Genomic DNA, 144,179 nt, shown 5'->3' with positions numbered 1-144,179 from the left:
GCTTCAGGCATGAAGAGAAAAGAGAATGACATACATTGACTTTATGGTCTGTTTCATAGAACCACTTACGAAATAAAGTGTTACGTCTCTTAAGTTATCTCTGGAAGATTTTTTAAGTTTGGAAATGCCCCTAGTTTTGTTTTCGGTTTTGTTCCAGCTTTATTGAAATGTAATGGGACATATAACGTGTAAGTTTAAGGTATACAACTTGATGACTGGATATACACATATACTGTAAAATAATTACCACAATGTTAAGGCTACTTAACACTTCTATCAACTCACATAATTACTGTGTATGTGTGTGTGTTGAGAATATTTAGGATCTCTAAGATTCTCTAAGATTCTAAGATACTCTTTAGGATTCTCTTAGCAATTTTCAAATATATAATATACTATTGTTAACTACAGTCAGCATGCTATACATACATACGTCTCATACATACGTATTCATCTTATAACTGGACATTTGTACCCTTTGACTAATAGCTCCCCATTTCCCTTGCCCCACGGCTCTGGCAACCAGCATTCTAGCCTCTGTTTATATGAGTTCAGCTTTTTCAGATTCCACATCTAGGTGAAATCAAACAGTATTTGCCTTTCTCTGCCTGACGTATTTCATTCGGCATAATGCCCCCAAGTTTCAACCGTGTTGTCACCAATGACAGGACCTCCTTTTTCATGTCTGAATAACATTCAATCACATGTATATATACACCACATTATATATATGTACATACATACACACACATACACATACATACACACACACACACACACACACACACACACACACATCTACTGTATCCATTCATCCACCAGTGCATGTTCAGTTTGCTTCCACGTCTTGACTACTGTGAACAATGCTGCAATGACTGCAATGACGTCCCAGAACTTTGGATAAAACCCAATGCAGAGGAGAAGTGGCACTGAGTATCCTGACATTCTAAGTCCAACAGTGGGAGCCAGCTACCTCCCTGCAGGGCTTATGGAAAGGCCACAATCTACCCTCCATCCCCTGAATCAATATAAAACAAGGAGTAAGAGGGAGGAGTTCAGGCAGGAAGGGAGGACTGTTCATGGAAAGAGCCTGTCTCCTCCTGGGAGTCACAGCAGGGACTCTAAGAGAATCACTCATAAAGCCCAGGAGTTCCAGCCATGTGGAATACTGGCATTTCATTCCCTATGGATGGCTGCTTGGGCAACAGGCTTGCAAATGTTGCCTGGGGCTAAGGAAAGGGGCCCAGGAGAGGACACTGGTCGGTGAGACAGAGGGGCATCAAGGCAGCTTGCACTATGCCCAGGGGCATGCCAGGGTGTGCAAGTTTTCCTTGGGTGGACTGGACACGAAGAAGGTAACTAGGCTCGAGCCACTTTTCCTGCATCTCATTAAGAGCGTGCCCCTCAGGTAAGTGGCCCCAGCAGCCACCGAAGGGGGTGAGGACCAAAGCAAAGTCGGGGGAAGAGGTTCTGCTGCAGCCAGGTCTCCACGCAGGGAAGTGTGTGGGGAGAGTCTCCAAGGGGGCCTTGGAAAGACTTGCTCCCACAGCCCACAGGAGAGCTGGCTTGAGAACCTGTCCCCGAGGGAACTGACCACAAACTGGTTAGCTGGAAAAGCAGCAACCCATGGGGAGAGGGTGGATACCTCTTCTAGGACTCTGTAAGCAAGAGCCTCTGCCCCCTCCCCATTCCCACTCTCCCACGCCCACCTCCCCCCCACCACACACACCTAAGCTCCAGGAAGAGGGACAGCCACGAGGAAACCAGCGGCCACGGCAGCCACCACCTCCTTCTGCCCTAGCAGGGCAGACAAGAGAACTCACATCTGGGAGAGACACTATCCAGTTAACCAGACTGAGGCTCACACACTGGCATGAGACTGCTAATAACCAGCAGGAGCTGGAAAGCTGCAGGACTTGGCTTGAAGGTCACCAAGGGAGACATTTCCACGAAGCCTCAGGAAGAGGTTGGGAGCCAATATTGAAAATAAAAAATCTTTTCATGGTGATACCCTCAAATGAGACCTCCGTGAGGCCAGTTCCAATTTACTCAATATTATTTACCTACTGTGTGCCTGGTCCTAGGTCTATCGAGTCAGAAAAGACAGCTGGAGTCATCCTGTTTCAGGAGCCCACATGTTTATGGGGGAGACTGAGATGTATGAACCAATAATTTTAGTATTCTACGATCAGGTATACATGGGGTTCAGCAGACACACAATAATACTTATATCAAATAGACTTTTCTATGTCTCAATGTCCTCATCCATAAAATGGGAATAACAATAGCAGCTACCTCAAAGGATGGTTGGTTGGATTGTGGATTAAATGAGCTATTGTAGGTAGAACAGCAGCTGGCACAGTAAACCGAACACATGTTAGTGTCCAATGTCGTAGTTATTACTGTTATTTTATGTTGAAAGGCGAGGCACGGTTCCAAGCCCCCTAAAGGCTTAATCCCAACAATTCTTATGAACTAGGTACTATTTATTATTCCCATTTTACAGAAGACAGAACTGAGGTACAGGAAGGATAAGCAGGTTGCCCGCAGACACACAGTAGAGCTGGGATTCAAACTTAGGCTGTCCACATCCAGGGCCCGCGCTCACCATGTAGCTCAGGGGTTTAGGGTGGCCAGTTTTGTTGGGTACTTCCGGGAACAGAAAGGCTAAAGTAGTTTTTCCAAAACAGTGACCGATAAAACACAGTCCTAAAATAACTTGCAACAAAGAAGTCTGTGGCTCTGCCTGAACTTAAAAAAAAAAAACAAAACAAAACACCATTTGCATGGATTCTTCAATCCTGTTTCAAGTTACAAAAGGCAATAATTCATTCTGGGGTCCCGGGCATGCAGGTACAAGCTCCCCAGCCAGTATGACTGGGCCCACCCTGGCATGTTGATCCTTCAACCCTGCAGAAAGCTACATCCTGCCCCTCTGCCGGGTGCCCTGATTGATGTGGATGCCAGGCCCTCCAAAGGGGAATTTCAGGCCCTCGAAGTATAGCCTGGGCAAGCAATGCCTGCTCTTTGTGTTTATCTAACCATCCCAGCTCCAAAACAAGGGATGCTGATACTCTATAATTACAGGCGGGTAGCCTGTCGCTGGGGAGAGAAAAACAGGGATAATAGCTCCATCTGCCTGTGGAATCTAAATTCTCTCTAGAAGCCCAAGAAAGCTCCTGGAAAGGACACAGGAGGCCAGATCCCCTAGCACCGCCGTTCAAAACATCCATTTTTATTAAATAAACAGAATCTGGCTGCTTCTAAACTGAGCGTGACTGTGGCCTTGCAAATGACATCATCACACCTGGGTAGTATTTTGTTAAATTGAAAGCTCCTTTAAGCTCCCAATCCCATAAATTCCCCCTAAACATGCTCCTTAATCGAGAACAGCAAGAGTTCAACTTGAGAAGCATAAGACATGCTCATTAATCCATACCATGTATCAAGATTCCAGATATCAAAATCTTGCTTCTCTTTTACACACTAATAAATTGTGAGCTGGTGTTCGGTGTTCCCGTGCGGAGTTGGTGGTCTCAGCTTTTAATTCTACGGCATTTCATCAAGTCTAAGATGAACGCCCTTTTCATTCTTAGTATCTTTGAATTCAAGCTACATCATATAACCCATGGCATCTTAGAGTCAATGAAGCACAGACTCATGATTGGACCTCAACGTACCCCATCAATTCTACTCTTCAATCTCTCCCTGATGGCCCCCCTCCTTCTCCACTGCCTCCCCTAACTAGAGCTGTCAGCATCGCTTGCCTGGAAGTCTGCAAGAGGTACTTAACCTGTCTCCCCATCTCCAGCCTGAACCCCTTCAACACATTTATCTTGCTGCTTCTAGAACGCATATCTAATCCTACTTAATTGTTGGATCTGGGTGATAGATAAATGAAGACCCTTTTCACTATTTCTTCTATTTTGGGCAGGTGTCTTAGTCTCAGGCTGCCATAACACGATACCCTAGACTGAGACCTTAAACAATAGAAATTCGTTTTTCCACAGGTCTGGCGGCTGGAAAGTCCAAGATCAAGGTCTGGCAGTGTCTGGTTTCTGGTGAGAGCTCTCTTCCGGACTTGCAGACAGCGGTCTTCTCACCACGGCCTCACGTGGCAGACACCTGACCTCATTTAATCTGAATTTCCTCCTGTCTCCAAATACGGTTGCACTGGAGGGGTTAAGGCTTCGACATACGAACTGCAGGGGGACACAATTCAGTCCACAGCAGTAGGTTTGAAAATATACATAATAAAACTTGTAACAGGACAGTGAGGATGCCCCAAGCTATTAACAAAAGCAAACTCTGTGTTGGGGGCATGGGGAGGCTGATTTGGATGGACATAGAAGAGAGCCATGAAAGGGGACTTTCATCCATTTTGTTTGTCTGGTTTTGGTTTCTTTCATTCATTAGTTAAAATTTTATTTTTGAAAATAAATTCTATTTTTTATTTTTATTTATTTATTTTTTTATTTTTATTTAAATCCAAATCAGTTAACATATAGTGTAATAATGGTTTCAGGACTAGAATTTAGTGATTCATCCCTTACATGTAACACCCAGTGCTCATCCCAACAAGTGCCCTCCTTAATGCCCATCCCCCATTTAGCCCATCCCCCCCCACCTCCCCTCCAGCAACCCTCAGTTTGTTCTCTGTATTTAAGAGTCTCTTATGGTTTGCCTCTCTCTCTGCTTTGATCTTATCTTTCTTTCCCTTCCCTTATGCTCATCTGTTTTGTTTCTTAAATTCCACATATGAGTAAAATCATAGGATAGTTGTCTTTCTCTGGGGACTTTCACCCTTCAACTGTAAAATAATCTGGGTTGTTTGTAAGTTTGGCAAGAGTTACTTTTGTCATTTTTATAACAATTTTTCAAATCACTTCAAGGCATCTCTTTTTTTTTAAGTTTATTTATTTTGAGAGAGAGAGAGAGAGAGAGAGAGAGAAAGAGAGAGAGAGAGAGAGAATGAGCAGGGAAGGGGCAGAGACAGACGGAGATAAAGAGAATCCCAAGGAGGCTCCACGCTGTCAGTGCAGAGCCTGATGAAGGGCTCAAACTCATGAATTGTGAGATCATGACGTGAGCCAAAACGAAGAGTCGGATGCTTAACTGATGGAGCCACGCAGGTGCCCCAAGGCATCTCTTTAATACTGGCCTAACACTCAAGCTCACTGTCATGGCCAGCACAAAGCCTCCCCAAAGCCTCATCAAAAGCCTTAGGCAAACATCCTTTGCTCCAGTTCCTCCAAACCCCATGCGGTTCCTGGAACTAGCCACCAGCCTCATGCCTCTGTTGCATGCACTGTTCCTGCTCTCTAGAATGCCATTCCCTGCCTTGTAAACTCCTACTCTCCCTACAAAGCCCAGCTCAAATGCTACCTCTTCTGTAAAGATTTCTTTGAGCATCACCACCCCCCCCATACACACAATTCCTGAGACACTATGCTTATGATTCCATCATAACACTGATCTTGCTGTATTATAATTATTTGTCCGCAGAGCTATCCCTCCAAACAGATTAAAGCCTTGAAAATCCATATTATAATTCATTTGTTTTTGTATCCATAGTGTCTAATTCAGTGGCTGCCACATCTTGGTGCTTCATTTTATATACATACAGTGTGACTAATATTAATGAAACAGACTTCCTGTTCACAAAACTGCTTGGTGAATTTAATTCCAGTCACATTCCAGATGACTGGAAGTAGAACTGAGGAAGCTTTGAAGAAGGTAATTTGAAACTAAAAAAAGTTTAGAAGAGACTCATAAATATGGAGAACAAACTGAGGGTCACGGGAAGGATCGTGGGAGGGGGGATGGGCTAAATGGGTAAGGGGCACTAAGGAATCTACTCCTGAATTCATTGTTGCACTATATGCTAACTAATTTGGATGTAAATTTTTAAAATTAAAAATGAAACAAGTTAAACTAAAAAAGTTTGCTTTTACACAATTTATAACTAAGTCTGTAGTCTTCTTGCCCTAAAAAATAATCTAACTCGAAGGTACTTTGTGCTCCTGATAATCTCTGGGAGCACATTTTAAAAAGAAAACAGATGGGGCACCTGGGTGGCTCAGCTAGTTAAGCGGCCAACTTCGGATCAGGTCATGATCTTGTGGTTTGTGAGTTCCACCCCACGTCAGGCTCTGTGCTGACAGCTCAGAGCCTGGAGTCTGCTTCAGATTCTGTGTCTCCCCCTCTCTCTGTCACTCCCATGCTCATGCTCTGTCTCTGTCTCTCAATAATAGATAAACGTTAAAAAAATTTTTCTAAAGAAAACAGATCAGTGTTCTCACCCAGGCATACTAAATGAGAATTTCCAAGGATAGAATCCCCAAATCCGTAAAATCTTAAAACATCCCTGGGAATGCTGATGTAATCAGTCCCAGGAGAGAAGTTGGGGACCTCTATTTTAGGGAAAAATACAAAAAAAGCTTAGGTCAATTCATTCATGATACTGTGATATCAGTACTGTGTTTTGGTCTTGTATTTACAGTAAATGATGGACTAACTTTAATGTATAATTTACTTTGAGAACTTGCTGCATCACACTGAGGGGTGAATTAGATTATTAGAAACAGGTGCACTGGCATCATTTATCTGCACTATAAATATATGAGGAAAACCCATAGAAGTTAGAAGGCTCTGTTAGAGAGAACTCGTGAAAGCGGAGGCCCAGGTAAGCGAGGGAACCACTCCAAACTTCCCACTTTGTTATAAGCTCCAGATAAGGGGCAAACCACTCAAACCACACCAGTCTGGGTATTTTCCATTTGCTGCTCCAGATCTACCCTTCTCCATCCTCTTTGTCACCTGAGAGGCTGACCCATGTGAACTGCATCTGTGGGTCCCCTGCCTGCAGCTCTGGTTAGATAAGCCCAGTGAAAGAAAGACAGAAAGATCTGGGGGGTGGGGCAGGGTGAAAGCAGAGTACTTATTCTCTCTGGCCCCTCCCCGCCAGGCCATGGGCTAGCTGCCTACCCCTCCTGAAGGCCACAGGGCTGTCAGGTGACCCTCTCCAGTAGCTTTCTCCCTGCATCTGGTCATGCCTCCCCCCCCCCCCCCTCCTTATTCCTTTAGGCTTAGGAATAAAGTTTTCCTATTGCTGCTTTAACTAACTACCACCAACCTAGTGGCTTAAAGCAACAAATTTATTACAGTATAGTTTTGCAGGTCAGGAGTTAAAAATGGGTTGGCAGGGGTACATTCCTTCTGGAGGCCTTAGGTGGGAATCCATTTCTTTGCCTTTTCCAGTGTCTAGAGGTTGCCTGTGTTCCTTGGCTCTTGACCCCACACTGCTCTGACTTCTGCTTCCATCACCCTATCTCCTTTTCTGTCTCTGACCATCCGCCCTCCCTCTTAATAGGGCTGCTTGGTCTCAGCCGCCACGGCCTTTGGTCCAGCCCACCCCAGCAGAATTTTGATCCTGTCTAGTCCACAGCAGCAAATCCGATCACGTCACTCATCTATTTAGGACCTGTTGGTGGGTTTCCATTATACTTCAAATAAAACCCAATTTCTTACTGAGAATGGATGAGGCCATCAGAGTCTGCTCCTGCCCATCCTTCTGGTCCCATCTCACCCCACTATACCCCATCCTCTTTGAGCCCCTTTACCTTTTCAAGCTCTTTCCTACCTCAAAGCCTTTGTCTGGATTGTTCCCCCTTCCTAGGCTCTTCGTATCATTGGGTCTTAAATGCCACCCACTCAAGGAAGCCTTTCTTTCCTACCCCATGCAAAGTCAGATCTGACCTCCCCTACCTTGCCCCAATTCCATTCTCCTCTGTCTCAATCCTTTGATTATTTTCTTGGTGGCACTTATTATTACAATTTGTAATGATTTCATTTGTTTCTTTGGGTTTTAATATATTCCCTACTAGATTACAAATTCCCTGAGCACAAGGATTATGTCTTGTCAAATATCGTATCCCTAGAGCTGTTGAGTCTCACAAAGCAGGCTCTTAATACCATATCTGTTGTATGTGGTACACGGTCATTTTTTAGACTCTCTAAGAGGCAATGGCTAATCAGGCCAAGATTGCAGACTTTGCTGCAGAGTTCCCTTTACTTGATTACAAACCCTCTCACTACAACACCACTCGCATTATATACATTGAGTAGAAATCCTTGCCACCACTATTCATTTCAATTCAATAGCTACCTACAACACTAGGCATGGTGGGTCTTACATAGCAGAGATAAGTATATCACCTGCCTAATACAGCATCATGTTACTTATACATGTAAATACTATCAGGAATTCATTATGATGCTTATTTGGGGCCAGGAATTGTGATAAGTCTGTTACACACATCATCTCATTAATCCTCACAACAGCCCCACAATGGTATAGCATACCAACAAAGAACATAGGTTCTAGAATCACATTGATGTGGGTTCAAATGACAGTTCTGCTACCTTGCAAATTTCCTTAACATCTCTGCTTCCATTTCTTCATGGGTGAAATGGGGATAATAGCAGTCACCACATCTTAGGGTTGTTGAGAGGATTAAATGAGATACAGTGTGTGTGATGTGCTTAGCTCAGTGCCTGGCACATTGAAAGCGTTCCATAAATGCCAGATGCTTCTTCTTAACTTGCTCTTCTGCAGGACATGTTATGGCTGGCAGCATCTAACTATGCAGCATGCACAGTGGGAGAATGAGTGATCCAGGCTGAGCTCCTGCCCTTCGGGAGCACACAGTCGGGGACAGCTGTGAGCACATACTTAGAATTCAAAAGCAGACAGTAAGCGTGTTCCTCTAAATGGCTGTATTCGTTTTACGGTGTGAGCACAGTAAACCCATGTTCTCATTTCCTTTTCCACCAAAATAGCTACCTCTGCTCCCTGAAGAGGCCCTGGATGATTACAGTCTCTTGAATGGCCTGAAATTCTCAGGAGAGAAGGAATGTTTTTTTAAAGCAGGGACAGCTTGGAGCTAGAAGACAAAAGGTTAAATTCTCTTAAGCTACGACAATGTAACTCATTTCCTGTTTTTCTCAACTGTCTAGACACAGATCGCATAAGCATTAGCCATGAATCCCACCATCATGTTAAAAATAGAAGGTTTAAATATGAAATCCTGTGGTGGAGGAAAGATTGTAGGTTTTACCTTCATCCACAAAATGACTACTTTGGAACAGGACTCTGTCTTTGTTGTTAGCTTTTCCCTAAATTCTGTAAAGCTGCATTTCAATGGCAGGAGTAGAGAACACCTTTTTTTCCCTAAAGAATATACTTGCCCCTCAGTAAAGTGAATGCAATTTTTCCCTGTAGGTTTTAAAAGCCATTTGAAGGCTAACTTATGGCAGTTTCTCTTAATGAGGAATGTGGTCACACTTACTTAAAAGTTTTCAGGTTAGGGGCGCTGGGTGGCTCAGTTAAGTATCTGACTTCAGCTCAGGTCAAGATTTCACAGTTTGTGAGTTTGAGCCTCACATCGGGCTCTATGCTGACAGCTCGGAGCCTGGAGCCTGCTTCAGATTCTGTGTCTCCCTCTCTCTCTGACCCTCCCCCGTTCGTGATCTGTCTCTCTCTGTCTCAAAAATAAATAAACATTAAAAAAATTTTTTTAATAAAAAATAATAAATAAACATTAAAGAAAAAAAATGTTTTAAAAACCAATACTCTGATAAAAGTAACATACTTTTTGGAAAAAGTTTGATACCAGGGTTGGGACAAGGAAAATACAAGGTGAGCCTATAAAGAACAAAAAGGAAGTGCCAAAAAGTAATAAGGTACTAACAAATGATGGAGCATGTTGAAAGGATACAGGCCCAAACTAATTAAGCTCCTAATGGCAAAGCTGGGACAACTTGAGCAACAAAATAAATAATAATAATATGAGACTGTAACCTATAAAATAAAATAAATATGCATAAGCCTATCCTAATATAAAATATAAATGAGTGAGGAGGAACAACTCTTCCTTACAGAGAAATTATAATAAATGCAGAAGGCATTATGGATAGAGAAAATCCCCAATAAGCAAACCTCACAGTAATGTCTTCCCATCCCCCACGCCCAGCAGCTAACAATCCCAATCATTTTTTCCACTAAAATACCAGGGGTGCCTGGGTGGCTCAGTCAGTTGAGCATCCGACTCTTGATTTCGGGTCAGGTCACGATCTCACAGTTTGTGAGATCGAGCCCCACATCAGGCTCTGCGCTGAGTGTGGAGCCTGCTTAAGATTCTCTCTCTCCCTCTCTCCCCCTCTCTCTCTGCCCCTCCCCAGCCACTTGCACACGAGTTGCACTCTCTCTCTCTCTCAAAAATAAAGAAATAAACTTAAAAAAAAAAAGATAAACCAATATCCAAAGTATCCCTGAATGAGCAAATAAGTAATGAAAACACAAATAAGTAATGAAAGTAACGGTGACAGGAAGGGGGCAGGCAGATGGGAAGGAAGACATTTGGCTAATTAATAATTAAGAATATGCACGTACCCTCAGCTCTGCACATTTCTAACTCAGCTGGGCGGCTTATTTTCTCTGACTTGTTCTCCTCAACTGAAAAAAATGAGTTTAAATAAGTGTAGTGGAAATGAATAGTGTACCCCCAAAGTCATGTCCACCCACAACTTCAGAATGTAACCTTTTTTGGAAATAGGGTTTTTGCAGATGTAAATAAATTATGATAAGGTCAGACTGGATTATACTGGGCCCTAACTCCTATGACTGGTGTCCTTATAAGAAGAGAGGACAGGGGCGCCTGGGTGACACGGTCGGTTAAGGCTCCAATTCTTCATCTCAGGTCATGATCTCACAGTTGCTGAGTTCAAGCCCCACATTGGGCTCTCTGCTGATGGTGCAGATCCTGCTTGGGATTCTGTCTCTCCTTTTCTCTGACCCTCTCTGAGCTTGTGCTCCCTCTCTCAAAATAAATAAATAAACTTAAAATAAGAAAAAGGAGGAGGAGGAGGAGGAGAGGGGGAGGAGAGGACAGACAGACAGACAGCACCACCAGAAGTCACCAAAAGCTAGGAAGAGGCAAAGAAGGATTTTTCCCTAGAGGCTTCAGAGGAAGTATGGCCTTGCTGACACCTTGATTTCAGACTTGTAGCTTCCCGAACTGTGAGAGAATAACTTTCTGTTGTTTTAAGCCACCGAGTTTGTGATCATTTATTTTGGCAGCTCTAGGAAACTCACAGAGTAAACAATACAGGAGACAATGTATGTAAAGGGACTAGCAGAGGCCAATTAATCATCTTTCAGCCACATCATGGCTCTGCTTTAGTCAGAGGAAGGAGAAGGAAGGTCAGGCTTGATTACACTGTTTCTTAGCTTTGGATATTTTAGCCCTAGTTGGCACACTCCCTGCCTTGTCCCTACCCACAAGTGCTCTGAGTCACTGCCCAACTACCAGGAACTCTAAAATTCTGGAAAACAGCCTCTGTTATCCATTTCAGGAGTGAGAGTGGGAAAAGACCCCTATCAAATAATAACACTACTGAGTAGTAAATACAGATTTGAATTGATCCTTCTATCATCAGCTAAAAAATGTTCTCTGGGCATGAGTCCCTTAAAGATAGGCTGAAGCCCTAATAGGTTGAAGGTACTTCAGAATGTGACCTTATTTGGAAATAGGGTCACTGCAGATATGGTTAATTTAAGACGGGATCATGCTGGAGTAGGGTGGGCCCTTAACCCAATGGCAGGTGTCCTTATACGAAGAAGAGGCAGAACACAAGGCGACGACAATGACATGACCGTGGAGACAGAGACTGGAGTGATATATCTAGAAGCCAAGGAATGTAACCACCAGAAGCTAGAAAAGACAGGAAAAGATTCTCTCCCACCAGTACCAGAGGGAGCATGGCCCTGATGAGACCTTGATTTCAGACTTACAGCTTCCATAACCATGAGAATACATTTTGTTGTTTTGACCCAGTTTGTGGTACTTTGTTGTGCAGCCCAAGGAAATATATATAATTGCTTTAGTAAGGCTAAGTTTTAAGAGGTGGTGTCCCTGTCATCCAAAAGTTTGCATTACGATATAAGTGGATACAGTCAGCGTAAGTAGACCTGTAAGTGTCCCCCACGGCTATTCTCTATTTACACATACCCTCCTCCATTTTCTACCTTCTCTGTGGCCTGCAGGGCTGATTCCCAAGGACTGCAGTATCCAGGCTCCCTTGTCCTTAGCTTCTGGTTGGGTTTGGCCAGTGAGAGACAACAACTGGGAATTTGAGTATAGAAGGCATAAAGTTGGAGATTTCTTGCTCTCTCCCTGTCTCGATGTTCTGGCAATGTCTCCATCTCTCTACGACTACAGCTCCCATTGGACACCCCTGCCCACCGTCACCTCATATCTTTAGCTCTCTCTGAGCTCCATGACACAACTTCTTCCCCTTGTTCCTTCATTCCTTGGAGTAAAAGAATTTCCCTCTGCTGCCAGTCCCTGAGAGCCTCAACATCCCTTTTGGTTCCCTCTATCCCTGCGTACTATGGAATACATGTTTTTATCACCCCAAAATTCATATTTTGAAGCTCTAACTCACAATGTGACGGTATTTGGAGGTGGAGCACTTGGGAGGTAAACAGGTGTAGATAAGGTCATGAGGGTGAGGTCCTCATGATGGAATGAGTGCCCATTTAAGAAAAAGAGAGACTAGGAGCACCTGGGTGACTCAGTCGTTTGCTCATCCAACTTCAACTCACATCATGATCTCGTGGTCCATGAGTTCAAGCCCCGCATCGGGCTATGCTGACAGCTTGGAGCCTAGAGCCTGCTTCTGATTCTGTGTCTCCCCTCTCTCTTTGTTCCTCTCCCACTTGTGCTCGCTCTCTCTCTCTCTCTCTCTCTCTCTCTCAAAAATAAATAAACATTTTTTTTAATCGTTAAAAAAAGAAGAAGAGAGACTAGAGTTATCTCTCTCCATTTGAGGACAAAGAGAGAAGACAGCCATCTACAAGCCAGGAAGAAAGCCCTCATCAAGAACCAGTTGGCCAACACCTTGATCTTGGACTTACCAGCCTCCAGAACTGTGAGAAATAAATGTCTATTGTTTACACCACTGAATCTGTGGTATTTTTTCATTTAAAAAAATTTTTTTAATCTTTAAGTTTATTTATTTTGAGAAAGAGAGAGAGCACAAGCAGGGGAGGAACAGAGAGGGGGGGGGAAGAGAAAGAGAGAGAGAGAGAGAGAATGAGCAAGCAGGCTCCATACTGTCAGCACAGAGCTCAATGCAGGGCTCGAACCCACAACCCTGGGATCATGATCTGAGCTGAAATCAAGGGTCGGCCGCTTAACCAACTGAGCCACCCAGACCACCATCTGTGGTATTTTTTTAGAGTAGCTCAATCTAAAACACTGTCCCACCTGGATATATAGGCCCTTCATTAAAATCCTCTTCAGGGGCACCTAGTTAATGGTAATGTACCAATGTTGGTTTCTTGGTTTTGACAAAAGTCCTGTGATGATATACGATGTTAACGGCAAGGGAAATTGAAAGTGGGTAAGAGATATATGGGAACTCTACAACTATTCTGCAAATCCAAAATATCACAAAAGGAAAAAGTGTATTTTAAAAAATGATTAGACCTACATCACGAAGTGAGAACTATAGGCAGGTCAAGGAACAGTTGAGTAAGCATAAATAATTTGTTTACAACAATAAATATTACAAGCTGGGATTCTTATATAAATTCGATAAGCCTCGCCAATGATAATTAAAAAGCCTTCAAACAGAGCTGGGAAAGTACTGAGAGAACAGTCAATGCAAAAGATACTCCAGTCACATATGTGTGCCCACTCCATCAGGCAGAAGCAAAACACCCAGGCAAGTCATAGCAAAACAAAGCATTACCTGCACTCCTACACAACTGCCATTGTTCAGCCCAAATGAAGGTGCTATTGAATATCTCAGTGGCTTGCAAAAACAGTATCTCTTTATACCCTATTTTCTGTGCTTCTTGAATGGAGCACTCAGGTTACTGAAAGGACAAAACCTTTGGTTTCAACCAAAGTGGAATGCCCTTGGGGAGGCACTGAGGGACAGTCCTACAGAGAGCAGCTTCAGAGGGAACACTGACTCCTTCAGGCACCAGACATAACCCTCAGTCTTTAAGGCCTCATCCCTTTCATTCTCTAAGCTATGAAGTGTCCATCTCATCAGGTATTAGCCCTTAGCAAAGAACAGAGAACACAAAGGGTCTCTGGGGCCATGGTAAGAAATAGCACACATGGGTCCTTGAGGACATGGAAAGCGTCTCACAGTCCCTTATGCCTCTCCAAACTCCTAGCAGAGGAAGGGCAGAAATACATATTTTTGTTGATGCTGCTAACAGAAAATAGGATTCTACACAGAAACACACATAGCAGGAACCTGTCTCTGTCTTTTTTTTTTAAGTTTACTTATTTATGTTGAGAGAGACAGAGACAGCATGACTGGGGGAGGGGCAGAAAGAGAGGGAGAGAGAATCCCAATCAAGCTCTGTGCTGTCAGTGCAGGGCCTGATGCGGGGCTTGAATCCATGATGCCATGAGATCATGACCTGAGCCGAAACCAAGAGTTGGATGCTCAACCGACTGAGTCACCCAAGTACCCCAGTCAGGACTTGTCTCTTATACACACCTGTATTCTTTTGGCCTGGTTAGTGCCTCTACAGTAGACACTTAATAATCACTTATGTGGTGAACTAATTAGTCAATCAACGCCTACCCCTTGGCATTGATGACATCTTAAGAAAAAGTGTTACTAAGTCCCCATCCAATAGTTTCATGGTTTTATTCACATTTTTGTATTTTTATTTTGGCCTTTCTACCTCACTCAAAAACTCATTATATATCCCCAAATCTGCCTTACAAAGAATAAGTCTGTGACTTTATCATGTTTCCATCAATAAAAAATTATATTTGATGATCTTTGACAAGGTTGTCAATACCACTTAATGGGAAAAGAACCATCTCTTTAAAAATGGTGTTAGTTTGGGGCGCCTGGGTAGCTCAGTCGGTTGAGCGCCCGACTTAGGCTCGGGTCATGATCTCGTGGTTCGTGAGTTCAAGCCCCACGTCGGGCACTGTGCTGACAGCTCAGAGCCTGCAGCCTGCTTCGGATTCTGTGTCTCCCTCACTCTACCCCTCCCTCACTCACACTTTGTCTGTCTGTCTCTCTCTCTCTCAAAAATAAATAAACATTAAAATTTTTTTTAAAAAAATGGTGTTATTTTGGGGCGCCTGGGTGGCTCAGTCGGTTGAGTGTCTTAGGCTCGGGTCATGATCTCGTGGTTCGTGAGTTCGAGCCCCGTGTTGGGCTCTGTGCTGGCAGCTTGGAGCCTGGAGCCTGCTTCAGATTCTGTGGCCCCCTCTCTCTCTGCCCTACCCCTGCTTGTGCTCTGTCTCTGTCTTTCAAAAATGAATAAACATTAAAAAAATTTTTTTTAAATGGTGTTAGTGTTGATGCCAGATATCTATAAGGAAAAGAATGAAATTGGGCCCTTATCCTACACCATGTACAAAAAATAACTTGAAGTAGAATAAAGACCTAAACATAAGACCTAATACTGTAAAACTCCTAGAAGAAAACACAGGAGAAAAACTTTATGGCATTGGACTTAGCAATGATTTCTTAGATACAAGAATAAAAGCACAGGCCACAAAAGCAAAAACAGACAAATGGGACTACATCAAACTTAAAAATTCGTGTGCATCAAAAGACACAATCGACAGAGTAAAATTCAACCTGTGGAACAGAAGAAAATATATATCTGATAAGGAGTTAATATCCAGAATATATAAAGAACTCTAACAACTCAACAACAAAAAAAATCAAATAAACTGATTTTAAAATGGACAAGGACTTAAATAGATATTTCTTCAAAGGTGATATACAAATAGCAATGAGCATATGAAAAGGTGCTCAGCATCATGAATCATCAGGGAAATGCAAGTGAAAACCACAATTAGATATCACCTCACATCCATTAGGATGGCTAATATTCAAAAACAAAACAAAAAAACAGAAAATAACAATAAAAATTAGAGCTCTTGTGCACTGTTGGTGGGACTGTAAAATGGCTTAACCACTGTGAAAAACGGTATGAAGTTTCCTGAAAAATTTAAAATAGAAATACCTTGTAACCAGAAATCCCACTTCTGGATATATACACAAAAGAATTAAAATTAGGGTCTCAAAGAGTTATTTGCACACCCATATTCATAGCAGCACTATTCACAATAGCCAAGAAATGGAAGCAACCCAAATATCCATCAATAGATGAATGGATAATCAAAATGTGGTATATACACAATGGAATGTTATTCGGCCTTAAAAACAGAAAGAAATTATGGCAAGTGCTACACCACCTGGATGAACTCAAAGACATTATGCGACATGAAATAAACCAGTTACCAAAAGACAAACACTACACACTTCCACTTATATCAGGTTATCTAAAGTAGTTCAGACTCAGAAACAATTAGTAAAATGGTGTCCACGAGAGCCCAGGGGAGGGAGGTAAATGGTATTGTTCTTCAACAGGTAAAGAATTTCCCATGGCAAGATAAAATGGTTCTGCATATCTGTTTCAAATCAATGTGAATATACTTAACACCATGGAACTGCACACGTAAAACTCGTTAAGATAATAAATTTTGTGATATATAAAACACACGCATACATGAATTTTTAATCCATTGATACTTGGCGGGGGAAAGGCATATTCCCTACCCTACTACCTTACTTGGAGGCTATTCCACAATCTTTGTCTCCCAAGCTCCTTTCTCAACTCATTTCCTGACCTCATGGCCACCTCCTTGGTTCTTGGTTCCTTGATTTCATTTATAACCTCTCGCTTACAGCTCTTAAACCTGTCTCTTGTTTTCATTCACTGATCCTCTGGCCTTCACCTCTCCCTTTCTTCCTTGCTCACAAATCCTACAGAATTTGCTGGTTTTCTTTTTTTTTTAATTTTTTTTTTCAACGTTTATTTATTTTTGGGACAGAGACAGACAGAGCATGAACAGGGAAGGGGCAGAGAGAGAGGGAGACACAGAATCAGAAACAGGCTCCAGGCTCTGAGCCATCAGCCCAGAGCCTGACGCGGGGCTCGAACTCACGGACCGCGAGATCGTGACCTGAGCTGAAGTCGGACGCTTAACCGACTGCGCCACCCAGGCGCCCCAAGAATTTGCTGTTTTTCTAAGTGCTCCAGGAAAGCCCCTCGACAAAGCTGCATATGAATATCCAGTGATTAATTTATAAAATCAGACCTTTAGCAATATTCTATACTCAAGATATTAATGCCAAGTTTAAAGAGATTGATAAAACATCTAATGCAAAAAAATTTCATATTACAAAAAGCATTTTAAAAATTATTCCAAACATCAAATAGCATTTAAAAAAATTTTAATATTTATTGATGAGAGAGAGAGCTCACACAAGGAGGGGAGGGGCAGAGAGAGAGGGGAAGACACAGAATCTGAAGCAGGCTCCAGGCTCTGAGCTGTCAGCACAGAGCCCAATGCGGGGCTTGAACTCATGAACTGCGAGATCATGATCTGAGCCAAAGTCAGACCGAGGTGCCCTCGGATAGCATTTTTATTTAAGTTTACTTACTTTGAGAGAGCAAATGTGCAGGGGAGGGGCAGAGAGAGGGAGAGAGAGAACCCCAAGCAGGCTCCACCTAATGGAGCCTGACAGCCCCAGTGTGGGGCTCAATCCCACCAGCTGTGAGATCATGACCTGAGCCAAAATCAAGAGTCTGATGCTTAACCGACTGAGCCACCCAGGTGCCCCAAACATCAAATAGTGTTTAGAACTCATTACATTAACAAACAATCTTATGATACTATCCTATACCACTGAATATGTGATGAAACTTTCATACAGTATCTGGTGGGAATATAAATTGGTAGAAATCTTTAGAAAAGCAATTTAGCAATTTGTTTTGAAAACCATAAAAATATCCATGCCCTTGGACCTATTAACCCCATTCCCAGGAATTTGCTCTAAGGAAATTACAATATGAAAGAAAAAAAAAGGCTTATGTATAGACATTTATTTCCAAGTTATTTCTGTACTGCTGCGTGGACATTCTCAAAGCACACTTTGTCATTTTTCTCCCACCATCCCATTAAAATGTATTCAGTTTTGGGGGGACACTAGGAAGAAGAAAGGAGGTTGTCCTTGATTCTAGATGCCAACTGTCACAGGACCCTGCCTGCTCTGGTCACTTTCAAGTAATGACAGTCTGATGGTCACATCAAGTCACAGACTTGGTCTTAATAGAGTAGTAATTCAATGCATTGTGACATTCATTATATTAGCCAACAATTCAGGTTTCATTCCAAAGATTTCTCCCACTTCTGAGCTACAGCCAGCAGTTCAGCGAGAGCCACAGGGGAAAGGGGCGGGGACTCATATGCAGTCAACTTCTCTCTCTCACCCCCCTTCACATTCCCTCTGTCACTCACTGGCTGCTGTCTTGAAGACCACGCCAAAATGGATGGAAGGCAAAGAGGTAAGTGGTTACGTCCGGAAATACTCTCACTGGCTTGTGATGGGTAGTGTTGCAAGCTGACTTCATGCTCACTGGGCTTTCCAACTCTAGAACATTACCTCTCGTTTGGGGCATTCCACATGGGATCTTGGGAGATCACCATCTCTGGGGACCTCTCTAGTTTGAGTTCTCAGGATAAGTGAGAAGCAGTCTATCCCAGCTGCCACTGCTCCTGTGCCCTGGTCCCTAGTACTCCTCTCCACTCAGACTTCATCCCTGATCCGACTTCATCCCTGACGTTCCTCTCACCTTCCCAGAGGGTCCTCTTGGCCCTCTTGGGAATGGATAAACAGTGTGTGGGTATACAATTGCATGCTACTAAGTTATACAACTTGATACATGCAACAACATGGATGGAACTCAAGGATGTCATGCCAAGTGGAAAAAGCCCATCTCAAAAAGTTACATATTGCTTGATGTCATTACATAGCACTCTTGAGATGATAAGATTACAGTGATGGAGAACAATAGACCACTAGGTTATATTGACCACTAGGTTAACAGATACTAAGTTACAGGGGTTGCAGGGGTAGGTGTAGTATTCAGGAGTTTCTTCATAGTAACGGAGCAATTACATACCCTGATTGTGGTGATGACTACATATATCCACAAATCTGTACATGTGATAAAATTGCATAGTAACACACACACAAGTACACGTAAACACTGATGAAACCCAAGTAAAGTCTATAACTTAGTTCATAGTATGATGCCAATGTCAATGTCAATTCCCTAGTTTAGAAAATGTACTATGGTTAAATAAGATGCTATCACTGGAGAAAGCTATCACTGGCAAAGGGCACACGGGAACTCCCTATTTTTGCAACTTGTTTTGAGTCTTAGACAATTTTTTTAAGTTTTTTAAAATGGCTCTGGCGCAGGGGGCCCACCTTTGAGCCCCAGGAAACATTCTCTCATCCTTTGCCCCAACAGAGCCTGGGAGGGCAGGACCAAACCCCACCCTGCTGCCACAGGCCACTTCAGCCAGTTCTCTTTGCCCCCAACTGTAGAAAATATATTTCAAATGCATATGTGGCTCTAAGGAAACCCCCATCATACACTTTCCAAGAAGGCCTTTCCCCTGGGCGGGGGAAAGGGAAGAGTCACAGCATGCGATGCACTGACTGCTTGTGTATTCAGTCTGGCTGCAGAGGTCAAGGACTTAGCCAACAGGCCCGTGAGCATTCCCCTGGTGTAGTGGATGCTCTGGTGTCTGGTCAGACCTCCCCTCAGGACTACAGCCTTCACTCCCACTCACATCTCTCTGAAAACTGCTCTCAGTTGAAGAAAGTTCCAAGGACACATCCCCTTCCCAGGGGCAATCTGCACCCAATGACTGGTCCACATAGAGGCATAAAGACCTGGCCTCCTTGCCTCAATAGGGGACCCTCTGCAAGACCATCTCAGCTTCAGAGCTGGTGGAGGGGCTGAGACGTTTGCAGTGACTGCATCAAAGTGTGACTATTCCCTCTGACCAGCCTCTTCCTTTATTCCCCCACAGGTGTTGATCCTCGAGCACTTCCCAGTGAACCCGTACACAGATCTCCATCACAGAGCCTCCTGGGGAACCTGACCTTTGACTCTCGGTGAAATCCTACTTTGTCCACTTACTAGCTGTGTGACCTCTTTGAGCATCAGCTTCAGAAGAAGGGATGACCACAGCACTTATTATCAAAGGGTAACTTGGTGAATTCAGCCTCACCCTCACTTTGGAATCTGATATCTATTGAATTGGTGCCTGAGTCAAACGTGAAGGAGGAAAAGCCCCACTTAACATCATGTTACACTTGTAATAGGAATAGCCAAAGAGAAATTTATTAATAAATCATGGCAAATCCACTCCATGGAATATTAAATAGCCAGTAAAAGTTATAAACATTTTGCAGCAAAATATCTTGGGAAAATGACCATGATATGATGAGAATAAATGTTGATTCTGGACTGGGGGGTGGGGGGAAAGCACTAAAGGGCATCTTGGGAATATTTGGAGAAATTTGAACATTGAATGTGTATTAAATAATATCACTGCATCAATGTTAAATTTCCTGCACATGAAAATAATATCTTTATTATGTAGCAAAGTGACTTTGTTCTTAGGAAATCCTGCTGTAGTATTTATAGCTGAAGTCTCCTGATGTCTACAACTTGCTTTCAAGTGGTTCATCAAACAATTGTGATCAACAGAGAGGGAGAACTCTTTTCCTGCAAAGAGCAAGAATACTCACTTCCTGCAGTGATCTTATTCCCATTTCTGTGCTAAATGCTCCCCCTTGTGTACAACAAGAGAGCAGAAGGCATTCATCAAAATGCACTTAAACCTCCTCTGCCCAGTGGGAAAGCAAGACTCCAAGACTTTTACAGAAGGCAATCAAAGGGTGGCACATTTTGATGTGCTTTCTCCCAATATGCAACCAATAGTGTAGTTCCCGTCCCCCAGTTCGCTCTCCATGGTGTCAAAATCGGACTTTCAGGTCTGGTGGTGGGAAGGCATTGTCTGGACATAGGTGGGGAGGAGGGTAACTGTAGTCTTGCCTGTGTAGGGCATGGGCTCTAGAGTCAAATAGCCCTGAGAATGAATCCCACTTTGTCCACTTACTAGCTGTGTGACCTCTTTGAGCATCAGCTTCAGAAGAAGGGATAATAACAGCACTTATTATCAAAGAGTAACTGGGAGAATTAAATGAGATAATGCAGAGCAAGAATAGCCTGGGGCATGGCCCACCCCTTAAGAATGAGAGTCCAGTAAGTATTAATCAATTACTATGACCTATTAACCTCTTCTTGAGGAGGCTTCTAAGAGAGAGTTTCTTGGAAGTCCTACTGCCTTGTAGAGCATAGTTTGAAAAATACTGCCCTGACCTGTAGACTTTAATCTTTGGTAAGAAACCATCTGACGTTTTTCTTACAAAACTATGCTTACTAACTGGAAAGTTGAAAGCAAAAAATAAATAAGAAAAAAAAACTCCTTGGCACAAAAACAGACACTCAGGTCAATGGAACAGAATACAGAACCCAGAAAGGGGCCCACAAACATATGGCCAACTAATCGTTGACAAAGCAGGAAAGAATATCCAGTGAAATAAAGACAGTCTCTTCAGCAAATGGTGCTGAGAAAACTGGACAGCAACACGCAGAAAAATGAACCTGGACCACTTCTTACACCATACTCAAAAATACACTCAAAATGGATGAAAGACCTAAATGTACAGGAAGCCATCAAAATCCTAGAGAAGAGAGCAGGCAAAAACCTCTTTGACCTCGGCCACAGCAACTTCGTACTTAACACATCTCTGGAGGCAAGGGAAACAAAAGCAAAAATGAACTATTGGGACCTCATCAAAATAAAAAGCTCTGCACAGCAAAGGAAACAATTAGCAAAACTAAAAAGCAACTGACGGAATGGGAGAAGGTATTTGCAACGACATATCAGATAAAGGGTTAGTATCCAAAATCTATAGAGAACTTCTCAAACTCAACACCCAAAAAACAAAGATTCCAGTGAAGAAATGGGCAAAAGACATGAATAGACACTTCTCCAAAGAAGACATCCAGATGACCAACCAACACATGGAAAACATGCTCAACATCTCTCATCATCAGGGAAATACAAATCAAAACCACAATGAGATACCACCTCACACCTGTCAGAATGGCTAACGTTAACAACTCAGGCAACAACAGATGTCGGCGAGGATGCGGAGAAAGAGGATCTCTTTTGCACTGCTGGTGGGAATGCAAACTGGTGCAGCCACTCTGGAAAACAGTATGGAGGTTCCTCAAAAATTAAAAATAGAACTGCCCTACGACCCAGCAATTGCACTAGTAGGTATTTATCCAAGGGATACAGGTATGCTGTTTCAAAGGGACACATGCACCCCAATGTTTTTATCAGCACTATCAACAATAGCCAAAGTATGGAAAGAGCCCAAACGGCCATCGATGGATGAATGGATAAAGAAGATGTGGTATAGATATATACAATGGAGTATTTCTTGGCAATCAAAAAGAATGAAATCTTGCCATTTGCAACTACATGGATGGAACTAGAGGGTGTTATGCTAAGTGAAATTAGTCAGTCAGAAAAAGACAAATATGACTTCACTCATATGAGGACTTTAAGATACAAAACAGATGAACATAAGAGAAGGGAAGCAAAAATAATATAAAAACAGGGAGGGGGACAAAACATAAGAGATTCTTAAATATGAAGAACAAACTGAGGGTTGCTGGAGGGGTTATGGGAGGAGGGGTGGGCAAAATGGATAAGGGGCTTCAGGAATCTACTCCCGAAATCATTGTTGCACCATGTGTTAACTAACTTGGATGTAAATTATGAAAAATAAAGTATTAGATTTTTAAAAATAATAAAAAAGTTCTAAAAACTTAAAAAACTCCTTTTCAGGGATACATGCACTGAAAAGAACTATTTCACCAGTTACATTTCCTCCTAAGTGATATTTAAGAAAACGGACATGTTGAGTTCTCCACGAATTTTTCTGCCCACCATTATGCCTCCTCTCCATCTTCTGCTTCTGACAATCCAATCAGGGTCTCCTCCAAGGTAAGATACTCTCATGTCCCATGTCAAGATGCCAGGAGAATCTCTTTTTTGTTCCCCAAGGCCATGCACTCAACTGCCTACTCTTCTTTCTTCTGCCCTCTACCTCTTGCTCTATCTCTTCAACAAATCCTCATGGAGCATCTAGTCTCTGAAAGACACAGTTCTGGCTGGTCTTGGGTACAAAATTACCAAGACCATAGCTCCTGCCTTTTATGAGTGTATACTAGAGTCTACTAGGCCAGACTCTAGTAGCAAAGCCAGCTATGTTAAAAACAGAACAAAGCAAAAACAGGAAGGCATTATAGCAAATACTAAACATGGTCTAGCAGACAATAAGATCAGGAACCCGCTGGGCTCAGGAGACCTGGATTAAAACCCTAGATTTGCTACAGATTTGATGTGTGAACTTGAACAAGTGAAATCACTTCTCTGGGCCTAGATAGTATCATCTTTAAACTGCCTTAGGTTGGGTTCCCCCAAAGTAGACCTTGAGACAGGGATTAGGGTGTAAGTGGTTTATCTGAGAGGGGATCCTGGGAAGCACCAGCAAGGAGTGGGGAGGTGGGTCAGGAGAGGCAAGGAAGCAGGTTTCTGAGCAGGTGCCAAGCAGGCATGCCATGTGGGCAGCTGGAGACCAACTCTGCTCGGGACCCCAGGAGACCGCAGCACCTCACGCAAGAATGGTAGCCTCTGAGGAACGAGAAAGTCGAAGCATTCCTCCACCAACTCCCGCACATCAGCTGCTACAGCCTACTCTGGGGCATATTAACTCTTCCACACTTCCGGCCAAGCCTGTTAGCACCAGGGAAAGCCTCTTGTGGAGGCTTACGTGCCTCCCTTAGCAAAGAAGACTAAGGGGGAGCTGGGTACTATAGGCAAGGTGGGGATTGGCAACATCTGCTGTGCCTTCCAGAAGAACTGTTCAGGCAGACAAGTGATAGACCACGAAAGCCCTGAGCAGAGTTCCTGGCAGAAGCATCGAATGAACCAGAATGTAAAAATAGGGATAAAGGACCTCCTCGATGACCCATCCCTGCATGAGAACATGCTAACCGTGTTATTCTCTCCTTGCTTCCTTTTCAACCTTCCACTAGTACAAACCCTACCAAATCCTCAGAAAGAAACTGCCCACATCCATCTCCCACGTCCACAGCACCGTCCCTAGTCCTGACGCCATTAGTTTGTCTGCAGAAGTCTCTCCCCCCCGGGCTCCCCTCTCCCTCCTCTGCCAACCCCAACCTGCCAACTACAGTCAAAGGACACTTGCGCAAAATGCTGGTTTTCCCACAGCCTTTTCCTGCTCAAGAGCTTGCCACCACAGCCTCTTTTCTTCAACAGGATTAAACCCTAAAAGCTCATCTTGTGGTTCGAGGCTCTCTAGTAGTCAAGGCACCCCACGTGCCCAAGATAGGCCACCCCATTACTTCCTCAGGTTCTCAATTCTAGAATTCACCCCACTTCTCCAAGAACAGTGCCCTAATTTTGCCTTTGGGTTTCTTCTAATGTACCTGCATTCATTTTATGAGGTATAATTCTGGAGTCAGACCCTGAGTCCGATCACATTCCTCCACGTATTAACTGTGCTACTTTGGGCAGGTTTCCCATGTCTGTTGCCTCATCCGAAAAATGGGGATAATAACAATTCCTACTTCATAGGCATGTTGTAAAGATAATAACTTTATGCACTACAGGTAGCTTTGAGCAATGCCGGGTACAAAATGAGTGCCCAGTAAATGTTAGCTATCATTATGGCTTTCCTCTAGGTGTCAAGATTCTTAAAACGAGAAAACTACTGAGATTTTTTTCTCTTTGCGTGAGCTCATGGGCCTCCTGAGCCTTTCTGTACCCAAAGTGCAGCTCAAAGCCACATACGGCCCAGAAACACATGCCTTACCAGCATGCAAACGGCTCCTTAGCTGCTTAGCGGCCTCACCTGCACTTGAGGCGGCAAAATCAAAGGTTAGAGCTGTAGACCAGAAGGCTAAGAGCTGTATAACGGAAGAACACTCGGGGCTTGTTTCCTCATTCCTCAGGCTCTCCTCGTGCAAACACTACCTTCGAGCTCTGAAAGTATGCACCACACATCCTGATTTTTCCAGCTATTGGTTAAAGCAACTTTCACTACAGAGAGTACCTGAAGCTGCTACCTGTTAAAAGTTATGTTTGTTCAACAAGACAAAACAAAAGTTACATGGGTAAACGTGTGAGGGGAAAGTTGTGTGGGATTTTTAATGTTTATTTATTTTTGAGAGACAGAGAGAAACAGAGCATGAGCGGGAGGAGGGGCAGAGAGAGAGGGAGACACAGAATCAGAAGCAGGCTCCAGGCTCTGAGCTGTCAGCACAGAGCCCGACGCAGGGCTTGAACCCATAAACCACGAGATCATGACCAGAGCCAAAGTCGACGCTTAACCAACTGAGCCACCCAGGCACCACCTTTTTTTTTTTTTTTTAATTTTAAATCTATTTCTAACAAGCAATATATTCAGAGAGATAACAACTCTTAAAAACAGAAAAGGGTACACAATGAAGTTTCCCTCACTGCCTGACCCAGCCACCTGGTTGTCCTCTCCACAGGCAACCAATATTATCAGTTTCTTTTGGACACTGGATATTCTTGTAGATAATCTGTACAAATACTAGCAAATACATATGTATTTTTCTCTCTTAATACACATCGTTTCCTTTGCTTTTTAAACTTGACTTTACTAAATAAGTACTGCAAAGAATATAAGTTCATATAAAATAATATGGGGCACCCGAGTGGCTTAGTTGGTTGAGCGTGCAACTTCGGCACAGGGGCATGATCTCACAGTTCGTGGGTTCAAGCCCCATATCGGGCTATGCACTGACAGTGCAGAGCCTACCTGGGATTCTCGCTCTCTCCCTCTCTCTCTGTTCCTCCCCCACTTGTGCTCTCTCTCTCTCTCAAAATAAATAAACAAAAAATAAATAAATAAAAACATCACCACTCAGCTTAAAGAACAAGTTCCTCATTGATTCTCCCAGCTTCATAATATTTTCCTCTGCAGCGGCATTATAATTCATTCCATCAGTCCCCAGCAAATGAACAAGCCTACAGGTGGTTTCCAATCTTGCATTGTTATCCACATGCCACAATGAATAACTTTGTTTATCCGTCTCTTACATAAGTGCAGTATACCTGGAAGATAAATTCCCACCTGAGAATTTCCTAAGTCAAAGAGTATATTCATGAGTCATTTTTAAAGATAAATATCCGGGGGCACCTGGGTGGCTCAGTTGGTTGAGCATCCTGCACTTGATATCAGCTCAGGTCATGATCTCACATTTTGTGAGATCGAGTCCCGCATCAGGCTCTGCGCTGACAGTATGGAGCCTGCTTGGGATTCTCGGTCTCCCTCTCTCTGTGCCCCTCCCTCCCCCACACACTCTTTCTCTCTCAAACTAAATAAACATTAAAATATATATATATATCCAAAGATGGCAGAACAGCATGGAAGGTTTTTTTGCAACTCGCATCCATGAAATACAGCCAGATCAACACTAAACCACCCTGCACACCTAGAAAACTGATTTTAGGATTAACACAACAATCTGCACAACCTGAACCACAGAACTCAGCAGGTACTCAGCGCAGAGAGGTGAACTGGGGAGAGAGAAGCCGCGGAGGGCAGGGAGCTGTTTTTGCCTGCGGAGAGAGGATGAAGATGGCGGGGGGACCACCTCCCCCAAAAGCAGCTGGAGAGAAAGTGGAAAAGTGGAAACAACCACACGGACTGAACTAAAAAGGGAGAAAAGAGAAAGGAGAAAGGAGAGGGTGTAAATTCCATTAAGACTCTATAAACAGGGAGAAGGCAGAATTTGAAACTCTGCAGCTCGATACCTCGTGGTGGTCTGATGGGAAGGGTGAATCCCCAGGAGCAGAGTGGGGTCCAGGAGGTCCTTGGGCCACATGGGGACAAGCAGTTCCACTGCTGCAAAGACATTTAGTAGAGGCTGTGCAGCCACCCGGTACCAGCAGACCCGAGAACCACATTCGCTGGTGCTGGAACAAAGTCATTAAGGGTGAAGCCCGGCGCCGGATGCGTGTTGTGATTTTCCATAATCCCTGAAATGCTGCCGCTACACGATCACGGGAACTTTTTCTGGGGCGGGCTGGCACCCGGCCGCAGTCTCTGGGCATCGGCAGCGGCACAGTCCCGCGAACATTCCTGGCTGTGGCCGGCATCCGGCCAGTGCTGGTGAGACCCTCCCCCAGAGGATCTGAGCGGGTCAAAGCCGCGGTCCCTCAGAAGTGAGGGGTCGGGAAACACAGCCGCGTCTGACATAAAACTCAGGAGGGAGGTGCTGCCTGGCAACCTGACGGCTTGGTCACAGACGGTGTAAAAGCGGGGAATGATGGATGGAAGCCAGAGAAGAAGGATGGGTGTGCGATTGCTGGTCAGGGAGAGTTCCAATACTAGAGACTGTCGCCATTTTCACTCCTCCCACGCATGTGCATACACACCTACAAGCGCCAGAACAATCTACCCCAGTAAGCTAAGCAGAGCCATCTAGTGGAGAACAGAGCCGTTACGCTAAGCCCTGCCCAACTGGGCCAATCTCGCTTTTCAGGAACACCACAAATCTCCCCTGGTTAGTTTATGGACTATAACGCGCTTCATAGACTTCCAGGGGAAAATGATGTAATTTCTATCATATTTCAGTCTGTTTGCCATCTATTCAATATTCCTTCATTTTTCCTTTTTCATTTCTTTTTCTTGAATACAGAAATAGAAAAAATTTATTTTTATTTTCAATTTTTATTAAAAATATTTTTATTTTTTTCTACTATATTTTTAATTTTTTTGTAAATTTTTCAAAATTTATTTCACTTCCATCATTTCATTCTATTTCATTGTATTAATTTTCAATGTATTCATTCAAATTTTCAAAGGTTTTCCTTTTTTTTCTTTTTCTAGTTTTTCTTTATTTTTCCTCCCCCCCGCCTTTTTTCTTTCATCTATAAAGCTCCTTTCAATAACGAGACCAAAACACACATAGGATCTAGGATCGTGTAACTGATTTCTGTGTGTGTGTGTTGTTTTTAATTTTCAAATTTTAATTTTTTTATCTGTATTTTTATCTTATTAATTCCTTTTCTTCCTTCTAATTGATGAAATGAAGGAATTCACCCCAAAAGAAAGAGCAGGAAGAAACAACAGCAAGGGACTTAATCAACACAGATACAAGCAAGGTGTCTGAACTAGAATTTAGAACCACGATAATAAGAACACTAGCTTGGGTCAAAAATAGATTAGAATCCTTTATGTGGAGATAAAAGAAGTAAAACCTAGTGGGGATGAAATAAAAAATGCTATAACTGAGCTGCAATCTTGAATGGATGCCATGGTGGCAAGGATGGATAAGGCAGAACAGTAAATCAGCAATATAGAGGAGAAATTTAAGGAGACTAATGAAGCACAAAAAAATGAGGGAGACTAAGGCAAAAGAGCACAATTTAAGAATTAGAGAAATGAGTGACTCGTTAAAAAGGAACATCAGAATCATTGCGGTCCTAGAAGATGAAGAGAGAGAAAAAGGGGTAGAAGGGTTATAAGAGCAAATCATAGCTGAAAACTTTCCTAACCTGGGGAAAGACACAGATATCAAAATCCAGGAAGCACAGAGGACTCCAATAAGATTCAACAAGAACCAACCATCAACAAGGCATTATCATAGTCAAATTCACAAAATACTCAAGCAAGGAAAGAATCATGAAAGCAGCAAGGGAAAAAAAGTCCTTAACCTACAAGGGAAGACAGATCAGGTTTGCAGCAGACCTATCCCCAGACACTTGGCAAGCCAGAAAGGAGTGGCAGGATATATTCAATGTGCCGAATGAGAAAAATATGCAGCCAAGAATTCTTTATCCAGCAAGGTTATCATTCAAAATAGAAGGAGAGATCAAAAGTTTCCCAGACAAACAAATTAAAGGAGTTCGTGACCACAAAACCAGCCCTGCAAGAAATTTTAAGGGGGACTCTCTGATGAGAGAAAAGACAAAAAAACAAACAAACAAACAAAAACCCAAAAGCAACAAAGACTAGAAAGGACCAGAGAACACCACCAGAAACTCCAACTCTACAAGAAACATAATGGCAATAAACTCATATCTTTCAGTACTCATGCTACACGTCAATGGACTAAATGCTCCAATCAAAAGACATAGGGTAACAGAATGGATTAAAAAAAACAAGATCCATCAGAGACCCGCTTTAGACCTAAAGACACCTTCAGATTGAAAGTAAGGGGATGGAGAACCATCTATCATGCTAATGGTCAACAAAGAAAGCCAGAGTAGCCATACTTATACCAGACAATCCAGACTTTAAAATAAAGACTGTAACAAGAGATGAAGAAGGGAATTATATCATAATTAAGGGGTCTATCCACCAAGACCTAACAATGGTAAACATTTATGCTCCAAATGTGTGAGCACCCAAATATATAAATCAATTAAGCACAAACATAAAGAAATTCATTAATAATAATACCATAATAGTAGGGGACTTCAACACCCCACTTACAACAATGGACAGATCATCGAAACAGAAAACCAACAAGGAAACAATGGCTTTGAATGACACACTGGACCAGGTGGACTTAACAGATATACACAGAACATTTCATCCTAAAGGAGCGGAATACACATTCTTCTCCAGTACACATGGAACATTCTCCAGAATAGACCACATACTGGGACACAAATCAGCCCTCAACAAGTACAAAAAGATTGAGATCATACCATTCATGTTTTCAGACCACAATGCTATGAAACTTGAAATCAACCACAAGAAAAAATTTGGAAAGATAACAAATACTTGGAGACTAAAGAACATCCTACTAAAGAATGAATGGGCCAACCAAGAAGTTAAAGAGGAAATTAAAAAGTACATGGAAGCCAATGAAAATGATAACAGCACAGCCCAAAACCTCTGGGACGCAGCAAAGGTGGTCATAAGAGGGAAGTATATAACAATCCAGGCCTTCCTAAAGAAGGAATAAAGGTCTCAGATACAAAACCTAACCTTACACCTTAAAAGGCTGGAAAAAGAACAACAAATAAAACCCAAAACCATCAGAAGACAGGAAATAATAAAGAATAGAGCAGAAATCAATGCTATCAAAACCAGAAAAACAAAAACAAAACCAAAAAACAATAGAGCAGATCAATAAAACCAGAATCTGGTTCTTTGAAAGAATTAACAAATTCATAAACCACTAGTCAGTTTGATCAAAAAGAAAAAGGAAAGGACCCAAATAAATAAAATCAAGAATGAAAGAGGAGAGATCACAACCAACAGAGCAGAAATAAAAACAATAATAGAATATTATGAGCAATTATACACCAATAAAATGGGCAATCTGGAAGAAATGAACAAATTCCTAGAAACATATAAACTACCAAAACTGAAACAGGAAGAAATAGAAAATTTGAACAGACCCATAACTGGTCAAGAAATCAAATTAGTAATCAAAAATCTCCCAAAACACAAGAGTCCAGGGACAGAATTCCAGGGGAATTCTACCAAACATTTAAGGAAGAGTTAATACGTATTCTCTTGAAGCTGTCCCAAAAATAGAAATGGAAGGAAAATTTCCAAACTCTTTCTATGAAGACAGCATTACCTTGATTCCAAAACCAGACAAAGACCCCACTAAAAAGGAGAACTATAGACCAATTTCCCTGATGAACATGGAGGCAAAAATCCTCAACAAAATATTAGCCAACCAGATCCAACAATATGTTAAAAAAAATTATTCACCACAACCAAGTGGGATTTATACCTGGGATGCAAGGCTGGTTCAATATCCACAAAATAATCATTCTGATACATCAAATCAGTAAAAGAAATGATAAGAACCACAAGATCTTCTCAATAGATGCAGAGAAAGCATTTGACAAAATACAGCATCCTTTCTTGATAAAAACCCTTAAGAAAGTAGGGATAGAAGGATCATACCTCAAGATCATAAAATCCCTATATGAAAGACCCAACGCTAATATCATCCTCAATGGGGAAAAACTCACAGCTTTCCTCCTAAGGTCAGGAACAAGACAGGGATGTCCACTCTCGCCACTGTTATTCAACACAGTATTGGAAGTCTTAGCCTCTGCACTCAGACAACACAGAGAAATAAAAGGCATCCAAATCGGGCAGGAGGAGGTCATACTTTCACTCTTCGCAGATGACATGATACTCTATGGAAAACCCAAAAGATTCCACAAAAAAACTGCTAGAATTGATTCATGAATTCAGCAAAGTTGCAGGATATAAAATCAATGCACAGAAATCGACTGCATTCCTATACACCAATAATGAAGCGACAGAAAGGGAAATCAAGGAATCGATCCCATTTACAATTGCACCAAAACCCATAAAATACCTAGAAATAAATCTAACCAAAGAGGTGAAAAATCTATACACTGAAAAATATAGAAAGCTTATGAAAGAAACTGAAGAAGACAAAAAAAAGGAAAAATATTCCATGCTCCTGGATAGGAAGAACAAATATCATTAAAATGTCCATACTACCCAAAACAATCCACATATTCAATGCAATCCCTATCAAAATAACACCAGCATTCTTCACAGAGCAGGAACAAACAATCCTAAAATTTGTATGGACTCAGAAAAGACCCTGAATAGCCAAAGCAATCTTGAAAACGAAAACCAAACAGAAGGCATCACAATCCCAGACTTCAAGCTGTATTACAAAGCTGTAATCATCAAGACAGTATGGTACTGGCACAAGAACAGACACTCAGATAAAAGGAACAAAACAGAGAACCCAGTAAGGGACCCACAAACATATGGACAACTAACCTTTAACAAAGCAGGAAAGAATATTCAATGGAATAAAGACAGTCTCTTCAGCAAGTGGTGCTGAGAAACTGGACAGCAACATGCAGAAAAATGAACCTGAACCATTTTCTTACACCATACACAAAAATACACTCAAAACAGATGAAAGACCTAAATGTACAGGAAGCCATCAAAATCCTAGAGGTGAAAGTAGGCAAAAACCTCTCTGACCTTGGCCACAGCAACTTCTTACTCAACACATCTCTGGAGGCAAGGGAAACAATAGCAAAAATGAACTATTGGGACCTCATCAAAATAAAAAGCTTCTGCACAGCAAAGGAAACAATCAGCAAAACTAAAAGGCAACCAACGGAATGGGAGAAGATATTTGCAACGACATATCAGATAAAGGGTTAGTATCCAAAATCTATAGAGAACTTCTCAAACTCAACACCCAAAAAACAAAGATTCCAGTGAAGAAATGGGCAAAAGACATGAATAGACACTTCTCCAAAGACATCCAGATGACCAACGGACACCTGAAAAAATTCTCAACATCTCTCATCATCAGGGAAATACAAATCAAAACCACAATGAGATACCACCTCACACCTGTCAGGATGGCCAAAATGAACAACTCGGGCAACAACAGATGTTGGAGAGGATGCACTTTTGCATGGCTGGTGGGTGTGCAAACGTGTGCAGCCACTCTGGGAAACAGTGTGGAGGTTCCTCAAAAAATTAAAAATAGTTGGGGCGCCTGGGTGGCGCAGTCAGTTAAGCGTCCGACTTCAGCCAGGTCACGATCTCGCGGTCCGTGAGTTCGAGCCCCGCGTCAGGCTCTGGGCTGATGGCTCAGAGCTGATGGCTCTGGGCTGATGGCTGATGGCTGTTTCCGATTCTGTGTCTCCCTCTCTCTCTGCCCCTCCCCCATTCATGCTCTGTCTCTCTCTGTCCCAAAAATAAATAAAAACGCTGAAAAAAAAATTAAAAAAAAAAAAAATTAAAAATAGAACTACCCTACGACCCAGCAATTGCACTACTAGGTATTTATCCAAGGGATAGAGGTGTGCTGTTTCGAAGGGACACATGCACCCCAATGTTTATAGCAGCACTATCAACAATAGCCAAAGTATGGAAAGAGCCCAAATGGCCATCGATGGATGAATGGATAAAGAAGATGTGGTATAGATATATACAATGGAGTATTACTTGGCAATCAAAAAGAATGAAATCTTGCCATTTGCAACTACATGGATGGAACTAGAGGTTATTATGCTAAGTGAAATTAGTCAATCAGAGAAAAGACAAATATCATATGACTTCACTCATATGAGGACTTTAAGATACAAAACAGATGAACATAAGGGAAGGGAAACAAACATAATATAAAAACAGGGAGGGGGACAAAACATGAGACTCTTAAATATGGAGAACAAACAGAGAGTTACTGGAGGGGTTGTGGGAGGGGGGATGGGCTAAATGGGGAAGGGGCATTAAAAAATCTACTCCTGAAATCATTGTTGCACTACATGTGAACTAACTTGGATGTAAATTTAAAAAATAAATTAAATAAATAAATATATATCCATCCAGATTACCCTCCATAGAGGTCGAACCAAATTGATTTAAGCTTCCATGACGCACAGAAGTCCAATAGATGGCAAAGTCATTTAAGTGACAGAGCTAAGAGAATGGGAAAGTAAAAGAATCACTTTAAAATGACATTAAGAAAAAATATGTACTGCACATACTAGCCATGCAACGTGTTAGTTAACAATTTAAAACACTATACCTTTCAGAGTATGAAAGATTCTTTGTATCTCTGTCTCTGTCACACACACACATAATCTCAGAAAGTAACCTTCTTTTTTTTTTTTTTTTTAATTTTTTTTTCAACGTTTTTATTTATTTTTGGGACAGAGAGAGACAGAGCGTGAACGGGGGAGGGGCAGAGAGAGAGGGAGACACAGAATCGGAAACAGGCTCCAGGCTCCGAGCCATCAGCCCAGAGCCTGATGTGGGGCTCGAACTCACGGACCACGAGATCGTGACCTGGCTGAAGCCGGATGCTTAACTGACTGCGCCACCCAGGTGCCCCGAAAGTAACCTTCTTAAGCGTAGCATCCAAGTCCCAGAGATGTTAAGTGGCTTCCCCAAGGTGACACAGCAAGTGAGGAACAAAAAGCACAGCTGTACTGGGGACTACGAACTGAAACCTGATTTTTCTTATACTCTGAGTGCAAGAACTACGCATCCTCTACACCTGGCCTTAAAGAGACCACACACAGCTGTGCACCCTGTGGGCCTTGAGTGGGAAGTGACTTCTCTATCGCCCATGGTTCAGAAACAGTGTGTGCCAGAACAGTGTGAGTGTACTAACATTTTGTCCCTCAATTTTTTTCCAATGTTCTTCCCAGAAATTGCTCTAAAACACCAGGTCCCCATGGAAACCTCAGGAAAGACTGCCTGTTGACTCTAAGTGAAATTCAGCTACAACTGCTCCCTTGATAACAAATGGATGTTATTAAAAGCCTGGCCCAAACAGACGCCTGCTATAGCTCACAGCCAAAGTCCCATTCTTCTTGGCTGAGAGGGTGAATGAGATGGTCCATTCTGGTGTCAGGCTGTGTGGTCAGCTCGGAAGAAAGGGGAACAACATCACCTGAACCCCACTGTCACGGTCAGACACAAGACAAGGTGTTTTCCACGTACATTTGTAATAGGAGGCTGGAGTGACAAGCCGACTGAGAATGTGGCTGACGCTAATAAATCACCTCACAACGGTCCTGGCCACCTGCAGAACTCATTGGTGATGCGCCGTCCAGACCAAGAAGTGAAAGAGGAAAGCCAGGGCTGAGAGTCTGGGAAAGAAAGCCACGTGGAAAAGGACAGCGTCATCTAAAAAGGGAACAGAACGTAGTCAGAGCGAGGAATCCAAACAGCCAGAATTTAGCAGCATTTTTCTGGCATTATCTAGAGACCCGGTGGTTGGGGGGCTTGACGTTCCTGACTCCATTGATAACAGGAATTGCTCCTTCTTGAAACAGTTGAAGAATACTTGCTGAGTACCTACAGGGTCAGACGTGGGAGCGTGAATAAGGCAGAACTAGAGCTCATAGTCTGGTGGAAGGAGATAGGAAACTGGCTTTTAAATAAATATATACACATGGTCATTTGCATTAGTGACAACTGCTATGAAGGAAAGAAGTAATGAAGCAACGTGACCTTGATGGGTCGAGCAACTTGAATTAGCAGACTTGGAGCTAGGACCTAGATGACAGGGAGCAGTCAGCCCAGAGAAGGTACTGGAAAGAAGGGGCAAGTCTGGGCAAACAGAACGTAAGGACCTTCTGGAAGGAATGAGCTCAGCACACTCTGCAACAGAAACCTCTTGGGGCAGCAGGATGGGGAATGGACCAGGGAGTCATGGAGCTGGAATCACAGAGGCAGCCACAGTCCAGACCACACACGGCCTTGAGGGCCTCAGAAAGGGCAGTGGAGTTTATCTTAAGTTCATGTTGAAGCCATTGGAGAGTAGTGGTGGTGGTTGCTTGTTGTTTTAAAGCCTGGGAATTGGGGCGCCTAGGTGGCGCAGTTGGTTAAGCATCTGACTTCAGCCAGGTCACGATCTCGAGGTCCGGGAGTTCGAGCCCCGCATCAGGCTCTGGGCTGATGGCTCAGAGCCTGGAGCCTGTTTCCGATTCTGTGTCTCCCTCTCTCTCTGCCCCTCCCCCATTCATGCTCTGTCTCTCTCTGTCCCAAAAAAATAAACATTGAAAAAAATATATATATAAAGCCTGGGAGTGAGATGCTGTGGTTTATATTCTTCTTCTTCTTTTTTTTTTTTTTTTTAATATTTATTTATTTCTTCAGAGACAGAGCGTGAGTCGAAGAGGGGCAGAGAGAAAGCGAGTCACAGATTCCAAAGCAGGTTCCAGGCCCAGAGCCCGATGTGGGACTTGAACGCACAAACTGTGAGATCATGACCTGAGCCAAAGTTGGATGCTTAACTGACTGAGCCACCCAGGCGCCCCCTCTGGTTTATATTCTTAAAACACCACTCTGGCTGCTTTGTGGAGGATGTATTACAAGGTGGGAGGGAGACAAGATAAAAAAGCAGGGGGTCTTATTAGGGCTAGTGCCCAAGTTTCTCCCTGGCCTGGATGAAATACCCCCACCGGCCCTCCAGCATTCTTTCCTCCATGCCAATGCTCAAGAAAGATTGTATGAGCCAAGGGACAGATCTAGTCAAAGGGAATAACCCCCAGATCGAAAGCTGAGTCGTGTTAGCCCTGCGGGAGAGGAAGCAGACCTGAAGCACAGGTCTCTGACGTCAGCAGAGCTCTCTTTGGAGGGGTAGAAATGTTTCCTCTGTTCATAAAAGAAGAATTGCACAAGGGCCAGGGACACAGCAGTCTCTCCCTTGACCCCCATCCCAGCTCAGCACTGCCCCATTTCTCTGCTCCCTTTCCCACAGCACTCTGCCTCCTTCCTCCTGTTCTCTCCTGATTCCATTCAATTCCTTCCAGCCCCATCATGCCACTGAAATTGCTCTGAAGACCTCCATGTTGCCAAAGTCAATGGTCCCCTCAGTCCTCAGCTTACTCGACTGATTGGTAACATCCAATGTCACTGATTCTTCTCTTCCTCTGGAATCACATCTCCTCTGGATTTTCCTTGCTTTCTCCTCCTCCCCCAACCCATCCTTTCTGTCCCCTTTCTGGTGCCTCCTTGTCTCCTGATGTCTAAATGTAAAAGCCCCCAGGGCTAAGTCCCCAGACCTCTTCCCCATCTATACTCAGTGACTCCATGATCTCATAGAGCCCTGTGCCTTTAAATGCCATCTGATGTCTCCCAATTGTATATTCTCAGCCTGAACCTCTCCCCTGAACCCCAGGCTCCTTTATCCAACTCCTATTTGACCTCTCCTTAGACATCCAACTGGCATCTCAAATTTAACATGTCCACAATGAAACCCCTGATCTCCCTCCCCCAAACTGCTCCCAAACTCAATAAATAGCATCCATCCTTCCACACATAGTATATGTTCTCTGTCTGTCTTTTCCACCAGAATGTCAGCTCTGTGAGCACAGGAGCTTTGTGTTCTTCACTGCTGAATCACAGGGGCAGGAACAGTGCCTGGCACAGAGTAGGAGCTATCTGTTGAACGGATGAAGCATTTCCTCCAGGAAGGCTCCTCACCCCCTTTTAACCGGCTATTTCTCCCATTATATGTCCACACGGAACTAATGCCTCTCCTTGACATCACGTTGCACGTTCTAACTGGTCATTTACATGATTCTTTGATTAACGTCAGTCTCCACCATCAGCCAGTAGCCTACAGGAAGGTAGGTGCTATTCTGGTTTTGGTTACCAGCATCTAACCTGGAGCCTGGCAGAGAGTGACCTCTCAGTAAGTAAAAATACTAATGAATATTTTTTTTTTTTAAATTTTTTTTCAACGTTTACTTATTTTTTGGGACAGAGAGAGACACAGCATGAACGGGGGAGGGGCAGAGAGAGAGGGAGACACAGAATCGGAAACAGGCTCCAGACTCTGAGCCATCAGCCCAGAGCCTGACGCGGGGCTCGAACTCACGGACCGCGAGATCATGACCTGACTGAAGTCGGACGCTTAACCGACTGCGCCACCCAGGCGCCCCACTAATGAATATTTTTAAATGAATAAATAGGCAATAGAAGCTATTGGTCCTCTCTCCAGAAAAATGTGTTCATATAACCACACACAACATGTACTGGGACTCCAGGTTAGGAATTATTGGTCTTAATCATTTCAGGCTTAATCGTTTCAGGAACAAAATACTAGACTGAGCAGCTTAAAAATAACAAGGACTTACTGCTCACAGTTCTAGATACTAGAAGTCCAATCAGGGTGCCTAGATGGCCAGGTAGAGGTTATAGGTTGCACACTTATCGTATCCTCATATGAGAAGGGGCCAGGGACACTTATGGGATCTCTTTCATAGAAGTGCTAATAACTGAGATCATGAGAGCTCCACCCTCATGAACTAATCATCTCCCAAAGGCCCCCACCTCCTAATACCATCACCTTTGTGGGTAAGGATTTTAACATATAGGCAGAAGACATGAACAGACACTTTTCCACAGAAGACATCCAGATGGCTAACAGACACATGAAAAGATACTCAATATCACTCACCATCAGTGGTGACCAAATCAAATCCACAATACAAATCAAATCAAAATCACAATGAGATACCACCTTTACACATGTCAGAATAGCTAAAATTAACAACTCAGGAAACAGCAGATGTTGGTGAGGATTCGGAGAAAGGAGAACCCTTTGCCCTGATGCTGGGAATCCAAAGTGGTGCAGCCAGTTTCAATACTCTGGAAAATAGTACGGAGGTTCCTCAAAAATTAAAAGTAGAACTACCCTAGGACCCAGCAATTGCACAAGTAGGTATTTACCAAATATATTTATATTTTTATATATATTTATATACACACACACACAATGGAGTATTGGAGAGCAAAAAGAATGAAATCTTGCCATTTGTAACAACATGGATGGAACTACAGTGTGTTATGCTAAGTGAAATAAGTCAGTCAGAGAAAGACAAATGTATGATTTCACTCCTATGTGGAATTTAAGAAACAAAACAGATGAACATAGGGGAATAGAAGGAAAAATAAAATGAAAACAGAGAGGGAGACAAACCATACAAGACCCTTAAATACAGAAAACTGAGGTGCAGGGGTGGGATGGGCTAAATGGACGATGGGCATTAAGGAGGACACTTGTTGGGATGAGCACTAGGTGTTACATGTTAAGTGATAAATCACTAAATTCTATTACTGAAGTAAAAAAATAAATAGAAATAAATAAAATTCATGAACATGGGGGGGGATATGGATTTGGGGGGAGGGAGAGGGACACAGACATTCAGACTACAGCACCCTTGCTATATTACAACAGGCTAAATTTACCCTGTGGTTTCAACCAGTATGAAATACAGGAATATCATCCCTTCTCTCTAAGTTCTTCGGCAGTGGCACACAGGGAAAGAGATCTCTTGACAGAATATTCTAATTAGTTGGGAATACTTCTGAATGCTCTCAGAAATGGCATAGACAATGTGTAAACAAGACTGGTGGGGGAGCACAGAGGGACAAAGGGCAAAAGAATACCCACGGAGCATTCTTGTCATTTTTTCATCAAGAGAAAATGACTCAGGTGATAAAGTTGTGTGTCCCACACCAAATTCAATCTAATCAACTGGCTACAATGTTTTGGGTACACAACTACATACCATTTCATTGACTTTATAATGAACACTGCTAACAGAAACACATGTAGAGAGCCTCAGAAACATTCATTTGTTCCTTCAGGAAATGTTTATTGAGCATCCACCACGTGCCTCACACGGCAAGAGAATTTCATACGGGGGACTACTTAGCCCGCCTTGTCCCCTGTGAGCATGGGACACTGGACTGTAATAGCTCTAGTACTCAACCAGGATACTCACTGCAGTTACAACTGGAGAGCTTCTTTATCTCAAGTGTTCTATGGTGACAGGACTTGCTTGCAAAGACCGTCGTTAACTTCCAGAATGAGTACTATATACTCAACACGTACACCTACATCCAACCACACGGAAGAAGCAGCAGGTGCTAATATGAGTCTTCAGCAAGTCCTCGCTAGAGAACTGACGATAACCCCTAACCAGGGGTTACTAAGTGAATAATTGTGGTCCAGGCTCAACGTTTCTTTCTGATCCTAGGGTCTTTATATATTTCCAAATTTTCTGGTTCTATATCATCTGTACTACAATAGACACTTCCTTCCTTAAGGCCCTTTTAAGTAATTACAGGACAGTTCTTCAGTTTGGCTTACATATTTGTTCAAGTGCAATCTTCTAAGTGCCAAGTCTTTACCAAAAGATTTCTGTGGAACAGGCTCCACAAAGGCTGGCTCTCCGCTTACTTGCTAATGAGAGGGGTGTGGCAGCCCTCTGTCCCTTAACATGAGCACTCTGCATCTGTCTTCTTTTAGACAGTTCTGTCTCGTTTGTCACGGCCCAAGTTTGCAAGTGGTAGGCATGCAATAGACCTGGAGTAAATGGACGGACAGATGGATGGAGGGAGGGAGGGAGGGAAGATGGAGAGAAGGAGGCAGGGACAGAGGAAGGGAAACTACCTCCTTGTAACTTCTAACTCTGTTCTCCAAAACTTATTGAAGGCAAATGAGTATGACTTCTTCCCTTAATGGGATATGTTGGTACGTCCCAGGCTTCCAACCACAAGTACAAACCCATTACATTTATAGTAATCCCAAACCTTGACGAATTAAACACATCTTCACTAAGTCCAGCTTTTTAGAAAACATTCTCCACTAGGAATTTCTGCGACCCATCAGGGGTGCTCACCATTACAAGTGGTGTGTACTCAAGCCCCCACTAGCTTGTGAGTCCCATGTAAGGTCATTTTCTACTTCAAAGTCATGGTGAAACAGGGGTTCAGAGAAGCAGAGCCACAGCCTCAGGCTACATCACGCTGCTGCTCCGATGCTCTGAGCCAACCATTCAACCACCAAAACTCCAACCTTTGTCAGACTGCTGATCTCCTTCTGCCCAAGGCCAGCTCCCTCCAAGGTTCCCATGGAGCCATGCTGGGCCCCGATGGACAGTTCCTTCCTTTCATTCCCAAAAGACAGGGCTTTCAAGAGGATGGCGGAGGGAGGGCCAGAGTGCACGGCGAAGGGGGAGCAATGGGGAGGCATGCCTCACATTTTCAACTGCCACCTGAGATCCCTCCAACCTCCAGTCCTCATCATCCAGTCGGAGCCACTTGGCCACGTCTCCCCCATTCAGGTGTTATTCTCAGGAACCTGTTTGTCTCTCATCTAGCAAGGATTGCTTTCAGAGCTCCTAGGCTATCAGACGGTCCCGAACATGTCTGAACCATATATGAGAACAGGGCTCATTTGGCTTCTTTCCCACAAGGCTCCGAACCACACGCAAAACAAGAGGTACTAATGGACATCTGTTTTCGGTGTTCCTGAACCTTCTATGAAGGGCAATAATTCCACACACATTGTAGGACACTTAGAGGGTGGCTTGCACAAGCACACAGAAGATCTGACTCCACACAGAATATCACAATTTCTGACCCAGTCAAAAAATACCCTGTCACAAATGCCTAAATGGGCACTGTATTATTTAGGGAGAGCTAAACTGCTAAGTCAAGACTCGCCAATAATTCTGTGACTTAAAGAAACACCCAAGTTTGTCTCTGTGGATCAGTTCCACAATATACTTTTCAAGTAGGCATGAGGCTCAGCTTCATAGGGCATTCAGGAATCCAGTCTGTTGGTGCTCTGCTATCCTCAATGGACAGCTTCTGAGATCATTCTAGTCCTCAACCATTCATCAGTAGGGGGGAAAGGTGTGACGGACTGGGTAGGCAGTGTTTCACAAGGCAGCCCCTTACGATCCAATGGTGAGAACCTGATCACGTGGCCACAGCCAGCTGCAAAGGAGACTGGGAACTGCAGTCCCTGGCAAAGCAGCCACACACCACCTACAACGCTTACTCTAGAACAAGGGACAGCAAATTATAGCCCAACGGTCAAATCCTTGAGTCCCCTGGCTTTATAAACAGAGTTTTACTGAAGCACAGCCAAACATATCCATTCATTTACATACTGTCTATGGCTGCTTTCCAGTTATAAAGGCAGAGTTGAGCAGTTATGGCAAAGACTTTATGGCATGCAAAATCTAAAGTATTTACTATTTGGCCCTTCATAGATAGTATTTACTATTCCCTTCTTTAGGAAAAAAAAAAAAGGAGCATGCATACTATGGGACAACTAGCAGTCTACACTTTCAAAATTTATCTCGACAACTGTTAGAAAGACACATAGACAAAAAAATATTCTGTCAAGCAGTTTTGTCATACCAAAAGACTAAAAACAACTTTAAAAGGACTGGGAAATTATGGGCCGTGCATACCACACAATACAATGCAACCTTTAAAAAGAATGAGGAAGTTCAACATGTACTGATTAGAAAATATCCAAGTGTATTAACTTTAAAAAGTAAAATGCAGAAAAATGTTTAGACTGGTGCCACTTGTGGGGAGGAAAAAAACCAGAACTTAATATATAATACCTACATGCATACATGGGCATAAAAATTCCTGAAAGAATACAAAAGAAACTGAAAATGAGCTGTTTCTGGATAGAGAAATCAGAAGATTGAAGCACAGAGGACTTTTTACTATGCACTTTTATATATTTTGAATTTGTACAATGTGCATGTACCACCTATTTTTTTAAATAAAAATTAAACTGAGAAAACCACATACACAAAACAGGTTTTTACTTCCATTGCAAACCAACCCCTCTTCTGAAAGATACAGTCTTGCTTAAAAGTCTATCTCCAATCAGACAGTCAGTTCTACTGACCTAGGAGCCATTTTCTATGGTGCTTCCCTGCTCCATCCCATGTCAGATTCTCAGAGATGCCTTATTTCTCTTATTTTCATAGTCAACTTACAAATTCTACAAATTCTTACAAATTCCCCTGTTCTTGAAAGTTCCTCTTTCCAAACAGACAGGATTTATCAGTATTTTATTTAGTTCTCTCTCACATGTTGAGTGTAAAGAAAAGCTAATCTGACCTCAGAGAACCATTAAGTATAGAAAGACAAAAATACAGTTCCTGACAGTTTTCAAGAAAAGTCTTGAAAGGGAACTCACCTTTCAGTTAAAACTAATGGCCATCCAACTCACACCAGCTGAAGAGAAAAAGGAATCCACTAGTTTATGTAACTGGGAAGTTCAAAAGTTGTGTCCGACTTGAAGCACAGAAAGATCCAGGCGCTCCAAAATGCCCTCAGGGCTCCTGCTCTGCCCTCAACTTTGCTGGGCTGCATTCTGCAGTTGGGCCCTTCGGAGGCAGTCAGGATGCCCTAAGCTCCCAGGCCCCTAGTTTACCACTCCTCAGGGAGAGATTTTTTTCTCTCTCTGGACATCAATACAGCAAATCCAGAGAACACTGTGACAGGTCATTAGACGTGTCCAGAGTGGGCTCCAAGCCTGGCCCAGCTTAAGCTATATACCTGCATTTATAGGCCACAAGGACATGAAATGTACAAAGATGAATTCCCCAAAGGGAGCTGTAGAAGTGAGGAGTGGTAAGTAGAAAAGACAACAAATGTTCTCTATTCCTTCTAACAACTCAAAATTATGACCACTGGACATTTTAACAGGCTTAAAACTGTAAGCCTTGCTCCCAACACTGGCTAGAAGGGGTTTTCAATTTCAAGACAAAGGTGGCTGGGAAGTTTAAACTTACACACACACATTGTCTGATTGGTCTGTACTAGACACAACTATGAATACCAGATTGGAAACCTGCTCATAAATTGGCAAACAAAACAAAACAAAACAAAACCCTCCAAAAATGCAATTTGTTAATCTGATTACAATCTTTGGTCCCTCTGAAATTCTCTGCTCAAGACAAAGTAGTTCCATCATTTTAGCCACATGCTTTTTAAGTGACCATCGAAAAGTCAAACAAAGATATGTAAGTGCGAGGTCTATAATTGGTTCTAAATTATAAAATAACTTAAGAGGTTGTGTTTGCATTCCTCTTACCAAAGGTTCATTCACTGTCTCCCAGAATCCTCCTGGTCAGCTGTACCAAATGGATACATGACATTTCCTCTGACTGATTCGTGACAACTGAGCTGTCCCTCCACAGCACAAGGCAGAAGATCTACATTAAATGAAAGTTTCTCAATAAGCAGCAAACTCGTCTAAGACCAAAAACCTAGACATCCTTGCTTTAAGAAATCACTCATTGTAGGGGCGCCTGGGTGGCGCAGTCGGTTGAGCGTCCGACTTCAGCCAGGTCACGATCTCGCGGTCTGTGAGTTCGAGCCCCGTGTCAGGCTCTGGGCTGATGGCTCAGAGCCTGGAGCCTGTTTCCGATTCTGTGTCTCCCTCTCTCTCTGCCCCTCCCCCATTCATGCTCTGTCTCTCTCTGTCCCAAAAATAAATAAACGTTGAAAAAAAAAATTTTTTTTAAATAAAAAAAAAAAAAAAAAAGAAATCGCTCATTGTTATAGTAGAATCATAAAGACACGGATGCAAGTTGGTGCTATATGCCATGCCAGTTTAATGCCAAACATCTTTTATGTGGAATTATACGATGAAAGCCAAATTTCCAAAACATCTTCAAGAAGGGAGATTGATGCATGTATTTTTTTTTTAATTTTTTTTTTCAACGTTTATTTATTTTTGGGACAGAGAGAGACAGAGCATGAACGGGGGAGGGGCAGAGAGAGAGGGAGACACAGAATTGGAAACAGGCTTCAGGCTCTGAGCCATCGGCCCAGAGCCTGACGCGGGGCTCGAACTCACGGACCGCGAGATCGTGACCTGGCTGAAGTCGGACGCTTAACCGACTGCGCCACCCAGGCGCCCCTGATGCATGTATTTTAAAGCAATGGTCCCCATCTACAAGTGAGACACTCTTGGTTATCTCAGATCATCAACACAAAATCTTCAAAACAAAATTACTTTTAAATCAATTTTATTTAAAAACATGTATAAATAGGCCAAGTAACACTCAAGCCTGAGAGGGCTGCAGTCTTTTCTGAAGAACATCATAGTCCAAAAAGACTAATACTTATTGCTGATTCAGCTCACAGTATCAGCCCTCTTCAAGCAGTAGCACAATCACCAGCAAACATTTTATGGGCACCTGCTAGGGGCATTAGAGGTTCATACAGCAATGAGCCACCGCCCTGCCCTCAAGGAGCTGACAGGGCAATGGGAGAGAAACGAAACATCCAAAACAGACACGAAATACACGCATCTATATCATAACAGAAGGAATGACTGGCATGAGTCGTCACATGTTTTAACAAATGAGCATTGGAATTTCTTAGCAAATAGACATTGCATCAAGTTTCAATCTGAAATATCAAAAAAATTATTATTTTTAAAAGTTTTTTTAATGTTTATTTATTTTTGAGAGAGAGAAAGAGAGAGAGAGAAAAAGCATGAGTGGGGAGGGGAGGCAGAGAGAGAGAGGGGGAGACACAGAATCCAAAGCAAGCTCCAGGGTCTGAGCTGTCAGCACAGAGCCCGATGCGGGGCTCAAACTCACGAACCATGAGATCACGACCTAAGCCAAAGTCGGAAGCTTAACCAACTGAGCCACCCAGGCGCCCCTCAAAAAAATTATTTTTATTAATTTTTTTGTTCATTCATGTTTCAACTCAACTGAATTAAAAGAAGAAAATATAATTCCAAGCCAAATGTACCATAGTGTTTGCTGTCCCAAATGAAGAGATGGACTGTTCATGTCCTAGAATTTCTCCATAGTTTACATCCAGATGTCCCTTTCAGTAGTTCTGACTGCCAAACCGATGTACAAATTCAGACAGGGAGTAGACAGCTCCCCATCCTACCTCAGGATCCATGCTGATAAAATCATTCAGGTTCATTTTGGAATCTAAAAAATACATGAAAGAAATGTTCACTGAAAACACAATTGGTTTATTGGCTTAACAGCAATACAACAACCCAGAAGACCAAAAGAAGGGAAAATTATCCAGATGGAGAAGGGTTCAACATCACTTCTGTCGTATTCTTGTCTCAAATGCATAACCTCAATCTAATTATGACAAAACATCACAGAAACCCAAAGTGAGGGACAGTCTACAAATAACTGACTCTTCAAAAGTGTAAAAGTTGTAAAAGGAAAGAAAACAAAACAAAACAAAACAAAGAAATTGCCAGGGATTGAAGGGGACTGAGGAGATGGGACAACTAAATGTAATATCCTGGGTTATGTTCAAAGGGCTGGAGAAAAACAGGAGCATAATGAAGAGAGAGAGAAATGAAAGGTATTAAATCGGTCCAAAATGGAATGTCTAGACATAAAAAAAATAAAATATGTAAAATGAGAAGAATGTGCTGGATGAAGTTTACAACAAAGTAGTTAATGCAGAAGATAAGAGCAGGATGCCTGGATGGCTCAGTCGGTTAAGCATCTGACTCTCGGTTTTGGCTTGGGTCACGATCTCATGGTTTCATGAGTTCAAGCCCTGTATCAGGCTCTGTGTTGATGGTGCGGAGCCTGTTTGGGATTCTCTCTCCCTCTCCCTCTCTCCCACCCATGCTGTCTCTCACTAAATAAACAAACTTAAAAATTTAAAAAAAAAAGAACAATGAATTTGCAACAAAATAAAAGAATTATTCCAAATGAAGCACATACATAAAATGTATGAAAAAAACAACCAGACCTACTGACCTCTGAGAATAATACCAAGCCATCTAACCAATGTGCAGCTGAAGGACACGAACTTAAAAGGGGGTCAGAAAAAATGTGAGGAAATAATGGCCAAATGTTCTCAAATTTGATGAAAACTATAAATCCATCAATTTAAAGATCTTAAAAAAAAAAAACAAAAAACTCAAGTGGAATAAGCCTAAAGGAGACTACACTAGTCCATCATAATCAAATTGCTAAAAACCAGTGATAAAGAGAAAAACCTTAAAAAATATTCAGAGAAAAAAAGACACACTACATTCAGAGTAATGAATAAGAGATCAGAGCCTGTGCATGCAGAAAACAAGAGAGACGTCTTAAAAGAACTGAAAGAAGAAAAACATGTAAATCTAGTATACGTTACCCAACACTGTATCTTTAAAAATGAAAGCAAGCACTTAGGATATAGAAAACTAGAAACAGATTCACTAACACCCTTATAATAAAAAAGCTAAATAAACAACTTTTGTTGAAGTCCTCAGACAGCTAGGAACGCAACTGGAAATAAAGGTAAGACAGGCATCTGTCAGGTGAGATGGGGCGGAAGTTCTTGCTGACCTGGGTAGGTGTCAAACTCCATTAGAGCCCAGTAAGTCTGCGAACTTTTTTAACAAACTACTTTTAAAAAAATCTGTATTTGTTTTCTAAGAGTTTTTCCCCTCCCTCCCTCTTTTTGTTTTGTTTTCTAAGACTTTTTAATGTCATCAGAGAAAAAATGACTACTATCTGCAACCATTCATTATGTACAAGATCAATGTATAAAAACAAAATAAAAAAAATTTTTTTTTAACTTTTTTAACGTTTATTTATTTTTGAGACAGAGAGAGACAAAGCATGAACGGGGGAGGGTCAGAGAGAGGGAGACACAGAATCTGAAACAGGCTCCAGGCTCTGAGCTGTCAGCCCAGAGCCTGATGCGGGGCTCAAACTCATAGACCTGAGCCAAAGTCGGCCGCTTAACCGACTGAGCCACCCAGGCGCCCCAAAAATAAAAATTTTTTAAAGATCAAGGCAAAACAAATAAACATCTGCCTCTAATCTCCCCACGAGGCACTACAACATTTCTGTTTGTTTACTTAACACCGGTCCTCCAGCTTGGCTCAAAGTAGCCAGTGTTACCATACATTTGGAAGCGGGAGGATGAGAAGTGTATGTGGACCAGAGGCAGGAAAGGACTTAGAAAGAGAGGAGGAAATTTGGTGTACTCTATAGTTCAGCCTAAGAAAATGTCTTTTAAAACTGAGACATCAGTGGCTAGTGCTGGAACTGACTCTTCAGGGCAAGGCTATATGACCGTGAATTTCAGTTTCCTTCTCATCAGAAAAAAAAAAAAAGAGATCTTTTCTTTAAAATACATTAAACGCGGAGTTGAAAATAGCAGTCTTGGGGTGTGTGGGTGGCTCAGTCAGTTAACCACTCAACTCTTGATTTCAGCTCAGGTCATCTCACAGTTCCTGGGTTCGAGCCCTCCACTCTGCACTGACAGTGCAAAGCCTACTTGGGATTTTCTCTCTCCTCCTTTCTCTGCCCCTCCCCCCATGTACTCTGTCTCAAAATAAATAAACTTAAAAAAACAAAAAAAGATGGGGCATCTGGTGGTTCAGTTGGTTAAGCATCCAACTTCAGCTCAGGTCATGATCCCATGGCTCGTGAGTTCGAGCCCCACATTGGGCTGGATTCTATGCTGACAGTTCAGAGCCTGGAGCCTGCTTTGGATTCTGTGTCTCCCTCTCTCTCTGCCCCCTCCCCTGCTCACGCTCTCTCTCTCTCTCTCTCTCAAAAATAAACAAACATTAAAAAAAATTTTTTTTAAAGAAAACAGCGATCTTGCAGACACATGGCCACCGAAATTATTAAACATATTATCCCAATATTCTACATATCAAATGTACTAAACTTTAAGTCATAAGAGTTAATTCCACAACTAAACTCAGGGTTCTGAGTGAAGCTGATATATATTAAAGTACCTAAAACATGCATTAAAACTTGGCACTTTCTTTAAAAAAAAATTTTTTTAACGTTAATTTTTTTCTGAGAGAGAGAGAGAGAGAGAGAGAGAGCGAGAGAGAGAGCACACATGAGAGAGGGAGACACAGAATCTGAAGTGGGCTCCAGGCTCCGAGCTGTCACCAGAGCCCAATGTGGGGCTCGAACCCACAAACCGAGAGATCATGACCTGAGCCGCAGTCAGATGCTTAACTGAGCCACATAAACACTCCAAAGTTGGATATTTTCTTGAAACATTTTTTATCCTGATTTTTTATAAAACACTACCAATTAGCTACACGTAAATCTCACTTATCCTAACTTCAAATACATTCCTTTGATAAACACAGGATTTGAAGTAATTAATTTACCACCTGACAGAACATCACGGTGTGGTTAAATTATGACATGAAGAACCCGTCAGTTTACCCCACACTTCAGAGCAGATTCTTTTGTTTCCACCCCAAGTTCAGGAGGTCCCTGATGAACTAACTACACACAAGGCAGAAAGAGACACCACCATCCCTCTCCTCATCCTCCCTAGCTGTGCATCGGAGGCAAAGGGCTCACTTAACCTTAATGCACTTAAACGCATGCATCTATCAAGTGAGGAAATTAAAGTTGGCCTGCGTTGTGGTAAAAACTAAGCTAATACGTAAAGCGGCCAGCACAAAATAGCATCTACTGGGCAGCAGTCATCGAAACCGAAAGGAATGACCGGAAGGGGCTCGGGCTGGCGGGCTGGTGTTTACTGAGTGCCTGCCATGGGCTGGCTCTGCATCGGTGCTCACGTCTAGAAGAGAAACGGGGGGTGGCTGAAGGCACACTGTCCCAGACCACAGCCTATATGACAGGCTGTCCGAGACTAGAAGGAAGACCTGTGATGCCCTCTCCCAACCCAGAAGCGATCCCATTTCTGACGCCCAGACTAGGAAGCAGGCTGGCGGACCGAAAAGCAGCTCTGAGATAAATTTTTAAAATCCTAACAGCCTTTCACAGAGGGCCTCAAACATCAGTCGAATCCTCTTTTGGTGTTCAGATACACCAACTATATTTACTTTCTTCCGTGCTGAGCTCCGAATGCTACTGCCCTATTTTTCTGGCACGCTGCACAGCTGACAGAGCATTTCACACAGAAGGCTCATCCACGGGATGGGATGGCCTCCGCAAGAAATGGCGCCAGTGCGAATTACTTACAATGTTTCAAGCTCGTGCCAACGCCAAACAACAGGAACAGGGTGAAGAACTCTTTATCTCCTTAAATCTCAGAAAATTATTAACTGGACTGATGCCTAAAAGCACATAAAGGAGATGAGTGGTACAAGAAAATCTGCTGGCTCTCCCTTCCTTCTACTGCAGGTCTTATCAGAGAGCCAGGGAAATGACATCTCACATACCGCAAGGATGCCCTAGGGGCTGCTGTCACCTTAACAGAAAACCCCACCAAGGCAAGGTGCTACTAGCTCCAGTGTTGAAGGACAAGCCCACAGACCTCCTGAAGCCCAGCGTCCTGGCAGCAGACCAACCAGCACCCTGGCGGTGTGCAAGTATCATGGTTCTGCTCTGCACACCTCCCCTCTGCCGTGAGGTCTTGTGCCTTCCAGTCCCGTTCTCTGGGCTTCGATTCCTGAATCTAACAGATACGCACATCTATGCTCCCTCTCATCTTCTTACGACTCAGGGAGTTTCATACAAATACCAACACACAATTTTTGTCCTTGGTTAAGGGGCGATGCTGATGTGCATGGTGACCGGAAACCTCTCTGAGGAGGCACCTTTGGCTCACCTCCAGTTTCGATGCAGGGATATGATGGAGGAGGTTCTCTCCAGTTCCCACTGGAATCTTTCATGTGAGATCGGTCAGAAGCAAAGTTCTTCAAATACGAATCTGCACGGATCACTCGAAATTTCCTGCAAATAAAGCAACATTCATTTACATTAGCAAGGTTTCCCAGTGAAATTCTAACTCAATTTTTTTGTATTTTTTTTTATTTTCAATGTTTATTTATTTTTGAGACAGAGTCAGAGCATGAACGGGGGAGGGGCAGAGAGAGAGGGAGACACAGAATTGGAAGCAGGCTCCAAGCTCTGAGCCATCAGCCGAGAGCCCAACGCGGGTCTCGAACTCACGGACCGCGAGATCGCGAGATCCCACGAGATCGCGAGATCGTGACCTGAGCTGAAGTCGGACGCTTAACTGGCTGAGCCACCCAGGCGCCCCTCTAACTCAATTTTTATACAGACTCATTTTCAATGACATACACGAAAATACCCAGGCATTTTTGTACTACCAGTAATACACAAATATAGATGCAGCTTTATAACCTGTTAAAGAAGCCACAAGAAAGGATCAGCTGAAATAAAAAAAACCACACAGGCACAGAAATACATCCAGTTGTCTTTATTTACTCGATTGTATGCCAGGGACAAAGGGCATAACCTTTAGGCACCACCATCACAGACCTCTCAATTGTGTCATCATTAAGGCCACACCCCACACACCCACACATACCCACAAACACACACACACGAGAGAAATCCCCAAACTGGCTTTCAGAAGACACCTGGGATCTCATCACACACATTTTCAAAAGATGTCAACCTTTATATGTTGGACAACCTTTAAAACTTCAAAACACTGAATCTTCTGAGTAGCACATCATTTTCAAGTATCAACTCAATAGTGATGCCAAAACAAGTGATCTTTGCAAAACAAATGCCAAAAAAAACCCCACAAAATCTCACACACACACTCCATACAACTGTCAAGGTTTAACTTCAGAAAGTAGGTAAATCCATCCTAAATCTCCTCACCTTCTAAACTGTGGATGGATGTCCTCATCAGACTTAAATGCATCTTCCACGTAAGTGTCAAAAGGACAGGGAAATGGCAGGACAGTGTCAAGATCATAAATGAAGCTCTGTCCACCACTTGAGACATGAAGCAGGACAACATGGTAATCCTAGAAATAAAAGTTGCTGAAGTTAACCAAGTTACTTCACCATCGTGAATACAGTGTTATAGGTTACAGTAATGATGGATTTTATGTTTTATATGTAATATATTTATATATATTTTATATGTACCATTTAATGGTTTCATATATATACATATATTTTTATATATATACATATATATAAAACCATTAAATGGTACATATAAAATATATATATAAGATATATACAAATATATATAAAACATAAAATGCATTTTATATATATGTATATATATATATATATATAACCATTAAAAATAAATACAAAACTAACACAGTTCTTCTTATAATAGCAAAATAAAGCAAATGCTACTCCCTAAAAAAAGACTAAACATCCGGTGATAGGCAACACTTAAAAAAGCACTGAAAATGTTCATATATATTAAATGTATACCCTTTGACCTAGCAAGTTTACCTCTAGGAATCCATCCAACAGATAAAATGGCCATATGCATGTAAAGGTATAATTGCAAAGAAAATCTCTGCAGCACTGTTTATAATAGCGAAAATTCAGAAACAGTCAAAAGTCCACTAGAGAGAAATAAACCACAACGCAGCTACTAAAAAGATTTAGGTAAATTTATGTAGAAAATGGAAAAAAAGTGGGGGCGCCTGGGTGGCTCAGTCAGTTGAGTGTCCGACTTCAGCTTGGGTCATGATCTCACAGTTTGTGACTTCAAGCCCCATGTCAGGCTCTGTGCTGACAGCTCAGAGCCTGAAGCCTGCTTTGGATTCTGTGTCTCCTTCTCTCTCTGCCCCTCCCCTACTCATGCTCTCTTGTCTCTCAAAAATAAAATAAAAATAATTTTGAAAAAGGTGGGGGGGGGGCGCCTGGGTGGCTCAGTCGGTTGAGCGTCCGGCTTTGGCTCAGGTCATGATCTCGCAATCCATGAGTTCGAGCCCCACGTCGGGCTCTGTGCTGACGGCTCAGAGCCTGGAGCCTGTTTCAGATTCTGTGTATCCCTCTCTCTCTGACCCTCCCCCATTCATGCTCTGTCTCTCTCTATCTCAAAAATAAATAAACGTTAAAAAAAATTAAAAATTAAAAAAAAATGGAAAAAAGGGTATGTTACATAGTTGGATAGGAAAAATAAACTGCAAATATGTACTACATATTATTTTTTAAAAGCTATGTGTATACAAAAATAAATTCAAAATGGATGAAAGACCTAAATATAAGACAGGAAACCATCAAAATCCTAGAGGAGAAAAAAAACAGGCAACAACCTTTTGACCTCAGATGAGCAAGGTTCTTCTTCTTACTAGACATGTCTCTGGGGGCAAGGCCGACAAAAGCAAAAATGAACTATTGGGACCTCATCAAAATAAAAAGCTTCTGCACAGTGAAGGAAACAATCAATAAAACTAAAAGGCAACCAGTGGAATGGGAGAAGATATTTGTAAATGACATATCGGATGAAGCGTTAGTATCCAAAATCTATAAAGAACTTATCCAGCTCAACACCCAAAAAACAAATAATCCACTGAAGAAATGGGAAAAAGACATGAATAGACACTTTTCCAAAGAACACATCCAGATGGCTAACAGATACATGAAAGAATGCAGATGCTCAACATCACTCACCATCAGGGAAACAGAAATCAAAACCATAATGAGATACCACCTCACACCTGTCAGAATGGCTAAAATTAACAACTCAGGAAACAGCGGATGGTGGCAAGGATGCAGAGAAAGGGGAACCCTTTTGCACTGCTGGTGGCAATCCAAACTGGTACAGCCACTCTGGAAAACAGAATGGATGTTCCTCAAAATATTAAAAATAGGGTTACTCTATGACCCAGCAATTGTACTACTAGGAATTTACCCAAAGGATACAGAAAATGCTGATTTGAAGAGGCACATGTACTCCCATGTTTATAGCAGCACTATCAACAACAGCCAAAGTATGGAAAGAACCCAAATGTCCATCGACTGAGGAATGCATAAAGAAGATATGGTATACATATACAATGGAGTATTACTTGGTGATCAAAAAGAACGAAATCTTGCCATCTGCAACAATGTAGACAGAACTAGAGGGTATTATGCTAAGGGAAATAAGTTAGAGAAAGATAAATACATGATCTCATTCTTATGTAGAACTTAAGAAACAAAACAGATGAACATAGGGGAAGGGAAAGAAAAATAAGATAAAAACAGAGAGGGAGGCAAACCATAAGAGACTCTTAAGTACAGAGAACAGGGTTTCTGGAAGGGAGGTTGGTGGGGGGATGGGCATTAAGGAGGACACTTGGGATGAGCAGCGGGTGTTACATGTAAGAGATGAATCACTAAATTCTACTTCTGAAATCATTATTATACTATATGTTAACTTGGATTTTAATAAAATAAAAAGTTCTGTGTATATATACACATGTACATTCTGAAGGACACATGCATGTATACACATTGAGGAAAAAGTATGCCAGGATATCCTCCAAACTTAACAAAGGGGATGGCTTGGGCTAGCCTAGAATGGGAAAGAAGGACTATACGATGTTGTTAAATCAGCCAAGCCCTAATCTGTAGCCATTTAGGGGAAAGATGAAGACAGCTTCTCCTTTGTGGCCTCACTCCCAGACGGTGGGCACTGTCCAACACCAGTTAATAGCTAGAAGGGATGTCAGGGAAGTTATCGAGGGGCAGGAGGGCCGTCTGATGCTCTGAGTCCCTTGAAAGAAAAGCGCTCTCACAGAGAACAGCACTGGGAGATAAAAAGCTCAATCACATTAGTACCACATAAGTAACACCACCTTATATTTCTAGTACTTCAGAGCTTAAAGAGCACTTTCTCAAACGTTGTTTTATCGACCCTATGGAGGGGAGGGGGGGATTAATTAACACTGGAGATGCTGTGCCATCAAAGCCTAAGAGCTTCCTTTGGCTCCAATGCCATCTTCATAAAGCAGAAATAGCATCAGAAATGGACGCGTCTGCCCTGCACTCCCCTTAATGCATCCTGCCCTCCAGAGAAATAAAGTAGGAGCGACCCACCTTCCAGCCCACACCTGGCTGTGTATGTGTTATTCCCATCCTTCTGCAGCAACCTTTTCACCTCTCTCCCCACACCCATCCCTCGAGTGCCCGCTCACATGCTCACTTCCCATGAGTCTCCTACTTCCTGCCAGAAGCCGTCTCTGGCCTTGTCCCAAATCTGTTTCTCTCTTGACATCTTCTACCTCGTATCACAGGGGTTTTGAAGTGCATACTCCCTTTTACTTGTAGTTAACAGTGCTACTAAAATATCAAAGATGCAAAGATGAGAAAGATAAGTCCTGACCCTGAGGAGTCCCCGCAGCAGAGTGTGAAACAGCCAAGTGCTACCGGAGGGACAGAGTGATGATGGCAGACAGCAGGGAGCCTTGCAGGCGAAAACATTCTGGTCAAACTTTGGCCCCTCCCCTTCCTCTTTTATAAAATGGAGCTAAGTGCAGTGTCCACCTCAGTGTTGCTGAGACAATTAAGGAGATTATGTAAGTAAAAACTTTTTAAAAGCTAACCAAGAGGGGGCATCTGGGTGGCTCAGTCGGTTGAGCGTCTGACTCTTGGTTTTGGCTCAGGTCATGATCCCACGGTCATGGGACTGAGCCCCATGTCAGGCTCTATGCTGAGCATGGAGCCTGCTTAAGATTCTCTCTCTCTCTCTCTCTCTCTCTCTCTCTCTCTCTCTCTCTCTCCCCCCCCCTCTGCCCCCCTCCCCAGCTCTCTCTAATTAAAAAAAGAAAAAAAAATTTATAGAAGCCAACCAAGAAACAGAGGGGAGGGGGACCCAACAGCCAAGGAAGAGTTTCACTGAGGAAAGGCTGCCACTGTTGAGTCCTGCCTGAGGGGACAGTGTTCCAGCAACAAAGTACAGCTTGTGGAAACGTATAAGCAATGAATACCCACAATCTATCACTTAGTTTGGGTCCCCATTCCTACATCCCAGATGGCTGATGAACTTGAAAAGGAAAGTAGGCCTCAACTCCAAGTCGCCTTTATAAGCACAGACGTGGAGTCAAGGAATACAGATCAAGCGGGAGCAGCCTCACTCTCTGAGTTGGGTTCAGCGCTTGCCCAGATGCCCGGAAAAGACCAAGCTGGGCTCGGGGAGGGAAACCCACATAGAAGGTGATCCGCTTCTTGGGACTGGGTGTCTCCACCCACTCAGGGCCGCCTACCCACTTCCTACAACAAGACAGCCTTGCGGCAAAGATACATCTGCCAGAGGATGGGGGGGGAGGGGGACTTCTTGCAAGAGGAGTCCCCACCCTGGGCTGCCGTGAGATGCTGGGTTAGGGGGACATGACCAGAGGCCCTTTCTCTTCAAGTTTGTCTAAAAGGAGAAGACCGTGACTCAAAATCAGCTGAGTGGTTCAGCGATGGAGACGACCTCTAGGGCCGATGGACAGTGCACAACAGGGGTCCTGTAGCCATCGTTGCTAACGAGGGAAGCTAACACTTCTCGAGCACCAGAACCAGACACCATACCCCGTGCCAGCATAATGCTTCACACGCATTATCTCATTTAAAAGACTTACTACCCCACTAACCAGAGGAGGACGCTGCACAAGGAAGGCAAGTAACATGTCCAGCTCACACAGCCACCAGTGGCAGTACTGGGAGTCAACCCCAGTTGGGCCTTAACTGGATTAACTGGGCCAAAACTGGATTTTGGCTTTAATGTTAGAGCAGCAAACCACCCGCTGGTGAAGGAGGCAAGAATGTGAGCTCTGTGAGGCCAGGGATTTTGGCCTATCTTGTGCCTGGCATATAACAGGCACTCAGTAAATACAAGTTAAATAAAGGAAAATGATGCCAGTTCGAACGATATCTTATTTTATTTTATTTTTTTAATTTTTTTTGTTCAACGTTTTTTATTTATTTTTGGGACAGAGAGAGACAGAGCATGAATGGGGGAGGGGCAGAGAGAGAGGGAGACACAGAATCGGAAGCAGGCTCCAGGCTCCGAGCCATCAGCCCAGAGCCTGACGCGGGGCTCGAATTCACGGACCGTGAGATCGTGACCTGGCTGAAGTCAGACGCTTAACCGACTGCGCCACCCAGGCGCCCCTCGAACGATATCTTATTTTAGGTAAGTATCAGAAACAAGCTTTTCTTTTATTTTATCTTCATGTTACTAGCCCCATCAATTCTTCAGGGGATAGGTTAATGTAACACATAGATGTGTACTATAAAGGGCCTGGGCCTAAGACCTAGTCCTGCCACTGATCAGCTAGATAACCTTGAGCTTCTCACTTTGGCCTCTGGGCTCATTTCTTCACCTGAAAAATGAAACGGTTGGAGTAGATCTGGGTTTTTCAAATGCTAGTCATGCATGGTCACTCAGGAGTCTGCTAAGAACACTAACTCCTGAACCCTTCTCTATCTAGATCAACTAAATCAGAAACGTACATTTTTAAAAATTTTGTTTATTTATATTTGAGAGAGACAGAGAGACAGAGCACAAGCAGGGGAGGGGCAGAGAGAGAAAGAGACAGAATATGAAGCCCTCCAGGATGAGCTGTCAGCACAGAGCCCGATGTGGGGCTCGAACCCATGAGCCAAGAGATCATGACCTGAGCTGAAGTTGGACACTTAACCGACTGAGCCACCCAGGCGCCCCCAGAAACCTACAGTTTTAACACAATATCCAGATAATTCTAAAGTGCAGCTGAACTAGATATTGCTAAAGTTCCTTCCAGTATAATGAATAAGAGTCTAGGAGACCACAAATATATCTGCCTATAGGGGCGCCTGGGTGGCTCAGTTGATTAAGCATCTGGCTCTGGATTTCAGCTGAGGTCATGATCACATGGTTCATAAGTTCAAGCGATACACAGAGCTCCTGCTGAAAGTGTGGAGCCTGCCTGGGATTCTCTCTTTACCCTCTCTTTGCCCCTTCCTCCCTCCCTCCCTCTCCCTCTCTCTCTCTCTCTCAAAATAAATAAATAAACTTAAAAAAATACATAAATAAAATCTTTCCTATAATAAAATTAAATGAAAACATGTCTGTAAGTACTACCTTAGACAAAATAATATCTATTCCCAAAAGGTCAATTATTAATAATTATCAGAGCCAGTCTCTACCGCCCTGTCACTTCTGCTTTACTAAACCACACAGGGATTACAAGTACTAATGCACCAGAGGCTTCTGTATTGACCATCTTACCCAGATCACAGGTCCATCTCCAGGTCTTGCTTGTTGTTTCCAGATAGGTATCTATAAAATACAATCAATTTCATAAGCCACAACTGCAGTTAAACCACTACTGAATTCTTTAAAGCAATACATAAATTAAAAATATTTCCAAGCAACAAACAATCAAGGTAAAAGAATGAATGAAGAAGAAATCTAAATCCTTCCAAGTGTCTTTAACAATGAAAACGCAAAAAATTAATTATCTGATGTTCTTTGGAAAGCAGAAAGAGGCCTCAACCGGGAATCAGAAGGCCGGCAGATTCAAGTCTTGCTTTCCCCTCATTATTCATGGGACCTCCATGAGTCTCTATTTCCTCATCTATAAAATGGAGCCAACTATCTGAACCCTGCCTACTTCACCATGTTTCCATTAGCATCAAATGAAATGATGCTTACAGAAGTGCTTTATGGAGCTCCTGGCTGGCTCAAATGGTAGTATGTGTGACTCTTGATCTCAGGGTTGTGAGTTCGAGCCCCACACTGGGTACAGGGATTACTTAAAAAATCAGATCTTAAAAAAAAAAAAAATACTTCACAAAATATTAAGGGCTTCCTTTATTTTTTTAAAGGCTTGCTTTTTTAATACCTCATGTAAGTTTACCATTAGTTTATTTAAACTCCAGAGACAAACCTGACAGTATGTGGCTCTAGTCTCAGCAATTTTAAAAGCTCTAACCTAATACCTAAAGGGATTTAATCTATGTAAATATACCATCATCTATTTCTTGACCTACAAATAAGTGATTAAACTTTTCTAATTCAACTGTGCTCTGAAAGGAAAAAATATCTCATTCAAAAATAAATGTTAGGGGCAGATGGGTGGCTGAGCTGGTTAAGGTTCCAACTCTTTATTTCAGCTCAGTCATGATCTCATGCTCATGAGATCAAAGCCCATGCTCAGCACAGAACCTGCTTAAGATTCTGTCTCCCTCTCCTGCTCCTCTCCCCAGCTAGCACTGTCTCTTTCTCTCTAAAAACAAACTTTAAAATGTTGCTGTATTTTACAGAGCAGATTTTAGGATGGTGATAACCCCATACTATATTGAGTTTCTATTGTCATTCTAAATCTCTTGTTCTCTTTCTGCAATCACTCACCAACTTACCATCTTCCTCTCATTAGATATGAAGACAGCGTAGCACTCTTCTAAAGGATACTGGTCATGGTTTTTGATGTATTCACAAAGCTTCCAAATATTTTCTTCACTGAAACAAAATAATAGTTTGATCAATATAATTAAATAATAACAACTCTGTGTCATTCAAATTTGAACAGAAGACTGACGAGGACATAAAACAGTTGGAAGAGATTTTAAACACGATTTCATCCAGCAAAGGGCTGATGTTTGAGCCTCCTCTGAAACACCCTCAACAAGGTGTTACCTAACCGTGTGCTGACCTCTCTGCTAACACAGTGCTCATTACCTGCCCCAGCACTGCTCTGGACATGGAGGCATTTTACAACTGATAAAATGCTGCATCGATACTCCACAAGTTTTGGGTCCAGGGACTTGAGATACAAGTGGATTCCACTTATGAAATTTTCTGCCACTTACGAGGTAAGAAACTTTAGACATCTTCACCTGAGTATCTGCTTTTCTCATCTGTAAAATGGGGATAATCACATCACATTATAAACACTTGACAAATCTTAGTTAACACTGGTTCACTGCTCCCCTTAGGAATGGGGCAGGATGAGTGTTCTGGGTAGGTGGGCTTCCGGCTAGAAAAGACCAGGGGCAGCTATGTGATATGCTTAGGAATTCTTTCGGAGGGAGACTCTGTGAGTGGCATTCCCTGCAGCCCTCTGGTACAAGTCAGACCCTGACTTTTACAAAGTTCTTTCTCATACTGTGCTGAACCCCATCTTCTTATACTTCTGCCCCAGGTGAATCTCTTTTCTACGTGACAGGTCTTCAGATATTTAAAGCAGTAGTCAGAACCACCTAAGTAAATCAATGCCCAGGGCATGAAACCAAGCCATCCTGATGGCCACAGGCACACGCCCACACGGACAAAAACAGTCATTGTTGTCGGTATTCATAGCTCAGCCTCAGGATTGCTATCTTTTCCTAATGAGCCACACAGCACTTTTGTTCAAAATGAGCTACATCAGTACTCAGCTCATACTTGTGACTCAATCTGTCAAAGCCTAATTTCCAAACACCTACACCACGCTACCTGAAAATGAAGGCAGGCATGAATGGCACTGATGAATACCACCATTTTATGGCAATACAAACTTTCAATTCAGTTTTGACCTTGTCTACCTGTCTCAACGCTCCATACAACTACATGTAAAGTACTAAAGCTGAGTGGTTTTTTTCCTATGATTTTGTTTTTCTCTAAAATACCTAAGAAATCTCACAGAAAAAGTAGTGATAGAGGTAAAAACAGGAGATTGCCACTCACTACTTCCAAAGGATATGTAGTATGGAATAACAAAAATGTACTGTTTCGATATGACATAAACCATGTATTAACTAAATTTTCTTAAACCTGGATGTTCTAAGACCAAGTTTTCAGAAGACATTTGTTTGTCCAGCCTGCAGAAATTCTGGAGTTGCTCACAAACATCTTCAAGAGCCTGTGATGTAAAAAGCACTGTGCTAAGTGCTTGGAGGATATAATGATAAATTAGAGCTCACAGACAGTGAGAGGAGACATACAGATCCATAAATAAGCAAGCATCATAGATGGCCATAAAAGATGCATAGAAGAGGGAGTCATTAATTTTGAGGCACACAGGAAGATTGGGGAGGTATAGGTCAGTGGTTTCTCCTTGTTTGTTCCCCCACTCCCAGTCCCAAGGATGGGCAAAGAATTAACACAAAGACTTTGAGAATCCATGTATACCCCAAGAACTGTTGGCAGTCTTAATATGTATACGGCTGGACATACTTTGTCTTTTATTTTTCAAATATGTGTAAATGTTACACGGAGGAAAAAAATTAAATGTTAAGAGTTATTGAACCTATAGTCCTTTTTTATCATCAATTTTTTTTTCAAAAGTACAATTAATATCATGTAGGAGGATCTCAAGAAACATCTGACGTTTAAAAAAGGAGGGCCTTGGGGCGCCTGGGTGGGTCGGTCGGTTGAGTGTCCGACTTCAGCTCAGGTCATGATCTCTCAGTTCGTGGGTTCAAGCTCCGCATCAGGCTCTGTGCTGACAGCTCAGAGCCTGGAGCCTGCTTCAGATTCTGTGTCTCCCTCTCTTTCTCTCTCTCTCTCTCTGCTCCTCCCCTGCTCGCATTCTCTCTCTCTTTCAAAAATAAACAGTAAAAAAAAATTTTTTTAATTAAATAAATGAAAATTAAAAAGGAGGGCCTTGGGGCGCCTGGGTGGCTCAGTTGGTTAAGCAGCCGACTTCGGCTCAGGTCATGATCTCGCGGTCCGTGAGTTCGAGCCCCGCGTCAGGCTCTGTGCTGACAGCTCAGAGCCTGGAGCCTGTTTCGGATTCTGTGTCTCCCTCTCTCTGACCCTCCCCCGTTCGTGCTCTGTCTCTCTCTGTCTCAAAAATAAATAAATGTTAAAAAAAAAAAAAAAAAGAGGGCCTTATACTTGGAAATGCTGGGAGTTGCTGTTGGAACAGGAAGAGCACAGACTGGGTGTGAGCCCTAGCATCCATTTAACTGGTTTTAAAAACGAGCAGAGGGGGGATGGTGATAATAATGTTCCAACCTACTGGATGATTATTTTGGTAGCAGAAAGTCTAACAGAGCAGCATTAAAATAAGATTCTGCAAGGGTTACCGGTGATGGGCTGAGATCAGAGAAGCAGGCAGAAGGAAAGGACCCCTGGGGCACAGCAGGCACTCAGCCAACATCTGAAGAATACAAAACAATCACAACAGAATCAGACGCGCTCTGTAAAGAACCTAGTGCCGTACTAATATTGGTTACCACTATCAGCATTAAGCTGAGTCGTAACAGATAAGTAACAATTGACAGAAGCTAACTGAAGCAGAGAAGAGGCATTTATTTCAAGGTTTCACGGCAGAACCTACCTGAAAGGTTCTGACAGGGTAGAACACCGCTTCTCAACCAGCGGCAGTTTTGCTCCCCAGGGAACATCTGGCACTATCTGGAGACATTTTTGGTTGTCACAAATTGCGGGAGGGTGCTACAGGCATTTAGTGGGCGGAGGCCAGGGATGCTGCTATACACTCTCCAATACACAGGACAGCCCCCTCACGACATTAGCAAGCTCAAAATGTCGACAAAGCCCTGGCTGAGAAACCCTGGGGTAGAGCCCAGTAGGCAGGTTCGAAATGGGTTTGGAGAAACACATGGTGACCAGATCTTAAAGGACATGCAATGCTCAGGAGACAAAATCGTCTATGCCTGTATTCCTCGAAATGGGATCAATGAACCAGCGTTAAGACTCCTCCACTGTAGAGTTCACACATCCAGACTCTCTAGAGTGGAGCCCTATGATGTGCATGCTTTACAAGCTCCTAGGCAATCTAGGGCTCATCTGAATTTAGAAAGGCTTTCAGCAGTGTGAAGCCCGCTAAGGTTCAGGACCTGAGGGGATAGGAGAGATCTGGGCAGAGGCCTGTAAGGAAGGACCTGAACAGGCCCCTGACAGCCAAGGAGGGCCCGGGGCCAATGGCTAAAGGAACTTAAAGGAGAAATCTACTGAAGAGAAGCCCACCCCCTCCATTCTTCCACCAGATGGCTCCACTCCAATTGTGCCAAACATCTTGTTCCTAGAATACTCCTGCACACTTTCTTCCCAGAGCCTTTGCACCAACTGCTCCCCCGCCTGCCATGATTTTCTTCCAAATGCACAAAACCCCCACCCTTTTTTCCTTCAGATCTCTGCTCAAATACCTCCTTATCAACAATGCTTTCCTTAAATATCCATTATGAAATAGTGAATCACTGTCTCTTACCTAGCTTTATTTTTCTAGTAACACTTAACACCACCCAAATATGGTTTACTTGGCTTTGCTTGCTTTCCCTGAACCAAAACAGAAGAACCATGAGATCTTACCAGGGAATTTGTCTACTCTGTTCATTGCTGTATTCCAAGGGCCTAAAATGGTGCATCACACGATCCAATTGCCTAAAAAACATTTACTGACTGAATGCATAAAACAATGAGTGGGCATTAGGGACAAGAACAGGATTTAGGTGAGGTAAGACAGAAACAAAGTGCAGGAACTAAGAAGCATGGACTCCTGGGGGTTCCTGAGTGGCTCAGTTGGATAAGTGTCTGACTTTAGCTCAGGTCATGAGATCACTGTTCGTGGGTTCAGGCCCTGCATTGGGTTCTGTGCTGACAGCTTCAAGCCTGCTTCGGATTCTCTGTCTCCCTCTCTCTCTGCCCCTACCCCGCTTGCATGTGCATTTTCTCAAAAATAAACATATATATATATATATATATGTATATATATATATATGGAAGAAGCATGGACTCCTCTATTACAGAAGTTCCAGTTTCAGCACTGTCTCTTGCTAGATGTATGATCTTGGACACAGCCTCTCTGTGGCTCAGTCTTTTCATTAGTAAAATGAGGTAAATGATAAAACCTATCTCCTAGCCATGGAGGGAAACATTTAGCATTGGCCCTGACATGCAGTCAGAGCTGAATGAACGCTAAACTCTTGGTGATGGCGGTCTGATGACCAGCTAAAGGAGGGAAAGGTAATTTTAGATGGCCCTAAGGTTTCTTTTGCAGAGACTGGAAGTTGGGGAAGAAGTCATTACTCAGGGAAGGTAAGGATAGGTGTGGGAGTGGAAAAGACAAAGGTAGGAGTGGTGATTCAGCCACACAGGTGGCCTAGAATAGGGGTATAGTGTGTGGGCTCCAGAGCCAAACCCTGCAGGTAAACCCCATTCCTTCACTCACAAGATATGTGGCCTTAGGCAAATTAGTTGCGCCCCTCTGTGCCTGGGTGTTCTCATCTTTAAAATGGGGTAACAATAGTAGCTACCTCCTAGGATAATTGTGGGACTCAAATGAATTAGTTTACATAAACAAAACAATGTTTTGGCATGTAGCAAATGCTATGTAAATGTAACGGGTGTGATAACGACAACGTGGTGGTTAAGCTCATGGTTTCTGGTTACAAGAAGGCCTGAATTGGATTCCTGGATGCTATTAGCTAATGACCTTGGGAAAGTTATTGCAAAATCTCCGTTCTTCCACTCTCTTCCAAAATTAAAATGACTTTCCCATCAGTGTGAAACCACAAAGGCTTGAGCGGAGTAATTTGCAAAGATTCTCTACGCTCCACCCTCCGCCTCCACCTCCCCTTCCAGGCCCCCAAACCCTGAGATCTGCTGAGAAACAGCCAAGCGAAAAGCGCCGGCATTAGTAATGCACCACCGACCCTACCATTCCTGGGAATTCCGCCCACCCCACCCCCACCATCCAAAGTCTACACTCCATTCAAGAGACGAGGGCTGCCATTCCCTCTCCCTTCATCCCCCAAGCCAGAAAACCCGCCAGTCGAGGCCCAGAGCCCCCGGGGAGGAGCCGGGAGGAGGCGGGGCCTGGCTGCAACGCCAAGACCCAGAGAGCCAGGGAGACGCTGGGGGCTGCACCCGCGCCTCCTCACCAGTAGCAGCTGTTGTAGACACAGGCGTCCCGCGGGGGGCTGGCCGGCTGGTAGCAGGCGGCTGCAGCGGCGGGGACATCCCCCTCCATGGCAGGCTGGATTCGGCCAGGGGACAGGCCACAGGCGGGCCCACTGGACCAGCCCCGTGTGCAGGATTCGGGGGAGGAGCCGGCGCACGCCAGGCCGCGAGGGTTTTCGGGGCGGAGCCCGGGGCAGCTGGTGCAGTTCCCGGGTGGTGGAGCCAAGGTTGGGTAGGCGGAGTCTGGGCGGAGCGAGCGACGCAGGTTCCGGGCGCGCAGTGCTGAGGAGGGAGGTGCAAGTTCCGGGTGGATGGAGCCCGCGGCTACGCGGGTTTTGCAGATACCGGTAGGCGGAGCCCGGGCGGGAAACGCCGAGCTCTTCCGCGGGGGTGGAGCTAGAGCGAAGTGGGAGGATCCCGGGGGCGGGGGGCTAGTGAAAGGCGTGGATATCCAGTGGGCGGATCCCGGGACCCGGAGGATTGTGTAATTCCGGGTAGGCGGGGCCAGAGCAGGTGGGTGGAGCAAGGGCGAGTGGCCTTGGGGGAGCTCGGGTCCATAGGGGCGGAGCCGGGCGAGCTCTGGGGGCCGGTAACCCTGAGGATCCGGTCAGCTGGGGAGGACAGAGGTCGCCTGCGGGTGTCTTGCTGGGGTCTGGGGAGGGCGTGGAGTTTGCAAATCGCCCTATCCTGAACTCGGCTTCAACAGTGCCCCGGAGGCGTGTGAAACTCTCTTCCAACCCAGGGTTGAGGTTGCCGGCTGTGGAGGAACCAGAGGAGATGCAGAAAAGCAAGTGAAATAAGAGAACCGTGTATGTGAAAAACGAACCTTTAGCAGTTTTATCCTAGAAGCCGCGAAAGCCCGGGAAGGAGGGGGAGTTAATTCCAAATATGTCCGCATCGGGCGGTTTTAGAGAGGAATAGCACCCCCAAATCTCACCGTGTTGTAACATTTGATTTTAATAGGAGAACTCTGTGTATTGACTCAGAAGATATGTTGATCCCTTGATAAAGTTTAAAAAAATTTAAAAAGAGTTCCTGTGGCATTCATTTTGTGTTAATCATGTTTGCTGGCAATCTGGAAGGAAAGGCACCACATTATTAAAACAGTGTTTATGATGAGTTTATCACTTTATACTTAATAGGCTTCTGCATGGTCTTATATTTGTAATGAACATATGTAACTGATCAGGGTACTTCCCATTATGAAAACTGAAATTCTTAGTTGGTTTATAGGCCATGTCCAGTCAGGTTTTTCCAGTCTCATGAGTTCAAAAGCCCATACATAAATCCTAAAGACTTTGAGCATAAGTCCTTGGTAAGTCATCAATTTATTGCCTCTCTGCTCTGAATACACCCTTCATTATAGGCTCTATGATAAATAACAGAATTCCTTTAAGCATTTCTCCTTTAAAGTGGGCACCAAGGTAAGCCTTCTCAGTAAAGTGTGCTGGAGGAAGAAGCTTTCTGCAGTTTCTGGGAGGGTAGAAGAGTTTGTCGAGTGTGGTCCTGAGAACATCCAGTGGAGTCTGCCCCAGCCTTGGGCTCAGGCCTCTGTGACCTTACAGCTTTAGTTTGGCAATAACCTTCCTGCAGCCCTCTTGACACAGAAACCAGACCCCTCCCCTGTGAGGCCTGCAGGCAGCCACTTGCCCATACTTCTTAGAGAAGCGCTGTCCTATGCACGGTTACCTGTGGCTAGTACGGTCGGTCACATGCTGAGCAATCAGTCCTTCACCAAGCCTCTCTTTTTATGAAACTCAAGACGACAACCCTTCCATTCCCCCTACGCACTCTGAGAGCCTTCTACCCCAGCTGGCTCCCAGAGTCCTAAGGTATCCCTACACCACTGGTTGGTGATTGCTCCCTCTACCCTCTTCTCTACTTAAGGTAAGTTGAATTTCAAGAATTAACTATGATAAAAGTGAAACCAAAAGACATAAGGAAACTATGGTACCTAGGGCTGAGGACAAGTACTCAAGAAAGATAAATTTGAAAGGGGTATGCACCCGGTTGGAGAAGGCTTGGGTTGCCTACCAGATAGCAGAGAAGTCTGAGTTGCTGGGCCAACAATAGAGAAGGGGGTAAAGAAGAGCCAGGAGTCTCTGCTACAATGTGCTTTCTTTATGCTTCTATATGCTTCAAACTTTCTCTTATAAGTAAGAACTTTTTGATTAAAAATATAGATCATTTTTAAAATTCATGTGATTTCATAGTAGAGACTATAAAAAAGCAATATGGTTTCAGAGGAATAAGGTTCTAATGCTTAGAACTAGATTCTGACCTGTAAACTCCAATGATCTAGATGAGGAAGAAATAAGAGTGCACTCAAAGAACCCAAAACCCAATGAAATAAGGATACCAAAGGGCTGCGTTTTACAGAAAAGGACACAGAACAAAGGAAAGCATAAGAGGGCCACAGATGTGAAAGAGGAGATCGAGAAGCAGGCAGCACATGATACATTGAGGTTTAACCACAAAAGGAGTTTTTTAAATTGGGGGAGGAGGTATTTTTAATCCTCAATATTAAGAGCTAGAAGAAAAGAAAAAGAAAGATAATACTATCACCTGGGACCTTGTGATAAGGGACCATGTAAGTGAAAGAAAACCAACAGTCTATTTTGATTGTGTTTTCTCTCTTCTTTGTCAAAGAAAATGACCCTCAGGCTGTAAAGAATAAGGGAAACAGTGGTGAGAGGAAATTAAAGATAGGTGCAGTGGCAGAAAGCACCAATTTGCCTTACAAGGGTTACAACTCTTCAGGGTTACAAATCTTTGGACCCAGATGAGATACATCCCAGCATACTGAAAGCACTCTAGATTATGACCCCAAAGCCTTTATTATGGATCTTGGAGAAAATATGTTGGAGGAGATGACATAAGACTAAATATGAATACTTGCTGTCTTGAGTTTCGTAAAAAGGAAAAATATGTATTCCAGATGCTATACTCTGTGAACTTGATGCCTATTCCCAGGATGAATTGTGACCATGAAGAAGAGGTGATAATTTAGGGGCCTTTAGTGGTTTACCAAGCCCATTTCATGCCAAATGGACCTCATCTCATGCTGTTGAAAGAATTAATTGATCATTAGACTAGAATTATAGCATAAACCATATAATTTGATTCTAACAAAGCAGCTGGCCCAGTATCAGTCATGACTCATTCAGATAGGAGTCAAGGCAGAAAGGCTGTTTATTAGCTTGTTTAATGGGAAGGACACTGAAGTGGCTCTCAGAGTCAAAAGATGAGCTGCAAAAACCAGGGTCTCAAGGGACCGGAAGCAGAATCCACTTCCCCAGGTCTTCTTTCCTCACAGTGTGCTTCTCAGTGCTCGGCTCCATCCTGAGGTGACTTCACTTCCTGCTGTGGGGAGGACGGCCACTGGCAGCCCCATATTCATATTTTCCAGGCTTGGCAACCCCAGTGGAAAGAGAAAACTCCCTTTTCCTCATAGCAATCACACAGATCAACTTGTACCTTTATTTTTTACATTTCTGTGCTGCTTCAACGTTTTTACATGTGCAGTTGACCCTTGAACAACATAAGTTTGAACTGCGTGGGTCCACTTATACGCTGTTTTTACAGTACCGCAAATGTATTTTCTCTTACGGTTTTCTTAATTAACATTTTCTTTTCTCTTACTTTATCATAAGAATACAGTATATAGTACTATAATAAACAAAATAAGTGTTAACTGACTTTATATTATCAGTAAGTCTTCTGGTCAACAGAAGACAATTAGTAGTTATGTTTTGTAGGAGTCAAAAGTTATATGCAGATTTTTTACTGCACTGGGGCTGGTGCCCCTAAGCCCCATGTTGTCCAACTGTATTACTTTGTAATAACAATTTTTTTTAAAGTCTTGGGGTGCCTGGGTGGCTCAGTCAGTTGAGCAACCGACTCTTGATTTCAGCTCAGTTCGTGATCCCAGCATCATGGGATCGAGGCCCATGTTGGGCTCCACACTTAGCATGGAGCCTGCTTAAGAGTCTCTTCCTCGCCCCCCCTTCCATTTTTTTCTCTCTAAAAAATTTAAGTCAATAAATAAAGTCTTAAAAGTCAAATTTTTCAACACAAAGAGCTGCATGGACAGACTATGGTTCATTTAACTTTTCCCCTACTTTTGTATATTTAGTTTTCAGATCCTATTGTAAATAAAGCTGCACTTACATTTTTGTACATAAATCTTGGTATATGCCTCGGATAACATTAGGATGGAGTCTTAGAAGTGGTATTCCTGGGCCAATGGCTTTAAATATTTTCCAGGTCTCTTGATGCATGTCACTATATTGCTTTTATTTTTTTCAATGTTTGTTTATTTAGAGAGAGAGAAAGAATGCACACCCAACCCACAAAGTGGGGAGAGGCAAAATGAGAGGGAGAGAGAAAATCCTAAGAAGGCTCCCTGCTGACAGCGCAGAGGCTGATGGAAGACTCAATCTCACGAACTGTAAGATCATCACCTGAGCCCAAATCAAGAGAGGGAGCACCTGGGTGGCTCAGTTGGCTAAGCCAAGTCATGATCTCAGGGTTCATGGGTTCAAGCCCCATGTCAGGCTCTGTGCTGGCAGTCTGCTTGGGATTCTCTCCCGCTGCCCTTACCCCGCTTGTGCTCTCTCTCAAAATAAGTAAATAAACTTAAAAAAAAAAAAAGACACTTAACTGACTGAGCCACCCAGGTGCCCCTATGTTGCTGTTTTGCTTTTAAGAAATAGGCCTAGGGGCACCTGGGTGGCTTAGGCAGTTGAGCATCTGACTTTGGCTCAGGTCATAACTTGCAGTTCCTGAGCTGGAGCCCTGTGTAGGGCTCTCTGCTGACAGCTTGGAGCCTGGAGCCTGCTTCAGTTTCTGGGTCTCCCTCTCTCTCTGCCCCTCCCTGCTCATGCTCTCTCTTTCTCTCAAAAATAAACATTAAAAATTTTTTTTAGTAAGAGAAAGAAATACACTTAAATATCACATTTTTTTACATTGAGTATTATTTTTTTGAAAAGGCCCCTGAAAAAAATAAAATAAAATAAAATAAAATAAAATAAAATAAAATAAAATAAAATAAAATAAAAAAAAAAGCCCTGGGTGGCACAATCGATTAAGCGTCTGACTCCTGATCTTGGCCCAGGTCATGATCTCACGGTTCATGAGTTTGAGCCCGCATCAGGCTATGCGCTGATGGCGCGGAGCCTGCTTAGGATTCTGTCTCTCCTTCTCTCTGCTCCTCCCCTGCTTGCGCTGTCTCTCAAAGTAAATAAATAAACTTAAAAAAGAAATAGGCAGAAAAACCCACCCCTGGAGTTCCCATTGTTATTTTTTCTGATTACTACTTTCCTGTGTTAAAGGGACCATTTCAATATAAAGTGCTAACTAAGGTGGCAATATACAGGGGGAGCTGGAAAGGGGGGGCACCTCGCCATTAGGGGTGAGGAGCTGGGCTGGGTTGGAATGCAATACTACTATTTACTCACTCATCTTACTTAGAATGGGGTGGGAAGGAGGCAGTAATCCCAGGGCCCTCTGCAAGGCCCAGCCCGTGCCTGTGATGTTAGACTCAGGGCTGTGTACCACACCTTAGGTGGGAAAACTGAGAAGTTGAAGTATATTCAGGGGACGCTGATATAAAGAGAAAAAGTCTGAAAACCACATCACAAAATTATGAGATCTCTTCCCAGCTCACTTCCTGTGCCTGCATACCCGCTCTCCCAACCCTCTATCCCCCAGATCTGAAAGGGGTGTCTCACATGGCCTCCCAATATTCTTTTCATCAGTGTCCATTGTAGGAAACCACAGGTAAAATTTTACCTTCTGACTCAAAGCCTCTATACCAGACGGAGTTCTTGTTTGCAAATGACAGAAATCATCTCTAGCTAACTGAAACAAGAAATCAAATTTACTGGAAGGATAGGAAAGAGGGAGGTTGGGCAGGGCTTGGAGGAGAGGAAGCACAGCCAGGTCACGCTGATCTAATTCTCCAAAATTCCAAGAATCGGCTGGTTAGGATGCCACCATTAATGCCACTGTCTGTACCATCTGCTGCTGCATGAATAATCTCTGCCCTTGCGTCTTTGGGTCACTCCTTCAAGAGGCAATGAAGGTTTGAGGTGGGAGCTGTCCATTGACTGAGCCGAGGTCACATGCCTGAGTCCTAGTTGCCAGGTTAACAGGGAAATGAGGTATCTGTTCCCGTAGGATTTCCATAAAAGGAGGTGGGACCCTAACTAACCCAGACCCACTCAAAATCTCTGAAATAGATGTGGATGTGTCGGTTTAAATTCAGAGTAGTTAAAAAATGGCAAATGGCAACTATGACCCCCCCACACGCTTCTAGGCGATTAATGTTTTTTTCTTTTAATAGAAATCTATGAGATTAGCTATTGAATTAGGTAAGGTCACATTTACAACATTCCTGAAAGAAATCCCTGTCCAAGTTGGTGTTTACTTTGTAACTTTGTTACCAAAGAACAGAAAGGGACCCACCTATAACCTCATTTGAAAATGAGGTAATGGAATTGTGCTTAGCTCTTACCTCAGCCCTCTTTTCTTTCACATGTGAGGTAAAAACACTTGATCCTCTGTAAGCAGTCTGGGGCTGTGGGAAAGAACATGTTTCCACTGCCCCTTTTTTCCTAAATCAAGTAATTCCTTTCTACAATAGCTAAAATTAAAAGGAAAGAAATATCACCTGCCAAAGACCAATTCCAGACCGACCCATAAGTTTTCTAAGGCTGCTGTAACAAATTACTACAAACTAAGTGGCTTTAAAAAGAAAAAGGAAAGAGGGGCACCATGGGTGGCTCAGTCAGTTAAGTGTCTGACTTCAGCTCAGGGCATGACCTTGCAGTTCATGAGTTCGAGGCCCGCATTGGGCTCTGTTTTGACAGCTCAGAGCCTAGAGCTCTGCTTCGGATTCTGTACCTCCCTCTCTCTGCCCCTCCCCAACTCATACTCTGTCTCTCTCTCTCTCTCTCTCTCTCTCTCTCTCTCAAAAATAAGTAAAACATTTAAAAAAAGAAAAAAAAAAAAAAAGAAAACCCAGAAATTAATTCTCAGGAGGCCAGAAGCCTGCTATCAAGGTGTCAGAAAGGTTGGTTCCTTCTGGAGGCTCTGGGGGAGAATCCGTTCTGTATCACTCTCCTAGCTTCTGGTGGTTGCTGGAAATCTTTAGCATTCATTTGCTTAGAGATGCATCATTCCAATTTCTATCTCTATCTTCACATTCTCTTCTTCTATGTGTGTGTTTATGTGTCAAACACCCCTCTCCTTTCTCTCACAATGGATACCAGTCACTGTGTTTAGGGTCTACCATAAACCAGGATGATCTCATTTCAAAGTCCTTAATTACATCTGCAAAGACCTTCCATATAAGGTCACATTTACAGGTGTTGGAGTTTAGGGCTTGGACATATCCTTTTGGGGTACACAGTTCAACTGACCACACCAGCCAAAGGCTGAAGCAAGTGTGGTTATTCTTAATATTGTTGGAGAGAGAATAAAGGAACAGAGAAAACCCTTTAGCTGTCTCTATCTCTTGGTGTTCTAAATTTCTATGCCTTATTTTATTATAAATCTTTTAAATGTTTATTTATTTTTGAGAGAGAGCAGGGGAGGGGCAGAGAAAGAGGGAAACAGAATCTCAAGCAGGCTTTGCACTGTCAGCACAGAGAGCCCAATGAGAGGCTCAAACTCACAAACTGTGTGATCATGTCCTGAGTTGAAATCAAGAGTCAGACACTTAATGGACTGACCCACCCAAGTGCCCCTTTACTTATTTTAAAAGAACTAAAATGACGGCTATAATTTCTGTGGAGGTCAATCTGATGATATCTAACACAATCGCAAATGCATATATGCCTCTTGGGTGGAAGTTCTTTTTATAAATTTTTATTGAGGTATAACATGCATAAAGAAAAGTGCACATAAGGATAGACTATGCTACTCTAAATATTCTTTTCCATTTATATTGGGTAAACAATGACTTTAAAACGTTTTTTCTATTATAAAAGTGACACATATTTACTGCAAAATCAGAAAAATTGAGAAAAGTGCAAACTATACAACAACCATAGTATTACCATCCAGAAATTAACCATTAACATTTTGTTATAGTTTATTCTGGTTTTTATTCCAATGCGAATACACACACACATTTTAAGATTTTATTTTTAAGTAATCTCCATACTCAACATGGGGCCCGAAGGTCAAGAGTTGCATGTTCCAGGTGGCTCAGTCGGTTGAGCATCTGGCTTTGGCTCAGGTCATGATCTCGCGGTTTGTGAGTTCAAGCCTTGAGTCAGGCTCTGTGCTGACAGCGCAGTCTGGAGCCTGTTTCGGATTCTGTGTCTCCCTCTCTCTCTGCTCCTCCCCCGCTCATGCTCTGTCTCTTTCTCTCTCTCTCAAAAATAAATAAACATTAAAAAATTTAAAAAAAAATAAAGAGTTGCATGTTCCGACTGAACCAGCCAGGCACCCCCACCCAACACGCACATACTTTCTTAAAGATGGAACTGTATGATGCTTCTTTGTAGTTTCTTAGCAAGCTATAATGCACTGTGCCCAACTTTTTATAGAATTAAATTAACAGAGTTACATAATTTTAATGACTGCATAGCATTTTTTTTTTAGTGTTTACTTATTTTTCAGACAGATAGAGACAGCACAAGCAGGAGACGGGCAGAGAGAGAGGGAGAGAGAGAATCCCAAGCAGGCTCCTTGCTGTCAGCACAGCGCCCTATGTGGGGTTCCATCTCATGAACTGTGAGATCATGACCTGAGCCAAAACCACGAGTCAGCCGGAGGCTTAACCAACTGAGCCACCCACATGCCCCTGTATAGCATCCTTCTTAAGTGAGGCTTCACTGAAGGACCTTTCCGTTTTCAGTTTTTCGACCTTACAAATAATGCTGTGCTAAACATAATGCATATGTGTGAAAACTTTTTCAAAGGCCAAATTTTAAGTACAGAACATAGATAACATATAATAACTTGTCTATCTTAAGCGTGCATCAAAAGGAATTCCTGACATTCCCTCCAAATTTGCTTCCCCATCCCACTTAAGTGCAGCGTCCTCTTTCCATTAGGTCAAGCAAAAAATAAAAACAGTCATCCTTGATGCCTCGCTTTCTCTCACACCTAAATCCAATTAATCAGCAAGTTCACTTCTCTCTTGACTTCAAACACACCCAGAATTCAACTAATTACCTCCACTGCTCTAACACTGGTCTGTGTCACCATCATCTCTTGCCTGAACAACTGCAGTGGTCTCCTAAGGAGGGCTGCCCAATATAGCAAAGAAAAACACAGGACACCCGTTGAAATCGGAAGTTCAGATAAACATTTTTTTTTTTTTAGTTTAAATAAACCCAAAGATTGCATTTTCCATGTAGCAGCCAGAGGGATTCTTTGAAGAAGTCAGAAAAGGTCACCCCTCTATTCAAAATGCTGTAATGTCTTTACGTGTCACTTGTAATAAAAAGGAGAAAATCTTAAAGCTGAGGCCCACAGCCCTTCAGGATCTACTCATAAAGGCTCTTTCTTCTTTGGTGTCTAACTCCCTCTCCTTTTCTTTAGGTCTTTGCTTGCATTTATCCATGACACCCTCCTTAATCATCCTGTTTAAAATTGTACGCTTCCCTCTCCCCTTGCCCTTCCCTACTTTGTTTCTTTTCAACACTTACAATAACAAACATTTACTTAGTTTCTTGTCTTTTTCCTTCCACCAGAATTTAAGTTCCACGAGGGCATTTTTGTTCTTTTTATACACTGCTGCATCCCCGGTGTTTAGAATACTGCCTGGCACAAAATAGATTGTCAATAAATATTTAATAAGTGTCGAATTAAGGAAACGTAGTTATCCAAATCAATAAAGCTTTTTTCAGTTTCACCAGAACTCCTCTCTCACATTCTGATCATTCAGCATGTTATCTATTTCAAAGTAGTCAAGTAACTGCTGTATCTTAGAGAAGCCATTTTCTGTAATTGTTTAATAGTAGCAAACATTTATTGAGCTCTTCCTATGTGCAAACACGGTTCTAAAGTAGAATATCTTAAATCCACAGGTATTATTATTCTTATTACTATTATTACTATTACAGTTAATTTACAGATGAGAAAATTAAGACCCACAAAGGAATCATTTACTCAAGAGCGTATAGCTGGAATGCGGCAGCACTGGGTAGAGAATCTGCGGCCTCAACTACAGCACTCTGCAGGCTAGCTTTTAGGTCCCTTTCTGTTTTCTTTTGCTAGGTAAATAGTTTTGGTTAAGCTATCTGTAAAAAGCTCTTAAGGATCAAAGTCAAAACCTGTTTAAGCCAAGGGCTTTATCCCGCTCCAGTCACGGACTCAGCATTTTGCATTTGAATCCTGCGTGGCGGGAAGCTGAAGGCAGGTGACCGGCGGGGCTGGGAGGAGCCGCCAGACCCCTGCCAGCCAATCAGAACCGGAGGAGCCTCCCTACCCCCCCTCCCTCGACATCCACGCGCCAAAATTCCAAACGGGACCTCGTGCCGCTACCGGCCGTCTCCCTCCGCTGAGTTCAGGGAGCCGGAACTATATAAAAAAAGAAGTCAGCATTCTCCCGCCACCGTCCGCTCATGTCCAGGTCACTGTCGGTGCAGGTCCTCCTCAACTTCGGCCCGAAGTCTTTCGCCCAGCGGATCGGCGGAAAGTTTCGAGTCCGCCGTTTTAGTGAAGGGGCGTGGGCGGGACAGGAGGCGGAGGGATTCCGGGTGCGCGCGCTGCGGCCGCTGGCGCGGAGCTTGTGGCGCCAGAATTCGTAGCGCGGAAGAGCCTGTGCGGCTGCCGGACCGACTGGACCCCGTCTCCCGCCGCGAACGTCCGCCGAGGAGAGAGGGAAGATGGTGGTCCTCCGCAGCAGCCTAGAGCTGCACAGCCACTCCGCCTCCTCGGCCACCGACCCCTTGGACCTGTCCAACGGGTTCCTCAGCCTGGAGCAGATCGGCCGGAGGCGGCTCCGCTCGGCCCGCGCCGCTGAGCAGTCCGCCGTCACCGCTACCGCGGCGGGCGTGAGTAGCGGCCGGGGCGGGCCCCTGGGGCCGGGCCTGCGGGACTGCCCGCGGCCGGTTGTCCGGGTGGGGCTTGGGGGTGGGCGGCGCGGTCCTGGTGACAGTTGGTGGGGGGTGGGGGGGGTGGGAGGAATGTTGCGGAGGACGAGTAAAATGGAAGGCTTCCTAAGATCGGAGCCCCGGTGGGTGTGGGTCGGGGCAGGAGATTGGGCTGTGTGGAAGAGGGCTGAGCAGTTCGACACTAGCTCATTTCGCGAACGAGGAAACCGAAGCCCTCTGGAAGCTTGATTTGTCGGGCTGCCCCCACCCCCATCTCACCCATCTCCCTAACCTATCGCCCAGGCGCCTGCCCTAGGTTCGCCTCTGTGGAGGGCAGCACGCGTTTACGGACGCCCTGCTGGATGCACAATAGATGTTTTAGGGGCCACAGGAGTAGAAGGATGGTCATTCAGGTTCCCTGACCTTCATTTGCGATCCAGAGAGGTTCGGTAATAGCACAGCGAATAGCACCAGGTTGCATAACGTGGAGGGACGGAGACCAACGTTTCACGTACACCTTCTTCACTTAAGCCTCGTAACAGCTCCATGAAAATGGGTAGTTAGTTATGCCTGTCTATCCTGCAGACGAAAAAATGGACTTTAGAAGGTAGCCAGTAAGTGTAGATCTAAAATTGGAACTTGGACCCTCTGCCTCCAAAACCTTTCTTTCCCTTTCTGTTATATCATGCTGCAGTTATAAACGATGTCTCTAGGGGAAGTTTCCAAGGGGGCGGAGCAATAAAGTCTTCTTGAAAGAATTGCTTCTCCTTCGAGATCTGAAGTACGATAGGATTTCCGATGTGTAGATTTAAGGCCAGGAGAGAGGGTCCCTCCACCCGCCTACAGCAGCCTCTGGAGGAGGCGCAGGTGGAGGAGACCGCGTTAACAGGAGGGTGGAGAAGTTGAGGAAGCAACGCTAGAAAACTTAAGGCAGCAGGAAGTAGTCTAGCTCTGTTTGAGGGAGGGTAGACATAGGGCCGAGAAAAATAGCCCCAGAGAGAGGGTTAGAAACTGGAAAGTCAGAGGCCAAGGGGGAGAGAGTGACAAAACATAGTTAAGGGAGCGATCACGGTATGAAATTGGTTCTCCGTATCTTTTGTAGGCACCCTGTACTGGTTGTTCCTCTACTGAGGGGAGTGAAAAAGTCTGTTTAATCTCTGAAGTTGTGATTCTGAATTGAAAAAAAAAAAAAATTTTTTTTTTTTTCCTGACTTTCAGGATCTGTTTCTCAATCACAGACAGAGCTTGGGATCTGAGGAGGCCAGACACTTCTGCGCTGAACTTGGGTCACTTGACTTATTAACCTGTGTTCAGAAAATCTAATTATTTCAATAAATACTTACTGAATATTTATTGTCTTCTGAAAGTGCTAGATCCTGTGATTGTAATCATCTATTGAACATAAGTAATACAGGTGCTTAAGACAACTGTTAGTTTTGAATCTCAGCTTAGTAATAATCAGGTTTATAAACTTGTTAAGAGGTGATACTCACCACATGGGTAGTGAGGACTAAATGTGATCATGCATGTAAGGAGATTACTTGAACACTTGGCAGATAGTTAGGACTCAGTCACTGTCAGCAATTAAGACCACAGTCCATTTTAATGCTCACTCCATCTTTCCAGTTCTTCAGGCCAAAAACCTGAGACTCCTGACTCCTCATTTCAAATTGGTAAATTCTGTTGGCTCTGCTTTCAAAATACAATCAGAATCCAACCACTTCTCAGCTCTTCCATTGTCACCATAATAGCCCCAAGCCATTATCTCTTCCCTGGGTTGTTAAGATAGATTCTTGACTGGCCTCCTGGTTTTCCACCCTAGTTAGTATATAATGATCCTCTTCCACAACCATCAGTTCTCAATATAGCTTCCAGAGTGATCTTTGTAAAAGTCAGAAGCAGTTGATCACTTCTGTGCTCAAAAATCTCTAAAAGTTTTACAAGTTTGGGTGCCCCTTTCTCTTTATGATGACGTCTTCTCCCATTTTCCTTTTTGCAAAACCTAATAATGTATTCCAGTTACACTGCTCTACCTGCTCCTTGAATACCAGGGCCTTTATACTTTCTCTACCGTCTGTTGGGCGTACTGTTCCCCTGAATATCTGCATGACCCATTGCTTTACCTTTTACATTTTTTTTAATAAAAAGAATCTCAGAAATTGTAGTACTTAATGTGTTCCAAGAATTTCACAACTGTTAACTCAATCCTCTTATGAGGTTGATATGATAATCTTTGTTTTTCAGATGAGAGGACTGAGGCAGAGAGACTAAAATAACTTGCTCAAATTCACCTTTATGATAAGCGATGGCACTCCAGGTTCTACACAGGAGAACCTGTCTCTTTCAAGTCTTTGCTAAAATTTCACCTTTTCAATGATGCTTACTCTAACCACCTTATTAAAATTACAAGCCACTCTTGGGGTACTTGGCTGGCTCTGTCAGTGGAACATATAACTCTTGATCTCAGGGTCTTGCTTTCAAGTTCCACATTGGGCATGGAGCCTACTTAAAAACACACACACAAAATAATAAAATCACAGATCACTCTCATCTCTCTCTTTACTCTGCTTTATGTTTCCTTATCACTTTCTGACACATTCTATTAATTTTCTACTTTTAAAACATTTTGTGTCTTGCTAAATCAGAATGTAACTCTGTACAGTTCAGGGTTTTGACCTTTTGTTCAGCATTGTTTTCCCAGGACCTAGAACAGAACCTAGAGTGTATTAGATACATAATAAATATTTATTGTTGACTGTCCTTGCTTTGAAGGAACTTAGTCTAGCAGAGGACACCTAACACATCAATGTACAGAGACTATATGCCATAATTGCCATATCAGTGGTATGTGGTGGTTGAGCGGTTAGCACTCAGATGGATTTGGTAGAATAAAAAGGACTTTTTTCCCCAGGCCAGGATTTCTAGTAGGGATTATGCCTTTTTGAGACATAGTATTCCTGTCTTCTATAAATTCTCCATAGACCAAATTATATTCTGAGGGTTACTTAGCATGGGATTGGCTCAAAAAAAAAAAAAAGGGTAGTCCTAAAGGCTAATGTATTCATCCTCACAAAGCCTACCAATACCAAAAATGAAACATACCTTTGTGATTGGAATATATTCTAATTTGGGAGCTTACATTCAATATATTTGGTTCTATTACAGGTTGCTTTTGACATCAATCGTGTATTTCAGAAACTTAACTTCTTGATCACTCTGAGTATTTAGGTATTCTTGTCTTTTCAGCTACATATTTATTGACAGATCATTTCTTAGGGTAAGTTACTTTTAAAGATGATTAAATTTATTCATATTAATTTGTTAACTTGTATTTTCATCTCATCTCAGAAGCTGACCTTATTTTCAGTTTCTGAAGATACTTAATAGTCACCTATTTAAAACCACATTCTATATTCACATTTTGAATATTATCTCACTCAGCTGGGTTTTTTTTTTTCTCCTGACTTGTATGTGTTCTCTGAAGTTTTGTTTAAATTTTTTTTTGTTTTTTAAGCTTTTATTTTCATCGTATTTGGATCACAAGATCTAGCATTTTCACCCATTCAGATGCCCTTTTTGTGGTTTCGTTTTCCTCCAGAGTCAGACTAGCCATTGCCTATTTCTGTGCTTTCACAGTTCCGAGGTTCTTTGATTCACTAAATTTAGGGTTGTTTCTTGCTAATAGTAGGGGATAGTATCTCATAGATAGTAGCAGGTAGATGATTATACATTACTTTTAGTTTGTGTTTACATTTTTGTTCTATATGTTAGGTAAAATAAAACGTGCTGTGGTATGTAGAAGGTACTTTTAAAGTCTGTTTATTTAAAAGTTTGAAAAGTACTGCAAATGACACTGATGTACAACATATGGAAGAGTTTTTAAAACTTGAAGTATAACACAACACAGAAAAATGGAAAGTGTACAGCTTAGTGAAGTATCACAAAGCATGAATAGGGATATTTTGACATGTTGCAATGAATGTTGCACCCTGAAGTTGAATGACATGGCTGCTCTGAATTCAAGAGAGTATACTTGTTTTGAAGCAACAGTAGGTAGTCCATTTTTGTTAGTTCTATTAAAGACTGGCCCTTGATTTTATGCTTAGAAGTTGCAACTTTTGGAACAGGAATCTGATAAAATAGTGTTTAAGGTGGATTGTAATTGGGGTGCCTAGGTAGCTCAGTGGTTAAGCATCTGACCCTTGATTTCAGCTCAAGTCATGATCGCACAGTTTGTGAGTTCAAGTCTTGCACGGTCAGTGTGGAGCCTACCTGGGATTCTCTTTCTCCTCTCTCTGTCCCTCCCCTGCTCATGGTCTGTCTGTCTCAAAATATATAAATAAACTTTAAAAAAAAAAGATGGATTATAGTCAACAAATCTGGAGTTTGGAAGACCAGTTAAAATATTATAATATTAATAGCTACCAGTTACATACAGCACTTGCTACATGCCAGACATGGTACGTAATATACACACATACATTTGCCTTATCAAGTAACTATTATTATCCTCGTTGCAGATATGGAAACCAAGGCACAAAGACCTTATATAACTTGGACAAGATTGTACAGCTCTAAGTGACATGCCAAGAATCAATCCTAGACAGTCTGTCTTTAAGAGTTTGGGCTCTTGGGGCGCCTGGGTGGCTCAGTTGGTTAAGCATCTGACTCTTGATCTCAGCTCAGGTCTTGATCTCAGAGTCATGTGTTCAAGGCCTGCACTGGGCTCTCTGCTGGGCGTGAAGCCTACTTAAAAAAAGAGTTTGGGCTCCTAATTGGTACACTATTAACACAATAAACCAAAGCAGAGAAAACTAGAGGCTAAGTTAAAGTGATACTAGAAGGAACAGAGAGAAAAATGCCAAATTATACTGCAAGAAATCTGAGAGTTATTCAGATAGAGAGGGAAGGCAGTGTTTCCAGCGAAAGAGGTGTGCAGTAGACCCTTGGGAGTATGCTAGAGTTTGGGGAGAAGTTAGAACTATATATCTTTGGTAGTCAACCTGTATAGAAGTGATAGTTAAATTCTTGAATTTAAATTCTTGAAGCTGAATAGAAGACATAGCAAAACACAAATATATTTAAGAAAATCCGCAGTAATGGCTATATTTTAAGGATGAGAAGGGAATGAATTATGGTGTTTTGGTTTTTTTTAAGTATCATGTGAACCAAAGGATCCAAGCACTTAAAGAAGGGAGTGAGTGATCAACTCCATAGAAGTCAGTGGAGTAGAGCGGAGTCCATTGGATTTAGCTATTGGGAGATAGTTTTAGGTCTATTTTAAGAGCTGAAGAGGTAGAAATCAAATTGCTGGAGCCTGTGGAATAGATTCATGTTGAAGACTGGAACCCACACACCTTTATTTAAAGATAAAGCTAAGGAGAGGCACAGTTCGTTGAGCGTCCAACTTTTCCCTGGGTCATGATCTCACGGTTCTTGGGTTTAAGTCCCACATTGGGTTCTGTGCTGATGGTGCACAGAGCCTGCTTTGGGTTCTCTGTCTCCCACTCTCGGTGCCCATTTCCTGCTAGTGTGCACATATACATTCTCTCTCCCCCTCCCTCTCCCCCTCCCTCTTCCTCTCCCTCTCCCCCTCCCTCTTCCTCTCCCTCTCCCCCTCCACCTCCCTCCCTCCCCCTCTCTCCCCCTCTCCCCCTCTCTCCTTCCTTCCCTCTTTCTCTCAAAAATAAACATTAAAACGGGGCGCCTGGGTGGCTCAGTCGGTTAAGCGGCCGACTTCAGCTCAGGTCATGATCTCGCGGTCCGTGAGTTCGAGCCCCACGTCGGGCTCTGTGCTGACAAGCTCAGAGCCTGGAGCCTGTTTCGGATTCTGTGTCTCCCTCTCTCTGACCCTCCCCCGTTCATGCTCTGTCTCTCTCTGTCTCAAAAATAAATAAACGTTAAAAAAAAAATTAAAAAAAAAATAAACATTAAAAAAAAGATGAAGCTTAGGAGGGATATCACTGCTATACTAGGTATAACATGTATACCATTGTGTATTAGAATATGCTGATCAAGCTTTCAAGGGGTCCTATGTCTAGATGAATACATTTTACGTCAGTATTTTAACTGTGATTTTAAAAATCCTGTTTACACTTCAGTGGTTGGATTGAGACTTGAATTGACTCAACCAACTGACCCACATACATATTTTTTGTTAGGAATTTAAAGGTTGGATGAGCTTGGTCTTTTGTGGGAAAACATATTAGAATATTTCTATTACGCAGTTGTATCTACTTTAGGGAAAAGCTTTTGTTCTGTTGTTGCTTCTTCCCTGAACTAACTTACTGATTCTGCAAGATTATAAGAGACTGAAAAATCTTAACAAAATATTTTTTTCCTCTTTTAAAACTCCACTTTAAAGAACTATCAGTGCTCTCATTATTTAAGTAGATTTAAAAAAAAATAATAAATGAGGACACTACATCTCCAGGTTTAGTTTTCAGATTCAGCACGTTTTCTCTTGGCTTTTTACTTCTTAGAAAATTTTTTTCTAGTAATACATGTTGTAAAAATGTAAAAAATAGAAAGTGAAAGTACTCATTTCTATCATCAAATGTTAATGCACAGTTGGCATTTAACTTACCCCTTGAGAATTATTTTGATAAGCTATATTAAACTGTGACTTTGGTTTAATAACTGTGCTAGTTTCCTTAGGAAATCAGATGTTTATAAGATAATCCATCTGGATGTATTTATAACACGAAAAATTGCAGATAATTTAAATATAATTCATTAAGCAGTTTATTAAATTGATTCAGGTAATGGCTGGAATACTAGTCATTCATTTTAGAAGATTTTTAGAATAGTATTTCAGGGCATGGGAAATGTTTTGTGTTACTAGAAAAAAAGTTACAAAACATAAATAATAGTCCAATTTAAATATCGTGTGAATATGTTTGCATAGGAAAAGAATAGTTAATACACCAGAAGGTTGACATTTATCCTGGGTAGCTGGAATTAAGGGTGATGTTTTCATCTTTGTGCATTTCTTCATTTTCCAATTATAATGAGCATGTATTGCTTTTATTTTCATATTGCTTTTGTAAGAAACATTTTTGAAAACTGGTATTTTAAAACTCCCCATTATGTACCTCTATGTAGGTGATTCCCCAAGAATCTGTTTTGTTTTGTTTTTTCTCCAAACAATTAAGGAAAGCTTTTCTTGATGCCTAGCACTTATTTAGGGAGTATGAACGAAGCTACTCACTATGCAAATCAAAGATTGACTTATACCACTTACAAAATTAAGTCTTCCAAGTTTTTCAGGGAATCTTTTTTTCCCAGTAGTTAGCACCTCCCTCCCTTTTTCCTATGGAAACAGACCTTTTTTATTACCTTCAGGAGTATGATGATACTACTTTTTTTTTATTGTAATAAAACATTGATAACATAATATTTACTATTTTGACCATTTTTAAGTGTACAGTTTTGTAGCCTTAAAGTACATTTTGTTCTGCAACCATCATCACCGTCCATTTGTAGAATCTTTTATCTTCTAAAACTGAGACTCTGTACCCATTAAACAGTAACTCCCCATTCTTCCCTCCTCCCAGCACCTACGAACTACCATTCTTTTCTGTCCCTATGAATTTACCCTAGGAGCCTCACATAAGAGGAAACATACAATATTTGTCCTTTTGTGACTTACTTATCTTACTTAGCCTAATGTCTTCAGGTTCATCCACATTATAGCAGTGTATTGAAATTTACTTCCTTTTTAAAGGCTAGATGATATTCTACTGTAAGTACCACAGTTTTTTAATCCATTCATCATTGAACAGTTGGATTGCATCTACTTTTGGCTATTGTAAATAATGCTGCTGTGAATATGAGAATACAAATGGCTGCTTTCACTTCTTTTTTTTTTTTTTCAACTTTTATTTATTTTTGGGACAGAGAGAGAGAGAGCATGAACGGGGGAGGGGCAGAGAGAGAGGGGGACACAGAACCGGAAGCAGGCTCCAGGCTCCGAGCCATCAGCCCAGAGCCTGACGCGGGGCTCGAACTCACAGACCGCGAGATCGTGACCTGGCTGAAGTCGGACGCTTAACCGACTGCGCCACCCAGGCGCCCCATCACTTCTTTTGAGTAAATACCCAGAAGCAGGATTGCTAGATCATATGGTAATTCTGTGTTTAATTTTTTGAGGAATTGCCATATCATTTTCCACAGTGGCTGAACCATTTTGCATCCCTACCACCAATGTACAGGGGTTCCAATTTCTCCACATACTTACCAATACTTATTTTCTCTTTTTTATAATAGCCATCCTAGCAAGTGTGAAGTGACATCTCATTTGTAGGTTGGCTTTGTGTTTCTCTGTGACTAGTTTGGTATCTTTTTGTGTTTATTGGCCGTTTGTATATATTCTTTAGAGAAATATCTATTCAAGTCTTCTTCCCATTTCTTTTATTGTTTTTTGTCGTTAAAATATAGGAGTTCTTTATATATTATGGATATCAATCCTTTGTCAGTTAATTGGATTTGTAAATATGTTCCCCTGTTCCATGGGTTTCCATTCACTCTGTGGATAGTATCCTTGGCACAAAAGTTTGTAATTTTGATTAATTCCAGATCTTTTTCTTTAGTTATCTGTACTTTCAGTGTCATATCTAAGAAATCATTGTCAAATCCAGTGTTATGAAAGTTTTTGCCCATGTTTTATTCTAAGAGTTTCTCTGTATTCTCTTGTACTTTTAAAGGTTTCCCTTAAAATGGTTTTGCTATCTAAGGTTTCTCCCATCCTGATTGGTTTAAGTAGTTAGGAAGGGGATCATTTCTGTCATCCTATAGTGCTGACATTAAAAAAATAAAACTACTACATCGGTCTTTTTATCCACTGGAATCTAAAAATCGTAGTTATTTAATATTTGTCTTGGATGTTAAAAAAATACATAAACACATTCTTTAACAGCCAGAAATTTTATCTTAATTCTTTTTTTTCCTCGCTTTTAATTTGTATTCTCAATTCACTTAACCCACAGCATTTTATCTTGATATACTTTTGTACTTAAAAGTAATTTAAGTGTCCTTTTGTACTTGTAAAAATTCGAAGTGTTTTACGCTTTTTTGTGATCACAAGGCTATAAGAAATATAATCTATTAATATTCAATTGATTCAAACAGCAAAAACATACCTATTTTGATTAAAAATGATTAAACATAGAAAGTAAGTTTCATTAGGATTTCATGTGGTTGAAGTCCCCCCACCCATATATCTGTGGAAGAATCTTACTGCTGAAGATCATGTTTGTCATTAGTTTCATTGTTTTTATAAATGCAAGCACTGAGAAATGAGAAACATTGTTCATATAAGTAAGTAGACAGTAATGAAAGGAGTTTAGCAGTGCCACTTTCTGGCTTGTATGCCGAAAAACACTAGCCCAGAAATTTTTTTCATGGTCTCTTAGCTTGATTAGGTCTCCTTTCAGTTTTGTTGAAAGCAGAAAATTAGAAACTACCTTACCTAACAAAGGATTTGTTGCCTTGCTTTGTCATTCACTTTCTTAACACCTGCACTAGTGTTTTTCTTTGGCTTTAGGAAAGTTTTTAAGGCCTTGAGGCAGTCCACAATGGTAAGATGGAGAATGCGTGAGAGACATGACTTTCTTTTGTAAAATGAGAGAAAGGTAAATGGAAGAGGATGCCTTCACGCAAATCAGTTTTGTTTTTTTTTTTAAGTACATATGGAAGTTGAGAATCTGGAAATAGATTCCCATAAAATTTTTCTTAGAAAGTCTTGTTATACTATACCCATCTAAGATGTAGCTGTTCATTTTAAAAATAGTACACCTACTTAAAAGTGTAAGGTATTCCTTTTTCAACCATCCTTACATGTAGGTACACTGATAAAAGTGGTATCAAACCATTCATATCACTTAATGTTTTATGAAGTACCCGTCTAATTCTTAACACAAATCCTTGTGGTTTACATACCCTTATTTTGCTTGTGAACCAGTGCTCAAAGCAAAATTAAATGATAAAATGTCTTGATAAAACAAAATGAAATGACTGGGTAAAGCCAGCCTAAGGGGTTGGGGGTACACTAATGTTGCAGGTTTTTAAAAATACTGCCTGTTTTTCTAGAATTACCAATCTTCAGAGTAGTATGGCATGTAATTAGAGACTTGTTAGGTACTTTGGCCTTTTATTTTTATGTGAAAGTAGCCTTTATATGATTTCAGAGAGATATGTATGAACTTTTGAATACTTCATGACAAGCTCTGTAGCTCATAAAGCAGCTCACTAAGAGAAACTCTAGTCTATTGAGCAATAATAAAGTTACGTAGAGCACTATGGTTTTTATAACAGATTAACATAAACAATTTTTTAATTCAAGTGTTGCATCATCTGGGTGAAACTGTGAAAGAGATGGTAATAACTCCTTTTGTCATCCAAGCCCAAATTATAGTTCTGATGGTCCAGTTATCTTAAAGTTGCTGCCAGTGGTTCCATGACAGGCAATGGTTTGTGTGTGGGTCTTTCTTATTTCTATAGCCTAAAAGGAGCATTTGTTATAAACTATATACTTTATTCCCTGGAGTACTTGCTATGAAATAGAGCCACAAACCATCAATAAAATTTATATTAGCTATTTCATAGATATTGCTGGTATTTGTTTATCATGAAATGATTGTTTAGATACTATTGTAGTTTCTTGGGGAGATGCAGAATGATTCTGCACAAAAAGCAGTTGTTAAAAACTTGTAATCAAAGAAAACTCTTAAGAGTTTAACTAGAGAGTTTGAAGAAAAACTTAGATGGCTTTCTTAATTTTTCTTAAAGGATGGGTCTTCAGTTAAGGAAGTTGAAACCTACCACCGGACGCGTGCCTTAAGGTCTTTGAGAAAAAATGCACAGAATTCTTCAGATTCTAGTTTTGATAAGAATATGGAAATAACAGAGAAACGTGCTAATGGAAGGCATTTTACAAGGTAATACAAGATGGTTGAATTCCAATTCAAAATAGTTTTAAAGTAACTTAGGATTTGCATTTAATTTTTAAGTGTATTCTTGACCAATCATCAAGATGAAATGAAATTACCACAAATGAATATCATTGAATTAAAATTTTAATATGTACCAGGTTTGTTTTTATTTTCTTGTTCACAGAGAGTATTTGTGATATGTGTGAGTGCAGCTGACAAAGTTGCTTGAGACTATTTGAGTATATTTGTGACTTTTTCATTTTAACTTGTTTATGATATGTGGTTTTGTTCATAATTATACAAAGCCTTTATTCAAAATAGGAATTATATTTCTGTTTGCTTGCTATCAAGCAAATCAATTCTGAGTTATTTATGAATTTGTGTTAGTATGCTTCTAGAGCAGTCACATAGGAGACAGAACATGATTTTTTTTTTTTTTTTTTTACTTGTCTAAGGGGACTAAATGCTTTATACATACTTAAATTTCATTTCTCAAGAACCCTGAGGTAGGTGGCATGAATTCCATTTTAATACTCAAGGAATTAGTTTTAGTGAATTTAGATAGGTGATTCAGGGAACTTGGATTTGTTTGGTTAGGGGCAGATTTAAATTTAATTAGCTAAAAACCTTTACTTTTCCTCCCACTTTGGTGGGCCTAACATAAATGAGCAGGAAAGTGCTAATTAGAATAAATTTCTTTTGATGAAATAATTGTTTTATATATTAATTCTTCTCATAAATTTCTCATAATGACTTACAGGACTAGAACCCTCCTCTTAAGTTTATTTTGATTATTTTATGTAGCAAATTTTCCAGATAAATGACATCATGCCCTTTTAAATTTGTTTTTGTTACTATTTTTTTGCTACTATTGTTTAAATAGTCTTTCATTACACATTTTAAAATTTGCATCCATTTTTTCATCCATTATTTATGGCATGTTTACTACTGTATTTCATGGGATCCAAGATAGCAGCAATTTAAACACTCATTATTTCATGAGACAGTAAAAGAGAAAAAAAACACCGAAAGTTAAACTATGACATTCTATCACTTTTAAGACACATCCCTAATTTCAGAGATGCTAAAGTGGGGGGGAGAAATGTATAACTTACAGGATTGAAATACAATTTAAACTACCCCAGTATTTCTGAAACTTCAAGTCTTCTTGGGGTGTGGGGAGTGGCCCATGGATTCTGTGTGAGAATTTTAAAATTTATTTCATGATCTGAAGTAAAAGTTGACATTCTGGATCATCTAAATTGCTATCTTGCAGAGAATAGTCATAAAATTTCAGGCCCTACATTTGTGTTTACAACTAGTTGGCAGTAACTAGTACTGCTTGAATTATCTCAGGCTCATGAGATAAAAACTGAGTCTGACCTTAATACATAAATGATGCTTTGAAGAGAAAGCCATGGATGTGATGTCATGACATGCTGTTGAAATGAAGGTTTGGAGTACTTCAAAAAGAGAAGTGGATGAATTGAGTCATGGCATAAACAAACCAAATTTAAGAGAAACTGATAGCAGTCTGTACCATATTCACACAGCAAATGGCTATTTTATTTCAGCAAAACCTCATATTAATATTTTTGTTAGTGGTCAGTTTCATAGTTTTATTTGTATAAAATGTAAATAAATCTGTGTCTCGTTTGGCTTGTACATAGTCAAAAAAATTTAATGTTGGAAGTCCTTAAAGTCTTTATCTTTTAAAAAAATCTGTACCTTATTCAAGTTGTGCTGGACCTTATGTTCAAAATGTATAAAGGAATGTTTTAAAATAGGTACTTTTTTAATCTAGAATTAAAGATGAGTGACTTGGTATTTTTAAATTTGATTCCTTCTAAAATATATTGAATTTCTGTCTTTTCAGATTGTTTTTAAATAATAACTTTATGGAGATATAATTCACATACCATAAAATTCACAATTTTAAAATATATAGTTCAGTGGTTTTAGAATATTCACAATATTGTGTCACCATCGCTTACTGTCCAATTTCAGAACTTTTTCGCCACCCCAGAAAGAAATCCTGTTATATTATCTCCCACCTCCTTCTCCCTCCCCAGTGGCCCCTTAGGAACCATTAATCTACTTTCCATCTCCATGGATTTGCCTATTCTGGACATTTTATGTAAATGGAATCGTATTTATGGCCTTATGTGTCTGGCTTCTTTCACTTGGTATGTTTTGAAGGTTCATTTTATTGTAGTACCCATCAGCACTCCATTCTTTTTATTCCTGAATAAGATTCCATTGCACGATGGACATTTGGATTGTTTCTACTTTGTGGCTGTTATGAATGATACTGTGAACATTCGTGTTCAGTTTGTGTGGACATAGGGTTTTGATTATTTGGGGTATATACCTAGGAGTGAATTGCTGGGACATTGGGGAACTGCTGAACAGTTGGCTAAAGCAGCTGTACCGTTTTACATTCCCACCAACAGTGTATCAGGGTTCCAGTTTTTCCACATCCTTGTCAACACTTGTCATAGTCCATCTTTTTTTGGTTTTAGCCGTTTTAGTGGGTGTGAAAGTATCTCATTGTGGTTCTGATTTACATTTCCTTGATGGTTAATAACATTGAATATCTTTTCATGTGCTTATTGGCCATTTATATGCCTTCTGAGGGGAAGAATTTCTATCTTAAATAATCTCTGAATTAAGATCATTATTACAAAGACTTATTTTACATAGTGATAACATCAGGATCTGTTTGTATAAGACTTAGATAAAGTGGCCTACAGTATTGTTGAATTTTGTTTCATGTAGTTTCCTGTTTCTTACCAGGGTGACCCTTTTTGTGTTGCTAGTTTGCCTGAGTGTAGTAATCTCTTTACTTCTTTCTATGTCCCTCCGTCTCTTTTGTTTTCTCTCTGAGGCTCAAAGACCAGAGGACTAAGACTGTTAGACTAATATAGAAAGATTTGAGTAACTGTACCTTGAGGGCAGGATCTATATTTCTTTGGTCCTGTAGTTCTTAATTATGGTCCAATAATCATAGTTTTCAGGGGGCATATGAAACCTCTGAAAGAAGATATAAACTTGTATGTGTATATGCAGTTTTCTAGGTAGAAAAGATCTGTAGCTTTTATCAGATTCGCAGGAGTTGAGAAAAGTCCAGACACCTGTTTTTGTAAATAGTTTCATTGGAACACAGCCATGCCCATTCATTCTATGGCTGCTTTCCTGCTTCGTTGTTAGAATTGTTTTTGTGAGTAGTTGTGACAGAGACTATGAATCACAAGCCTAAAATATTTACTATCTAACTGTTTAAGAAAAAGTTTATCAACCCCTGCAAGGGGAGAGGTGCTCCCGTTCCCCAACAGGCAGAGAAAAAAGAGAGGGAGGGAGGAAGGGAGGTGAGAAAGGGAGAAAGAGGAGGGAGAGGAGAGGAGGGGGACAGAACATTGTTTTATCATTGTGTTCTAGCATTTAATAGGGACTAATAGGAAGTGTAGACCTGCATGGTATGGAGGGAGGGGTTCTTTTATGAGAAATGTCTATGAGCCTGTGAACAAGCTAGCCCTGACCTATTGATGGATTGCTCAAATGTTTTTATTTTGTTCTTGGTTCTTACCAAAAGAGATAATGAGTTAATGATGACTTACATTGTTGTGAGGACACATGATTTAACTTTTGGATAAGATGGTTCCACTTTATTTTAAAATGTCACATTTGAAATCCCATGTGTATAACCAGCCCACTTGCAAATAGCTTGACATATAGGTTGATTGATAGATGTAGCTATCTAGGTATGGAAAATTGTGTCCCTAAAAATAAGTTAATGAGATAAACTGTTTTGTTCAGTGGATTTTGGAAAAAATGTTAGGGGAGGGTACTTGTTTTTTTTTAAGCCTTTGAAAGTGTTTAATTTCCAACTCAGTAGATTCTGTCTGCCAGTTTGTAAGTGGCATATCTGATTCATAAATGGGACTGTTTCTGCAGGTGAATGATAATGCAGGTCATAAAGTTAGTAGCCAGCAAATGTTTTTAGAAGGAAATTAACATATCACTAAGGGACATTAGTTCTGTTTATAGTTACAAATATTTCAAGGATGTGCAATAACTATATTCCTATGATATAAAACACATTGTCTTGTTTTTGCTCAATACTTACAGTTCAGTTATACCCAAATACTTAGGTTAATGATATAATTTCTTGTTTTAACTAAGATACTTTGATTAATTCTGTTTAAGAGTTCATGCATGTATCATTGCATTTCACAACAGGCTTCTCAGAGTTTGTTTAGCTGTAACTAAACATACATGAGCATAGATATTCTAAAGATTTTTATTTTTCAGTGTTTTTTAGCCTTTTACGTATCTTAGTATTCTCTAAGCTGATTTAACTTTTTACGCTATTTTTTAGTTATCATAAAATATGGGATTTAAGATTATGTCAATTATTTTAAAATTTTTAATGTTTTTTTTATATAGGCAATTGGCCAGACAGCAGGCTGATAAGAAAAAAGAAGAGTGCAAAGAAGGTAAATAATGTTAAAGTCATTTCAGATTTAAAACCTGTAGTTCTTATTTTGTGTACAAATGTATTGAGATACATACAGTAAACTGTACATATTTAAAGTATACAGTTTGGTTTGACACAAATGTATGCTGTGAAACCATACCACAATTAGATGGTAAAGATAACTATCACTGCCAAAAACTTCCTCAGGCCTCTTTATAATCAACCCCCAGCTCCTCTCCAGGCTTTCCACACCCCAAGATTCCTGATCAATCACCAGTCTGCTTCCTATCACTATAGTTTAGTTTGCATCTTCTAGAGTTTTATGTAAATGAAATTATGCAGTATGCACTCTTTTTTGTCTGGCTTTCTTTTAGTATAATTACTTTTGAATATCATCCATGTTGTTGCATTTTCTTGCTGAGTATTCTGTTATATGAATATACCACAATTTGTGTATTTCCCCCAGCTTTATTGTGATATAATTGACATATAACATTGTGTACGTTTAAAGTGTACAACAAATGTTAATTTGGTACATTTATATATTGCACAATGATTACTGTCATAGTTTCACCTAACACCAACATCATGTCATATAATTACTATTTCTTTTTTGTGGTGAGAACATTTAAGATCTACTCTCTTAGCAACTTTGAAGTATATAATACAATATATATTAATTAAATGTCTATACTGTACATTAAATCCTCAGAGCTTATTTATTTTATAGCTGGAAATTTATATTCTGACCAACATTGCCTCTTTTCTCTCACCTCCCAGGCCTTGGCAACCAACATCCTAATCTGTTTCTACGATTTTGGCTTTTTTTAGATTCCACATTTAAGTGATATTACACAGTATTTGTCTTTCACTGATTTCTTTCACTTAGCATAACGCCCTCAAGGTCCATCCATGGACCTTGGGTATTTGGAAGAATATCCAAACAACAGGATATTCTTCTTTCTCATGGCTGAATAGTATTCTTTTATGTGTGTATATTTTTACAATCTTCTTTATCCATTTATCCATTGATGGACACTTAGGTTATTTCCCACAATGTGTTTATTCATCTTTTGGTGGACATTAGGGTTGTTTCCAGTTTGGGGCTATCAGAAACCTGCCTTGAACACAAATCTTTGTACTATATATCTTTCCTTTTCTCTGGGGAGTGGAATGGCTGGATCGTATGGTAGGTGTATGCTGTAACTTTTTTTTTGTTTCCTAATATTTTTAAGATAGGTAAGTTCAAGATATTATGATCTTGTTACACGAAAGTGTAGCTATTCAATTGTTCATTTTAGAACTGTTTTATAAATGCCATTATTTAAAATCTTTCCATTTATTTTCATTTACACATCTTGAAGACAAAGTGGTTCCGGTTACTCGGTCATTGAGGACTAGAAACATTGTTCAAACTAAAGAACGCTTGCATGAAGAGAATGGTGATGTTGAAGTTCGCCGAAGTTGTAGGATTCGAAGTCGTTACAGTAGTGTGAACCAGTCTGTGCTGTTTGACAAACTTATAACAAAGTAAGTAAAAATTATTTAAATCAAGATGATTTAGGTGGCATAATTTGTTGTTGGGGAAGGATCATAAATTTCAACTAGCCTGAGTGTTTAATGCATTCAGCTGTGTAAAGCAAAAGGGAGAAAGATTATTAGAGGACTTTGAATAATTCTATATAGATCTTTAAATTCTTGGAAAAAAATTATAGAATACTTTTACACAGGTAAATCAGTGCCTTGTATAGAGATATTTAAAATCCCAGCAATTAAAAAATATAATGGGAGAAAAATCAAGCTTTTAAAACTGTACCACTCTTTTACAGTTTTAGCTTATATTTATGTCAATTTTCTTAAAGCACTGCTGAAGCTGTACTTCAAAAAATGGATGACATGAAGAAGATGCGTAGACAGCGAATGAGGGAACTTGAAGACTTGGGAGTGTTTAATGAAACAGAAGAAGTAAATATATCCTTCCTCACTCTGGAAACTAATGCAACATTGTGTGTCAGCTACACTTCAGTAAAAAAGAATATCTCCTGTTTCACGGCTGATTTAGTGATCTCCAATTTAACCTTTTTTCTATAGTACCTATCCATTTTTGGTAAATTATTCATTGTTTTCAACATCTTTAAACTGTTCAGCATTTGTTTGATCAGTTACTAGATATTGCTGGAGTTTTAACAGTTTATAGCTATAAATATCTTCATTTTATTAAGCAAGATAGGAAGGTCCTACTGAATTTTTTAAATAAATATGCTAAATGTTAATGGCTTCTGTTTAAACATTTTTAGGAGAATCTTAATATGTACACAAGAGGAAAACAAAAAGGTATTCAAAGAACTGATGAGGAAACAACTGACAATCAAGAAGGCAGTGTGGGTTAGTCTTTTGTTTTACTTCTGGGTTTGAATTTCAGCACTTTTTATGTAGTAGAATATAGCTCAGCTCTTCTATTCAGAAGCTGTGACATTATTGGTATTTTGTGAGAGATCAAAGGATTGGTCATAATTTAAAAGTGAGAACAGGGGAGGGGCGCTTGGGTGTCTCAGTTGGTTGAGCGTCTTTTTTCTTTTTTAATTTTTTTTTTTTTAACGTTTATTTATTTTTGAGACAGAGAGAGACAGAGCATGAATGGGGGAGGGTCAGAGAGAGAGGGAGACACAGAATCTGAAACAGGCTCCAGGCTCTGAGCTGTCAGCACAGAGCCCAACGCGGGGCTCGAACTCACGGACCGCGAGATCGTGACCTGGCTGAAGTCGGACGCTTAACCGACTGCGCCACCCAGGCGCCCCAAGGTTGGTGTTTATTGAAAGACAGGCTCCAGGCTCTGAGCTGTCAGCACAGAGCCCAACGCGGGGCTCGAACTCACGGACCGCGAGATCGTGACCTGAGCCGAAGTCGGACGATTAACTGACTGAGCCACCCAGGCGCCCCGAGCGTCTAACTCTTAATTTCGGTTCAGGTCACGTGCTGAGCATGGCACCTGCTTAAGATTCTCTCTCGCTCTCGCTCTCGCTCTCGCTCGCTCTCAAATTTTAAAAAAAAATGAAAAAAAATGAAATAAAAGTGAGGGCAGGGGAAAGCTTAAAAGGATAGTGTGTTTTGTTTGGGAAAGTACTTGAAATCTACAAATCTAAAGCAGATAAACCTGATTTGCTTATATAATGCATTATAGCCAACACATCTCTACCAATTTTAGTTGAAAGGTGATTAAAATTAAGTTTTGCTCTTCTGTTAGGAATTACAACTGTAATTTATTAGAACTTTTCTTTAGCGAAAACCGGTTTTCTGAAATGCATTTTAAATATTTGGTGAGGGTGTTTTACATTTTTGTAAGTAGATATTTGAGTTATGCTCTGTGTAGCTCAGTGACAGCCAGAAGGGCTGGATCGAATTTAAAACTTAAGTTTAAAAGGCAAAAGTTGGGGTGCCTGGGTAGCTCAGTCAGTTGGGCATCCAACTCTTGATCTCAGCTTAGGTCTTGACCTCAGGGTCATGAGTTTGAGCCCTTGTGTTGGGCTCTGCACTGGGCGTGAAGCCTACTTAAAAAATTAAAATTAAAAATAAGTAAAAATGAAAAAATTAAAGGAAAAAGCTAAGTGAGGAGATACTTTAATTTGTCAACATGTTAAATTAACTTGGAAACTTAAGCACAGTCACTTATATTAATGAAATCAGCAGCAATACCATAAACTTTAGTTTGGTACTACTGACAGTAGCCTTTAAACATCTTTGCCTATTTCCTTTTTTCCTTCCTCTAGTTATTTTTAATTCTATAATTTACTTCATTTTTTAAAATCTTCATTTAATGCTGCGAAAGAATCATTTCTATGAGCAATCTAGAAGTAAATTTTTAAAGGAGGGTCTCTTTCTTTCTCTTTCAATTCCCCTTTATTAAAAATTGTTAACATTTTAGTGAGTATTCTGAAAGTAAATGTTTCTTAACTGTAGAATCATCTGAAGAGGGTGAAGACCAAGAAGATGAAGATGATGGTGAAGATGATGACGAAGATGATGAAGATGATGACGATGAAGATGAAGAAGATGGGGAAGAAGATAATCAGAAACGATATTATCTTAGACAGAGAAAAGCTACTGTTTATTACCAGGCTCCATTGGAAAGTAAGTGTTACATATATTTGTCCTAGGAGAAGATGTAATTATATTACTTTTATCTTTACTGCTTTTCCTCTGTTATTCTTATCTTTCATGTTTTCATTTTGTAGAATATCCATGGCTGTTGTCTTTCTTAAATTATCCTAAATGTGCAAGAAGTCATTACTTCAAGAAAGTTAAATGTTAGCCTTGACCAAAGCAAATAATTGGGCCATTTTGAAATTTCATGTCTGTCTTTACTTACTTTAGATTTTATAGCTTTCAACTTAGTTTATTTTTTCACTTTGTGTAAATAAGACTGCTTTTGACTTATGTTACAGTTGTGTTTCAGTCCTAATGAGCATATATATGCAGGGCTGATAACCAGCTGTTATGCATCAGTATAATCATAATGGTTGTTTACGGCCAGTGTATGTTTTGGTTGGGTGGGTGTCTGTGCTTTATATAATTTTCAATAGCAACCCTTCAGACATAAGTGACTTTAAACATGAACAGTAAAATAGTCTGGTAGATATGTACTAGTATTTTCATGGAAGGCAGCACCTTTGTAAGTATTTAGATGAAAAACAAAATTATCTTCATAACTACTTAATATGTCACATACCTATAATTCTTCTTTTTAGAACCTCGTCACCAGAGAAAGCCCAACATATTTTACACTGGCCCAGCTTCTCCTGCAAGACCAAGATATAGATTATCTTCTGCGGGACCAAGAAGTCCTTATTGTAAACGAATGAACAGGTTTGGTTCTGAAGTACTGATTGATTTATAACAACTTAATTGTGGCTGTGATAGGTAGGATTCTAGAGTTTTAGGACTGGATGTATCCAGATAGAATTCTAGAATCCTGTATCTTGGAGAGTTCTCTCTATGCCTATAGTGCTCTTATCCCTGCTACCACTGACTAGATTTTTGCTTTTGCTTCCATTACTAGGTAGTTAGTAACTACCATGGTAAGGTAGTTTATTCCGTTGTTCCACACTTTACTAATAGAGAGCTACCTTTGTTTCAGTGTTTACTGTATTCCTGGCTTGGTGTTAATAAGCATCTCACATAGACTGTTTCATTTAATCTTCACATTAAGTTAGAGTGTAGGTTAAGTCTACTATTTCACATAGTATCACAGACATATTTTCTTACTGTGACAAACATTCTAGGTTACATAGCTTTCTAGACTTTTCACGATGCTAACCATCCTCTTCTGGATCTGTTTTTTTCCCTGAGGTTTTATTTCCACTTAAAAATTTTTTTTTTCTCATATAGTAAGAAACATTAATTTTCTTTGACTATTAAAATTATTTGTGGGTTTCTTTTCCTTCTACATCATAACACTTGTTGGCTGTCTGTCATATTTAAGTCCAAAGAGGTAGTTCTTGTTATTTCCTCATTTTCCCAAGTTAAAAAAGGCTTTGTGATTCATTAAAACTTTCTGGGTAATAATAACATTATAGTAGTTCATGAATGAGAGAGCTCGTGGTGAAGATTAAAGAGACAGGGGAAAAAATGACATTTGTGTGGAAATGGTACTTTTTTCTAATATTAATTTCCTCAGACGTGAGACTGAAATCCTATGAGACTTCAACTATTTGAACAGCTCTTGGAAGTCTCCTCATAGAAGCAGACTAATAACTGAAAGCAACACTTTTGTAAATACTGACATTCTTCTAGGAAAAATATGAAATACTGCTTGTGTCCCTAGGTCTTTTAATTTCATTTTCAGAGTGTCAAAATCACAAGCGTACATCCTAGATTTCCTGTTTCATCATCCCTTTCCATAAAACCAGAGCCCAGAAGGATGGAGGGTCAGGAGGGCAACCTGTCAGAGCTGCCCAAGATAAATTGCACCTGAAAGGAGGCCACACTATCATTACTTTTGATAGGCCCCTTTGGAATATTGTTAAAGACCAGTATTTTGATAGTGAAATCTAATGATCTACAGAAAAGGGGGGTAAAGTGTAACATTCCCTGGAATCCCCTCCAAGCATAAGGCCCAGGGCAGCTGTCTTGGTTGCCTGACTTAAAGGATAAACCTCTACTAGATCCAACAGAAGTGAAAAAGGCTGGCAGTTACTTTGAGATTAAATTTCTTCTTCCATTTTTAATGGGTATATGTTTCTGGAAGTAATGTATTTAATGACTGCCTCTGTAGTCACCACCTATAATGGATCTTGCAGCAGGTAGGAATTTTTTTTTTTGCTCCTTTGGTGCTCAGGTTCCCATATTTGGTTCACAGAGTCTACCATTTATTTATGTAAAGTGTCTCATACTTCTTTGGGTGCAGGACTTTTTTTTTCTCCAATTAACAAATGTTTGAGTACTACCATGTACTAAGCACTATGGATATAAAAATGACTTAAGTCAGGATTCCTGCCCTCAGATCTCATAAACTAGTGGAAGATTTGACACATTTGTTATTTTATTATGTATTTATGTATTTATTTATTTTTTATTTGCATGTAGTTGACACATGATGTTACATTAGTTTCAATTTTACAACATAGTTATTCAGCAACTGTATCTGTTATGCTTTGGTCACCACAAGTGTAGCTACCATCTGTCACCGTAACAGCGGTATTAAAATAGTAGTGACGATATATTCCCTATGCTGTACCTTTGCTCTTGTGACTTACTCATTCCATTACTGGAAGCCTTGTATGTTCCACTCCTGGTCACCCATTTTGCCCATCCCCCCCTTACCACCCCCGCCCCCCCACCACCCGTCTGACAACCATCAAGCTTATTCTCTGTACTTATTGGTCTGATTCTGCTTTTTGTTTGTTTATTCATTCTGACACATTTAAATTAAAGTATGAACTAAGATATTTAAATTGTACCCTGAGTCACATTATTTGACTTAATGACTGATTTTGGTTTGGATAGCTTTGTAAAAATTTTTTTCTTTTTGATAACAGATTTATTGAGATGCAATTCACATGCCATATAGTTTACCTGTTTAAAATGTACAGTTCAAGGGGTTTTCACAGTTGTGCAGCTATAACCACAAACGATTTTAGAACATTTTTCTTACCTCAGAAAGAAGCCCTGTACTCTTTAGTTATCTCCAGTCCCTCCATCTCCCACAGCCCTGAGCAGCCACTAATCTTTTATCTGTCTCTCTAGATTTGCCTATTCTGAGTATTTCATATACGCGGACTCTTTTGTGAGTGACTTCTTTCACTTGGTACATTTTTAAGGTTCATCCACGTTTAGCATGTACCAGTACTTCATTCTTTTTTATTGCCAAATAAGATTCCATTGTATAAATATACCATATTTTGGTTATCCATTTATCAGCTGATGGATATTTGGGTTGTTTCTACTTTTTGTGAATAATGCTACCATGACCATTTGTGAACAACTTTTTGTATGGACTTATGTGTTCACTTCTCTTAGGTATGTACCTAAAAATGGAATTGCTAGATCAAATGCTAACTATATTTACTGTTTCAGGGAATTGCTAAATTATTTTCCAGAATGGCTGCTTTATTTTACTTTCCCGCAAGCGATGTATGCATGTTCCAATTTCTCCACATCTCAACTGTTAATATTATCTGACCTTTTGATGTAGCCCTTTAAACCTTTTTTTCTCCCCCCTAACACTCTTACAACAAGGTGATATGAACATCTCTTCCCCTTTAACACCGTAATGGTCATTTTGCTCAGCCTTTTTACTTTTTCTTAAAGAGACCAGCTTATGTTTATATTCATGTCCTACTTCACCTACTTAGGCATGGGACCAGAGCACACATCCAAAGAATCATTTGGGCATTGTTCTCGGTACCCATGGCAAATGGTCGAAAAACCTTGCAGCCGCAGTGCAGGATCTTCCAAGGGTTTTTTGGCGTGCTTACCATAACAGAGGTTCAGGAACGCTGACTTTAAGCAGGATTTTCTTTCTTATGATTACTCACCTCTACTCATCTAAGGTTTATTCTTTAGTTTCAGTCTGCAGTTTCTGGAACAAGCCCAATCCCTTTGAACCTGAAGGTAACCTAGTACCGTTGCTTCACCAGTATTCCAGAGTGCCCCTTACCTGGTGTCAAGATGCTAGAACTGGCAACTCTAAACACTGATTAAGTTCACAGTGCTGGTCCAGCACTTGTCTATGCCAGAATTTCAAACATTTTTAGTAAAATGAAAAATAAAGAGTGAGTGTGGGTGTGGGTGTTTAGAATCTCTTTAAAACTGAAAAAATGGCCTTTCTACAGTATAGAGTAATTGTGAAAACCCTGGACCCATGACTAGGACTGCTAGGTTTCAGGCCCAGCCCTACCACTTTATTAATGACCTTTAGCAAGTTACTTAACCTCTCATTTCAGTTTTTTGACCCATAGAATGAGAATGATATTAGCTGTCTCACAGTAATGTGAGAATTAGATGAGTTAATACACGAAAAGCATTTAAACTACTATTTGGCATGTATTGAGTGCTCTATGTCTTTGTTATAACTACAATGCTTAAAAACCCTACTTTTCAGGGGCGCCTGGGTGGCTCAGTCGGTTGGGCGTCCGACTTCAGCTCAGGTCATGATCTCGCAGCTCATGAGTTCAGGCCCCGTGTCGGGCTCTGTGCTGACAGCTCAGGGCCTAGAGCCTGCTTCGGATTCTGTGTTTCCATCTCTCTCTGCGCCGCCCCCCCCCATCCCCCACTCCTGCTCACACTCTGTCTGTCTCAAAAATAAACATTAAAAAAATTTTCTTTTAATTCCTTTTCAAATCAAACATTGGAAAATTTATTTCAGTCCACAGGTTTTGTTGTTTGCTTATAATTCTTTTGGTTTGTGAAATAAACAACTGGAAATTACCAGTGTATATAGAAAGTGGGTTTTTTGAATAGACAAAGGTTTGAGTTCTGACACCATCGTTGCCTAATTCTACTATTTTAAGCAAGTTATTTAAACTACGAGCCAGTCACATTGGCTGCAACTCTAAAGTGAGCCTGCTGATATGTACTTGTCCAGAGCTTTAATTAAGATTCAGTGGGATAATATATCTACTATCTGGTACAAGAAGCATTTAATAAATGTTAGTCCTTTTTATTGTGAAGTTAGTCTTCATTATGTGAATACATACGGAATTCACTTACTGTTATGTGAATTATGTGCCTCCAGGTTAGAGTTGTTTTGTAATATTAATGGTAATATTAAATAAATTAGTCTTTCATATAAAATTACACACTTGTACTAGATAGTTTTAGTTTCAAGCCAGTCATAAGAATAGTCTTGGGCATGTTTGGGGAGGTGGACATTGGAGGATTATTTTCTCATTTAAATATCTGTGAGAAACCCCTTATCCAAAACCTGTGGAGCCATTTGTGTTTCATAATTCAGACTGGGGTGAAGGGGGAATTACAAAGGTAATGTATAACATTAACATCTCTAGGAGTGTCTGGGCCAGCACTGCCTAGTCAAATGTGTAATAGCAGAACATATGAATAATCATAGTAAGTGGGACAAATAGAGACTGAATTTCCTTTACAACATTTCATTTTTTTAAATGAATATAATTTATTGTCAAATTGGCTTACATACAACACCCAGTGCTCATCCCAACAAGTGCCCTCCTCAATGCCCATCACCCATTCCCTCCCCCCCCCCCATTTTTATGACATTTCAGATCCTGGTAAGTGAATAGTGGAAAAACTTATTCTCAGAGTATAAGATTCTGCACCTATGTTATGGAAATAATAGACTGTGAACCTTTAATATTTTTGGAAATATCTACTTACTGTGATTGCACTCTGACTCAGGAAAAGCTCTAGACCCTGAGCCAATGATTAAAGGTTTTCCCAGCTAGATTCTTTGTTTTTCCTATGGGTGTTTTGCAACAAATGCAAAGGTAGAAGTGATTGAAATTTTTTTCAGTATTTGTAGCACTTGGTGTCTTATTTAGTACTACCAACCAGCCTAAGAATTTGATTATATCCTTACCTCCTTTTTGTGAGAAAATTAAGGCTTATATGGGTTAAGTAATACATCCATATTGACACAGCAGTAAATGACAGTTGTAAATTTACAGGTGATGATACTGTAGATAAAAGGTCATCTTATTTCTCACTGTATTCCTAGTATTTTTTAAACTCTTCTTGATCCTTTTTGGTTTGCATAAAAATTCTCCTGTTCTCCTTTTAAGATTGACATTTCAAAAGGTGAAATTATGTATAGTATAATATTACAAATGTGAAACTATATGTGGTATAATATTGAAAATGCTTTCTGAAGTTATAGTCCCAAAGAGTTTAATATCCTCTTTTTCCCACCTTTCTCTTTGAGGATAACTGATTTACATCAAGACTAAGAAGTCATTCTGCTTGGACCATATTCTATCATAATGAACATTTGATTGTCAGCTCTATCACAGCCACCTATCTCTTTCCCTTCCTCTCAGTTATCCATGTATTTTATTCCCTCCAAAAGATTGAACCATCAAAGCCTACTTCATTGCTTCAGCAAATGTATTAATTTTTTGATAAATCTTTTTGGATCCTTAGGTAATTCTGATGTTTGCATCTTATGCCTCTGTTTTTCCTGCCCTCCTTCGTCATGATTTCAGTTTTCCTCTTTACTTTAGGCGAAGGCATGCAATCCACAGTAGTGACTCTACTTCATCTTCCTCTTCTGAAGATGAACAGCACTTTGAGAGACGGAGAAAAAGGAGCCGCAATAGAGCTATCAACAGGTAAGTCTTCTACTGATGCTTTTTAATACTATAAGCTATTTTTTTTTTTAAGTGGTGAGAAGGCTGAATAATTTGGGAGCAGATACAGCTTGACTAAATTTAAAATTTTGGGATACCTGGGTGGCTCAGTCAGTTAAGCATCCAGCTCTTGATTTCGGCTCAGGTCATGATCTCACAGTTCATGGGATTGAGCCCCACATCAGGTCGACACTGACAGCACAGAGCCTGCTTGGGAGGCTCTCTCTCCCTCTCTCTCTGCCCTCACCCCCAATAAATAAACATGTAAAAATTTATACAAAAAGTTAATGTATAAATTAGAATGCCATCTTGTTTGAAACATCTATATTTGAAACTTAAAATACATTAGAACTTTTTCTTTTACAGCCATTGTATAGCTCAAATGGTGCTTGACAAACATGGACTTGAGGAAACTTGAAATTTTTTCACTTCAAATACATTTTTTTCTGTTTATAATAATTATAATAATACATCCTTATAGAACTCGTTAGGAAAATGGGTTTACTTATTTCATAACTTTTTGTAATATAAGTTCGTGTAAGTTCATATATAAGTTTATAGCAAGGATCATACCCATTTTACAGATGTGGTCAGGGGAGTGAAAAAATGCAGGGCTTGTATCCTAATAAAGTAATATTCTCATAGAGTAAAAACTGCATGGTGAAGCAATTAGAAACATAATAATTGAAGGGACGTGCAAACCAACCATTCTTTGTATCCTAAGCTCTATTCTTTTACCACGTTAGCTCTGCCCTAGTATGGTAGCCACTAGTTACATGTGGCTATTAAGCACTTGAAATGTACCTAATCTGAATTGAGAAATATTGTAAAATTTTGTAAAAAAAAAAAAAAAAAAACATTCTTGGATTTCAAAGACTTAGTATAAGAAAGAATGTAAAATATCTCAGTTTTTTAAATATTTATTTTGCATATTGAGATGGTATGTTTTAGATATGTTGGGGTAAGTGAAATATATTATTACTTTTTCTTTGTTTAGTGTATCTAATAGAAAATTTTAAATTACATCTTTTACTTACATTTCATTTCTGTTGGCAGCAGTGAGTTAGATCATCGAAAACCTGTATTACTTAGACTGATGTTTCTTTGCCTTCATTCATAGAAATGTACATCTAATCCTGTAGTTTCTGTATCATGCAGTTATATTTCTATTAAGAATTATAACTTAGTCAGTTAGCGTCCAACTTCAGCTCATGTCATGATCTCACGGTTTGTGGGTTCAAGCCCTGTACCAGGCTCTGCACTGACAGCTCAGAGCCTGGAGCCTCCTTCACATTCTTTGTCTCCCTCTCTCTGCCCCTCCCCCACTCATGCTCTGTCGAAAATAAATAAATAAATAAATAAATAAATAAATAAATAAATAAATAAATAAATAAGTTATTTGAGAAATACCTTTTAAAAAGCCACAATTGAAAACGTGTTCATCTTAGATTTCACAGTATAAATTCCTTGTGGAGTCTGGAGATACCAAGACTTGTCACTTGGGGTGAGTTTGGTGTGCTTTTACTTGTGTTTAGTTGTATTTCTTTTCTTAGGCATTCCAACGTGTCTTAACCTCTAACATAAGCAGTTTCCACTCTCCATCTATAAAACAAGCAGGTACTTCTAGGTGTATTTTTTATAATCTACTATAACTGTTTTTGAAAGTAGTTAGGAAAGTAGTGATTCATTCTTGCTTGAGATGGTTGATGTGGATCCAAGGTGCTTGGTGGACTATGAATATTTTGCTGAGAGGTACTGTAGCAGAGTTATTGCAGGTCTGGAGACACTGCTTTGGTTTGAGTCCAGGAACTGACACTTAACCAGTTGTGACTTTGTGCATTTCAGTTTATCTTTTTGTGCCTCAGGTTTTTTTTTAAGGTTTATTTATTCATTTTGAGAGAGAGAGCATAAGCAGAGGAGGGGCAAAGAGAGAATCCCAAGCAGGCTCCATGCTGTCAGCATGCAGGGCTCAAACTCATGAACTGCGAGATGATGCCCTGAGCCAAAACCAAGAGTCAGAGCCACCCAGGCACCCCATCAGTTTTCTTTTAAAATACGAGAAATAATAGCTACTCAATAAATGACTTTTTTGAGGATTTCATGGACTATTACATATAAAGCACCTAAAACAGCCTGACAAGTGGTAAATACTCTGTATATGTTAAGCACAATCATTGTAAAGTATATTGATACAGTCTGAATTGCTAACCATGAATTACTTTATGATGCTGTGGCATCTTGAACACTGGCACTTCGTTTGACTGTATATCTCTGATAATAAAACTTCAGGTATAAATATTTCTAACATTAAAGTTCCCAACCTATAAAGAAAATGAAGTTGAAATACATAATTTCACAGTTGCTGATTGAAATTTAACTTTTTAAATTTTTTAAATTATTTTTTATAATGTTCATTGATTTATTTTGAGAGAGAGAGAAAACAGGGAAGAGGCAGAGAGAGGGAGAGAGAATCCCAAGCAGGCCCCACGTTGCCAACATGGAGCCTGATGTGGGGGCTGAAACTCACAAACCACAAGTTCATGACCTGAGCTGAAACCAAGAGTCAGATGCTTAGCTGACTGTGCCACCCAAGTACCCCAACTTGTTTTTAAATTTTTAGGAAAAATGTCCATATTCTGACATAGAATTTGGGGGAGAAAGTGAACTGATAGGTGTTTTATTTTTATTTTATTTTTATTTATTTGTCTTTTTTTTTTTTTTTTTTTAAGAGAGAAAGAGAGCATGAGTGGTAGAGGGAGATAGAATCTTAAGTGGGCTCCATACCCAGAATGGAGCCCAAAGTGGGCTTGATCCCACAACCTTGAGGTCATGACCTGAGCCAAAATCAAGAGTTGGATGCTTGGGGTGCCTGGGTGGCTCAGTCGTTTAAGCGCCAGACTTCAGCTTAGGTCATGATCTTACAGTTCGTGGGTTCAAGCCCCACATCAGCCTGGAGCCTGTTTTGGTTTCTGTGTCTCCCTCCCTCCCTCTCTCTCTCTCTGTCCCTCCCCTGTTCACCCTCTGTCTCTCTCTCTTTCTCTCAAAAATAAACAAACAAAAAAAGTTGAATGCTCAACCGAGCTACCCAACACCCTAATGGGTGTTTCTTTTTAATTTTTTAAAAATAGGTGCCTCCCACTAAATTTTCGGAAAGATGAATTAAAAGGAATTTATAAAGATAGAATGAAGATTGGAGCAAGTCTTGCAGATGTTGATCCAATGCAACTAGATTCTTCAGTGAGTACGATCTTGTATGCTTGAACTTAAATACTGTTTTAATTTAGTTTTAAAGTTTAACCAATTTTTCTTTAAATCCGAAACTTTACAGACTTTTTCAGGCTACAACTAAAATGCTGTTACTTAGTTGGCTGTGTATAGGTTGAGCCTAGTATAGAAATGGAGTGATATTTTAATTTTGATTCCAAATCTGAGAATGTCCATGTTTCCCTTCCATTATCAGGTACGATTTGATAGCATTGGTGGCCTGTCTAATCATATTGCAGCTCTAAAAGAGATGGTGGTGTTTCCATTACTTTATCCAGAAGTCTTTGAAAAATTCAAAATTCAACCTCCAAGGTAATTTAATAATTTTATTTTAGCCAAAATGTGGGCTGTGCTACTGTTGTCCAGAAAGATAACATTTCTCCATTGAAATTTTTTAGGTCTACAGTAATTTATTGTGCTTTTCTGGGTACTTTGAATATTTTTACTTTTCTAATATTTAACTTGAAAAATGGTTTCAAAATTGATCCTCACGAAAAGAAAAATAATTTCCAATGCTTTTCATATATTTACTGAAATTTCTCCTATACTTTTTAGTTTTTTCTTTCACTTTTACAATTTTGTTTCAGGTCTGTATCAAAGTAATATATGTACATTTAATACTTTTTAAAGTTTTGTTTATTTTAAGAGAGAGTGCACAATCGGGGGAGGGATGGAGAGAGAGAACCCCAAGCAGGATCTGTGCTGGCGGCATAGAGCCCAATCTCATGAACCATGAGATCATGACCAGAACCCAGATCAAGAGTCGGATACTTAACCGACTGAGCCACCCAGGCGCCCCGTACATAATTTTAAGTCACATAAGTACTGTAAGTCTTACAAAGGAAAAAATGGTAGTGGGAGTAGTCCTCCCTCTACTCTTCCTCCTCCAGTTCAATTCCCACTTTCCAGAGCCAACTGTTTTCAACTCCTTTAGCTATTAGGTATTTACCTATATAGATTTAAATAATATGCTTATACTGTAATTTTTGTTTTTTTCTGTTTTAGAATTCTGTAGGCTTCTAACATGAATAGTGACTATTTGTTCTTTTGCTTTCCCCACTCTCCATATATACACATTTTTTTCCTGTCCTCATATGCTCCCAGTAGCTACTTTATGCACAAATATAAGTGTTGAATCAATTTTCAGTGTGTGCTTTATGATTATGTAAATGTAAATGTTTTTTTACAGCTGAGCCATATATAGTATATCATGACTATTCTCTTTTTACAATCCTGCTCTTTCCCCTCAGCGTTAATACTCTTTGCCTGTGGGTGAGGGGTTTTTTTTTTGCTCTTTATATAGAGTTTTTAAAATAATTTTATATGTGCTTATCAGTTCATCCACAGAGTTTGCTAGAGAGAAAACTCTTCAGTATAGTTAAACATATCAAATAATTTATTGACTCCTCATTTTTCTAGACACATCTTGTTGGAGCTTTTGTTCTCTTGCTTCCATCCATACGGGTTATTCTTAGTCTTGTAGCACAACTAAACTTTGGGACTTCTCATCACCATCAGTGAGATTTCCTTTATGTATCTTTTAGTGCTGGATTCCCTGCTTCCTGGATTCAACTAAGACCCCTTTTTTAGTATTAGTATTATTTTTAAGATTTTTAAAAAATTATTTTTAATTTACATACCCAACATGGGGTTCAAAACCACAAACTCAAGATCAAGAGTTTCATGCTCCACCAACTGAGACAACCAGGTGCCCTACGACCTTTTTTTACAGCTGTGTTTTGATGGAGTACAATCTGGGAATATCTTAAGAAAAAAGTGCACAAGAGGTTATTTTTATTTTCTTTTTGAGGATGCTCATGTAACCACACTCTGCTGATGCATCTTTTTCCCCTCCTGCTTTCATTGTGCTATTATATACCTTTACGGTCTGGAAAAATGTCTGGTTTGTGGGAAGGTTTTTTTGTATCACTTCTTCAATAATTTTCTGCTCCATTTTTCCTTTTCCCTCAATTCATGTCAGTTGATTGTTGGACTCTCTAGATTAATGTACTTTTCTTTTTCTTTCTTGTTTTCATCCCTCTTGATCTTAGGGGCTTTCTGTGTCTAGTGATCCTTGGCTTTCTGTTAATATTTAATTTATTTTTAAAAGCTCACTAGTAGGGCTTGTTAATTTGTAGGCCTCACCTTAGGGTGATTGGTGGATGGTGATTTTTTTTTTAACTTTTTATTTATTTTTGAGAGTGTGAGCGGGGGAGAGGGAGACAAAAGCAGGCTTCAGGCTTTGAGCTGTCAGCACAGCTGGAACCCATGAGCCATGATATCATGACCTGAGTTGAAGTTGGAGGCTTAACCCACTGAGCCATCCAGGCGCCCCCATGGATGCTGATTCTTTTACTAGAAGTCCTCAAAGTCAGTATCTAGTCGGGCCTTTTTTCCCCTCCAGAGACAAATCCTCCAGTTTTCTCTTGGAAGCTTATGAGCTTGGCTGCCAGAATTTTAGCAGTAGGCCTGAGCAAAGGTTAGTAGTCTCCTCTTCAGTATGGAGTTTTTAACTTAATTTCTGCAGCATCTCATCTTGTGCAATACCAGAAAGTAAACTATCCAAGCAAGTTGCCTGTGTGGAGTAGTAAAAGGGATCAGGGTGGTCTCAGTGATTTTTTGTTTGTTTGTTTTTAGTTTATTTGTTTTGAGGGAGCGCGTGAGGGAGGGGCAGAGAGAGAGGGAGACCGTGAATCCCAAACAGGCACCACGCTGTTAGTGTGGAGCCCAACTTGGGGCTTGATCTCATGAACCATGATATCATGACCTGAGCCAAAATCAAGAGTCAGATGCTTAACGGACTGAGGCACCCAGGGCCCCAATTTTGGTCCTTTTCTTTCTAGTGTTTATATCTCACTTATTAACCCATTTTTTAAAATTTAAAGTTAGTGAACATACAGTGTAGTCTTGGCTTCAGGAGTAGAACCCAGTGATTCGTCTCTTACATAAGACACCCAGTGTTCGTCTCAAAAAGTGCCCTTCTTAATGCCCATCACCTGTCTACCCACATTCCCCCACCCTTTTATAAACCCTAGTCCTTGATTCCTTTTTCCTTGTGCAACTTTTCCTGAATCACCTGTATAGAAATGTTAATTTAAGTACACTTTTTTAGATTGGTAAGCTTTGTTGCTTTTCCATTATAAAAGTTATGTAGCATACATCAATCACAGTTACACATTGGTGAATTAAAAACAATTTTTTTAACTAGAAAGATACTGATATTAAATAATGGCATTTGCTTTCTAGAAGAAGCATTGGAAGCACCTAGAGTAATTCAGTAAGTGGGAAGAGGGGTGCCATTGTGACTTAGCTTGTTCCTCAGTTTTCCCTCTTTAACCCCTTCTGCAGCTTCCTTGTTGGTGCTTGGACAGGAGACTCACCATTGAGGTGGCCAAGCTGTCAGGAGGGGCCTGAGTGGTCATTTCAGGGACCCAAGATTGTCTGAAGTCACAGTGGAAATGGTGGAAAATTCATCATTGCCATTGCCACAGAGAGTGATTTATGGCTTTTTTCTTTTCTTAAGCTCCCAATTTGGCTTCATACTATATTTTGTGTGGGCTTTTATTCCTGAATATCGAGTAAACTCCTTAGGTTTAACCTGTTGGCCTCAAAAATACAGGGCAGTCGCATTGCCTGTCTGCCTCCTCATTACTATAGTTATATACTCTTATTTAGAGTACCTCATGATATCATGAGTACCTCTCTCCACTCCATTCATACAATTATAAATAACTGTGCTAAAAATCAACAGCAGAACAAATACCAAGAAGAAGCTATCCCAGCATTAAATGCGGATATTCCTATTAGAGAAGTAAACCAAATGTTCTCCTTGCAGCCAAAGAACTTTATGCCAAAAACTGAATTGTATTCAGACTAACATCAATCATTTATTGTAAGTTTTTGACATAGTAATTTTGACCATATTTTTCCTCTTACTGATACCTGATATTGAAATGTGAAAAAAAAGTAAGTCAAGGGGTGCCTGGGTTGCTCAGTTTGTTGAGCATCTGACTCTTGATTTCAGCTTAGGTCATAATCTCACAGTTACATGTGTTTCAGCCCTACATCAGGCTTTGTGCTGGCAGCATGGAGCCTGCCTGGGATTCTCTCTCTCCCTCTCTTTCTGCTCCTCCCCTGCTTTCTCTCCCTCCCTCTCAAAATAAATAAATAAGCCTTAAAAAGTAAGTCCATAGGTCATGATCCCTCACTTCGGGGGTTCAGATCCCACATCATGTGCTGATATCGCAGAGTCTGCTTGGGATTTTCTCTCTCTCTCCCTGTCTCTCTGCCCCTTCCATTCTCTTTCTCTGTCTCTCAAAATAAATAAACTTTAAAAAAAAAAGTAAGTTGAAATTTTCTTAGATTAAGTTCCATTAATATTATAAATGCTCTCAAATATTAGTTATTAATGGAATAAAATACTGCATTACTGTAAAAAAAAATAATTTAGTAAATTTGAAAAAAACAACTCTCCCGATGTTTTCTCATTTCTCCTTCCTTACAACAAACATTTCCCCTTATAATAAATTTATAATTGTATTAACCTGCTGTTTTCATGTGGTTCTTTCTGTTTTAATAGCTGAATAATATACCATAATGTGGATGTATCTTTTTTTTAAATCAATTCTGCTATTGCTGACTATGTAGATTTTTTTTTATTATTGTCACAAATGTTGATATGAATATCTCATTGCTTCCTCTTTGTATGAATCCTCAATTACCTCTTAAGATACAACCTCACAAATAACATTGTTAGCTCAGTACACACATTCTTAAATTCTTTTCCTGCCTTCGTTTTTGTATGTTGAAATTTTCATTTATTTATTCCATTTGTTTGGTGTTTAAACAGTTGCTTTGTTTTTTTCTCTCTGCATTTGATCATGTCAATTTCTTACTATTTTTTATATTTTATTCTTTTTTACTGTTTATTTTTGAGACAGAGTGCATGTGTGCACATGCTCACAAGGGGTAGAGAGGCAGAAAGAGAGGTAGAGAGAATCTCAGGCAGGCTCCACGCTCAGCTCGAAGCCCAGTGGGAGATTTGATCTCACGACCGCAAGTTCACAACCTGAGCCAATGTCAATAGATGCTGAAACAACTGAGCCACCCAGGCACCCCTCTTTTATATTTTATTCTTAACTTCTAATAGATTTCATCCATCACGTGAAATTTTTCCCACCATTTCTGCTTTTCTGGAATCTTAATGTTTCTTTTCTTTCTTTTTTTATGTATTTATTTTTTTTAACTTGTTTTGTTTTTTATTTTTTTTAATTTACATCCAAATTAGCATATAGTGCAACGATGATTTCAGGAGTAGATTCCTTAGTGCCCTTTACCCATTTAGCCCATCCCCCCTCCCACAACCCCTCCCATAACCCTCAGTTTGTTCTCCATATTTATGAGTCTCTTCTGTTTTGTCCCCCTCCCTGTTTTTATATTATTTTTCCCTTCCCTTATGTTCTTCTGTTTTGTTCCTTAAGGTCCTCATGTGAGTGAAGTTCTATGATTTTTGTCTTTCTCTGACTAATTTCTCTTAGCATAATACCCTCCAATTCCATCCACGTAGTTGCAAATGGCAAGATTTCATTGTTTTTGATTGCCGATTAATACTCCATTATATATATATATATGTACACTACATCTTTATCCATTCATCCATCGATGGGCATTTGGGCTCTTTCCATACTTTGGCTATCGTTGATAGTGCTGCTATAATCATGGGGGTGCATGTGTCCTTCGAAACAGCACACCTATATCCCTTGGATAAATACCTACTAGTGCAATTGCTGGGTTGTAGGGTAGTTCTATTTTTAATTTTTTGAGGAACCTCCATCTTGTTTTCCAGAGTGGCTGTACCAGCTTGCATTGCCACCAACAATGCAAAAGAGATTCTCTTTCTCCACATCCTCGCCAACATATGTTGTCTGAGTTGTTAATGTTAGCCATTCTGACAGGTGTAAGGTGGTATCTCATTGTGGTTTTGATTTGTATTTCCCTGATGATGAGTGATGGTGAGTATTTTTTCATGTGTCGGTTGGTCATCTGGATATCTTCTTTGGAGACGTGTCTATTCATGTCTTTTGCCCATTTCTTCACTGGAATCTTTGTTTTTTGGGTGTTGAGTTTGATCAGTTCTCTATAGATTTTGGATACTAACCCTTTATTTGATATGTCATTTGCAAATATCTTCTCTCATTTTGTCGGTTGCCTTTTAGTTTTGCTGATTGTTTCCTTTGCTGTGCAGAAGCTTTTTATTTTGATGAGGTCCCAGTAGTTCATTTTTGCTTTTGTTTCCCTTGCCTCTGGAGACGTTCGATAAGAAGTTGCTGCAGTCAAGATCAAAGAGATTTTTGCCTGCTTTCTCTGCGAGGATTTTGATGGCTTCTTGTCTTACATTGAGGTCTTTCATCCATTTTGAGTTTATTTTTGTGTGTGGTATAAGAAAGTGGTCCAGGTTCATTCTTCTGCATGTCGCTGTCCAGTTTTCCCAGCACCATTTGCTAAAGAGACTGTGTTTATTCCATTGGATATTCTTTCCTGCTTTATCAAAGATTAGTTGGCCTTATGTTTGTGGGTCCGTTTCTGGATTCTCTTTCTGTTCCATTGATCTGAGTGTCTGTTCTTGTGCCAGTACCATACTGTCTTGATGATTACAGTTTTGTAGTATAGCTTGAAGTCTGGAATTGTGATGCCTCCTGCTTTGGTTTTCTTTTTTAAGATTCCTTTGGCTATTCGGGGTCTTTTCTGATTCCATACAAATTTTAGGATTATTCTAGCTCTGTGAAGAATGCTGGTGTTATTTTGATAGGGATTGCATTGAATATGTAGATTGCTTTGGGTAGTATTGACATTTTAACAATATTTGTTCTTCCTATCCAGGAGTATGGAAATCTTTTTTCATTTTTTTGTGTCTTCAATTTCTTTCATAAGCTTTCTGTAGTTTTCAGTGTATAGATTTTTCACCTCTTTGGTTAGATTTATTTCTAGGTATTTTATGGGTTTTGGTGTAATTGCAAATGGGATCGATTCCTTGATTTCTCTTTCTGTCGCTTCATTGTTGGTGTATTAGGAATGCAACCGATTTCTGTGCGTTGATTTTATATCCTGCAGCTTTGCTGAATTCATGAATCAATTCTAGCAGTTTTTTTGTGGAATCTTTTGGGTTTTCCATATAGAGTATCATGTCATCTGCAAAGAGTGAAAGTTTGACCTCCTCCTGGCTGATTTGGATGCCTTTTATTTCTCTGGGTTGTCTGAGTGCAGAGGCTAAGACTTCCAATACTATGTTGAATAACAGTGGCGAAAGCGGACATCCCTGTCTTGTTCCTGACCTTAGGGGGAAAACTGTCAGTTTTTCCCCATTGAGGATGATATTAGCGTTGGGTCCTTCATATACGGCTTTTATCCTTAGTGTTTCTTTTCAAGAGCAGTTATATGGTGATCTGAAATTGATTATTTCATGTTACTTTGGTAGCACTTAATCCATGACATGTTCTATTTCTATATACTTTTTACATTTCTAACAAGAATTATGAGTATAGGGGAGCCTGGGTGGCTCATTTAAGCGTCCAACTTCAGCTGAGATCATGATCTCTCAGTTCACAAGTTTGGGCCCCATATCAGGCTCTGTGCTGACAGCTCAGAGCCTGGAGCCTGCTTCAGATTATTTGTCTCCCTCTCTTTCTGCCCCTCCCCCACTACACTCTGTCTCTTTCTCTCAAAAATAAGTACTAAAAATAAATCTTGAAAAAAGAGTTACGGATATAGCCCATTTTTTTTAAGAATTCTATTCTAAGAGCAATGAATAACTTTAGAAATAAATGAAAAATTATAGATTACCCCATGACTGATGTCACCAAGAATGATGTCAAATTATTTACATTGTCCTAATCTCTACCACCTAAACACCACAGTTATTTCTTAAAGCTCTCTCTTTTTTACTTTACTTTCTCTTCTGTTCATTCCCAACGTGTTTTCTTGCACAACTTTTGGTGTTGTGTTACTGACGCTGAGACCAAAGGTTGTAGATGAAATGTATTCTTTCCCTTGATATGTCACAAAAGTAAACTATCAAGTCTTTTTAAGCTTGACTTCTATGCAAGGTAAAGTAATATGATGGGCATGATGAATGACTAAAAGAAAATTTATTTTGGGGCACCTGGATGGCTCAGTTAAGTACTGACTCTTGATATTAGCTTAGGTCATAATTGAGCCCCATGTGGGGCTCTGTGCTGAGCATGGAGCTGGTTTGGGATTCTGTCCCTTTGCTCCTCCCCTGCTCACTCACACACGTGCACGTGCTCTCTTAAAATAAATAAATAAATACATTTTTAAAAAAGAAAATGTTTCAAATAAAGGGTTTTATTTAGTTTCAATATTAATTTTGTAGTAGTATTAATTTTCAGGTTTTAAGTTGTGCTTTGTGGATTGAAACAATAGTTGTCTTACTTTATTCACTAATTTGTATTCATGGAATTGGTTTCTAATTTAAAGAGTCTACTTTTTAATGTAGTACTAAAATAACACTTATTCTTCTATAGAGGTTGTTTGTTTTATGGCCCACCTGGAACTGGAAAAACTATGGTTGCTAGAGCACTTGCCAATGAGTGCAGTCAAGGGGATAAAAGAGTAGCATTCTTCATGAGGAAAGGTGCTGATTGTCTGAGTAAATGGGTAGGAGAGTCTGAAAGACAGCTACGATTGCTATTTGATCAGGTATGATATTAAAATTTCGCTATATAGATCTGTAATCAATGCGGGTGTAAGTATGTAAGGATTAGATAGGTGTGGCATTTAATCACTTTTCAGAAAAATTAGACCAAATATTCTTTATTAAGATAATACTGACTTATGATAGACAGTTTTATAGGAAGAAGAGAAAGGAATAATAAGATCTAAGTTCTTTGGAGTCTTATGTCTCATATCCAGAGAGAGGCTAGTAGTCTCATACTTAACAGTAGTGAGTTATGTCTCAGTATGTGAGTTGAAGATTAGTTCTGCCCTAGAGTAGCTTTCAATTTCATATCCCAGATTGTATTGACAGCACATTGTAAGATAATACATTCTGATCTACTAAGGCATATTGCTGCAGATGCTTTTAAATCTCTTTATAGAACACACTGAGTTTCTTTAACTTAACTGAAATAGACTTAAAAAAAAAAAAAATATGGCATCTTGCTAAGTGTTTTCCCATCCTGACATGGAGGAAGGCTATGTCATTGTCTTCTGTTCTTTGTCTTGTTTTAGCAGTTGATTTTAAATATATATTTTGTGTGTCCCAATAACTATAGCTATATGAAACCCAAGGTATATGACCAGTGGAGTATGTATTTTGAATAATTCCAATGGAGAATGCAAAAAAATTAAATTGTTTGCATTATATTTTTGGATATGTAAGTTCTTAAAATATAGTTCTTAGATTTATGTTTAGATTTACATATTAGAAATTAATTCTCCTAAGCAAGTTAGAATGAAAACAGATTAAAATGGTTCATATTAAGTCTATATATTTGAAGTTTTTCATATTAACATGCAACCACTGGACCTGCTTTCTAGGCTTATCAGATGCGCCCATCCATTATTTTTTTTGATGAAATTGATGGTCTGGCTCCTGTACGATCAAGCAGGCAAGATCAGATTCACAGGTAAAATTTGTTTAATAGCACTTCTGTCTTTCTTCCTGTATTCTGAGCTGTACTGATACTGCATAAGGGATAGAATATTAAAATAGTGAAAGATACTTCACAAACCAGCAGTTTCTTCTTCTTGGTAGAACCCCAATATATAGTACAAAAAGAAAAATGAACCTGTTCTGCATGGCAAGGTATTCACAAGCACAGTATTAAAATCTTGGTTACAGGTTTAATTCATGATACAAACTTAAATGTCCACTGGCTAGTGAGGTGTAAGGCAAATGAAATGAGTGAGGCAAGCCAGTAGTAAGAGTGGGACTATGGTTTGGAGTGTGGCTGAGCATCTAATCATAAGAGCATAGCCAGTTGTTTTTAGCCCAAACCTATTATTGAAGTGCAGAAGTTGACTCAGACTTGAAAAATAAATTTGCACTTTCTTAAATGTTATATTCAAATTTTTGTGTTAAATATCTTTTAAATGTTGCCAACTAATTCAGATCTTTTTAAGATACTGCTTTGGCCAAACAAAATACGTCTTAGTGCATGACTACTAGTTTGAGATTCAGTTATTAGCCCAACTTTTTAATTTTCAGAACAAGAGAATTGCATCTCCTCTATGATAAACTGACTGCCAAGGTGGGGGCACTTGTCCTTAGTGACACTGCCTCAACTTGAATCTAAATTTTAATCCTAGTTCATCTTCAGTTTTTCAGAACCCTCTTTTCAAATTGTCTCAAGTATTATCTGTAATTGCTTAATTAATTTTGGATACTCTAAAGCAAATGTTTACATGTCTTCATATATGCCAGTATTGTTTTTTATTATAAATAATATGAAGAGGAATAAGACATAATAATGTGAGAAGTAGGTTTTTATTTTCTTAACATCTAACAATATTTAGTGTAGTCTGGTGGTCTTTGACGTGATACTATATACAATTTCATTTGTTGCTCTTAGTAAATCAAAATGTTAAGTGCTATGGTAAAAATAGTTGTGTCTGCAATAACTTAACAGTAATCATACAGACTTTTTATATATGACAAATTTCATCAGCAGCCATATTTTATTCATTGTATTGGTAGGATCAAACATATTTAACAATACTACCATTACTTTGCAACCAAATAATTGAGTACTATGTTTTGGAATAGTTCTAAAAGGAATTAGAATTTTAGCAACAAAAATTATAATTTGGGAAGTACATGCCTTCTCAAGTACATACATGTATTTAATTGAAGGATAGTTGACCTACAGTGTTACTAGTTTAAGGTGTAAAACATAACAATTCAGCATTTCGATATATTAAGCTATGCTCATACAAGGTAAGTGTAGTTGTCATCTGTCACCATACAACATTATTACAATATTCACTATATTCCCAGTGCTACACTTTTCATTCTCATGACTTACTTTATAACTGTAAGTTTGTACCTCTTAATCTTCACCCATTCTGCCCACACCCCCAATCTCCCTTCCTCTGCCAATTACCAGTTTGTTCTATATTTATGGTTCTGTTTCTGTGGTGTTTATTTGTTTTGTTTTTAGATTCCACATATAACTGAAATAATTTCTTGTTTGTCTTTGAATGACTTATTTCATTTAGTGTAACATCCTCTAGGTTGCCTCAGATGGCAAGATCCCATTCTTTTTTATGGCTGATATTCCATTGTATACATATATAGCACATCGTCTTTACCCATCTATCATCTATTGATGGACAGTTAGGTTGCTTTCATATCTTGGCTATTGTAAATAATGCTGCAATAAACATAGAAGTACATGTATCTTTTCCAGGTAGCGTTTTTGTTTTGGGGGGGGGGGGTAATAAACAGTAGTGGATTATATGGTATTTTTAACTTATTGAAGAACCACCATCCTATTTTCTATAGTGGCTGTAACAATTTACATTCCCAGCAACAGTGCATGAGGGTCTTCTTTTCTCCACATCTTTACCAACACTTGTTATTTCTTGTCTTTTGATGTTACCATTCTGACAGATATAAGATGATACCTTATTGTGGTTTTGATTTTCATTTCCCTGATGGCTAGTTGAATATCTTTTCACGTGTCTTTCGGCTATCTGTACGTCTTCTTTAGAAAAGTGTTTGCTCTTTCAAAGAATGTGCTCTGCCCATTTTTTAAATAGATTATTTGGTTTTTTGTTTTTTGGGTTTTTTTTTTTGTTATTTTTTTGTTTTTTTTGGTTTTGACTTGTGTAAGTTCTTTATATGTTTTGTATATTAATGCCTTATTGGATACATCATTTGTAGAGGTCTTCTCCCATTCAGTAGGTTGCCTTTTTGTTTTGTTGATACCTTCCTTTGCTTTGCAAAAGGTTTTTATTTTGATACAGTCCCAATAGTTTAACTTTGCTTTTGTTTCCTTTGTCTAAGAAGACACATCTAGAAAACTGTTGCTAATAAGGCCAGTGTCCAAGAGATTATTCCCTATGTTTTCTTTAAGAAGTTTTATGGTTTCTGGTCTCACATGTAGGTCTTTAATCCATTTTGAGTTTGTTTTTGTGAATTGTGTAAGAAAATGGTCCAGTTTCAAAGATTGCCAAAGCAATCCTGAGGAAGAGCAAAGGTGGAGGTATCACAATCCCGGATTTCAGGATATGCTACAAAACTATGGTAATCAGAACAGTATAGCACTGGCACAAAAATAGATCAATAGAATAGGATAGAGAGCCCATAAATAAACCCACACTTATATATGATCAATTAATCTCTGATAAAAGCAGGAATATGCAGTGGGGATATTGTACACAAGAATATAGACAGTCTCTTCAGTAAATGGTGTTGGGAAACTGGGTGGCTTATATATTGATATGAGAAACTTAATGTGCAATTTTTTAACCAAAGACTTAAAATATCTGAGCACAAACATTTTTGTTAAATTAAGCATTTTGAAAAGTTAGCACATTGAACATTATTAAACTGTAATTTTTATCTGTTAGTAATAATATTGAAAGACAATACAAGTAAGTATGTGAATGCCGTAGAAAATATGATTTTTAGCTTAAGAAAGGATATAAATATAAAATAAATTAAAACCCTAAAATCTTTACTTTGAATTGGGAGTATCAATATGAATTCATGATGATTGATTTTTTTTTTTTTTTTTTTTTTTTTTTTTTTTACTTTTAACTTTATTTATTTTGAGAGTGAGTAAGAGTGGGAGGGGGCAGAGAGAGGGGGAAAGAGAGAGAATCCCAAGCAGGCTCTGCACTGTCAGCTTGAACTCATGAACCACGAGATCATGTTCTGAGCCAAAGTCAGACGCTTAACTGACTGAGCAGCCCAGGTGCCTTTCAGGATGAATTTTTTTTTTTTTTAAGCCATTTTTATTTTTATTTTTTATTTTTATTTTTTCAACGTTTATTTATTTTTGGGACAGAGAGAGACAGAGCATGAACGGGGGAGGGGCAGAGAAAGAGGGAGACACAGAATCGGAAACAGTCTCCAGGCTCTGAGCCATCAGCCCAGAGCCCGACGCGGGGCTCGAACTCATGGACTGCAAGATCGTGACCTGGCTGAAGTCGGACGCTTAACCGACTGCGCCACCCAGGCGCCCCTGGGATGAATTTTTTTAAGAAAAAATAGTTTCTAGCTCTGGACACTTAAAAATGCCTAGGAGTTACTACAACCCAGTAGCAGTTCACACCCCTGGCACCCAAAATGTGGTACTAGCACTTAGAGGAGAGATGGTGGGTAATAGAAATGAGTTTGGAAATAAGCAAGACTAGCCTGGAATATCTTGTAATGCCTGGAAGCAAAGAAGCAATTGAAAACTACTAGGGTCATAACAGAATGACATAGTCAGTTTTGAAAGTTTCAATTGGCCAAGATGGGATAATTCGAGCATCAAAAATAATAATGACTATAGGGGCGCCTGGGTGGCTCAGTCAGTTAAGTGTCTGACTTCGGCTCAGGTCATGATCTCACAGTCTGTGAGTTCGAGCCCCACATCAGGCTCTGTACTGACCGCTCAGAGCCTGGAGCCTGCTTTGGATTCTGTGTCTCCCTCTCTCTCTGCCCCTCCCCTGCTCATGCTCTGTCTTAAAAATAAATAAAAACATCAAAAGAAAATTTTTTTAAAAATAATAATGCTTATAATAGAGTGAAAAGCATCAAATACATAAAAACTGTCAGTTTTTAATGATCTTTTTTTAAAAAATAAAAAATTTGTCACTCCAAAGGGTGCTAAAACAGTGACTCATTACTCTGAAAATTGATAAACAAAATGAATCAGGCATTTCTTTTTCCTGTCCTGTAACTATGATTCATGCCATGATTGAGAGTAATTGATGAAGTAACATTGTTCTTTATAGGGAAATCATAGGTAATAAATACAGAGGAAATTATTGAAATAGAAAATCACCATTTTGCAACCCCTTATGATATAGTAGATCTAGCCATGTGGTTTTCAACTGAGAGTAGATTTTGCCCCCCATGGGACAAATGTCTGGAGACATTTTTGTGACAAATTGGAGGAGGTGAGTGATGTATCACTGGCATCTAGTGGGTGAAAACTACAGCTGTTGTTAAACATTCTACAGTGCCAAGGACAGCTCTGTACAACAGATAATTACCTGACCCAAATGCCATTTGTGCCAAGATTGAGAAACCTTGATCTAAGCAATAATTGTAAGTGGCTACAAAAACAGTAAAGTAAAAAGGTTGATGGCGAAGTTTAGGATGGATGTAGTAAGCTGATAACCCCTCATGTAAACCCAATCCCCTGATGTTAAATGAGAAACTGGTATTATGTACCTGCTGAGTACACAGTAGGAAGTACATGGAATACTCCTATCATATATGCTATCCTAAGTAGTTTAAGCTGCATCTATTAAGCTTCTAGATCTAACTGCTAGTTTGTAGGAAATATGAATGATATAGGACAAGTTAATGACCCTATCAGGAAACAAGTTAGCCTAATCCAGAATGTGGGAAGGAAATTTTACAAGGCAAAGACCCAGTTTCTTCCAACAAATAAAAGGCATGAAGGCAAAAAAAGAAGGTTCAATGGGGACTGTTAAGGAATTGAGGGACATTTGACCCCAAGGTGTGTGGATCTTGGCTTAAAAACATCAAATGTAGAAAAGATATTTTGAAACAATTAGGAAAATTAAATATTAGGTGATATTAAGGAATTATTGTCATTTCCATTGGTGTCCTGGTACTGTGGGAGTTTTTAAAAGTCCTTATCTTAGAAATAAATACATGAAGTATTTAATATGAAATATTTATGGATTAAATGATCTGTGGAAAGTTTTGGGGGTTTTCTTTAAAATCTGTTGGATGGAGAAAAACACAATTAGGTGAAGTCATAAAAAAGCGACACTGATAACTTTTTTTAAATTCTTATTTATTTTTGAGAGAGAAAAAGTGTGAGCAGGGGAGGGGCAGAGAGAGAGGGAGACGCAGAATCCGAAGCAGGCCCCAGGCTCTGAGCTGTCAGTACAGAGCCAGATGCCGGGCTCAAACCCACAAGCCGTAAGATCATGACCTGAGCCGAATCTGGACGCTTAACCAACTGAGCTACCCAGGTGCCCTGAAAGGACATTAATAATTATTAAAAAGGGGTGATGAAGATGTGGAGATTGTTTTACTATTCTCTCTCCATAATTAAAATGTAATTAAAGTTCTTTTTCTTTCAATGCTTTATGTATATTCTATTTTATTTGGGCATTCTTTGTTGATAATGTGTATACAATGGACCACTTTTTAGATACAGTTTCTCTAGTATTTTTTTTTTTTGAAGTATCCTTTTTGAGGAACTCTTAAGTTCCTATGTGAAGTTACGCTTTATGAAATGTCTTCTGTTAGTGGCATTCTAAAAACCATTTATGTTTTTCATTGATTTTAACCTCTACATGCCATTTAGTATGTTATTTTACAAGGTTTTTAAATCTGTGGGAAGTAATGGCATGCTTTGAGAATATGTGTTCACATGTTTAATGTATTAAGTCTTAGCATAAGAAGGAATAATATATTCAGCATCATATGTTTAATCTCTTTTTGTTTATTTTTACATTTAGTTCCATTGTTTCCACCTTGCTAGCTCTTATGGATGGATTGGACAGCAGAGGAGAAATTGTGGTCATTGGTGCTACCAACAGACTGGATTCTATCGATCCTGCTTTGCGAAGGCCTGGTCGCTTTGACAGAGAATTCCTTTTCAGCCTACCTGACAAAGATGTAGGAATTTAACATTATTCAGAATTTGACAGACTATGTTGCTCTTATCATAGGAAATCTTGGCACAGTGAAAATTTGAAGTTTGAGTTTTGTATGTTCTGAAGCAAAGTCAAATGTGATTAACATCCAAAGAGGTAATGTATGTATTCTTAGGGAGGTTTTATTTTATTTAAAGAAAAGAATATGGATTTTTTTAATCCTTTTTTTTTTCTAATTAAAATAATGCCCCCCTAAATGTACTTTTACATTTTTCTCAATTTGAGCATAGCCTTTGAATGTTACCATATGACTTTATTTTGCTTCAGAGCATGTAGCCTAATAATGAACAGTTAATCCTTAGTCAATTTATTAGCCTTGACTTTTGCATGGACACTACCATACAATCCTACCTAGTTGTTTTAAAGCCACTTAATCTCTTGAGAACCAAGGAGGAAAACATGAGTAGTGCTGTCAGTACTCTTAAACAATTCTTTTTTTTTTTTTTTTTTTTCAACGTTTATTTATTTTTGGAACAGAGAGAGACAGAGCATGAACGGGGGAGGGGCAGAGAGAGAGGGAGACACAGAATCAGAAACAGGCTCCAGGCTCTGAGCCATCAGCCCAGAGCCCGACGCGGGGCTCGAACTCACGGACCGCAAGATCGTGACCTGGCTGAAGTCGGACGCTTAACCGACTGCGCCACCCAGGCGCCCCAAACAATTCTTAATATAGACCAGAATGAACAATAGTTCCATCATTATTAATTTTTCTCATTCACACTTATGATGCCTAGAACTTAAACACTAGAAATACGAATCTTCTTTAACATAAATTCCTTAAATGCTTACAAGTGCATCTTTTTCTTTTTACTTTTTACTGTTTTTTTTTATAGTAGGTATTGATTTCTTTATGATTTTTAGATAAAACTGTTTTAAATTGAAATTATTCAAATCTGAATAGCGCCTTATAAAAAAATTAAAATTGTTCTTATTTACAGTTATAGTAGGTATTGATTTCTTTATGATTTTTAGATAAAACTGTTTTAAATTGAAATTATTCAAATCTGAATAGCGCCTTATTATAAAAAAATTAAAATTGTTCTTACTTACAGGCTCGAAAAGAAATTCTTAAGATTCATACAAGAGATTGGAATCCTAAACCACTGGACATATTTCTAGAAGAACTAGCAGAAAACTGTGTTGGTAAACATTGCTTTAGGCATTAAAAGATAAAATGCATGCATTTCAGAAATTAAGTTGTAGTCTTGGGCAAGGTTATGTTTAAAGCAATACAGATTTTGTTTGTTTCTGGTCTCTTATTTGTGGTATGTTTTCTTTAAAAATCCTGGATATTAAATAGAGATATTTGATGAATTGGCTATTGGGGAATTTGAGAGCAATGTTAGACAATAATAATAATAGCTATCTTTTGCTGTTTACATTTTCTAGTCATTCTGTTAAGCATTTTATATATGTTATTTCGAGAAATTCTCACATCAGTCCTGCAGGTAGCATTATCCCCAATTTACAGATGTAGAAATGGCTGAAAGAGCATAAATGATTCTCCAAAGATCATATGTGCAGTAAATGAAAAACTGGAGTTTGAACTTAGTCTGTCATTTTAAAATTCTTGTTCTTGACCGCTGTGCTCCATTTAGTGTTTGTACATTTCACTTGCAAAAGTTGATTGATTTGTTGATGGTTATTAACCGTTACAAGTTTACTGAGTGGATGAGAGATTTTATCCTTACTCTGAATATTTTACTATATTTCTATGTTGAGTTTTAATTTTCTTTTAACCATAGTCATGCTCATAGGGTGATGATTTACTTTAAAACATTTTTTTTGGTTGTCTTGGACAGGATACTGTGGTGCAGATATTAAGTCAATATGCTCTGAGGCCGCTTTATGTGCTCTGCGTCGACGCTACCCACAAATTTATACCACTAGTGAGAAACTACAGTTGGATCTCTCTTCAATTAACATCTCAGCTAAGGATTTTGAGGTAGCCATGCAAAAGATGATACCAGCTGCCCAAAGAGCTGTGACATCACCTGGGCAGGCATTGTCCACTGTTGTGAAACCACTCCTACAAAGTACTGTTCACCAGATCTTAGAAGCCCTGCAGAGAGTATTTCCACATGCAGAAATCAGAACAAATAAAGCTTTAGACTCAGGTATGATACTTGATCGGCCATTTAATAATCAGGAAAACTAAATGTTTTATACATCCCAGAAATGTTTTGTGGTTGGTTTTTTTGTGTGTTTTTTTTGTTTTTGTTTTTTTGTTTTTTGTTTTTAGAAAACAGCCTCTTGAAAGGAATTTAGTCCTGCCTTGCCTGGATATTTGCAGGAAACTTACTTCAAAGATTGCCCTTAATTCTGTTTGAATTTGAAGTGCATTTATATTTGTTATTCATATCTACACAAATGTTTTTGATTCTTAAATTTTGTTGTACATTTCGTGGACATTGATTTGCTAACTAATGCATTACATAAACGTTTGCTTTTTGCAATCCAGAAAAGTTACTAATGTACAATTTTTTTGTTTTGTAGATATTTCTTGTCCTCTGCTAGAAAGTGACTTGGCATACAGTGATGATGATGTTCCATCCGTATATGAAAATGGGCTTTCTCAAAAACCCTTTAATAAGGCAAAAGAAAATTTTAATTTTCTTCATTTGAATAGGTATATTTCCCTTGCAAATGAATATATATAATGTCTTGTGTGTAAATTCCTAGAAACTAAAAGATGGTGGTTGAAAATATAAGAATGCTAACTGATCTTCTTTTTTTAAGTTAAAATATCAAAAATTTTTTGGTATTACAGTTGTCACCATAATAGAAATTACACTGTATAAAGTAGTCCTAAAATCTGTGGAGGTTGATATTTTCCAAAGACCACTTGAACCATACTGTTATAGATTGACCAGCCATATAGTCAAAAATTTTGCCTTAAGAAAGTTAAAAATTGGTAATTTAGGAGGAAAATTTTAACTTTTGCTTTTTCTAAAATACAGCTAATTTCTTTCAGAAATGCATGTTATCAACCTATGTCTTTTCGACCAAGAATATTGATAGTGGGAGAGCCAGGATTTGGGCAAGGTTCTCATTTGGCACCAGCTGTCATCCACGCTTTGGAAAAATTTGCAGTATATACCTTAGACATTCCTGTTCTTTTTGGAGTCAGCGCTACATCTCCTGAAGAAACGTGTGCCCAGGTAATTCATTATTGCCCAGACAAGTAAGCTGTAAGAGAAGCAGTCTTCCAGAGACACAGTCTAGAATTGCTTATCCGTTTTGAACTTTTTTTTTCTCTTTCTGATTTCTGTCTCCAGGTTTATGAAATAGAACTATATGTAATTGCTTAGTCATTAAAGAGTATGGGTTTAAATCACATTTCTACCATTTAATATCTATGTGACCTAGGAAAGTTATTAGATCTCTGCCTTGTTTCCCCCATTTGCAAAATGGAGATAATAATAGTATTTACCTTGTATGGCTGCTGTGAGGATTAAGTGGGTAGAGTATTTAAAACAGTGACTGCTGCATGGTAAGCACTCAGATATTCCGCTGCTTCTGTTTTTGCTATCTTTATATTAAAATTTTTCAAATGTAAGTTTTCTATTTTTGCATTTAACAGAAGTCTTCTAGATGTATTAAGCTGTTTTCTTCCTAATTGCTTAAAGCAATTATGTTTTCCTAAAAATAAGACTTTTAATACTCTGATATCTCTTCATATCGCATAAATCTTTTGCCTCTTACTAGAACTTTACAAGACTTTTACAAAACATTTAAAAATAAGACCGAAACGGGAAAGCATTTTAAAATCTTGAGGGTTTTATATAATAATTCTGGGAAGTTAAACATTGTTCCAGACCAATAAAAAGCGAGCATTACTAACATACTAACTCTTTAACTGAATATAATTTTTTTCCCTCTCTACTAGATGATTCGTGAAGCTAAGAGAACAGCACCAAGTATAGTATATGTTCCTCATATCCACTTGTGGTGGGAAATAGTTGGACCAACACTGAAAGCCACATTTATTACATTGTTACAGAATATTCCTTCATTTGCTCCAGTTTTACTACTTGCAACTTCTGACAAACCCCATTCTGCTCTGCCAGAAGAGGTAATTTGTAGAGGGGAAAGTCACTGGACATATGATATATGGGCTTGTTGGGAAGGATGGTGGGTGTATTTATATGTGTGTATAGTAAGGCTGCATTATAAATCTTTTTCTCTTCCAAAAACGGGGTTATATGATGCATGCTATTCTGCAACTTGCCATATATATGTGTATGTGTGTGTGTATACACACACACTTTTTTTTTTTTAATACAGTCTCATTCCTTTTAAAAGCAGCATGGCTTTTTCCATTGTCTTGATGTACCCAAATTTATCCAGATTCTTGTTCATAGGTATTTTGGTTGTTTTTTAGTTTTTGTTTCTATTGAACTGTTAAAGTGAGCGTCCTTGGGCTTTTTTTTTTTTTTTTTTTTTTTTTTTTTTTTTTTTAATGTTTATTTTGAGAGAGAGAGTATAAGCAGGGGAGGGTCAGAGAGAGAGAATCCCAAGCAGGGACAAGTCTTGATCTCATGAACCATGAGATCATGACCTGAGCCAAAGTCAAGACTCAGACACTTAAATGACTAAGCCACCCAGGTGCCCCTGAGCTTATTTTGTATGAGCATTACTATGTGGATTTTTCTAGCATCCATTCCTAAAAGTGGAATAACTGTAGCTTAGTTGAAGAGTATGCACATTTAGAATTTTTGTTTGTACCAAATTACTGTATTTTCAAGTTAGTGCCTGTTTAGACAACTACCATGGACAAAAGTTCACACTTTTTCTGCCTGAAATACTCTTCTAGATATTTGCCTGGCGTGATCCTTTATTTTTCTCAGGTCTCTGCCCAGGTGTCACCTCAGAGTGGCCTTCCCTGTTCAGTTTCTCAATTACAGTGATTAGCTCCTCTGCCCATCACTCTCTTTTCCCTTACTGTATTTTGTTTTTATCACTGCTTGCCATTAAATATTTATGTTTGCCTCTCTGTCTCCTAGTGAAATGTAAAATACATGAAGAGACTTTTTTTTCCACCTTTCAATTCTCAGAGTACATAATAAGTATATTGTAGGCTTCTCTGTGGTTTGTTTTGTTTTTAATGACTGAATTTAATGAGTTTTCCGTATCTTTGACAAAATTGGTTTGCATATTTTAGAACGTGAGTAGGAAGATAAATTCAAATATTTTATTAAAGAGATATTTATTGAGTGCTTATTCTGTGTCAGGCATAGTTCTGGGTAATGGAGTATAGCATTGAAAAGTACAAAAATTTCTCTATCTTCCTAGGGCTCACACACACCTTAGTTGAGAAAGTAAAAATAAATAGATAAAATGCATAATTTAACCTATTGCTCTGGAGAAAAATTTAGCTAAGCAATGCCAAGAGAGTGTGGTAGGGTCACAGTGTTAAATAAATAGTCTTAAGTAAGGCCTAAGAAGATGACTTTTGAGCAAAGACCTGAAAAAGGTAAAATAGTAACCCATTTGGGGTATCTGAGGGACAAAGGTTCTTGGCAGAAGAAAAGCAAGTGCAAAGACCCTGAGGCAAAAGTGTGTTTGATGTGTTAGAAAAATAGCTTAAGAAGACCAGAGTGGCTAGAGCCAAGTGAGTGGAGAGCAGAGTAGAAGGAAATGAGATTGAGTTATCCAAGGACAAGAATGATGTCCCTGTTTTAATAGTTAATTGTGAGGTATTCAGCTGGAATTTGAGCAAGCTGGGAAACAGATACGAAGTGTATGTTATAGATTCTTAATGGCTTCTAGTTTAGTTAATTTAGTTCTGGACTCTTCCTTTATACTTGATCTTTTATGTGGATATTCCATTTTTGGTGAAACACTTTCTTTACTATTCAGTTTGTTAGCTCTGATTCCTAAAAAATAAACTTATTTTGAGAAGCTTCCATTTCTTTATCTGTTTTCTGAGTGCTATCTAGAACCTGTCAAGTCTGTTTTCATCATGACAACTCTTTGTGTATTCGAATGCTCTATTATGTTTATTTGCATCTCCCCACTCTGACTCAAACTTCTTCACACTAAACATTTCTTCTGTGATAACAGTATATTCCTTAGGGTTGTTAATACAGTAGAAGTTTATTTCTCACTAGCTTAACTATACTATGCAGGTGACTACATTCAGGTCTTAGCCTCCTCCCATGTAGTCATTCCAGACATTCAGGCTGAGAGAACTTTCTCAGTTTCATCACGTGACTTTGCAGTCTGCTTTTACTCCACCCCACTGAAAGGACTGGCCCATTTATGTGCCTGATTCGAAAGATATGTATCATTTGCTCTCCCATTCCATTGGCTGAACCTCACATGGCTGTACCTAATAGCAAGGGAGACTAGGAAGTATGACAGAGCAGTGTGCCTAAGAAGAAGAGGACATGGGCCTGATAATAGGCTCTGCCACACATCACATATTTTTAGTTTCTTCAGAATTCTGTCGCTCTCCTGAATGTCTTTATATTCCCTTTGAAAAGCTGTACCCAGAATGAATTAAGTACTCTAGCAGTGTTCTGCTTAACAAAGTAAAGAAGAATTACTATTTAGTAGCCACATTATACCATTGGCTTATTGTACTCACTGTCAGTTAAAACATTGTTAATCATTTTGAAATTTGAAAGATAATTTTATACTCTTGATAACAAGACAAAATAGCTGAGCATTCTTAATATGGATGTAGGGAGGTTGAAAATCTGCAGTCCGTTTAATCTGAGATAACTTTGTCAAGAATGTGGGAATTCTGCACTTAAAGATCTTTCTTTGAAGAATAGCTTCTCTGTTTTTGGGGGGTAATATTTCTTAAGCATATAATTGTAAACTGAGTAAAGCATCCCAGTATCACACTGCATGGTAGGGTGGAGTGGGCACAGGACCATGGATTGTTTATTTTAAGAAATGAATAATGTAATTTATATGGCTATAAATAAGCAAGTCCACTTTGAGCCTTATATAGTTTTTAGTGGTTCACTGATACTGTCTGTATAGCATAGGGCTATATAATAAATGAGAACACTGTGTACCATTTTTAGCTACATTGGAGCTTGTCCATCTCAGAATTGTAGTCAGAGTACCTATATCCATGAGCACTAGTGAACCCTTAACAATTTAGCAGCATGGGAAAAATGAGAATGTTCTGAATAGATTAGCAACTTTCATGAACCCATGAAAGAACAGTGGGGATTAGATTGATGAGGGTTACCACAGTTCAAAGCATGTGCATGAGAGGACTGCTTTCCAAGATGGGAATGGTTTCTAGCGCTGAGGCAATGCTGGAAAGGAATTGAAAGAGCCCTTGGACAACTTTTAGTTAATTAGTTTTCTTCACTTCTGGCCATACCAGGCAGAAGTCAGCAAAGCTGTTCATCCTCAGCTAGAGCAGTGAGGTTGGGCCCAAAGACTACTGTGTCAGAACAGTGACTATCTGTGGCTGTCAAGATCAGGAGGAATGGGAAAACCCTGTGCTCAGAAAGCAAATTACAGGTAAATTTTATTTCTAGTATAGGCTAGCTTCTTCATATAATCACTGGGAGTAGAAGCTAGAATAGCTTGACAGCTATGGACAGTCAAGAATTCAAAGGCAGGCGAAGAGGAGCTTATAAATAAGCATTTGAGAAGGACAGCTCAATGAATAATCATATCCATGTATCACCAACAGACTGTTGTAGAAAAGAACCAAATGGAGATGTTATAAATGAAGTAACTCCCCGCACCCCCAAGTAAAAACTCTGTGAGGCTTTTGAAAAAGAGCAGACACAGATAAAGAGTGAATTAGCAAGATGGGAGATCGTGACACCGGGAATTCTTACCCTATCTGATACAAAAGGACAGAGATTTGAAAAATCAGGAAAAAAAGTTAGAATACAGGAGATCAATTCAGGTCTAACACCTGTTTAATGGGCTTTATGATAGGGAAGGGAAAGTAAATGTAGAAGAGAAAATGTAAGTACAGAGGAAAATTTTTAAATCTTCTGAGAGAAAAAATACTACTAGAAAGGACTAAAAATCAAATGGCTTCTACCTTCTCATTGGTAACACTAGCTACTAAGGAGACAACTGAGCTATAGTTTCAAAGTTTTGAAAGAAAATAATTTTAAACCTTAATTTCCTTCCCAACAAAGTTAGCATTTGAATGAGAGAGCAAAACAAAGATATTTTTCAATATGCAGTGCCTAAGAAACTATGACCAATGACTCAAACCCTTGATTGAAAGAATTATTAAAGAATTATTTCTCTTGGATTTTTATTTTGTAGAAGTGGCATATAAGAAGCAGTGAACAAAGAAAACAGTAAAACTTATTGTCACAAAATTGTGATAGAAAAAATTTTTTAAGGAATGTGAAACTAAATCTAAGTTGGTCTTAGTCTGAACTTGATAATGGCAAGAAGGATATTGCAATGGAGAATAAGGAAAAAAAAGCACATTCAGATTTTTGTCTGATATCTAGATATTGATTAACCTTACAGTTTGCTAGAAAAAAGAAACTTAGGTATTTCTGTTAACAGTTATAACAATAAAAAATAGAAATACAGCATATAACTTACAAGCCATGAGAGAGGGGGAAAGGGTACAAATTCCAACAAAATAGGTGGATTCTAAAATTCAATAGAGAAGGAATAAGTGCTTGAATTTCCAAGAAAATGTTGAAAAACCAATGAGGAGCTTCTAAGACCATCAAATATTAAAACATACCACAAAATTAAAAATTAAAACTGTGGAATTCGGGCCAGCATGGGCAAATTAATGTAATATAGTCCACTGGTAGACTCTTGTTTACATAGTAATTTAGTAAATGAATTAACAAAAATAGAGACCTTTCATAAATGACGTTGGGACAACAGGAGGAAAGTTTCATATAACATACTAGGAACATTTTCATAAATATGGGAGCGTGGAAGATCCTGCGAATCAGGTCATGCAAAAGCTATGAATGTAAACTTCTAGATGTCAAAGATACACAAAACAAAGTGCATAAGCATCGCACAAGGAATAAATATTCTCTAATAATACTGGAAAGGATTGAGAGATTGGCTAGAAACATCCTTTGGGGATCTCTTTTGCCCTTTTTTTGGCAGTAAAATATGCAGTGTACTTTGTCACTGAACTGTACACTAGTGCCTTTTAAGTGTGCAGTTCAGTGACAAAGTACATTGCATTAAGTACATTCACAGTGTTGTACAGCCATCACCAATATCCATTTCCAGAATGTTTTCATCATCCCAAACAGAAACTCTATACCCAGTAACCAGTTACTCCCCATATCCTCCTTTCCCAAACCCCCCCAGTAACTTCTGTTATAATAACTTTCTGTCTCTATGAATTTACCTAATTCTACATATCTGTGTAAGTGGAATAATGTGGTATTTGTCCTTTTGTGACTGGCTTATTTCACTTAGCATGTTTTCAGATTTTATCCATGTTGTAGCGTGCATTAAAATTTCACTCCCTTTTGGGGCACCTGGGTGGCTCAGCCAGTTAAGTGTCCGACTTTGGCCCGAGTCATGATCTCTTGGTTTGTGGGTTCAAGCCTTGCGTCGGGCTCTCTCCTGACAGCTTAGAGCCTGGAGCCTGCTTCAGATTCTGTGTCTTCCTCTCTCTCTGCCCCTCTCCTGCTCATACTCTGTCTCTCAAAAATAAATAAACGTTAAAAGAGATTTTTTAAATTTCACTCCTTTTTAAGGCTGAGTAATATGCCATTGTATTTATGTATCACATTTTTATCCATTCATCTGATGATGAACATTTGGATTGTCTCTACTTTTTGCATACTATGAATAATCCCGCTATGATTATTGGTATACAAGGATCAGGTTGCGTGGTGGTTTTTTTACCCCCAATTCTTCTGTACTGGATTATGTGGTAACTCCGTGTTTTCCACAATGGCTGCACCATTTTAACATTCATACCAGCACAGAGGTTCTAATTTCTCCACATCCTCACTAGCACTTGTTAATTTCTAGCCTTTATTATTTTTTTTATTATTATTTGTAAGTACTCTCTACACCCAACATGGGGCTCGAACTCACAACCCCAAGATCAAGAGTTGCATACTCCACTGACTGAGCCAGCCAGGTCCCACTAGCCTTTTTTTTTTTCAATTTTTTTAAAAATTCATTTCTTTTGAGAGAGAGAAAGCACACATGCGTAGAGGAAGAGGGGGAGAGAGAGAATCCCAAACAGGTTCCGTGCTGTTAGCACAGAACCCGACATGGGACTCAAATTCACAAACTGAGATCGTGACCTGAGCCAAAATCAAGAGTCCACATGACACTAAACTGACTGAGCCATCCAGATACCCTATGCAAAGTTATAGCCTTTATTTTTACTGAACAACCACTCCTTCTCCTATCTCACTTTGGGTTGTGAAAGTGAATTAATTGATCTCAACAAAACCCTGGAAATAAAACATTGCCATGTCAGTTACCATGTGAACTTCAGAGTCTTGAGTTTTAAAGAAGATCCCCTATTTTTTAGTTGCTAATCTGTGCATACACGATTTATATGTAACTCCAGCATACGTAAAAGATCTGTGTTTTAAAAACATCTCTTTATTGCATAGTTCAGGTTATTAAAAATATGTGTATAATAACCTACTGTTGCATTGATTAATACATACACAGTATTGTGTATTCACATATATAATGCATGTATTTTCTCTTTTAAGGTGCAAGAATTATTTATCCGTGATTATGGAGAAATTTTTAATGTCCAGTTACCTGGTAAAGAAGAACGGACAAAATTTTTTGAAGATTTAATTCTAAAGCAAGCTGCTAAACCTCCTGTATCAAAAAAGAAAGCAGGTTAGTTTCTCTGTCAAAGTTTAATATATAATAATTCCAAGACAGTGGGAATAAAATATTAATAGCATCGTCATCTTCTAACACAAACTCAAAACCCCAGTCATTAGGTTGATACCTCTACTGCTTATAAATCTCTGTGCTTCCCATTAAAGTAGACTGAAGATCTTAAAGCATACAAGGCCTTTCTTTCCTAGTATACTCCCAGTCCATGTAGAATTGCAGCTGGAATTCATAGTAAAGCCCCAGCCCATTTTCGGCACTTTCGTTCTCCCCTCCTTCCCCCACCTCCTTCTTTGCAAAGCACTCTAACTTTACACCACATGCAACATATTCCTGCCTTTTCTAATTCCATTCATTCTTTTGCTCCCTTTCAGTAATGCTTCTATCCCCATTTGCCTATCTCTGCCTAAGGACCCATTTGTCCTACTACTGTAACTCATTTTTCACTCCTTAACATATCTAGGCAAAATTAATTTTCTATCATTATGACCCACTGTACTTTTTTCATACTAATATCACATTACAGAGATGTGATAATTATCTGTTACTTACTCCTTTAGTAGATTGCCAGTTTATTAGGGCAGCACTCTCATACTCCTTTTTTAATCCTGAGTACTTGTACATATCTGTTTAAACAAAATTAAACTTGTTACATTTGAAACATAACACAATTTTTTATTACTTTAAAAATTAACTAGTAAAAAGCTTTTTTTTAGTAGAATATTCTTGTTCTGAAAATAATGCATTTTCAAAGTTTTAATAGCCTCATAAGTGATCTTAAAATGGAAAAGAGGTAATGACTTAGGAATTCGCATTCCAAATTACAAGTTACCAATTATTGTAGGAAGGGATGTAGGGATAGAGATTATGGTAACACTTTAGTGTTTCAAATCCTCTATTCCTGGGGTCTATAAGGAGGATAACCCCTGAAAGCCTGGCTACTGTGTGCACCAAATTATTTGTCGCTCTTGATATGATGAGAGAGTAGTAACTAAAATCTTCCATTCATGTGAAGTTTTGCAGGCCTTGGAGGTTCTCCCTGTGGCACCACCACCTGAGCCAAGACCTCTAACAGCAGAAGAAGTGAAACGACTAGAAGAACAAGAAGAAGATACATTTAGAGAACTGAGGATTTTCTTGAGAAATGTTACACATAGGCTTGCTATTGACAAGCGATTCAGAGTATTTACTAAACCTGTTGACCCTGATGAGGTATTGATTTAATCTTTGGATCAAATGTGTTCTAAACTATAATATTATTAGAGAATATTTGAATAGTTTATGTGGTTCCCTGTCTATACTCTGAACTTCTTTCCTTTGTATGGAATATATGGAGTAGTGTCCTAAGCACATGGAGACTTAAGAACTATGTAATACATTTTTCTTTCCTCCAGAGAGTAGCCAGTGAACTTTGTGATTTAAGAATGACTTAATGCTACATGATATTATTGTAACCCACACGGTTTAGAATGAGCTGAAATAATAATAAGCTGAATAAGTGAAATCTTAAGTTGACATTGAAGGATGGGTGGCGTTTGGACAAGGAAAGAGGTATAAGATATTACTGGAGATATGGGTGCCCAAGAACAAGAGTAAATACAAAATAAAACCAGCTTTAAATAGAGTCAAAGGTTTAATATTAATATATTATCATGACTTCTTATAGATTTATTCTCTCACCCCTGTATTGCCTGGCAGAGCAACTAGACTCCAGTGTTTTTATGTTCAGAGTTCATTTAGTGATTTGCTTGAATTTTAGGTTCCTGATTATGTCACTGTGATAAAGCAACCAATGGACCTTTCATCTGTAATCAGTAAAATTGATCTCCACAAGTATCTGACTGTGAAAGACTATTTGAGTGATATTGATCTGATCTGTAGTAATGCTTTAGAATACAATCCGGATAGGGATCCTGGAGGTAAGCATTAGTGGGTTTTTTCCCCAGGGAGGGGGCAGGAACAGGGGCTGCTAACATTTAGTGAGGGTTGACTGTATGCCAGGTAATATACTATAAACATTTTACATTCACAATGCCATTGAATACAGCGTTATTCTCATTTTACAGTTGAGGAAAATGAAGTTAGGTTAGAAAACTTATTCAGGATCATACTGCCAGGAAGTGACAGAGGCAAAATTTGAATGCATGTTTCTTTGATGCCAAAATGCCTGTATTTATTAACTGTTGTGTGATGTATCCTCTAATGAGACACAGAATCACTAACAACCTCACTTCTTTCATTTGTTTATCAGTGTTCTGTCTCGAAGTAGAAAATAAACACCCTGTAATAAAAAAGGTTCAAAAGAATTTTCTTAGTTTAGACCATTGCAGTTTTTATTACAAAAGTAGTATATAATACTTGCTAATAATTTTTTTTAATTTTTTTATATTTATTTATTTTTACGTTTATTTATTTTTGAGACACAGAGAGACAGAACATGAACAGGGGAAGGGCAGAGAGAGAGGGAGACACAGGATCTGAAACAGGCTCCAGGCTCTGAGCGGTCAGCACAGAGCCTGACGTGGGGCTCGAACTCACGGACCATGAGATCATGACTTGAGCCGAAGTCGGACACTTAACCGACCAAGCCACCCAGGCGCCCCTAACGTTTATTTATTTTTGAGACAGAGACAGCATGAATGGGGGAGGGTCAGAGAGAGAGAGAGAGGGAGACACAGAATCTGAAACAGGCTCCAGGCTCTGAGCTGTCAGCACAGAGCCCAATGTGGGGCTTAAACTCACGAACCACGAAATCATTACCTGAGCCGAAGTCGGACGCTTAACCAACTGAGCCACCCAGGCGCCCCTATATTTTTAAAACCAAGCCTCCTAGATTTATTATGGTGATCACTTCATAATGTATATAAATATTGAATTACTGTGTTGTACACTTGAAACTAATATAATATTATAAGTTAACTACACTTCAATAAAAAATAAGTCGCCCATTTTCTCTCTCCAAAGGTGGACACTATTAAGTTTGGGGATAACTTTTTTAGATCTTTTCTATACATATACCCATTCTGTCCTCACCTACACAGGCAATTAAAAAATAAAATTAGTAAGGGCACCTGGCTGGCTTAGTCAGTAGAGCATGTGACTCTTTATCTGGGGATTGTGGGTTTGAGTCTCACATTGGGTGCAGAGATTACTTAAAAACAAAGTCTTTAAAAAATAAATAAAATTTATAAAATAAGGGAATTTTTAATGACACTTGTTCATATATGTAATATATCTATCTATATATCTGATATAAACTTAACTCATATCCAAAAATTTTCTTTCTTAGGTGCTTCTTTTTCTTAGCTTCCTATTTTTCTTTTGTGGCTAGTGTCCTTTACCCTCAGTGGATAGTTTTGGTTTTTTTTTTAATAGTCCTGTTAACTCTCTCCCCAGTACATTGGCTTTCTGTTTTCTAATTGGAAGTGTTTATAAATTGGCCTGATTAGTACAGGGACCTACTGAGAGTTTGTTCAACAATTGAAAAGCTCTCTGTTCTTCCCCTCCCAGTCCTTACCCTCATCTTCCCTAGGCATTTCCCTGTAATTCAGAATTCTATAGGTAAACCCTGGGAAACAGGTTACCAACCTGAGAACACCTCTTAATTCTCGAAAGAAGGAAGCATTTATAGTGAAGGCTAATGACTTTTTCTGTTTCATTGCAGTCATACTGCTGCTGCTGCTTCTGTCCATCATGACAATCTAAAATTACTTGAGACCAGTGGTGTTGAAACTTTAGCAGGCAATCAGTGTCTCCTAGAGGACTTGTTAAGATGCAGCTTGTAGGGCCCCATCTCCATGGTTTCTGATTCTGTAGATGTAGGGTAGGGCCTGAGAATTTACATTTCTTACAAGGTTCCAAGTGATGCTCATGCTACCATAGTTGGGGAATCAGTGCTTAGACTTTTGCCTCTGCCCGAATTAGAAATCCCCTGAGGAATCTTTCTGATACTATAGCTATTGCGGTCAACTCTTAACCTGGGTGTGAATATTGCCTATTGCCTTATGAGGGAATTGATCCAGGTGTTCAAGCAATTTTACATTCAGTTATTACCTGCTGTCTGCCTCAAAGCATATTCCAGTTTTTAGTGCTTGGACTCAGAGTTTAGGGGGCTTTTCCAGTGTTTCCTGTATAGGGTTGCTATTTAATTGTCTTTCTGTTTAGTTTCTCTGTCAATGCAGTAACAACGTCTTTATATCTTCTAAAATTCTTTTACATCCCTGGCTCACTAATGATACAGCCTTCCTTGCTGTTTTTGTTGTTGACCTGTTGTTATATAGTCTTGCTGTTGATTGATTCTTCTATTTTTTTCTGATATTTCACAGGGAGCTAGATAGGACAGAGCAATAAAATTGTTTGGGGTTAGTCTGCTGAATTAAATCTGACATCCAGAACATTAGATTAACAGCAAAAACAGAACAATACAATTCCAGTAACTTTTAGTCTTCCTGGTAAAAGTAAAAAAGGAATTTTGATTTTCTTTTCTTTTTCTCCCCCCCCCCCCCCCCCCCCACAATTTTAGCCCAACATGTTGAGTTTATTTTTGGGAAATTATTAAAAAGAAATTTTAAAATTATATTCTTTGTTCATTTCTCAGATCGTCTAATTAGGCATAGAGCCTGTGCTTTAAGAGATACTGCCTATGCAATAATTAAAGAAGAACTTGATGAAGACTTTGAGCAGCTTTGTGAAGAAATTCAGGAATCTAGAAAGAAGAGAGGTAGGAAAATGATTTGGCATCAGAAAAAGATGCTTCTCATTTAGTGTATTGAGTTCTTTTAATTAATCCTTCGTGTAATTTTGAGATCTGGACATTTGACTTGATATTCCATGTCTACTTATAAGGTTGTAGCTCCTCCAAATATGCCCCATCTTACTATCATGTGATGCCAAAGCAAAATTCCACCTCTGTTGGTGATAAAAGATCAGAATCAGAGCAGAATGATAAACTAAAGACACCCAGTACTCCTGTGGCTTGCAGTACTCCTGGTAAGTGCACTTGGGTAATTTTTACTTATGAAACTAGCCTTTATTCTCTACTGATGCCATTTACTTTCTCTTTAGTTTTCTCTATTTATATTAATGTGATGAATTACCTTGATTTTGTTAGTATTAAGGCAACTTTGCATTGTTGAAATACATCCAGGTTTATAGTGATATACCGCTTGTGGTCCCAGTTCACCTTCATCTAATTGCAGGATTGACTGATTTGAAATTGAATTTCATTTCTGTAAATTCCAGTTTGTGTCCCTTTCCTCCTTATTCTTAGGGTATAACTCCACCAAGCACTAATCCAAAGCCTATGGGTTTTCCCAGGGCCTCCCTTCCTTGGAAGGCTCTTATAATTCTAGTTTTTGTTCTTTGAGCCCCATAAATGTCTGACTCTCCTCAGATCTTAGATTCTCAGTTATTCGTTTGTTCTCCCAGATTCTGGTGCCATAATTCCTCAGTGCCTTGTTAGATCTCAGATGCTTTTAAACAAAATTTTTAAAACTCTGTGTGTGTGTGTGTGTGTGTGTGTGTGTGTGTGTGTGTGTGTGTGTGTGTTTTGCAGGGGTTGGGATGTTCCCTTATTGTATTGCCGGTTAGTCTATCCTGGGGTAAGTGACTTGAGATAGAGTAACCCCTTCTTTTGTAAAAATGTGAGGAGGCAGCTGGGAAAAAGAGGATGAGAAAGGCACACCAGCAAGAGAGCTGACCTACCAGAATGCTCTTGGTCAAATGAGTTTTGAGTGTTTGTGTGTGTGTGTGTGTGTGTGTGTGTGTGTGTGTGTGTGTGTGTGTGTGTGGAAATTGAGGACGTGGAAAATGTCTTCTTTAAAACAACCCATTCCTAGCTATATACCCATCAGGAATGCATACATTATGTTCACCAAAATACATGTATAAGAATGTTCATGGAACTAGTATTCATAATAGTCCAACACTGGGAGCAATCCAGATGTCCATCAACAATAGAATGGGGGTGTGCCTGGGTGGCTCAGTCCTTTGAGCGGCCTGGCTGACTCTTGATTTCAGCTCAGGTCATGATCTCTTGGTTTGCGGGTTGGATCCCCACATTGGGCTCTGTGCTGACAGTGTGGAGCCTGCTTGGGCTCTCTCTCTCTCCTCTCTCTCTGCCCCTTCCCCACTTGCACTCTCTTTCAAAATAAATATTTAAAATATATATAAAAAATAAATACTAAAAAAGCCACAATAGAATGGGAAATATGAATTATTGTACAACAGTAAGAATGACTAAACTTGAAGTGTGTGCCACAGTATGGATGCATCTCCCAAGCATATGGGAGTGTGTGCCACAGTATGGATGCATAGAGGTAGGTATCCTGCCTTTAGCCCAGACAGAATGTTTAATCTCTGTATATCTTTAGTTTCTTCAGCTGTAAAATGATGTTGATAATGGTCGCAAACCTGATCAGGTTAAAGTGGAATTTCGGTGAGTCAGTACACACATAAAGAGCTTGGAAGGAATTACTCAGCAATCAAAAAGAATGAAATCTTGCCATTTGCAACAACATGGATGGAACTGGAGGGTATTATGCTAAGCGAAATAAGTTCGAGAAAGACAAATAATCTTATGATTTCACTCATATGTGGAATTTAAGAAACAAAACAGATGAACACAGGGGAAGAGAAGGAAAAATAAGATAAAAACAGGAAGGGAGGCAAACCATAAAAGACTCTTAAATACAGAGAACAAACAAACTGAGTGTTGCTGGAGGGGTGTTGGTAGGGGGATGGGTTAAATGGGCAATGGGCATTAAGGAGGGCCCTTGTTGGGATGAGCACTGGGTGTTCTAGATGAGTGATGAATCATTAAGTTCTGCTCCTGAAACCATTGCTATACTATGTGTTAACTAACTTGGATTTAAATTAAAAAAAAAAAAAAAAAAAAAAAAACAGCTTGGAAGGGTTCCCACTATATGGTAGGCACTATAAGTATAGGCTATTTTTAGTCTTGCCCTCCCTTCCTCCAGTTCATTCTTCATACTCCTCCCACAATGATTTTTGTAATACAGTCATTCGACAATTCATATAATTGACCTTCTTAAAATTATTCAAGATTTTAAAAAAATTATTCAGGGTAAAATCCAAGCTCCTTGGGGTGACAGGTGATTGCCCTCTTTTGACCTTCTTCTTACAGTGCTCTCTACCTTTGTTTCTGTGTTCCAGTCATACAAGACTGTAGTGGCTTCTCAAGCTCTCTACCCTCTTATATATCAGGAGGTATTTTTTCCCCACTTACTTGGACTTCAGAAAATTGCTGAATGTTCTTTTCTTTTCTTTAAATTCTTTGAAGCTCAGTTAAAGAGGAAAATCCGCAAAAAGTCAAAGTGGTACTTAGGCACCATAACAAAACGAAGGAGGATTTCACAGGTGAAAGATGAGAGCCAAAATGTCACAGATGACAAAATTGAGAGTGATACAGAGGAAAATCAAGACACAAGTGTAGACCACAATGAGACTGGAAACACAGGAGAGTCCTCAGTGGAAGAAAATGAGAAACAGCAAAATGCCTCTGAAAGCAAAATAGAATTGGGGAATAATAACTCAAGTATTTGTGATATTGAGCATGAACTTGAAGAATCTGGGAAAACTACAGCATGCACAGAATTGAGGAAAGATAAAATTGTTTGCAACGGAGATGCTTCTGGCTCTCAGATAATAGATATTTCTGATGAAAATGAAGCTAAAGGTAAGGCTTTCTCAAGCAACTTACTAATTATAATTTTAAAAGATGTTTCACTCAAAGTTCTTAAATGACTGATTACCATTTCAGTTTTTTCCTTTTCCTTTTTCTTTCAGAATGCAGGTGTTAATTAGAAACAAATTAGCATTAACTTTACTTGCTATTTAGCTTGTAAATCACTGCTAAAACTATAGTGTGGCATCATATAGACCTGGAATTGAACCCCTAGTCCACTACTTAGTAGCTTGTGACCTCGGGCAAGGTCTTGTCCTATCAGTCTCAGTTTTCTCATCGGCAAAATTGGGGTGGATGGTAGTCAGGTAATGAAATACTTTGAGACTTGAATAAAAGAATTCATCTAAAGCATGTAGCAAAGTACTTGGCTACACAGTTTTTAAAAACTGGCAGGATACCCTCTTCTTTTTAAGCAAGAGAAGCAGTTTTCTGTGATCCTAGCTGAGTGGTGTAGAACATCACTCACCCCCATCATTCCTCTGCTTCTCTTAAAGGTTAAGTCCAAGATTATTTCTACTTATTGTAATGATCCTGCTCCCAAAGTTATTCATTTAGAATTGTCTTCTGTCTGAATCTTCTTGGATCTTTAGCAGTAGATTTATTTGGGCTTTGGAAAAGCCAAACGTTATTTAGTCTTAAAAAGCAAAAAGAGGGGTAACAGAATCAAAATTTATTTTGGTCAAAAACAAGTATTGATAATGTTAATGAGACCTTTTTTTCCCAGTGGCTTATCGGCTGTAGGGAAACCTTTTATCAAGCAATTCCTTGAAATGAGTTCTAGTGTGTTTGAGTAACCATAGCATAATGGACTAGGATATAGCCTTTCCAGTGTGGATATTTTAGGTGTTAGTCCTCTGGCTATATGAGGCAGTATGTTTTATGTGGATTCAGAGTTTTCTTTTTCTTTTATCATCTTTTTAAAAAGGATACTATTTAATGGGGTACAGGTACTTGTTTACATATCAGCAGATTTGGGTTCTTGTCCTAGCTCTTAACAACAATTAGGTATGTTGACCTTAGAAAAGTCTCTTCACCTCTCTTGACCTCATTTTTCCTATCTATCAGTGAGTAGGTTATTCTAGGTTGGAGATAGGCAAACTTTTTCTATAAAGAGACAGATAGTAAATAGCCATACAGCCTCTGTCACAACTAGTCCACTCTGTTAGAAAAGTAACATTGTGGGGCGCCTGGGTGGCGCAGTTGGTTAAGCGTCCTACTTCAGCCAGGTCACGATCTCGCGGTCCGTGAGTTCAAGCCCTGCGTCAGGCTCTGGGCTGATGGCTCGGAGCCTGGAGCCTGTTTCCGATTCTGTGTCTCCCTCTCTCTCTGCCCCTCCCCCGTTCATGCTCTGTCTCTCTCTGTCCAAAAATAAATAAATAAACGTTGGAAAAAAAAAAAAAAGAAAAGTAACATTGACATACATATGTAAAATGGGCATGGTTGTGTTCTAATAAGATTTTATTTATAGCCGTAGGGCAGATTAGGCCTATGGGTGGTAGTTTGCAATTCTTAAATTACTGAGGTCCCTTCCAGCTCTTAAAGTCTATGAATCTTGTATCTAAGTATAGAATAGTTCAACCTGTTGAGGATGCTTTGAAGAACTCAATTTGAGAAGTACTTCTCTCTCCTTTTTTTTTTTTTTTTTTTTGAGTGTGTAAAGTGGCAGTATCTTAATTTTACAGTAAAGCGAAACAACCAGAATCAGTATCTGTATTTAGTAAATATGTCCTGCTAGGTAATCTGCCTAATATTTATGTTAAGCATTATAATGTCTGTGAACCAAATAATAGTTCATTTTTCATCCTAGAAATGTGCATTCTGCGAATGACTCGAGCTAGACGTTCCCAAGTAGAGCAACAGCAACTCATCAGTGTTGAAAAGGCTTTGGCAATTCTTTCCCAGCCTACACCCTCACTTGTTGTGGACCAGGAGCGATTAAAAGTATGTAAATTGAAATCGTAATGCTTTCATTGTGCAGATTAGTAACATAACCCACCAAAAATGACTTGTAATCGTATATTTTATCAATTTGGCAATAAATAATGGCCTTTTATGAAAGGATGAACTTGGTATGGAATAACTTTCATAAAAGCAGTAGTTAGAGATGGCTAGTGTATTGATATTGTAGTTCTTAACATATTTGTCTGCATTGATCCTATACATTGTTTTTATGGCCATCACCAGTGAGCATTTTAGTTGGTTTTTACTTAACTCTACTGGCATTTTTTTGGTTAACTGAGGGGTCATGGCATATTCTTGTAGGGCCAGACTTGAAGCATCACAGATATCCAGTGAGTCCATTCCAGTCATAAGAAAAAACATTGAGCAAATATGAAAAAGCCTTTTTATAAGAAAAAAACCTGAAGTAGTGAGGTAGTTCACCGTTTATGTGGTCTTTTTGTTTCACTTTATAAGGTACCTACAGTGCCATAAAATACCCTGCCAAAATGTTGCTTTTTTGCTTATTAATCTTTGAGATTTCTTTGACAGATTTTAGTTTGTCCGTAGAGATTTCTAGCTAAAGTTGCAATTGGACACCTCCTCAGCTACAGTTTTTAGGATGGGAGTTCCCCAGGGCAGAGACCAGGATTACAGAACGATGATGCTGAGTTAACTGTTGCTAACTGTCAGAGCCACTAGCAGTGTCACCACGTCTCCCCAGATAGTTAGGTCTGCCCTCACTCTGGCTTATATGCTAAAAATTCCCCACATCTTCAAAAATATAGTATCTTGTCTCATGGAATTTATCTCTCATATATATAAACACTCGTGTTTTCTTTTAGAATCTTTTGAAGACTGTTGTTAAAAAAAGTCGAGAATACAATATTTTTCAGTTGGAGAATTTATATGCAGTAATCAGCCAATGTATTTATCAGCATCGCATGGACTATGACAAAACGGCACTTATTCAGGTAAACCAATCTATATAAGGAATTATAAGATGATAAGAATTTTTAAAGACCATTTTTTAATATGTGGATTATGGACTATTTCTAGACACAGCCAAGTTCTGTGCTTTTTGAAATCTAGCACTTCACTAGTTTGTGTTTCTTCAAAAAACATTGCAACTATTGTATTAGAAGACTATGAAAAGTCTCTATTTTGTGTGTGTATTGATGAAGATATAAAGCTCTTTTAAAGATAAGACTTAAGATGGATCAATCTGTATGTCTTTACCTACTCTTTATAGTGAGCATTGGTACTAATTTTTAAAAATAGATATTGGATGATAATATAGTATACTATACACACTACTGGTACCTACTAATACAGCTACTAGTATGTAATATACTTAGTAATTAGTATATCTACTAAGTATAACATGGTACCTAAATAGCATAATATGTATGTAACGTTAGTACCTACAAAATATGAAATATTAATACCTAGAAATACACTAGTGCCTTGATTGTAACTATTTGAACTTAACATAAGACGAATGCATCTCAGACTCATTTCAAAGGGATTTAAATGAAGTCCCATTGGTGATATCAGTTTGTGTGATAGTCCTAAATACTGAACTACATTTCTATTTTCACTATCATATATGGGTTAATAATATTCTTGAGGTTGTTGACAAAATAGATGTAATGTTTCTTTAGCTTTTTTCATATTGAAAGTTACTATTTTTCCTTCTTACTCTTTATCTAGAAAATGGAGCAAGAGGTAGAAAACTTCAGTTGTTCCAGATCATGATGTCTTGGTATCAAATATTCTTTATATTCAGTTCCTATTTAATTCACCTTTGTTGTGTCCGTATAACTCGTGCGAGATGAAATCCTGCATCTTTAAGGAAAAGATTAAAATAGTAAATAAAAATATTTAAGCTTTCTTGGTATTTATGTACATGTGTAAGATAAATTACAGAGATAACTGATAAATATTGAAAGTTTGATTGAAAAAGGCACTGTAGTAATAGTAATTCTGTAGCATATGAAGTGTGGCCAACTCTTAATAAAAGTAATTTTGATAACTAATGTTTTATGGCACTTAAGAGTAATTAGTGACATTGATATTTTTTGTTTTGAGCACTTTTAAGTTTTTTCCTTCCTAAAAATAGTTTCTTGTATCAGACTAGAAACTTAATCATTGTGTCTTTGCCATTCTTTTTTTTTTTTTAATTCCCATCTCTCATTTTCCTTTAGCTTTCTTTGCCCAGTTACTTAAAAGCCAGGACTCAAGTCATGATTTGTGGGAAGGTCCTTGAACAACTTCTGTACATGAATGTCAAAATTGATGCTTTTTAGATAAACATTTTTATAACTCTAATTTGGGTTAATAAAGATTTTAAATATTTTTGGTTTATTTTTATGATTATACACACAAATGTATTAATAATTACTTTGTTGAATATCTTTTTAATAGAACAAAAGTTTTATATTTGAAAACTCTTTATATCCTTCTAAGTTTGTGTTTAGGTTGTATTCTATAGATAGCTTTTATATACAATTATATAAAGATAAATATTATAAATTTTGTATTAATGATACCAAAAATACATTTCTTTCTTAAAGCAATAAAACTATTCACTACCGTGCATATTCTTTTGTTTTGTTCTTTTAAAGAGACATTCTAGTTTGTAAAAATAGTTGGAAACTTCTTTAGAGGGGAATAGGAGATAATGATCTCATATGAGAGATTCTGAATTCTAAAACAGTTTCAGGGGCACCTGGGTGGTTCAGTTGGTTCAGCATTTGACTCTTGATTTTGGCTCAGGTTATTATCTCATGGTTTGTGAGATCAAGCCTCGCGTCAGGTTCTGCCCTGTCAGTGCAGACCGTGCTTGGGATATTGCAGACCCTCCTGCCTCCCTCTCTCTCTCTCTCTCTCCCTCTCTCCCTCTCTCCCTCCCTCCCTCCCCCAGCTTGCACACGCGCCCACACACACACACACACACACGCACACACACACATATTTTTGCTCTCTTTCCCTCAAAATAAACATTTTTTAAAAGGGGGGTCGGTGGTGCCTGGGTGGCTCAGTCAGTTAAGTGTCCGACTTTGGCTCAGGTCATGATCTCACAGTTTGAGAGTTCAAGCCCTGCATCGGGCTGTGCTGATTGATCAGAGCCTGGAGCCTGCTTCAGATTCTGTGTCTCCCTCTCTTTCTGCCCTACCCCCCCACCCCCCACCCCCCACCCCCGTTCATGCTCTGTTTTCTCTCTCTCCCAAGAATAAATGAACATTAAAAAAAAATTTTTTTTAAATAAAAGTTTCAGAAGTGAGTTGCCTTTTGTTGATTTATCAGCATACTGTATTTAAA

General features: G+C 39.8%; 2 protein-coding genes, 1 long non-coding RNA gene, 1 other non-coding gene and 1 pseudogene across 8 annotated transcripts; 4 read left to right on the top strand and 1 right to left on the bottom strand.

The window, feature by feature from the left end:
• The first annotated feature begins 14,946 nt into the window (after positions 1–14,946).
• On the top strand, positions 14,947–15,031 carry TRNAL-UAG. The gene has a single exon. It is a non-coding gene; the product is annotated as a tRNA-Leu (tRNA).
• A 30,098-nt stretch (positions 15,032–45,129) lies between these two features.
• On the bottom strand, positions 45,130–64,399 carry NTAQ1 (N-terminal glutamine amidase 1). 3 transcript variants are annotated; one of them, XM_006943373.3, is made up of 7 exons: positions 63,969–64,399; positions 61,152–61,225; positions 58,503–58,602; positions 57,370–57,420; positions 51,036–51,184; positions 50,008–50,132; positions 45,130–45,416 (listed from the first exon to the last, which is right to left on the bottom strand). In XM_006943373.3, the coding sequence occupies exons 2-7, from the start codon at positions 61,223–61,225 to the stop codon at positions 45,307–45,309; spliced, it is 609 nt and encodes a 202-aa protein (XP_006943435.1). In that variant the 5' UTR covers positions 63,969–64,399; the 3' UTR covers positions 45,130–45,306. The 3 variants fall into 3 exon arrangements, with proteins under 3 accessions (XP_006943435.1, XP_004000145.1, XP_019678658.1); XM_004000096.5 differs by lacking the exon at positions 61,152–61,225 and having other exon boundaries at positions 63,969–64,194; XM_019823099.2 differs by lacking the exons at positions 45,130–45,416; positions 61,152–61,225 and adding an exon at positions 49,405–49,513 and having other exon boundaries at positions 63,969–64,194.
• LOC111558538 lies at positions 64,234–65,019 on the top strand. Its single transcript, XR_002739503.2, has 2 exons — positions 64,234–64,334; positions 64,694–65,019. It is a non-coding gene; the product is annotated as an uncharacterized LOC111558538 (long non-coding RNA).
• A 9,514-nt stretch (positions 65,020–74,533) lies between these two features.
• Positions 74,534–143,213, top strand: ATAD2 (ATPase family AAA domain containing 2). Of its 3 annotated transcripts, XM_023248160.2 has the most exons (29): positions 74,534–75,002; positions 85,830–85,978; positions 90,419–90,468; positions 91,814–91,979; positions 92,312–92,414; positions 92,747–92,834; positions 94,407–94,577; positions 95,195–95,312; positions 101,141–101,248; positions 104,395–104,503; positions 104,727–104,842; positions 113,071–113,245; positions 114,086–114,174; positions 120,206–120,365; positions 121,456–121,546; positions 122,206–122,520; positions 122,900–123,032; positions 123,378–123,564; positions 124,293–124,478; positions 131,077–131,212; positions 132,228–132,424; positions 132,972–133,131; positions 135,810–135,932; positions 136,058–136,201; positions 138,513–138,908; positions 140,725–140,858; positions 141,701–141,829; positions 142,569–142,620; positions 143,063–143,213. In XM_023248160.2, the coding sequence occupies exons 1-28, from the start codon at positions 74,835–74,837 to the stop codon at positions 142,611–142,613; spliced, it is 4,146 nt and encodes a 1,381-aa protein (XP_023103928.2). In that variant the 5' UTR covers positions 74,534–74,834; the 3' UTR covers positions 142,614–142,620; positions 143,063–143,213. The 3 variants fall into 3 exon arrangements, with proteins under 3 accessions (XP_023103928.2, XP_023103927.2, XP_023103929.2); XM_023248159.2 differs by having other exon boundaries at positions 142,569–143,213; XM_023248161.2 differs by lacking the exon at positions 74,534–75,002 and adding an exon at positions 76,327–78,318 and having other exon boundaries at positions 142,569–143,213.
• Positions 104,861–109,406, top strand: LOC123383034 (annotated as a pseudogene).
• Positions 143,214–144,179: the final 966 nt, after the last annotated feature.

The sequence above is a fragment of the Felis catus genome, chromosome F2 (assembly GCF_018350175.1).
Source record: "Felis catus isolate Fca126 chromosome F2, F.catus_Fca126_mat1.0, whole genome shotgun sequence".
NCBI classification, from domain to species: Eukaryota; Metazoa; Chordata; class Mammalia; order Carnivora; family Felidae; genus Felis; species Felis catus.
This window is presented reverse-complemented; position numbering and strand designations above follow the sequence as displayed.

Coding starts and splice junctions, on each gene's coding strand:
- NTAQ1 (XM_004000096.5), bottom strand. CDS start 64,057: ATGGAGGGGGATGTCCCCGCCGCTGCAGCCGCCTGCTACCAGCCGGCC. Junction 58,603..63,968: donor GTCTACAACAGCTGCTACTG/GTGAGGAGGCGC, acceptor ATTTTGTTTCAG/TGAAGAAAATATTTGGAAGC. Junction 51,185..57,369: donor GAGATGGACCTGTGATCTGG/GTAAGATGGTCA, acceptor TTTTATTTCTAG/GATTACCATGTTGTCCTGCT.
- ATAD2 (XM_023248160.2), top strand. CDS start 74,835: ATGGTGGTCCTCCGCAGCAGCCTAGAGCTGCACAGCCACTCCGCCTCC. Junction 104,504..104,726: donor CAATGCAACTAGATTCTTCA/GTGAGTACGATC, acceptor TTCCATTATCAG/GTACGATTTGATAGCATTGG. Junction 132,425..132,971: donor AACCTGTTGACCCTGATGAG/GTATTGATTTAA, acceptor CTTGAATTTTAG/GTTCCTGATTATGTCACTGT.